The 132374-nt window shown below is 36.9% G+C and overlaps 4 protein-coding genes across 13 annotated transcripts; 3 read left to right on the top strand and 1 right to left on the bottom strand.

Annotated features, from left to right (window-relative positions):
* Nucleotides 1-3416: 3416 nt before the first annotated feature.
* On the top strand, nucleotides 3417-16589 carry b4galt4 (UDP-Gal:betaGlcNAc beta 1,4- galactosyltransferase, polypeptide 4). 5 transcript variants are annotated; one of them, XM_084113200.1, is made up of 9 exons: nucleotides 3422-3510; nucleotides 4101-4284; nucleotides 4380-4454; nucleotides 5440-5966; nucleotides 8576-8808; nucleotides 10647-10834; nucleotides 13727-13849; nucleotides 14270-14374; nucleotides 15813-16589. In XM_084113200.1, exons 4-9 carry the CDS (start codon nucleotides 5585-5587, stop codon nucleotides 15952-15954), a joined length of 1173 nt encoding a protein of 390 aa, XP_083969326.1. In that variant the 5' UTR covers nucleotides 3422-3510; nucleotides 4101-4284; nucleotides 4380-4454; nucleotides 5440-5584; the 3' UTR covers nucleotides 15955-16589. The 5 variants fall into 5 exon arrangements, with proteins under 5 accessions (XP_083969327.1, XP_083969324.1, XP_083969325.1 ...); XM_084113201.1 differs by lacking the exon at nucleotides 4101-4284 and having other exon boundaries at nucleotides 3417-3510; XM_084113198.1 differs by lacking the exon at nucleotides 4101-4284 and having other exon boundaries at nucleotides 3417-3510; nucleotides 5395-5966.
* Nucleotides 16590-26426: 9837 nt separating this feature from the next.
* arhgap31 (Rho GTPase activating protein 31) lies at nucleotides 26427-53555 on the top strand. Its single transcript, XM_084114631.1, has 12 exons — nucleotides 26427-27071; nucleotides 36735-36837; nucleotides 36945-37089; nucleotides 38447-38529; nucleotides 39928-40035; nucleotides 40321-40463; nucleotides 43596-43803; nucleotides 44033-44157; nucleotides 47065-47124; nucleotides 47674-48474; nucleotides 49112-49248; nucleotides 50331-53555. Exons 1-12 carry the CDS (start codon nucleotides 26972-26974, stop codon nucleotides 52557-52559), a joined length of 4242 nt encoding a protein of 1413 aa, XP_083970757.1. The 5' UTR covers nucleotides 26427-26971; the 3' UTR covers nucleotides 52560-53555.
* A 512-nt stretch (nucleotides 53556-54067) lies between these two features.
* On the bottom strand, nucleotides 54068-57456 carry tex55 (testis expressed 55). 3 transcript variants are annotated; one of them, XM_084115763.1, is made up of 4 exons: nucleotides 57404-57456; nucleotides 56155-56323; nucleotides 55735-55797; nucleotides 54417-55073 (listed from the first exon to the last, which is right to left on the bottom strand). In XM_084115763.1, the coding sequence occupies exons 2-4, from the start codon at nucleotides 56293-56295 to the stop codon at nucleotides 55017-55019; spliced, it is 261 nt and encodes an 86-aa protein (XP_083971889.1). In that variant the 5' UTR covers nucleotides 56296-56323; nucleotides 57404-57456; the 3' UTR covers nucleotides 54417-55016. The 3 variants fall into 3 exon arrangements, with proteins under 3 accessions (XP_083971887.1, XP_083971889.1, XP_083971888.1); XM_084115762.1 differs by lacking the exon at nucleotides 57404-57456 and adding an exon at nucleotides 56431-56555; XM_084115761.1 differs by lacking the exon at nucleotides 57404-57456 and having other exon boundaries at nucleotides 54068-55073; nucleotides 56155-56558.
* A 33-nt stretch (nucleotides 57457-57489) lies between these two features.
* On the top strand, nucleotides 57490-118100 carry zbtb20 (zinc finger and BTB domain containing 20). 4 transcript variants are annotated; one of them, XM_084115747.1, is made up of 4 exons: nucleotides 57490-58512; nucleotides 101218-101399; nucleotides 108567-110132; nucleotides 115017-118100. In XM_084115747.1, exons 3-4 carry the CDS (start codon nucleotides 108587-108589, stop codon nucleotides 115568-115570), a joined length of 2100 nt encoding a protein of 699 aa, XP_083971873.1. In that variant the 5' UTR covers nucleotides 57490-58512; nucleotides 101218-101399; nucleotides 108567-108586; the 3' UTR covers nucleotides 115571-118100. The 4 variants fall into 4 exon arrangements, with proteins under 4 accessions (XP_083971873.1, XP_083971875.1, XP_083971876.1 ...); XM_084115749.1 differs by having other exon boundaries at nucleotides 57824-57946; XM_084115750.1 differs by lacking the exon at nucleotides 57490-58512 and adding an exon at nucleotides 58594-58763.
* The last annotated feature ends 14274 nt before the right edge of the window (nucleotides 118101-132374 follow it).

Genomic DNA, 132374 nt, shown 5'->3' with positions numbered 1-132374 from the left:
ACACAGAAGCAGATAAATAAAACAAAAACACCTGATTTATGACTAATGTGATTTTCTAGTCCCTTGATAATAGTACTATGTCTCCTGTGTAGGTCTTTAAACCTGCTCCAGGAACAGGGTTGAGAAACACTTCTATAAAGCAGTAATATGTTAATCAAAATCCTCGTCCTGAAGGTTTCTTCCCATTTAGAAATTCACTATTTTTACCAGGGTTCCCATGGGTCCTCGAAATCCTTGAAAGTTCGTGAATCTGAAAAAAAAAATTCAAGGCCCTGGAAAGTTTTGGAAAATAAACATACATAGATACATGTCCTTGAATGTGCTTGAATTTATTTTGTGCAAGAAGTTTTCTAGAAAAAAATCCATATTATTCCCTCCGGTCGGATGAAAGTGTTATTTCGCCAACGCTTCTTGCCTATGCACACTAGCTTGCTTGATTTATGTTAGTTACACGCATTTACGCGTTACGTTAAGTGTTTCCCACATGAGGTACTTTGTGTTGTACGTTGCCATGACGTTCAGTACGATGGTACCTCAACGGTAGTTGTTGAACACAACAAATGTGTCCCCATATTAAGTCCTTGAATTTGAGGGTATTGTACCCGGAAAGTCCTTGAAAGGTTCTTGAATTTGAAGTTAACCAAGGTGTGGGAACCCTGTTTTACAGATATTTTAAAATTATATAAATATACATGAACCAGGGGCCTCATTTATACAATGCACATAGGATTGGATACTAAATTCCATAGATTTTATCCTACGTCAAAAGTAAGAAACAAATCTGGATTTATAAAGGTAGAAACTGACATGAAAATGTTCTTATGCATATGCTATCTGAAGAACATATGAACAATTTTTGGCGCTCATATGCACATGCTGCACACACGCTGGATTTCCTTGCCCATTGATGACTTCTTCTGAACCATTAAGAGATATTTGTTTCCATTCTGTAGGTGAAGTTGATTGTGCTTGAATTTAAGATGAACAGGGATTTATTTAAAAAAGGATGCATTTAGGAAGTTTTTTTTTTTGTGCATACAGATGTTTTATAAATCATTCATAGCAATGTAAGACCTGAAGTGAACAATTAAACCATATAGATTTTTGGGTGAATTTCAGGTGATCTGGGATGAGATGGGGATGGGAGAGAATTGTAAATTGGGAGTTGATCAGCTCAAGTGTGTGTTCTTAAACCACAATGGATCATTCAAAAAGGCATGCCATCATGCTTCACCGGTTTTTAATAAAGAAACCTTGTTCATAGAAGAGCTTATAGTAACAGATCCTGTAATACAGCTCATATCTACAGTACGTCTGACTGCTTTTCAGAAATGCTTTTCAGAGAATTTGACTTCAAAGCATTTAAAACTGGCAAGTGATGGCCTTTTTCAAGCTCGACAGGTAACGTACCTATTGGTTTATCGTCTCTACACATTCCTTTTTTGCTTGTAAGCTCTTCTCAGAATGAGGTTTCCTTGTTGACTGAGGATGACACCTCAGATAGTTGCCTTTTTGAATGATTGTTTTGATAATGTTACTCATTAGTTATGGCTATAAGCTGAACTAACACATCTCCCACTGCACAACACACACGCTGCATAGCTGGAACTTCTCACCGGTTACTGACATGATGTAACCACATGACATTTCCTATAAAATCAGACTCGACAGCTCAAACTAAATCATTAAGGCAAGGAGAGATTTTTGAACACTGACTTTTTATATTCTCGATTATATTATTGATTTTAATAGATTTTTAACAAAACATGTCCCTTTTTTCAAGGTACATTTACATCCCAAACAAGAACAAACAAATAGAGTTTATACAGTACAATTATAACTAAATTGTAACATATTGAGAGATGATTCAGCCTTAAGGGACCATCGTCATAATGTTGGTCTTGATTGATATCCAAATACTAGTAAAATCTTGGTTATGCTTTATTTTAAGGTGACGTTAACGTATAATTACACAAATAATTGCTGAGTAATATTAATTAACTACATGAAGTTACTATGGGGTTAGGGTTTGGTATAGAGTTAGTAATTTGTATTTATGCATAATTCACTGTCATTACTAGGCTATGGTAAGTAATGTAACCATGTCAATAATGTGTTACCAAATTCTTCTTTGAGCCCACGAGGCAGAGGAATGAGGAAACCAGGGTTCCCAGGTCCGGGTCTTCCAACGAAATTGGGCTATAGCCTACTTTTAAACTGTTGCCGTGCGTGGGTTGATTTTTTTTTTTTTTTCGCGGGTTAAAAGTTTGACATATTGCATAAATTATATTTGATATGCTTTTATTGAAATATTATATATTCTATTAATATTAAAACTATGCTAGATGTTTTGTGAATTGTGGTTTTCAATATGCATAACAGTGTAAAAATGTATTTTAGGTATGGGAATGGCATTTTTTGAGTTTTGATATTTGGGATGTGGTCTTTGGGCTCTTTTTGATTGGCCATTGGGCTAGTTTTGTTGCAAACCTGGCAACCCTGGAGGAAACGAAGTGATGGTTAAATGAGCAGATAACTTTCTCGATAGTTTCTCGCAAAAAGACCACATTATCTACATACTTGTTATTAAAGCCGGCATGAAACAGAAGTTGCAATAGTATTTTCTTCCCTATTTTGATGTAGGCTATCCGAGTGAAACCATAGACTGTAAAAAAAAAAAAAAAACTTCTCGAACAAGAAAAATGTAGGGCGGGACTTGATTTTGTCCATGGGGAATTAACATAGACAGTATAAGAAGGGGGAATTAATTGGATGTTTGTATGATTGTGGTTTGCTATTGATCTCATGTGAGTGACAGGTTGCCCCGCCCTCGAGCCAGTAAACACATCATCAGTGAAGAAGAAGAGAGGGAGGGGACGTAATTTTGATTAACGATTTCGAGGGCACATTCATATTTTTGGATGGATAAATAATTTTTAATAAATACTGCAATATTCCATAAAAAATAACTGTCAAATGAAATAATTTTGATTTCATGGTGACTTCAACTTGAGAAGACAAACACAGCACATAACAAGATTAAAAAGTAACAGAAAATTAATAGTAATTAATATAAGTCTAGCCTATGTAGCCTCCTTGTATCAACTGGATTTTTCCCATTTAATTTAAAATCGCTTCAGATGGAATGAATCTCACAAATGCTGAGGTTCCGGTGAAAAGTCACGTTTAATTAAATTATATTTATCGACTTCTATGGTCAAGAGGGAAATTAAAGATGGGAAAGCAAATATCCTACCCTATATGTTGCTTGCAACAATAAGCCATGTATTTCTCTTCCTCTAGCTATAGCTGTTTGCCTGCAGAATATAATTATATTACAGTCCCTGAAGTGTTTGGCTGTAGTTTCGGCATCTGCCAGCAGGTGTTGCGATGTTAAACAACCTCTGTGTCAGTGTGACTCCAGCCAATGACGTCCCTTCGGAGGCTGTATTTGCGGAAATACTTCAGTACAGATGGTCTTGAGCTGAGGGTGCTGCTGCTTTCACTGTCGTAAGTATTTTAAACCTTTATTTAGTTTCTACTTTTCCTATATGTTTGTTCCCTCGTCTAAAAATACTTGTGCTAGCCTAAATAGCAAACTAGCATGCGAATCGCTATTTTGTCGAATGTGCGACCATCCCAAATCACGCTGTCAAATAACGTTGTCCCATAACAAGCTGTAACATTACTAATAAAAATAAAAATACAGTCGTCTTTGTGAACGTGTTTCATAAGCGAATATGTGTAAAAAAAAAAAAAAAATGAAAATAACTCCATTTCGGTTAGCCATAAATCCCTTTCCCTAGATTTCTGTTCACTTGAAATATAACGTTACAGATGTTTCTAATGTCAGCTGTCACTTGCTAATTTTAAGGAATGATGAACCGACGTCAAATTATTTAAGTCGATAAGGGATAATATATAGTTATCCAAGTAATACCACATTGATTATCTTGTAGTGCAGTTAGACCCCCACCCAGCCATGATATTCAATGTTATTTCTTTCGACTAAGTCAAATGTAAAACAAACAGATTGAACATATTTAGAATACAGGACAATACGTAAACAATACACTTTATGAATTGTTTGACGTGGCAAGGACAAGACAAGGTCCTGTTACCGAAGAAACAGATGACGAAATGCACACAGCAGACCTAAACCACTGAAGTGTGTCAACACGAAACATGAGAAGTATAGAGAGAGGAGGGTGGAGGTGAAGCTGTGTGATAAGGAAACCGAACAGTATTATTCAGGGTGGATAAACCTGAATAATAAACTAACCGGTAACGCATGCCAGAGTTAATTGATGAATTAAATGTTTTGTGTGTAAATGCATATTTTATAATTCTAACATATGGCCTGTATTCTTGTTACAAAGCATCCCATGTGCGCCTGAAGTTGGTTGAGTGAATACAAATATTGTGCAGAGCTGTAATCAAAGTAAGTAGACAAAGTAAGTATGATCAAATCTAAAGATGGTAAGATAAAGATTTATTTTACAGTTTGCTCACTACATTTGACTATTTTTCAAAGTGCTATGACTAGTCTATGTGCAAAGATTACATTTTGTTCATTCTCACTGTTTTGAACAACTGTTAAGCTTTTTTGCGGCTCACTTTAATATTACTGCCGTGTGACAAATGCATTTTTAAAAGTATCAGTAATTCATGTATTCTCTCAGGCCCTGTTTACACATGGCATCAAGATGCATTTTCGTCAATCGGATCACAAGTTGACGACACTAAATAAAACGTTTTGAGCTTGTCCACTTTCGACAGCTTCCAGAGGTAGTTGAAAACGCATTTGACTGGATTGTGTTCAAATCAACCGGTCCAATGTGTTCAAACAGACACAGAAGACCGTCTACTGTCCACCTACTGACCTAACGCGTAAACATTATGGGAAGAGCTCTAGCCAGACGGGATTTAAACTTTCTCAACTGGAGACACAAGTTTGGTTTAAAGACGAAAAACGTACCAATCACAATGTTCTCTCAGCATTCCTGATTTCTAACACACACTCACAGCGTTCGGCGTGATCTTGTGGCTGTCAGAGCCGAAACGAAAGCTGAGGCTCTCCGTATGTTTTTCTGTTTTCTCCGGTTGTGTTCATATGTAAATTGCGTGAGCTTATTTTGTCCATTAGATCGAAAGATCTGAAAAACAAAACAAAACATAGATTTACCGCCCATAGACCCTCACCTCGAAGAAATCAGGACAGAAGTGGTTGAAAGTGGACAAAAGAGACGGATTAAAACACCAGGTGTAAACGGGAAATGTGTCTCCCTCGTCTACTTGTGATCCGATCTTAATACCAGGTGTAAACCGGGATTAGTTAATACATGGTCAAGAAAAAGTCATATCAACCATTCTAATACAATTGTTTTTTTACAGACCTGTTACAACAGTTACTTCGACTGAAGTATTTTTCCTCTTCAGATGAAAAAATGAACAAAAAAACAGATGAAAGAGACTTTTGGAGGAACTCTTGTCAACTTTAAGAGTGATTGTTGAACTTCGAGCAGATGCTCAGATGTCTCTTGTTTGCCGTTCTCTGGATTTCACCCCAAACTAAACTTCAGTCATGGGACTCTTTCCCTCCATGTCCAAGATCATGAGGAAGGGGAAGTTTCTGTTTCTTTTACTGTTGTGTCTTTGCGTTGTAGCATGGATAGCAACATTCTCAAATGATGACGCAGTTAAAACTGCCCAGGAGGGATCAAATCAACCTGGCGACGTTAAGAGTGTCGGGGGCTTTCGTCAGCTGGAGCTGGAGTCAGAGATGATGCATAGCATAGAGGAACGTGTGGAGGAGCGTGTGGAGGAACGTGTGGAGGAGCGTGTGGAGGAGCGTGTGGAGGAGCGTGTGGAGGAACGTGTGGAGGAGCGTGTGGAGGAGCCTGTAGAGGAGCATGTGGAGGAGCAGTCTCCCAAACAGAGCTGTCCAGCGCATTCGCCCCTACTCCGTGAGTGTGCTCTCATTTTATCTTTAATACGTTTTTGTGGGTTAGTCTTGACTTAGGGTGTGTTCACACTTGTAGTTCTGTTTGCTTGGTTAGTTTGGTCCGGACCAAAAATCCAAACAATGCTGTGCTCTGGGGTAAATGCGCTCGTTGTGTGTGCATAGCCGAAACTATGATGGTGTTTTGACCAGCTTAGAACTCGTGAAGAGATCATAAAATGTGTAAAGGAGTCAAAACAGTGGCAGGAATCCCTCCGTCACACACACACACACGCACATACACAGATCTGTTGTGAGGAGACACGGTTCTGACGCCTGTACTGAACTGTGATGAGCAACATCGCCATTATGATGAGAAAAAACAGGCATGCTTGAGCATTCTGTCCTTTTTAGGGTCGCATCTTGTGACATCACGTCCTGTTTTTGGTTCGTTCACTTGTCTTTGGTCCGTGTTTGTGTTCATATTTCATTAGAACCGCACCAGAGTTCATTTGGAAGCGGAGCGAGACTCATCTTTTCAGCGTCTCGGTCCACTTGTTTTCTGCACAAGGGTCCAGATGGCAGCGTTCACACTTATTCAGATGAAGCGCACTAACAGAGCAATCGCACCAGGGTTCATTTTAATCCAACCAAACATGCCAAGTGTGAACACACCCTTTAAAAAGAACACAACATTGGCCAACGACATCTAAACGAACCAAAAACAGGACGTTATTTCACAAGATGTGACCCTATAAAGGACAGGATGCTCAACCTGTTTTTTTCTCGTCATAGTGGCGATGTTGCCCATCACAGTTCAGTGGATGCAATGTCCACATTCAAGCGTTTTATACAGTGGGCTTTAAACAGCTCATCATTTTGCAGCAGATTTAGTTTACAAATAACTGATAGTCAAGACCTAAATATGATTTCCATTTACAGTGATTACTAAAATTTGGCTTTAGTAAGTTATATTCCACACCATCTGTCGCGCACACGCTCAAGATCTGAGGATTATGGGATGAACAATTTGGCGAATTGTTAACTCTCTTTGACTGGAGCGAGAACAGCTGCAGTCGGACCAGTCCAATTCACCAATGAATCATTCAGTGCGATTCGCGAACCGATTCAACAGGTTAACTGAAAAGTGTCTGTTTCAATGGTGTCAATTTCTTCAGTTTGATATAATGAGAAACAATGTGTTTTTATGAAGTATGATATTACTCTTTGGACTGTGGTAAAGTAAAAGTTTCCCAAAATTAAAATCTCTGATAAAGTAAAGATACTTGAAATTTTTTACTTGCGTACAGTAACGAAGTAGAAGCGCATTTGTTGCAGTCCATTGCATCTCATTTTGTGTTTCATGGAAAAAAGAAATTATACCGAATTGGAATTACATGTGGATATACAGTACAGGTCAAAAGTTTGGACACATTACTATTTTTAATGTTTTTGAAAGAAGTTTCTTCTGCTCATCAAGCCTGCATTTATTTGATCAAAAATACTGATTTTTTTATTTATATTGTGATATATTATTACAATTTAAAATAATTGGTTTTCAATTTATTATACTTTAAATTATCATTTATTTCTGTGATCAAAGCTGAATTTTCAGGATCATTACTCCAGTCTATCACATGATCCTTTAGAAATCATTCTAATATGATGATTCATTATCAAAGTTGGAAACAGTTCTGCTGCTTAATATTTTTTCATAACCTGTGATACTTTGTAAGGATACTTTGATGAATAAAAAAAAAGCAAATTTTTAAAAAATATACACTACTGGTCAGTAATTTGGGGTCAGTAATTTTTTTCTGTCTTTTTGTGAAATAAATCAATACTTTTATTCAGCAAGGATGTGTTAAATTGATAAAAAGTGATAAAGAAGATTTATATTATTAGAAAATATTTTTTTATTTTGAATAAATGCAGTTCTTTTTAACCTTTTATTCATCATATATTAGGCAGCAGAACTGTTTCTAACACTCATAATAAATCAGAATATTAGAATGATTTCTAAAGGATCATGTGATAGACTGGATGTCACATGTGACACTGAAGACTGGAGTAATGATGCTGAAAATTCAGCTTTGCATCACAGGAATAAATTATTTTTTGAAGTATTCAAATAGAAAACTATTATTTTAAGTTGTAATAATATTTCACAATATTACTGTTTTTTTTTCTGTATTTTTGATCAAATAAACGCAGCCTTGATAAGCATTAGAGACTTCTTTAAAAAATATAAAAAAAGGTAATGTTTCCAAACTTTTGACCTGTACTGTATATATATTTTTTTAGCATATCTTCCAAACATTTTGAAATCTTAGGTCTGTGCAAAATGAGCTGATAATACTGGGTAAAGATGAGAAACCATCCACTGCAACTCTGAGAGAAATGTGTGAGAATCCCACAACCACCTCTATGTGAATGTCAATGTTTACACATTACTGTTTTTTTTTGTTTTGTTTTTTTCGTTCCACAGCTGCTTGCTAATTTGGGCTTGTTTCCAAAGATGGGGCCCTGTAATTAATGTGGGCCCCAGCTGGTGCTGTATTTAAAGACTGCACCTGGGTTGTGGGCCTTTCACTTACTTGCGGTTTATTTTTTTCTGCTTTTTCTGCTCCACAGGGGGTTCTTTAAAGCTGTCATTTGAGCCCTCGCTGACGATGGAGCAGGTAGAGAGTGAAAACGGGGAGGTCGTGGAGGGTCAATATTACCCCTCTGACTGTACGGCCAGACAGAGAGTGGCCATCCTCATCCCTCACCGAAACCGAGAGAAGCACCTGCTCTACCTCCTCTACCACCTTCACCCTTTCTTACAGAGACAGCAGCTTCACTACGCCATCTATGTCATTCACCAGGTAGGCGAAACTCCCATTAGCTCTGGCGGAAGTTGAGAGTTCATGTAGTCATATAATCATTGTTTCTAGGATTTGCCAATGAAGCTTCCAGAATGACTTTCTTGGTGCCATTTTTAGTGGGTTCAGGTGTTAGTAAAAGCTTCTTGGACCAAAAACATAATTTAGTTTTTTATGACCATTTCCTACCTTCTCTGTGACTTTAAACAGAACCATTTATTTGCTTTAAATACGGTTAAGACTTAACGTAAACGCCCTCTTCATATGTGAAATGCGTAACAGTGTTTACTAATGGCTTTGCTGTGGCGTCCATTATAGTTTGCACTGGCCCATCCTTAAATAAGTCTGTTTGCAAAGTCTGCTGCACATTGTTACACACATTCACCAAACAAACTAACTGTTTAAGAATAAAAGTCCATTTGGATGATACTCTTTTTGTTCTTTAGTTATACAAAAACTGGAATGATGGTATTGTTGTCTTCTCCTCATTATTACACTGGGACTGAGGAAGCCAAGTTTCTAGCTACTGAATTACCATTTTTGACTTGTAAATGTGGGCAGTTATGTGATAATGTGTTTAGTCTGATAGTCACACATAACAGTCTGTTTTTGCAGCTTAATGTCAACATATGGTCTTTTGGACTGAATAGGAAGAGTGTTTTCGTATTAAAATAAACTTTCCACATCATGATATGACACTTTTAACAACAGCAGAGAAAAGTACCACCAGCTGATGCTGGTAAAACAAATATATTGCATTGTACAATTTTCATTGAGGTAAATGTAAGGTTAGGTGAAGTAAAAATGATAGACGCTGAAGCTCAAGGTCTTTTGAAAGGTACACATCCTCATGTCATTCTTTTTTTTTTGCCAAAAGCTCTGGCAGTAATTCTGTTAAGCTCTTACAACAATAATTCTATTCTGGCTTAAAATAACAACTCTTTAAAGGCCCATTCACTCCAAGAACAACAACTATAACTACTTGTATAACTACTTAAATGCTTGAGCTCTTTAAAGCAGGATGGATGGATTTCATCATTGTTTTTATCGTTCACCAGCTGGAAAACAATTGTTCTGAAAGTGATTCCAACTATATTGTTTCTCTGTGCTGTTATCGTTATAGTTGTGGTTTGGACTTTGCTATTCCTTTGTTTTAGAATGATTTTTAGAACTATATTATTAAAGTTATCGTCCTTGGTAAACATTTCACGGGGGTAGAATCACATAAATAATAATTTCCGTACTGTAACACAGTATTTACTAATGTTGAAACATTTGTCTTTGTCCACTTTCCATTCTCACTGGTGTTTTTTAAAAACTATATAACAGTAATATATTATTATAATCATTGTCAATATTATGCTATTTTGCATCAGTAATGTATTCTGTCTTAAATTGTATCACTGTCATGCATACTAAAGTATTGAGCTAAAAGAAGTAACACCACTGGTTGAACTACATTTTTCAGTAGTGATAAGTAGTTTAGTTGTTCAAAACAAGATTACTTGCCAGTGTGACAACACTACATCACCTTTTTGTAATATTAAAACACAGGAGGTAATAATCAAACACTCACCTAAAATATCCATTTTCTCATATGATGCACTGGGGGGGACAAACCCATTTTGCATTAGTTTGTGTATATGTGATAATAGTTTTTACACATATATTCTTGCTTCTGTCATTTCATTAAAAATGGAGCAAGCAGTTCATCATCTCTGTTATTGCACATTCCAAACAAAAAATGTTGGTAATCTTCCAAATGTTAAAAAGTTCTGTGTGTTAAGACTTTATTATAAATGTGTGTGTGTGTAAAATGTATGTGTCTGTTTGTCCTATAGGCTGGAGATGCTACATTTAACAGGGCAAAGTTATTAAATGTTGGCTACCTCGAGGCCCTGAAAGACCTGAGCTGGGACTGTTTCATCTTCCATGATGTTGATCTGGTTCCTGAGAATGATCATAACTTATACATGTGTGGGGAACAGCCTAAGCACTTAGTAGTGGGGAGGAATTCCACTGGCTACAAGTGAGTATTACTGTCTTCATTTAACAAACACGTTACAGACCATTCTGGGCTTTGACCCAACAACATTTGGGTTAGAAATACGATACTGTAATCAGTTAGCAGTACTATCAGTTAAAGCAACAGAAGTGACAAGTAGTAACAATACTAGTTTAACAACATTTTTCTGTAGTTCAGCTGTTTGCAAAACATGGATTACAGACCACAGGGCTGGTGGAAAAAACTACACGGAGAGACAGACCAGTGTCAACATTTCTGAATGGGTCAAGACACATACATCTGTTTTTGTGATGAGCCGTCAGTGTCCGAAAGTGTGACATCTTTGCATCAACAGTATTTGTTCAATTTAGTTCTGTACACATTATACAGATTTTGTCTAAAGTTCTGCGCAAAAGTCAAGTCTTTGGCGCGTGTTGCCACCTGGATTTCACTGTGATTTTTACGGATTTTTGAAACCCCAAATGATGGAATTTTTCTTTCCTTTAAGGCACTTAAATCTGCTTGCTTTAATAGAATGTGCTGTAAATCAGAGGCAGGACAGTTGAACACATTAATTTGTTTGGGTTCAGAATTATGAATTTTGATAAGCTAAGATTGCTTGTCCTCCACTTAGGTTAACATTCTTTGCGGAAAAATTGCGTCGCTTCCTTGATTTTTGCATTAAATTCTGCGATTTCAAAAATCACAAAATCTTTGAGGGATTGACATTTGTTTTTAACCTAGCAATCAATTAACCTGCTATATTTGTAGATAATTTTATTTTGTTTTATGATATTTTTATGACATGAAAGAAGCTAAAAGAATTGTTTACTGTGAACTGTGTACCACTTCGGTTGTCCCCCGAAAACTAGGGCTTGCTTATTTTTGGGCTTGTGTTTTTAAGTTGCAAAAACATAGCCATTATGTTAAGACTGCGTCTTAAGTGCTAGTAAAAAAAAGTTATGAACAGTCTTTAAGAAAAAAAATGTGATGACTAACTTGTAAGACTAGTTTGAGCAGTTTATCCAACCGGCCTCAGGTCATTTATTTCTCATTCATTTATTTCTCCAGCTCACTCAGTTTTTAAGGGAGATTGCAGGTAGGTTGTATTGTATTAAGCATCTCAGAGATGCTTTCCCCTGTTTTTCAAAATATGGTAGTTAAACGCTTGATATTCTCTGTTCTCCATTAGTATTCAGCTACATCAAATACAGTGAGGAAAATAAGTATTTGAACACCCTGCTATTTTGCAAGTTCTCCCACTTAGAAATCATGGAGGGGTCTGAAATTGTCATCGTGCATGTCCACTGTGAGAGACATAATCTAAAAAAAAAAATCCAGAAATCACAATGTATGATTTTTTAACTATTTATTTGTATGATACAGCTGCAAATAAGTATTTGAACACCTGAGAAAATCAATGTTAATATTTGGTACAGTAGCCTTTGTTTGCAATTACAGAGGTCAAACGTTTCCTGTAGTTTTTCACCAGGTTTGCACACACTGCAGGAGGGATTTTGGCCCACTCCTCCACACAGATCTTCTCTAGATCAGTCAGGTTTCTGGGCTGTCGCTGAGAAATACGGAGTTTGAGCTCCCTCCAAAGATTCTCTATTGGGTTTAGGTCTGGAGACTGGCTAGGCCACGCCAGAACCTTGATATGCTTCTTACAGAGCCACTCCTTGGTTATCCTGGCTGTGTGCTTCGGGTCATTGTCATGTTGGAAGACCCAGCCTCGACCCATCTTCAATGCTCTAACTGAGGGAAGGAGGTTGTTCCCCAAAATCTCGCAATACATGGCCCCGGTCATCCTCTCCTTAATACAGTGCAGTCGCCCTGTCCCATGTGCAGAAAAACACCCCCAAAGCATGATGCTACCACCCCCATGCTTCACAGTAGGGATGATGTTCTTGGGATGGTACTCATCATTCTTCTTCCTCCAAACACGTTTAGTGGAATTATGACCAAAAAGTTCTATTTTGGTCTCATCTGACCACATGACTTTCTCCCATGACTCCTCTGGATCATCCAAATGGTCATTGGCAAACTTAAGACGGGCCTTGACATGTGCTGGTTTAAGCAGGGGAACCTTCCGTGCCATGCATGATTTCAAACCATGACGTCTTAGTGGATTACCAACAGTAACCTTGGAAACGGTGCTCCCAGCTCTTTTCAGGTCATTGACCAGCTCCTCCCGTGTAGTTCTGGGCTGATTTCTCACCTTTCTTAGGATCATTGAGACCCCACGAGGTGAGATCTTGCATGGAGCCGCAGTCCGAGGGACACTTCTTCCATTTTCTAATGATTGCTCCAACAGTGGACCTTTTTTCACCAAGCTGCTTGGCAATTTCCCCGTAGCCCTTTCCAGCCTTGTGGAGGTGTACAATTTTGTCTCTAGTGTCTTTGGATAGCTCTTTGGTCTTGGCCATGTTAGTAGTTGGATTCTTACTGATTGTATGGGGTGGACAGGTGTCTTTATGCAGCTAACGACCTCAAACAGGTGCATCTAATTTAGGATAATAAATGGAGTGGAGGTGGACATTTTAAAGGCAGACTAACAGGTCTTTGAGGGTCAGAATTCTGGCTGATAGACAGGTGTTCAAATACTTATTTGCAGCTGTATCATACAAATAAATAGTTAAAAAATCATATATTGTGATTTCTGGATTATTTTTTTTTAGATTATGTCTCTCACAGTGGACATGCACCTACGATGACAATTTCAGACCCCTCCATGATTTCTAAGTGGGAGAACTTGCAAAATAGCAGGGTGTTCAAATACTTATTTTCCTCACTGTATAATGTACCCTAAGTCATTTCGTAATTGCATCACTGAGTTATTTTGTGAAATGACATGCTATAGTTCTTGTTTAATATTTAAAAGACATTCATCACTTTTTGCCACTGACTTCCCAGACTCCGATACAAAGGTTACTTTGGGGGGGTTTCGGCCATGACGACGGAGCAGTTCCACATGGTGAATGGCTTCCCAAACTCCTACTGGGGCTGGGGTGGAGAGGACGATGACCTGAGGATAAGGTAAGATGAACTTAGAAGGACACCGTTTAGGATGTGCACAAGTTCTACACGCTGATTAAAACCCACTGACTACTATTTATTTTCTTCTAAAGTAGACAAAATGACCAAAATAAAATGTTGCTTTTCAGTTCAGGTTGACATCAGGTTAACATTTTGAAAAGAATCTAAAATATAGAGGCATGTAGCAGTTTTGAAGTGTGTTCTCTCATTTCTCATCTCTCGTTTGGCCAAAGAGCGTGCTGAAAAAATATGTTTTTTAATCATCAAAATCAAAACCCCCCAAAAAAGATATGAAAAATGCAAAGCCAATTTGTTCTTGAGTGTTGCGTGAAGGGAAAAGTTCATTGCCGTTGATACTATCTCTGAACATTGCTGTATACTTCTCGTTGTTGATGATTTTAATAGAACCATGTTTTTCAGGGTGGAACTTCAGAAAATGAAGATACTGCGGCCGTCTTCTGAAGTGGCGCGCTACACCATGGTCTTTCACAAGAGAGACAGCGGCAATCAAGTCAATAAAGACAGGTGAGGTCAAGTGTGAATGAGAAATAAATGTTGCAATATTAGTGTTACTCTGGTCTTGCAAGAGACCACAGCTAAAGTAAGGAACATTTTTGAGAGCTTTCATTGTTAAATTACAACAAGGAAATGAGATTGATACATCCAGTGTCTTACATAATCATCATACTAAAACATTATGGTTTAGATAAAATATGTACTGTACAAGTTATAAGCTATTACAACAATTCAATTATATTTCCTGTCCATGAAAAAAAATAATTCAAATGCTAAAAATGTGAAAACCGCCTAAAGGAAATCTGTGGCACCTGTTTGAGCACTGATGCCATAGTGTGTTGCCATACAAGCCAAACAGGGTTGAAGTTAACTTTTTCACTCATCAGCAAATGTGGCGACTGAATTTAAGTTACCAGTCATCCAGAAGTTCTACTAGCCAAACCACGAGTTCGCACATACGAGCGCATTTATCCCAGAACACAGCATTGTTTGGATGTTCGGTAAGTTCCGTCTCAAAATAGGCAACATGTCATAAAAGCCGACCAATCAGGTTGTGAACATATCCCTATGCCTTTAGGTTCGGTGTTAAAATGCCAATGTGAACGCTAAGCGGACCAGGGGTGCTTTTTTGTTTTTGTTTTTTTGGTCCAGACCAAACGAACCAAGCGAAAATGTGAACACACCCTAAAAGCCTTAAATTAGATTTTAAAAAGCCGCAGTTACCCTGTTCTCAGATGCCTAGGTGCCAAGAACAGGTTGTAAATCGGCCTCTTGTCTCCATGTAAGTGCACTGTTATGCTTCGTTTAGTAAATGTTGGAGGCAAGCGGGTAGCCATGATATCGCAAGTGAATTTATCAATCTTAGCCCACCAAATTGCCTAGTGAGTTGATGGTTACCTGCCACCGTTGGGTTTCACCCACATTTGGTGGGATAGTGGGTGTATTTCAAACCCTGATATCAATGTATTTGCTTATCAAAACTATAGGACATTGGGCTTTCATCTGATAAGAAGACATGCGCATAAACTATGATGGAAACATTTACCGAATAAACTCAATGCGCAACAGAAAACTCATGTGACTTTACCTCAACAGAGGATGTGATTGATCGCGTTCTCAAAGACCAGGCATCCAAATGCAAGACAACATGACAGCGTTTATTGCGTTTCGTTATTGCGTTTCGAGACGCAAGTCATTTATGATGGAGGAGGAAAGAGCCACAGTGGTTGCTCTATATTTCAGCAACTTCCATTTTTATTACAGATATTTTGTGCCAATTTCACAGGAAGTGATTTTTTTTCTTCTTCTCTTGAACACATGGAATCGCAAATATTTTATGCCATATTCCAATTTTTCACACAAGTTAAATTTGCAACTTTGGATGGAAACATAGATGCGTAGTTTCAGTGTGGCATTTAATGCTTTGCATTCACTTCACCCATCACAGGATGCAGCTGTTACGCCGTACTCGCCAGATGTGGAAGAAGGATGGTTTGAATTCCTGTTCCTACAAGGTCCTGTCTATCTACCGAGCCCCACTCTTCATCAACATCACCGTGAACGTCGGCCAGCCTGAGCGTGCTCACTGAGCCGTGAGTCTGGATACTCAAGAGACAGCTTGCATTGAAACACAGCATTCACCAGTGCCTGCCAGAGCTAACACCAGGTGTTGTTTCTCCACCCCAGGGTGCACTTACCGATCTGACCTGTAAGATAATATGGCCAGAATACTGATCAAACACTACGTTTAAAGTATTACAATAGTCAAGTAGAATTTAAATAGATCAATCAGGTATACCTTTCATGATTGAAATTAAAAAAACAATTTAATATCATTACTTCTAGTGAACTTCTAGTTTCACATAAAGCATTCTGTATGGCTTGTATTCAATTAGGTCATCACAGAATATGGCAAAACAAGAGTAATGGAAAATAAGAGAGCTGTACCTGACTGTTCGGAAGAGATATGTTTTTATGTACAGTATAGGCTCAAATATTGATATAGATGTATATGGGCAGAGCATGTTCTATGATGTTGATTTCAGCTGAACATGCCTCTAATATCAGTGCGGTGGAAACTTGTAGATTATTAGTAGGTGTTTGGGTCCAAGGATAATGTTTAATCAGTTTTATTTCAGTGAAATGTAGCTGTAGATGGGTTTAGGCCAATGTTTAAGACACTCATAAAACTGGGTGGTTAAGTTACTGACTTTATGATCAGAGGAAAAAAAGACTTGTGATTTACTTAGCATAATATCATATGATGGGCTGTCCTGTCGGGGTTTATATATAAAAACCTTAGAATGATTCATACATTACAGAAACTTTCCAGAAGCCGAGTATGACTTGAAACTAATCTTGACACGCTGAATTTCAATACAATATTGGCCAACTTATCAAACCAGCTGATTGATGAGTGTGGGGACAGAAATGCAAGTTTGGATTTTATGTGGACGATCATGAACTCCAAGAATCTGTATAGTCGACGTGGTCATTATCTAGTGTTCTGCTGAAACTTGACAAATTTGAAATCAAGCACTCTAGAAAATCAAACCCTAGGCTAAAACAGTGCACGAAGATCAAATTAAGTTACATTTTACTTGTTTTCTACTACGTTTTTGTCAGAAAATAAAGATTTATTATTATTATTATTATTATTATTATTATTTCAGAAAACCTGGTATCACATAAAATCATCTTATCTCAGTTTTTTACTTTACATTCTGTGGCACGTGCACATTTAAAAGATTTGGGTGTTGTAACTGTGAACATTATATTAATTTTATACTGTGAAAAAAAAAATCATGGGCAAAGGTTTGTGAACATTAATCAGAATTTTCCACGAATAGGGTGCAAATTGGGATCCTGTTAATTTTTGTATAGCAGTAAGGGCAGAAATCATGTTGGATTGGGAAATTATATTTTATATAAATTGTTAACTGCCATGAAATCACCACACGAGTACCTTTAATCCAACTGAATATCTCGACAGCCACCTTGAAATTGTGATTTAAAAAAGAATTATAATTATTCTTTAGTTTAAATAATATATACAGTTTGACATCTTGAGGTTTTTCTGAAGGTTTAGCACTACGTCTGATAAATCTTTGTTGAAAAGGAAACTTAACGCCTGTTTTTGTGCCCTTTTCATGGAAAGTGCTCACCTCTCATGCAGTGTTGAACCTGTGTGTGCGATATTGTGAAAGCCAGTTTACTGATGTTAATACTGCAATAAAGAATGGCATTCAACAAAGACTGCAGCTTTTTTTCTTTTGTGAAATAGGTTGTATGTATACAAGTTTGCTGGTATAATACCATATGTGATCTTAGCATATTTAATACTCATATATGTTGATTGGTAATGATAAATTTAAATAATTGATCATAAATACATTTATTATAAGAGGACTATCTCTAAGAGATACTGTTGGAAATTGTTAGCTATATATAGAACAAGAACGGGTATTGTTCAAAATTCATGTATAACTTTGATGAAAGGTTTTGATCCACTTCAAATGTTGACTACTGTATACATTTGATGCAGAGTACAAATGCAAACATTGCATTTATTTGTGCATTAAAGGTGCATTCAGTAGTTTTTGGTGTTAAAGTTTTACTCATTAAGGAATAAATAGTTTCTGGGAAGAGTCATAATGATGATGAGATGAATCAAGAGTCTCGGGATCTTCCTACTCCCCCTAGTGTCATTTATTGGAATAAACACAGAAAATACAGCCTACTGTGGCCTAAATGGAAACACGTGTGAAATACATGTAACAAATAAAATTGAAGAGGTAACTTTCAGAATTAATCACAGAATATACTTTTTTTTAAATTATCAAAATATGTCAAATTAAAATGAATAGGCTAATTAATGTGTACTCTATAAAAATTAATTGCATCGAATATACATAGATAGTCCTCTTATAATACATGTATTTGTGATAAATTATTTCAATTTATCATGACCAATCAACAAAAATATGAGTAGTAAATATTCTTAGATCATATATGTTATTACAGGCATAAAACTCACTGTCCAAATTCACTCACTGGTTTTCATTAACTCTTTCAAGTGGTTTATATTTTAACTAATATAAGGAAGTATAATGAGAAGGAATTACGAGTCAGTTACGTTCAAATCACTTTTTTTTTTTTTTTTTTTTTTTAAGGAAGGGTAGGTGATTTGTCCCAGAAATATTTTTTGTCATGCTGGTTGAAACTCTCTTTACATCCTGATAGCAATCACTAACTTAAGTGGTCTTGGCCTAAATGTATTTATAGGAAGGCATATGACCATACAATGTTCTTCCAATCATTGCATTTGGTCCGAATCACACGTCTTCTGCATGTTATTTATTTATTTATTTATTTATTTTATTGAAAAAAAAACAAATTTACAAACAAAATAGGCATTGAACAAACAATATTAACAATTTACAACTCTTATAGTTGCAAATTAAGTAACAGCGATGAAGTCTCAAATCAAATATACGATCTTAAAGGGCAAGGAATAAAAAAATATAAATGTGTTAATTCATTCAATAATAATACATTTTAAATAACTGAAAGAACAACATTTATAGAAAAGTAAGTTCTTGCCAGGGGTAAGGAGCTATAGGCACTTAGCTCATATAGAAATAAGCTTTTTCATTTGAAAGGGTATAAGAATCAGCAAAAGATTTAAATTCATTAATAAAATGAGGAAAGGATGGAGGGTTTTTCAAAACATGCTGTACAGAGTTAGACAGACGTGCAGTCACCGAACCGAAACAGCAGCCGCCTTTTACAGTTCCTCCTGAACCAAAACAACCAGCTCTTGCTGTTCATTTGGAAGAGATGGAAAACCGTGACGTTAAACTCGGAGCGATTCGTGACTCGAATTTATGCGTTTCAATGGCAACACTCAACGCTGAAATGAATCTGCAGCTGTCAGGTGGTACAGGTCAGTGCTCTTTAAGTTCATTATGTTCATTATATTTATAATATATTGTATGGTATGTGCTTTGAGACATGGGGTAGTTTAACGCCGTCTCTCGTGTTTTGAAGGAGGCGTGGCTTTAGAGACGCTCTGAAGGGAGGGTGGTATCTCATGCTTTCAAAGCTAGCTCGCTATTGCTAGCCTCCCGAAACTTCTAGCAAACGAAGAACAAAGACTGCGCATCATCAGATGTGTTTTGCTTTTTTGTTTTTAATTCATTTATGAAGCCACTACAAACTTAATCGTTAGGCTACATATTAATTGTCATATACAATGCGATCATGTTTTTTTTTTTTTTTTTTTTTTGCAGGCTATTAGCTTATTTTGTTTGAAATAAAACAGCCTGACAATGTCACTGCTAAATACCTGTAAGTATTGTGGTATTCCGCCATGTTTCTCACTGACACATACCTAAGCTCAAAGAAAATCCAGAGTTTCCTAGTCCCAATTAAAGGAACACTCCACCGTTTTTTTAAATAGGGCTTATTCACCTTCTTTCCTACATTTAGATAGGTGGGCAAATGCATTTTTGTCTCAGTGCATGCATTGTTTTAGTTTGACAGGGTCGGCGCTAGCTTAGCTTAGCTTAATGAATGGAATCCTTTGTTGCCAGCTAGCATGTCCTGAGTAAAAGTGATAAAAAAAAAAAAAAACCCCCACCTAATTACTTCTTGTGGCCTGCGTATTCACAACGAGTACAAATAGCGATGCAGATTAACACTAGGCGATTTCCTAGGCAGATATTGACTTGGGACTATATTAGGGGGAAGCACAGGCGAAGCACTGCTACTTGGGCGCAGAGATATCACACAACACATGAAATCCCACGACTTCCGTCAACATACCGGCGTGAATAGTAGCTGGCTATTTTTCCTACAGTACATTAATGGCAATGAATATTGCTAATTTTGTGAGAGAAGAAGAGGATGACTTCTCAGACAGTCAAGAGCCAGAGCCAGAACCATACCTGAGTTTTCAGAAGATGAGCTGCGTGCTTTGGAAATAGAATGACAGGAGAAGGAGGTTGCGATCGCTCAACAGCCTGAGGACGTGAGGATGAGAGCCAACACGAACTGGTGGTGTGAATGTGGGGGAATATGCCAATCTATCCCGACTGAAATAGTGTCTGTGCTGTGGAGAGTGGGACAAGTTACTGCCATCGATGACCAGGCTCAGCGCGTCAGATCAAGATGAGCGTGCCCGCAGTTGTGTCACAGCTACTGAGGATTTCACAGCGTTGATCCATCCTGCAGTAACTTTTACTCTATTTTTTTCCCGGTGTGATTAAGTGAACTGGAAAAAAAGCCCCACGCCGAATGGACCAAATGGACAACTGTCCACAGAGTAAGTGATTATTTTAAACATGACACATGTATAGATCGACCCATATTATACCTGTATTCACATTCACATATTATACCACATATTCACATTTCATGTGTTGCGTGATATCTCTGCGCCCAAGTAGCAGTGCTTCACCTAAGTAGCAGTGCTTCGCCTGTGCTTCCCCCTAATATAGTCCCAAGTCAATATCTGCCTAGGAAATCGCCTAGTGTTAATCTGCATCGCTATTTGTACTTGTTGTGAATACGCAGGCCACAAGAAGTAATTAGGTGGGGGTTTTTTTTTTTTGGATCACTTTTACTCAGGACATGCTAGCTGGCAACAAAGGATTCCATTCATTAAGCTAAGCTAAGCTAGCGCCGACCCTGTCAAACTAAAACAATGCATGCACTGAGACAAAAATGCATTTGCCCACCTATCTAAATGTAGGAAAGACGGTGAATAAGCCCTATTTCAAAAAACGGTGGAGTGTTCCTTTAAGTCTTTCCCTACCATAGATGGAATTTTCATGCTTTCCATGCTTTTACTGTTATATGGGGGGCGCTGTTATCTTCTGAATCTCTAGATCAGAACGCAGGCAAAAAAAGAGAGCAGAAACAAGCGATAAAAGCATTGCTTACGCACATTGTTGCGCGATTTTAGTCAAGTGTTGATTAAAAAAAAATGCACGAAGTTTGAATAAAACAGCCTGTTCTATCTTTTGATATAGGCTATTGCATGTTCAGATATTCATAGCCTACAATAAAATATTCTGGGGGCTATTACATTTTTGTGAAAATTAAAAAATGCTGGTGGTGGCTGGTGACTTTATATATAAAAAAAGCCGCTGGCAGGGAAAGAGTTAGGCCTGAGACTTTGTGGTGGCGTTCATGTGCATTTAACTCATATACAATATTTCCGAGTGCTTCAGCAAGTGTATGAATGAACAATTTTAGGGCACAAAGTTGTTTATTCACCATTACAAAATGGCCATTACCCTATAGCCTAGTACACTTCATGTAGGGGACAGGGAGAGATTTCGGACACAGCATCCAATGCATCCTCATTCCTCAGTATCAAGAACACATCTGGGTCATTTCATGCATCCTCTGTTTGATGATTGGAATTGAACGTTGTCAGTTGATGATGATGTAACAAGACTCAGACTGTTTAAGAATGCATATTGGGAAACGGGCAGTATTCTTTTGTTGGAGTAATGAAACTTGTGGCTAGTGTTTTGGCAAAAGAGCGTAGAGTAGCAGTAATTGTCCATTCCCATAAAGCTCCTCAGTCTGCATATATATTAGTTTTTTTTTAAGCATTTGTTATTCCCATGGAGAAAATTAATGGGAAAACACATATGGAGCCAAGGCTATTGAAAAAGTAGGCAGTTTTCACTCTATTACATCATGGACTGGGATTGTCTGACAGGCATCCGATTGAATTCGCCCTTTGTTTGCTCCTGTCACATGATTCAGGGCTGCTCTATAGGAAGAACAACCTTTGGCACATGGTGGCTTGACACAAAAAAGTGTCTGTTCTTATGCTCTAAATGCTTTAATCTGTGGTCTGATTTTTTTTTAAATGCCATATTTGAAAGGATCCCTTTTTTGTCTGTTGATAATAATGCTTTCTGCGCCTGCTAGGAAAAGCCATTCGAAGAAATGTTACTGATAAAGCAGCATTTGTAATGTATGCATGTTTTCCCCATCTTACTATGTTTTTTCAATTATTTTATCCTTAACTTGATTAAAAAAACAGTAAAGAATTTATAATTTAACAAGAAAAAATGCTGTTCTTTTAAACATCCTATTCATCAAAGAATTCAGAAGAAAATGTATTGCGGTTTAATAAGATTTTTTTTTTTTCTTGAGCAGCAAATCATCATATTAGAATGATTTCTGAAGGATCGTGTGACCCTGAAGACTGGAGTAATCATGCCGAAAATTCAGCTTTGATCAAACGAATATATTACATTTTACAATATATTCAAATAGAAAACAGCTATTTCAAATTGTAATAATATTTTAAAATATTAAAAACAAAATCCATATTTTTGAAGAGACTTCAATTTTTTTTTACCCATCTCAAACCTTTGAATGTATTGTAAATCGACAAAACTTCTCTGAAGGCAATCTTGTCTTCCGTAACTTCACTTTATGAATAACATTTTCCTCTGCAGCAGAAATGTGTACAGATAGTGAGTTATTACATTTTTTCCTACTGATAAAGTATGTTTACGAGCTGCTTTATTCATAAAATTGAATTCAAATAAAAAAGTCAATTGACTTCAAATCAACTTTAAATCAAAAATGTATTGATTAAACCTAAACCTAAGACTACAGTAAAGAGAGGCTTGATCAAAGGCTTGGCATCCGCAAGCCTACAGTATATTGGTTAACCCAGTGTCTGAATATTGAGGGTTGGGGTTAGAATCTGCCCTAGTATTATGACCATAAAAGTTTAACAACAACCTTTATAAATGAATAATAAATCTCCTAACATTTTCTCACACACACAAATGTCAATGAGAATGAGCCTTTTGGACATATGAACAGTTTTAAAATAGTAGAAGATGGATGCTTCCTTACTTGGTGGATCTATTATGTTAATAATGTCAAGGTTACTGCTTGCATGGCTAAGTTTGTCAGCATATACTGTCCCAGATCCTTTATACTTCCTTCCTCTCAGATCACAGCAAAATACCTCTTTGCTGGCTGTCACACACATAGAAGTATATACATAGATGCCTCATCGGTCGAATATGTCGTATACATATCTATGGTCACACATTTGTATTTCTCTGAACAATATTAAATACACAAAAAATATTTCACACTTTTTGAATCATTCGACAAAATTGCAGATTGGCTGAAAATGATGCACAATAATAAATACTCTATTCTTTATTTTCTTTAAACATCACATTTCAGTATTTCATATAGTCTCAGCCCCCATGACCCTAATATAAGGATGAAAGCGGTTTGGATAAGGGATGGACGGATCTCATATTTAATCTCAAGCATGTTCTTTATTGACTTGTTTGGCTTGTTGGTAACCAACTACACTAACTTTTGAAAAAACCTTGTAAATGGCAAGAATGTTGATCCCCCGACGGTCAAAACCAGACATACTGCAAGTCGTTTACATACTGTACAGTAAATATTGAAATGGTCAGTTTCTTTACTCTTTGTTTACATTATCATAACTTCTATGAAAAATGTACTCCTAGAAGAAAAAGTTCTATATAGAACCTTAAAGAGTTCTGCCAGGCGTTTCAGATAGAACTTTTTAGAGGTTTCAATCATGGGATCATTTTATGGATTCAGGTTTAATTAATTAATTTTGTTTGAATTCTTTTTTTTATTTGAATAAAATTTTATGAATTAAGCAGCTCGTAAACATACTTTATTAGTCGAAAAAATGTAAATAACCTGTTAAACATTAAAGTATTATGCAATCATTAGGGGCCCTTTCACACCAACCTTGTTTGGTCCAGATTTTCTGACTTCTCAGTTTGATCCGAATCAAAATTACAGGTGTGAAACCTCCCCCGGACCACGGTCTGGACCAAACAGACAGGATTTGGTCAGACGAAAAGAGGTAGTCTCGGTCCGGATCAAACTGAACAAAGGTTTGGTTCGTTTCTAGTGTGAAAGCATTTTCTGTATGGTTCAGACTTTCAGACCATTTACAGGAAGTTCTGGTGGTTCCCGCAGGATTGCTTGCAGTCTTCTCCTCCTTTCCTGCCAGCGACGATAAAATGTTCGCACAATGAGGACGTTCATTTGGCGAATTTGAACTAGCCTCGAGTATAGTTGGTGCTGCAGGGAGTAATGCCGTAATAATAACAGTATAGTGCCAACGATATGCGTCTGTTCATTCATTCTTGTCAAAGTTGCTCGCCGAATTGACAACATACTGACGTCAGACGCATGTCCGTTTACAAACCAATCAATGTCAAGATGCAGCAGATGATGACGACAGGACACAAGTATGTCATGTAAAGTTCTTTAGTGCGCTCGCATAATTGCAATGTGAAACCAAACCAAAACTTACCGAAAGTATAAAATGTATCAAAACATGAACTTTGGTTCGGACCTTGGTGCGAAAACGCCCTTAGACATTTCTCCCTGTATAGAACCATTTTGGCATAAATGGTTCTTTAAAATTGAGCCTTGAGGAAAAATCCAGCACTGCTTCTCACCAGCGTAAGGTATGTTTTGCATGCTGGTCTCTAGCATGGGATGCTGGATGATGGTTTGGTACCCAGCATGAGAAGCGGTTGTGCTGGTGGACCATGCAGCATAGGGTATGTTTTGCACGCTGGGACCAGCTTGCGATGCTGGTGTGCTGGTGGACCAGCATATGTTGTCTTCTGGGTGCTATATGATTCCAGCAAGACCACAACAAAACTTGCGGATGTGTTAAAAGTTGTTTAAATCTATTTGAAGTCACCATTATGATGATTAGTGTTTATTTATGTCGATTTCAGTTGGACACTTGGCCCTTGACTTTGGTTGAATTAATTCTCTTTCAGCAACTGTTGAAAGTGCATGCTATCACTTTTGACTACAATATGTAATGCAATGACATACCTTTTACTATGTGCACTTTTTTGGGACCAGTGACTGACCGCTGGATTTTGACATGCGATCTCCCAAAGGACCATTTAAAGTCTTTAAAATCAGCAACTTTTCATTTTGAGCTTTCATTATCAATAGCTCTTTCTTAGTAAGAGCTCTTCTCATAAGCCCTGTTATTGAACAAACGGCTTATGATTATGGTGTTATTTGGCATTTTTCTTTGTTTTCATAACAGTTTTTGTTTTACAATGTACACAAGCTTTTTTAAATTCATTTGTATATAGATCCTTTTAAACCGGAGACAAATCCTTTGAAACGTTTCACCAGTTTTAATTTTTACTGTTTAAAATTTCAGATGACTTTGATTAATAATAAAATCATAACTAAAACAATTAAACCAGCTTCACCAGCACCAGTTTTGCTTGAGAATAGCATGATTATGCTGGTCCTCCAGTTAGACCAGCACTTTCCAGCAGAAACCAGCCATGAATTCATGCTGGTTTATGCTGGATTTTTCAGCAGGGTATATTGAACCCCACTGAACCTTTTTTGTTCTAAGAGTGCAATACTGTTATGATGGATTTTCATAATTCTGGGACAAAAGTAAAACAACAAAAATCTAGACATAAAAGGCATTTGAAAAGTAGCAAAAACTATGATAAATAAGTCACAGTTAAAAAGTTTCCAAAACAGAAAATCTGGAAAAAGGTATCTTTTAGTTTTAATAAAAATCCACCCGTGGGACATAGAAGTGCCTGTAGTTGAAGAAACACTCAAAATGGCTAACTAGCCGTGGTTAACGGGAACCTTGTGTTTTCCCCCTCTCTCATCTGCTCTGTAAAGTTCTCCAGTTTTTTCTGCATCGTTCTGCCTTTCTCTCTCTCTTTCTCCCCCCATCTTGCTGTCCCTCTCCCCAACGTCCTTCTCTTGGTCTGTTTTTGTTTTCCAAACAAGGTTCCCTTTACAGGAAATTGTGTATTCTGGAAGCGTTCAGGAAGGCAGAGAGCAGGTTTCCTGTTGGAGCCATGGCTACAAAAAAGAAAAAAGGAGGGAGGAAGAGAGAAAGCGGGGTGGCTGGAGGGGGGGGGTTGGGTGAAAGGGGTTCGGTAATGTCCAAACTGGTGAAGAATAAGCAGGCAGTTACTTCTCTCTCCTCCCCTCGCTCTTCTACCCTCCCCTTTGCAAAAAGTTCTGACATTTCAAGCCTCCACTCATCATCAGCACGATGACCTCCTGAACAACGTGGAACGAAAAGGATAGATAGATAGATAGATAGATAGATAGATAGATAGATAGATAGATAGATAGATAGATAGATAGATAGATAGATAGATAGATAGAATTGGAAAGGACAGGAAACTGTCTCCTCTGCAAAGCTTCTTGGTGGGACAGAAGCTCGTGTCGTAACTTTTCCCCCTCAGACTCGACACAGAATCTCACCTCTCTCTGTTCAGGGCTTAAGGGAGGAGAGACCCTGATGATGAAGTGACGTTGGGCGTGAACCGCTCCAGAGTTCTTCGCCCACACCAGATCTTTGGTGGCTCAGTCAAGATGTGAGCGGATGATTTCTTTTGTTTGACACTGTGGACTTCCTGATTTGGGGCTTTTCTTTTCTTTTCGAGCACATTTCCCCACCCTTCCCATCCCATGCGTTGTGGGACCAATGGTTGATTTTAAGGTGTATTTACTCTGATCTGGATACGTTACGGAAGCCTGATGAAGAATAAGGCTGCCAAGCTGAAGTCCAAAAGGAAGGGAACTGAAAATGCGTTCGGCTGTGACTTGACTGAACATCTGCAGAATTCAGGACTAGACGGTAAATTCCTCTTTTCCGCACTCACTCCTCCTCTTGCCATTCATATAACGGCTGCCCCTTTTTTTCCAAAGCCCCAGCAGTCATAATAAGTTGACTTTATTAGGAACCCACACCAGAGCAGAAGCCTGGGCCTCTGCGTAAACATTAGCTACGTGTAATAAACCAACACCCATTTCGGGTGCTGGTTGGCTGGTGTGTGTCTATGTTTTTGTTGCGATTGAAACAGAAGATACTTTATTCTTGTGCCGGACACTTTTTCCTCTTGCCTAAAACCATTTAACTGGAAGGTATTGCCTAATAATCTCCACTTTTTGAGTGCGTTATAAAACAAATCTGAATGTAATCTTAACCTGTTTAGTGCTCATACACATAAGCATTAAAAGAAAATAAAGAGCAAAGGAAATGTTCAGAGGAAGAGGAAGGGGGAAAAGAGGAGGAGAAAAGGGAGGACTCGATTTTAAAGATATACTGTTCGTGTTAAATGCCGACATTGTGTTTATGAAATATCACTACATTTCTCATCAAAGGCTGTTAAACTAAAAGCAACGGTTCCTCTTAAAGTGATCGTGTATTATTGAGAATATCACTTGATATGCCTTTGGACATTCTTCATTTGTTAGCTCAAAGTGGAGTTTTTGTTCCTATCCATAACATCAATTTCGGTGTGTGTTAGTTATGATGATACATTTTTGATGGATATCAACAATAACCTCTTCATGCTGATCCAGAAGCAGCTTTTCCTCTGCGTTTCCCAAGCTCTAACATTATAAGAGACAAAACACAATGCTGATCTGGAAACAGTGTGGTGCCACCCGTAGTTTGACAGATCCATGTGACTTGACCGAGTTCATCTGAAGCCTGTAACTGTGAAACAGTCTTTTGTTTAAGATCCTGTCTGCTCACATGTTTTGATCGTTGAGGCAAGAATGACCGTAAATGCTCTCGAGATATTTATTGGAAACTTGATTTTAAAACTGTGCAAATTATTTGATTCCTTTTCTGTGTTGAAATAAGATTATATTCTATTGTAATATTGTTTACATTTTTTAACTACACTGTAAAAAAAATTCTAACCTTCCCAACTCAAAATTTTCTAGTGATAATGTTTATTACTCATTATTCACCATGTCTTCATTTCAAGTAACATAGTTGAAAAGTCCAATCAGTTCCTTTCAGGTTTACATCTACATTACACTTTGACTTGGTATTTGTTCACCTGGAAATTAAAATCTTGCACTTTTTCATTTTATGCAAATCTTATGTAAACTTACTTTTTTCCTGTGGAAAACAAAAGGAGAAAATTGGACTAATGTTCTCTGTTCAAAGCAATTCCAATGAATAGAGCACTGTAAAAAATGTCTAACCTCCCCAACTCAAAATTTTCTAGTGAATGGTCACATCTAAATTTTTCAGTTGGCCCAAGTGAAATTCTGTAAATTTAATTTGATAATTTACAGAATTTCACTTGGGCCAATTGAAAAATGTAGATGTGACTGGTCACATCTAAAGTTGGGGAGGTTAGAATTTTTGTACAGTGTACAGTAAGAAAACACAATTGTTAACAATTATTACTAATACTTGCATCATTCTTTATTGTGACATATCAACAGCAATTAAGCAATTCATTGATTTTCTTTCATTACTGAAGCATCTTAGTTATTTCCCTTTGTGCCTTTGGCTAGTGATGTTTAGACATTATATGAGCACAAAATGGATTTATACTTTGTGGATAGATATAAGTGCTAACTAAGTAACATCCACCAACCCCGTTGTGTGATATCATCAAGTAGTGAGTTGAGCAGGAAAGTCAGAATCCATTTTTGGATGAATTCTTATGTTCACCATCCTGAAAGGCCTGCTTATTCCTTCATGAATTTGTAAGACAGTTTTGCAGGTTAAGCTGGTAAAGAAGCCTCGTGTTGGACACCAACACACCAGTATCACATACAGTATGTGAACCAACCTCCAAAACACAACATGTGTTAGTGTTCTCAACAATATGTGCTTTACTTTTCACTGTCAGCATTTCCTTCAGGTGGAACTGACTAAATTCACCAAATGAAAGCTAAAGCAGTTTAGTTCTAAAGTTAAAACTAAAGCAATCATTTATCAATGATTGTAAAACACTCGAGAAGTATCTCTCTGTCTGCCAGCAGGTCTAAATGAGAGCTTCCTCTCACAGAACAATCATTCATTCATCCGGCCTGTTGGAGGTCTTCACTGCATCTCAAGCAGAATTTCTGAATAGTAAATGATTTGGTTTCCCAACATTCGCAATTTTTACTTTCCATTCTTTAAAATTTGTAAAATAAAATGATTTTGCCTTTACTGAGGGATGTATGGAAGCTTGTTTCCACCACAGAATAAAAAATAAAAAAAAGATAATTGCAACTTTTTAATCTCACAATTTTGACAATTTGACAATTTTTTTTTTTTTTTTGCAATAGTGAGTTTATATCTCACAATTAGGACTTTATAACTCGCAATTGTGAGATTATATTTCACAATTCTCAGAAAAGGCTAGTATTGTGTCAGAAATAACATCAGAATTGGGAGATATAAAGTCGCAATTGCGAGTTATAAAGTCTGAATAAATGTATATCTCGCAATTTTGACTTATAACTCGCAATTGTGAGCTCTCACAATTCTGAGAAAAATAGAATTGCGGAAGTTGGAATTGCGAAAAAGTTAGAATTGTGTGATATATAAACTCAGAATTGCAAGAAAAAAATCTGAATTGTGTTATAACTCACAATTTTGACTTTTTTTTTCCACAATGCTGAGTTCATATCAAAATTTGGAGAAAAAATCTGAATTGCGAGTTCTAAAGTCAGAATTGCGAGTTCTAAAGTCAGAATTGCGAGTTCTAAAGTCCGAATTGCAAGAAAGTCAAAATTGTGTGATATAAACTCGCAAATTGCAAAAAAAGCTGCAATGACCTTTTTTAACAGAGTTTATAACTCACAATTCTGACTTTTTTCTCGCAATGCTGAGTTTATATTTCCGAATCTGTAGAATATTTCCGAATTGAGAGTTCTGAAGTCAGAATTGCGAGAAAAAATCTAAATTGCGAGAAAGTCAAAATTGTGTGATATAAACTCGCAAAAAATGTTTCTCGCAATTCTGAGTTTATAACTCGCAATTCTGACTTTTTCTCCAGATTTTGAAATATAAACTAAGCATTGCAAGAAATAAAGTCAGATTTGCATGATAAAAAGTCACAATTACTTTTATTTTGTTATTCCGCGGCAGAAACAAGCTTCCATAGGGGATATGCTGTATTGTGTGTGCTGATTTTCAGTTATTTTCTGTCTCTCTGTAGTTATAGTCTATTGATAATGGAAATCCCTTTATTTTCTTTAGATAAAGTGCTGTGCTGCACATTTAGGTGAAAGATCTGTGCTTCAGTTTGTAGATAAGGGTAGATTAAGCATGGGAAGTGTAGACTTCCTCAGACTCTGGATGGTTCATTGGTTCAGGGCTGCAATTGCTAATGTTGTTTCCTATCGTGAGAGGGCTATTTCATTATTTAAAGCAGAGCACTTGAATAATACTTTCAATTCTCTTCTAAATGGACCATGACCCATTGCAATGCCTGGCAATTTATTCTGTGAACAAAGTATTTCGAATTTCTAAAAAGGTGTTAAGCCTATTACTCCATAGACCTTAAGTAGCCCCGCCCCTTTTCTGTCTTCCGGTTTGTATTTCCACAGCATGAAGATCTCACGGATTTATGAATGAGCCGCTTATTTAAAAATCTTCCCGGTCTACTGACATTTGATATGACATCCGTCGGTTGTCCATTTACAATAAGTAAATCCCCTTCACCGGCTACTTACTATTCGACCGCGATGCCATAGAAATATACAGAGCTACTGCAAGAATGGAAGTTTAAAGTCAAAATTTGAATGCACGCTTGTTTCTCTTGCACATATGATCTACACCTGTCCACATCTACCAAACAACAGATGCACTCTACTTTCTGAAATGCAGTCTGACAAAAAGTATCCTCACCATGTTATAGGCCTAAGAAAAAAAACTTTGCTGACAATCTCCAATATCAAATTGATTTGAATAAAATAAACTTGAAATATATGAAAAAATTGGGTTTTTTAATAAAATGCTAAAACTATATAAGCTGTGGCCTAGTGTTTAGTTCACAGGCTCTGATATATTAGCGCTCATGCGGTCAAGATGAGCTCAAGTTTGATTTGTATACCATATCCTCCCACTTTTCATAATTTCACCACTTTTCTGTCCAACAATAAAAAAGGCCAATGAATGATTGATTTTTTTTAATAAATAATAATATTTGTATAATTAATAATAAAATTGTGGCTCAGAATCAGGCTTAAATACAAACTGAATTGAAACAAACTCAGTAAATCAGTAAACAGTAAAATCAGATCTAAAGTTTCAAGGTCCAAAAAGGACACAAACGCTGCGTGAAAGTAATCCCTAGTGGTTTCTGAATCGATGCAATCACTTTGTATGATGAAAAAACCCAAATTTGATTTATTCACTGTCAAATCAAATCACAACGACATCAGTAACATCAAACCACTTTGGTTCTTGTGTGTGGTGACATCATGACACAAGTACCACAGAGGTTTGATGATATTGTTGGTCAACATATTGAATCTAGGCCCTGTCTTTTTGGCTAAAGGGAAGAAAAATGTGATTTTGTAGTGGTAAGGGGAATCGGCTCCAGCATCGACACTTCATAGGACAAGTGGTTTGGAAAATGGATGGATTGTAGTGGTGTAGAAACAATTTTCACCCAGAAATTGCTAGTAAATTTCACAATTAATTGCAAAGAAATGGCATAACATCGAATTAAATGTGAAATTTTGAAGTAGAAAGACTGAAATTGTATTTTTTAGTAGCATGTATTTTCAAATCTTGGTTTTACTTAAAAAAAATAAAAAAAAAGTTTTTAACATGGTATTGTATGGAACACAATTTCTCCATTTGTGTTAAATGGTAGAAATAAGCACAGTAAAATAAAGATGATAAAATGACTTTTACTGTGATAAACTTCAGGATTAACCATGTATAGGTTGCTGTAAAACAACAAGAAAATGCTAGCCCATCATGATACTGTCTGTTTAGTGTCCTCTAAACAAACCTAAACAGAGCTTAAAGATATCATGGCTGAAGGTATGTTAGGAAGTGATGAAGTTGGGTGGGAACTTTCCAAAGGCCCTTTAGAATAAGAGGAAGTGTCATAAGTAATACCAGCTGCAAGGCCTGGGTGTGTCAGGTTTCCTCTGAAACAAACAAACCATTTTTAACTTCCTGCCCTGGCCCACCTTCTCCACAATAAGCAGCCCGACAGGATAAAGGAAGGACGGTGTAATACTGTAGTCTACATGAAACACTACAGTCTCAAAGAGAGAGAGAGAGAGAGAGAGAGAGAGAGAGAGAGAGAGAGAGAGAGAGAGAGAACACAAATGCACATACTGTACAGATTATTTAAAAGGATAATACACAAAGAATGCTGACTTTAAGTATTTGACAATATTTTGCAATGATGTATAATAGCTCGTGAATATTACTCTATGTATGTATCCAAATTGTAATACACATTTGGTTTACAAATTTTCGGTATATATAGGCCTCTCTTTTGTTCCTGCACATAAAAACTGAAGATTACTTCAAAAGTATTAGCTTTAGGGTATATATTTCTCAATACTTTCTCACACAAAGCCTTGTCAAAGTGCAAAAAGCTACATATATACCCCAACTAATCTCAAACGTGTCTCTTCTAGAGTTTCTCAACAATGTCTCAAACTGTGTTTAACGTCCACAATCAAAAGTCAGAGAGTTCATTTGGAACTCCAACGTTATTCAGCTGTCTTAGACACATTAAATATATATAGCTCTATATTTTTGTATGTTATTGATTGTCACTCTTGTAATTGTTAGTTGTTGTTCTTCTTTTTCTGCCATTGAAGTCAATGGCAGCCAGTAGAACTGTATGGTAAAAAGTTGTGTGAAATTTTGCACATGGACAGAGAACAGTCTGATCTGTTATCATAGAAAAACTGGAGTCTTTAAAGGGATAGTTCACCCCCAAAAAATGCAAATTCTGTTATCATTTACTCACCCTCGAGTTGTTCCAAACCTGTATGAGTTTCTTTCATCATTTGAACACAAAGTAGATATTTTGAAGAATGTTGGTAATCAGAGAGTTGACGGTAGCCACTGACTAGTAGGAAAAAATAGCCTACTATGGAAGTCAATGGATGCCGTCAACTATTACATTATTTTTAAAGTCAATTTTCATTTTTTGGTGTCCTATCCCTTTAATTCAAACCACTAACTGCTCAATATTTCAATTATATTTATGCTGCTAATAACTTTGAACTGTTCACTTTTTGATGCATTGCATAAACTTCTTTAGCGTAATGCCTCTGCACTTTAGCATATTGCTTCTGAAATAATAACATAGGGTGTGTTTCCAATTTACCATGTAACTTGCTTTGTTTGTATGGTTAGAGGGATTAACTAGCTATAATTGTTTCCTGAAATCGTGGCTGCACTTCCAGTGTTTAATCCACGTTGGTTCAACAATATAACGTTCATATACGCTTTACTCCTTTATGCGGTTCATTCATTTGGCAGCGTTCTGCAGTGTATTTTCTCTGAGATGCTGTTGTAACAAACAAGGCTTCACTAATTTCGTTCCCCATCATTTTACTTACTTTGATGTTTGGTTCATCGCAGGTTCCCTCCCTAGTTTAAAGGCATGGTTCACCAAAAAATTAAAATAGTTTGGAACAACTTCAGGGTGAGAAAATGATGACTGGATTTAGATTTTGGGGTGAACTATCCCTTTAAGGCCCGTTCACACCAAAGATGATAACTATAACAATAAAGATATAGTTCTAAAAATCGTTCTGAATATAAAAGTATAGCAGAGTCCACATCACTATAACGATAACCACACCATATTGTCATCACTTTCAGGGCGTTTTTTTTTCTTCTGATGATGAACAATAAAAACATTGACAAGCCTCTACACACACCTCGGCAATAGAATCGCCATTGGCTAGTACAGTTTTTGGGTTACTCGCCAGACTGATATACTATTTTATATATATATATATATATATATATTCCACCAAATCAGTTAATCATTGTAAAATGGCACCTCTTTTTAAATGTCTAAATGTACACTCTTAAAATCAGTCAATCAAGCATTATATTATGATAATCAAGCATTATTTAATTATATAACTTTAGTAATTCTAAAACCTGATCATCATGCATGAATACATATTTGTCATTTTAACTGAACTTGGTGCTTAAGATAATGTTGGTCATTCAGTTTTTCTGTAAAAAAAAAAAAAGATAATAGTAATTGATAATAGTAATTATCATTAAAAAGATGATAATCCTACAACTAATTATACTACTAATAATGACAATATACAACACATGAGCTGCTGGGTTCATGAATGTTAATCACGTTGTCAGCGTTCGCTCGAACTGATTTGCTGAAATTAGAACAGAGATGAGCGCCAGCCAATGAGATTTAGCCGTTTGCGCATTAGCTCTGCCCATTACCGGAGAAACTGGCATATCTTCTGTTTAAAATTAAATTTAAAGCGACAGACGAAAAAAAAAAAAAAACTGCAGCGCGCTCTTAGAATAAACGGGTTATCGTCAGCTGATGTGATGTGGTTGCTAATACACAGTTATCATTTTAGCTATCTTTATAGTTATTGTTCTTAGTGTAAACGGGCATTTACTGCTTTTATTTGTAAATACATATTACTCTTAAATGGAATGAGATATTTTTGCCAAATTTGACAAAGGACACATTGAAAAATAGCAGAGCTAGGCCACTTAGTGGCGCTGTAACAGCAAAACATGAAAACGAACAGTTGGTCCGACTGAGTTCAAAATTGGCATGCAGTGTCTTTGTTGGAGTTGCTGTCATAGTTCACGATGACAGTTCTCATCTTGAGATATATGGTCTGCATTTTAATGGCAAGGTGTCAAAAAAGATCTGATTACACTTTCTGCCAAAATGGCATGTTCCTGTAGTAGGAGGATACTGTACATAGAAAAGGATGAAAAATGGCTGTAAAAATGTTTCCTGTGACTGCCATGAGTGTCATCAAAGTGCTCACAACCAAACCATACACATTTCCCCAGACTCAGAAAAAAAAGCATTATTATTATAGGTTGCGCTTAATTTTACAGTACGTGCACTTGCGTGTACTTACAATGTACTTGCCTAAGAAAGTACTGGGTAATCTAAGGTAACTGCATGGGTTCAGGTTAGGTTTAGGGATAGGTTCAGGGTTAGTACCCAGTTATCACCCAGTTATTGCAATGTAACATTGCATGGGAAACAGGACTGTAAAATAAAGTGCTTATTATTATCATAATTTTTTATAAATCCTTAATGCAGCTTTCACTGCATATTAGTGCGACAGTAATAATAAATGCATTACATATTGCATTTTCACAATCGGTTTGTTGCAGTTTTACAGGTGTAGATATTTTCATTGTTTTACTCAATCATTAAAGGGATAGTTCACCCAAAAATGAAAATTCTATCATCGTTTACTCACCCTCAAGTTGTTTCAAACCTGTATGAGTTTCTTTGTTCTGCTGAACACAAAGGAAGATATGTGGGAGAATGATTGTAATCCACAGATCTCGGTCCCCATTGACTACCATAGTATATTTTTTTCCTACTATGGTAGTCAATGGGGACCGAGATCTGTTGATTACAGGTACAATCATTCTCCCAAATATCTTCCTTTGTGTTCAGCAGAACAAAGAAACTCATACAGGTTTGGAACAACTTGAGGGTGAGTAAATGATTTTACTTATTTGGGTGAACTATCCCTTTAAACAATCATTTAAAAGAATAGTTTATCATTTACTCAGCCTCATGCCTTTCTAAACTTATATGACTTTCTTTCTTCTGTGGAACACAAACGGAGATATTTTGAAGAACTTTCATGCTGTTCTTTTTCATACAATGAAAGCTAACAGTGACTCGGGGGATGTCAAGCTCCAAAAAGGTTTCACAGTATTCACAGATAAACAGTGCTTAAATCTCATCCATGCTCCATACAGTATATAGTGTTGAAACTTGAAGTGTTGAAACTGCATGCAGACGTGTCAGGTTGCAAGACATCATTGGTACTCGTGTGTCTCTTGATGGATCATGACATACAATAACTTATGTTACACCGACCAATTTTGCACCCGGAGAAAAGAGTTTCTCACACCTGAGGCTTATAAAATCACACCTAGGAAGTAGGAACCTGTACCTGCTCTTCTTCGTCTACAGATTACCAGCAAAAAAAATGTTTTAGCACACAAAGCTATCATGTGGCCTCAGAAGTCTTGGAATGTAGCGCAAAAGACATAATTATGATACTTTTATGGTGTTCTTTTTTTTCTTTTTTTTTAACGGTGTGCTTTTATTAAATGGATAAAATCAGTGCAAACATTCTTCAAAATATCTTAACTTGTGTTTCTTGAAAGACAGAAAGTCATAAAGGTTTGGAATGATGAGGGTGATTAAACAATGACAAAAATTTTTACTTTTTTGGGTGAACTATTCTTTCAATAAATTTAGCTTTTTTGACATATCTGAATGACCATTGATGAATTTGTCCTGTTTTTGTCTAGTTCCTCACGTCCTGAAGACTTGTGCAGAGTTCATAGAGAAACATGGGATTGTGGATGGAATCTACAGGCTCTCAGGAATCACATCTAACATTCAAAGACTCAGGTTGGCCAGTTTTATAGACTCACAACCTCATGCATACAATTGTGTTGGAAACCCTTGCAACAGTCAATTCTTTGTAGAAAATGCGTGTTGTGTGTGTGTGTGTACAGACAGGAGTTTTGCTCTGAGCTCTGTCCTGACCTCACTAAAGAAGTGTATCTTCAGGATATCCACTGCGTTGGCTCTTTATGTAAGCTGTACTTCAGAGAGCTTCCCATCCCTCTCCTCACTTATGAACTCTACAAGAAATTTACAGTAAGTTTGTGAGCAAGAAAAACAGAAGACTTGAGCAGAATAGAAGAATGACATAGTTGCGTCTGAAACAGTGGCTTAGTGTCTTATAAATAAACGGTACAAAAAAAATCAGTTTTTGTGTACAGGAAGTGACATTTATTTGAAGGACAGCGGATACAGAACTATGCAAAGATATAGTACAAAGAGGACGGGGGAAAGAAAGCAGCCAAATGTAGACAGGAAAGGAGGAGACAAATAAATTGAAAACACTGCAAAGAGGTTAAAACTTCAAAAAGTAAAAAATAATTACCGTATAAAGACTACTGAATCATATTTGATGCCAATTTCTAAGACCTCTAATTTATCAACAAGATAAAAACTTTGCAGAAACTTCATCAGTTTCTTCTTCTACTTTAACACCCTCTGATTGATAGTTTATAATTTTATGAACCAAATTTTGTATAATCTTTTTTTGCTGTGAAATCTTGGCTGATTTTTATCAAAATGAATTTAAGAATAACTTTTATATTGTTAGTAATATTTCAAGATAAACACTGGACTGGACTGAAGCAACTTGGGTTTACTTGATTATCCATTGATCATTCATTCTTTCATCAAAATCATGTTAATCAGGCTTTTGAGGAAGGTTTATTTGTTCATCTCTCAATCATCATTGATGTATTGCATCGTTTTACCCCCACAATAAAAACCGTGGAGCTTTGATCATAAAACTAAGCCTTTAAATATCATCTTAAGCCGTATTATAGGTAGATACATAGACAACTAATGTTTATTTACATTTTATGCAAGTATCTGCTATACTGTTATAAAGATCTCATTGATTTACATTACAAGCTGACTTTCATCTCACGTTTTGTCCATTTAAATATCAGCAACTGCAACAAACTGTTTTGCTCAGTTTGAGCCTCTGAATAAAATCGGTGTATTTTAGCTTCTTGAGTATGAGTTTCATACTATATAAGCCATAAAAGCCAGATGTATCAAATAATAATCAAATAAAGTAAACTTTTTTATTTTGTTTTAAATATTTAGTCTAAAGGTTTAATACATTTTTATAAATTTATTTATTAATTTTTTTTTTTTTTGTCAGGCTTTACAGAGTTAAAAACAATAAAAGTTGAATGTGTAAATGTTTCCTGTAGTTGTTTAACAAATGGGATATAAGCATTTGATTAGTTTTATCTGGACCACTGCAACTACCATATTTGAAATGATTTTTAGCTATAGTGATGTCCAGGTGATCCATAATGAACATATTGACAGATGTGTGTCCATTGACAAAAATGAAAAACATTGAAAAACAATGTTCTCCTGCATCCAGGAATTAATGTTCCTCCGTCTGTATTTTTGTGCAAAGGCTGCGATGTCGGTTAAAGAGGAGCAGGAGCAGCTCCGAAACATCAGGAGTGCCATAAACGAACTTCCCGTTTCACACTTCAGGTACAGCTGAGGCTTATTTTAATATGTGGCTTTATTCTGTAAACTGTATCTGTCTTTATTTACTCCCACGTCATTCTACACCTGTATGACGTCTCTTCTGTTTGGAACACAAAAGGTGAAAGTTTGAAGAATATCCTCAAGTCTTTTTTTAATATAATGGAAGTTAATAATAATTGGGACTGTCAAACGACAAAAAAGCATCATAAAATATTGGATTTCTTATTGACTAAAATCTCGACATCAGCCCTAGTTCTCGTATTGCGACAGAAGTTATTCATGAAACATCTATTCTTTTGACTTGAAGCTCACAAAATCTAAGGTACAATTTGAGGTATGTTTCCCGTACAATGACTATTATTGCTGGTTATCTTCCATGATGTGTTATTGGACAAATAAACTAGCTAATCACAATTGTTTCTCGAAACCATAGTAATTTTTCCACACATTCAAACTTGTTAATAACATCTCGCGGGTAGTGGAGTAATAACATCTGCTAAGATTGAATTAATGTCAGATTGTTATTGCTAATTTCATTCCATTGCAATGAAAACAAGAGCATAATCTATTTAAAATTATAGTTCACCCAAAAATGGAAAAAAAGAAGAAAATGAGTTTCTTTCTTCTGCTGAACACAAAAGAAGATATTTTCAAACAGTTTATGGACCCATTGACTTCCATTTTATTATTTTTCCCTACTATGGAAGTCAATGAGGCCCATCAACTGTTTGGTTACCTCAGTTACTTCAACATATCTTCTTTTGTGTTCAGCAGAGGAGAGAAACTCATACAGGTTTTAAACAACTTGACGGGGAGTAAATGATGACAGAATTTTCATTGTCCCGAGAAACTTTGCTTCTAACCGCAGGTCGAGAGCTGTGGTTCTAAACACACAACTTTGCGATGATGTCTACGAATGTTTGTTATAGTGAATAACGATTTAAGTGTCAGTCTTTTCACCAGACCAAGTTATTCAATTCAATTCACGTTTATTTGTATAGCACTTTTCACAATCACAAAAAAGTTATGACTCACAAAAACTTAATACGCAAGTCATATTAACTACTTTTATGATACTTTTAAGGTGCTTCCTTTTTGCAAGCTATTCATTGGAATTGCTTTGAACAGAGTACATTAGTCCAATTTTCTCCTTTTGTTTTCCACAGGAAAAAAGTAAGATATTTACATAAAATGAAAAATTCAGAAATGTTTCATTTCCAGGTGAACTGACCCTTGTTGTAAAAATACCAAGTCAAAAGTGTAATGTAGATGTAAACCTGAAAGGAAATGATTGGACTTTTCAACTATGTTACTTGAAATGAAGACATGGTGAATAATGAGTTATAAACATTCAATTAAATATAATGGCTTTATGGCTGTATTTTTGTTCTGCTTTCCTAGAACTCTGGAATACCTCACCAAACACTTGGCACATTTAGCAACCCTCAGTCACCAAACCAACATGCATGCTCGCAATCTTGCCCTGGTGTGGGCTCCGAATCTGCTCCGGTGAGTCTGGCAGAGGTTTTACTTTCATTTCATACTCTAATTATCCATTCTCTACATAATTCTGTATGAGAGTCATATAATTGGTTATACCACAAATATGTAAGAGGTCCACAGGGAACTCATAGGAGTATATGCAATTATATAATTATCACATTCATGGTATTATTATACTTGTCAGTTGATGATTGTTGATGATGAATGAGATATGTTCTTCAGAGGCATTCGTGCTATGTGCTGTTATTCCTCACAAAGATGGATGATTTACTCTCTTTTCTTTTGGTCTAGCTCCAAGGAAGTGGAGGTGCCCTCCTGCAATGGTGATATAGCGTTTCAGGAGGTGCGGATCCAGCAGTCAGTTGTGGAGTTCATCCTCAACCACACTCAGCAGATCTTCAACCAGGAACTCCAGCCCTCCAAGTCCAGAGAAGGTACATCTAGCACTGAAACTGTTGTAGCATTAGCCTGTCAACTGTCAGTTTGCCGGTAGCGTTTTTTTATTATTGCCTTTTCCTCTATCACATATTATAGTTTTCATTTGGTATCATTCGAAAGCTTAAACACTCTGAAATTGGACATCGCCTTAACGTTGAAACAGAACTTTTAATCCTTTAGGCGGGCAAACATTTTTGTGATATCAACTTCAAATTTGGGACACAACTTGGTTAGTCATATGGCTTTGATTTTCTAGCAATTTTAGGGTACATTTACATGACAACGATATACTAAAAACTATGGAAGCTTGTTTCCGCCACTGATTAATAAATAAATAATAATAATTGCGACTTTTTATCTCACAATTCTGACTTTTTTTCTCACAATTGCGATATATCAAGTCAGAATTGTGAGAAATAAAGTCGCAATTCTGAGAAATAAAGTCGCAATTCTGAGAAATAAAGTTGCAATTGGGAGATATATAAAGTCAGAATTGCATGAAATAAGGTTCTGTCTTTTTTTCCTTAGAATTGGACTTTATATCTCACAATTGTGAGTTTATATCACAATTCTAAGAAAAGATGTCAGAATTGCGAGATATAAACACGCAATTATGTGTTATAAAGTCAGAATTGCGTAATATAAAGTTGCAATTGCGAGAAAAAAGTCAGAATTCTGACTTTATAAGACGCAATTGCGACTTTATTTCACGCAATTCTGACTTTATATCTTTACGTAAACTCGCAACTGTGAGATAAAAAGTCGCAATTATCTTTTACATTTTTTTATTTTGTGGCGGAAACAAGCTTCCATAAAAAACAGAAACGTTTTTACTTTTTTTTTTGCGTGCAGACGTCAATGTTTTTTTCAATATGTTTTTTTTCAACCTTATTCCAAAATCATTCATGAATTACAACCATTTAAGTTCAGATCTGTGCTCAAAAAGGGGTCTGACATTTAACAGGTTACGCTGTTAATGTAGTCACAATGAATGGACTATGCACTGTATCTTTAAATAGCTGTGCTGTGAGCAAAGATGCCAGATGTTGTTAGTGTAGTCATTTAAAAACCTTCATTCAGAAATGAAATGTGTAATTTTTGAATGAGAAGAGAAGCAGGGAGAAGATCTTTTATTTTTTTAAATGTAAACCATCTGGGTATATTCTGTAATCATGCTGTACAAATCAAAACAAAATATACAGTAATTGGAAATTACAGCTCATTAAGGTAATTAGCACCTATGCTCAGTGGAAAGCCATGCGGTCTCACACAGCTTGTGATAATTTGATCAGGGGACTTGTGCTTGCTTTATCCCATTCTCCTAAAGCTTTTGCATTAGGCTCCGCTTTTCTAATAATACTCCTGTTTAGAAATCTGCCTACGAGTGTGCTGACCAGAAATAAAGTATGTCATATTAGTATGATTGCAATTAAATTAGCTAAGAACACGCAACTAATGCACAATACAAATTTCCTCTGGGTGTTTGCATACATTAATAATATCTTTTAAATAAGTTTGACTGTGCTATTCGTGACAACAGTGATGATAGAGTCAGGAAATGGGTCTTAGATGTGGAGTGGGGTGTATACACAATGGCATGAGATCTGCAGCCAAAAATGGACAAGCAAAACAATAGGCAAGTTACATATAAAAAAGCAAACTGGTAATGGCTGCAAACAAGCAATTGTGTTGAAGGTGTGTACAGTTATCTACCCAGTGTGTTTTGAGTAGATACGGTACATTTTGAGTATTTGTATGATGAAAACAGGGTATCTTTAATTAAAGCTAAAAATACTAATAACATGTTTGAAGTTAGAAATGTTGCCTTGGCAACTTTTTGAAATAAGTTTAAGTTGAATTACTAAATGTAAATTTTACTTTTATTTTACTTTATGAACTTAAAATAAATTAAACCTAAATAATATTAATGAAAATGACAAAGGACATGACTAGATTACTATAAATTGAACTAAAAACTACTGAAAACCGAACATATAAAAATAAAAGCTAAATAAAAGAAGAATAAAAACTCTTTCCCTGCCAGCGTTATTTTTTTAAGTTACTCGCCACCGCCAGCATTTTTGATCACTTTCACAAAACTTTTATGGCCCCCAGACTATTATGTTGTATATATATCAGTACATTTGAAATATATCAAAAGAAAGAAGTCTCTGCTTTAAAAAAAAAAAGTTTTATTCTAGCTTCATGCATTCTGTTTTTATCATAAAAAAGTTTCATAAAAAAGTTTCATCATTTTGAACAAAAAGCCCCCCCCCCCCCCCCCCCCACCCCACCATATAACATTGAAAACACAGAAAGCCGAAAGATTCCGTCAATGGTGGGGAAGCGTTGTCTCATAAATGACGTAAAATTCCCTCAACTGCGAGTAAAGTGTTAAGTAAGGGATAATCCACGGCTAGCTGTGCATTAAGCGATTTTAATGCACGATGTGGAGGCAAAGAACCATTGATGTGTGATCAGAGTGCATTTTAATCGTTTAATGCACACTGTGGATTATCCCACTTATACCATGGTCATTTACCTGTATTGACAAGTTGAAGATGTCACTTATGTTTGAAGTGCTAAATTTGACTGGACGGGTTAAACGATGTTTATTTTCTTCAGTTACCAATTGTTAGATCTAACATTCAGTCCACTTTAAATCAGACACAAAGATAAAGTAGTGTAATTTGATTGAATTATAGGCCTAACATTTATTAACATTACATAACATTATATTAGCCTATATAGAGACCGTGAGAAAGATGCATGTGAATTACCTCTGTTCATTGTCTCTCTGGAATGAAGCTGTGAGTTGAATTACTTCAAAAACAGCAACGTTACAACATCTTTGCTGAGTATGTAGTGAGTGCGCAAGCAATCTCCACTCTCTGTGTGCAAATGACGTGTGTGTATGTGCACTTCAATCGAGCATTCAGACAGACCATGGTATTATTAAAACTGTAATATAAATAATACTAAAATAACACAAATACATTTTTAAATGACATGCATGCAGCCATGACTTGATGATCTAGAATAAGCACGTGTCTTCACAGGCTTTGACCTCTTTTTAGTTTTTTTACTCTCAAGACATGCTACATGCAACTGTTTTTATGGTTTTGTAGGCCCTAGCATGGCCTGTGGGGAGAAGTACGCCACCTTGCCCGCCAGCACACAGTGTGGCCCCATGAAGCTCATGAGTCTTGAGGAAGCACAGGCTCGCTCTCTCAGTCCCAACCACCCAGTAATGAGAGAGAGGCAAAGAGAGAACAGCCTTCCAGATACCAGCACTGCGGCAATGTATCATACAGTTATAGATCTGTCTGACAGCAGGTATGATATACACCATACATTTCTGCTCGCCCACACACTCTCCTAGCATGTGTACTTTAGGTTTAAACATTAACAGTGTTGAAACTGTATAGGCATACATGAACCGTCACCGTTTACAGTAATCCAATAATGCTTTTTCAAACCCAGAGAACAGCATTTGTTAAACATTTCTACATTTCAACAATTTCCATTACATTTTCAAACATTCATAAACCTTCTCACAACACAGAAGAAAATTCTCAGGAAAATCTAAGAAGTGGAAGTCCATCTTCAGTCTTGGACGATCGGTCATCGACTCCAAAGGGAAACTGAGTCGCAATGGGAGTGTCTTTATGAGAGGCCAAAATTCCTCAGGTAAGAAAGCAAAGGAAAGAAACATCCAAAAAACAATGACAAAGATAAAAATGGGAAGCTCTTTGTTCAGTTTGACTAAAAGCAAATAACACCGTCAATAGAAAAAAATAAAAAAAAATTTTTGTATTTTTAAATAGTATTTTTGCCTGATGTACAGACGTGTTGATATGCAAACACATACCGACTTCCTTTTTGACTGCAGAGATTATTGTGGGTTTTATATATAAAAAGACAGCCCTATAAACATTAAAGTCGGCATGAAAGGGAAGTTGTGATCGTCTTTTCTTCCCTATTGTAACTAGGGTTGGGTATCATTTGAATTTAAGCAATTCTAATTAGGTTAAAAAAAAATTGAAGTCAAACATTTAGATATCAGTCATATTTATTCTGTGCCGTTCTGCAAAACACTCTGTGGCAGCTGAATAATATAAACACAAAACAGCAGCCTGAACACATTACTCAAGGAAGCAATGGCACAGATAAATACAACTTTATAGATGAATACAAAGTTCAGGTACAGAAATTGAAATCAAATGTAAAATAACACTGCATAGATTTCTTTTTATAAATAAAATATAAATCAAACCTTGTTAAAGTTGCAAAACTTATTCAGTCAAGATCAGTGGGTAATTTTCATTTTCTTTTGTTCTTTGTTTAACGTTAATGACACAGATGGCATCAGGTATATTAGGCTGCTGTCACTTTAAAGGGTTAGTTCACCCAAAAATGAAAATTCTGTCAGTAATTACTCACCCTCATGTTGTTCCAACCCCGTAAGACCTTCGTTCATCTTCGGAACACAAATTAAGATATTTTTGATTAAATCTGAGAGCTGGATCACTCCTCCATAGGCTTCTAAGACATTATAACTTGCTGGCCCAGAAAATGTATTAAAGACATCGTTAATATAGTCCAAGTGACTACAGTGGCTCAATCTTATGTTTATAAAGCGACGAGAATACTTTTTGTGCGCCAAACCCCCCCAAAAATAACGACTTTATTCCACTTTTCATTTCCTTCTCTCTGGGCCTCGAGTTTTTTTACGTAGTATAACTGCGCAGTGCATCTGTGTTGTACGTCACACTTAGGCTCACTATTGGTCGACGCTGGTCATGTGTGTGATGCGTGTGATGTACAACACAGAAGCGCTGCACTAAAACACTACGTGAAAACACTTGAGGCCCAGAGAGAAGGAAATGAATAGTCGAATAAAGTCGTTATTTTTGGGGGGTTTTGCGCACAAAAAGTATTCTCGTCGCTTTATAAACTTAAGATTAAGCCACTGTAGTCAATTGGACTATATTAACGATGTCTTTAATGCATTTTCTGGGCCAGCAAGTTATAACGTCTTTAGAAGCCTATGGAGGAGTGATCCAGCTCTCAGATTTAATCAAAAATATCTTAATTTGTGTTCTGAAGATGAACGAAGGTCTTATGGGGTTGGAACAACATGAGGGTGAGTAATTACTGACAGAATTTTCATTTTTGGGTGAACTAACCCTTTAAGAGCTGCACGGATCCAATATACAGTTATCAACGGTTTACATTCACTTAAAGGGGAACTATGCAGTTTTTTTAGCTTAATTTACCTTAACTGAACAGCTTCGGAGTCATTGGAATTCAATTCAATTCAATTCAATTCAAATTTATTTGTATAGCGCTTTTCACAATACATATTGTTTCAAAGCAGCTTTACAGAAAGTGCATTTCAGAAATGTACATAGAGAAATACAGTTAGTTAATCATGTATTGATTTAGGGCATAAACATATCGCCAGCGTCGAGTCGTCTCTTCACAGGCGCCGAGTCGTCTCTGCACGGGTGTTGGAGAATCTGTAGTTTCCATGAGAGGCTGGATACAAACTGGAGCTGACGATCTGTATTTACCTCGGGACTGGCGTCCCGAGATAACAACAGAAAAGCAGATGGGAAATAATTAGCGTAGCTGCTGTTCGTAATATTAATGCATTCAATCTGATTCAACTGTAGTATAAAAGGTAGGTATTATGTGAATGCTTGGCTAAAGAGATGCGTCTTTAATCTAGTTTTAAACTTGGACAGCGAGTCTGAGCCTCGAACAATATCAGGAAGGCCATTCCACAGGTTATATGGTTATATGACTTTTTTTGGGTTGAATGGCGGTCTTCTCGAAGAAATTGCCAAAACTGCATAGCACCACTTTAAGTCATAACCAACTGTGTATTAGGATATTTTGACATTATGTTGTGTGTATTTACCCGTTCAAGTGCAAGAAGATACGAAAGAGAACTCAATTCAGTATTCATGCACTATATGAGAGGCTGCTTTTTGCGCGTACTCTTTGGATGTGTGTGCGCACAGAAAACAGCACATGAGTGCCGAGCTGAGTTCTCTTTCGCGTCTTCTTGCGCTTGAATGGTTTAAAATGGTTTGTGCGTGTCCTATTGAATCCACGGTTCTTGCAAATTTTGATCCGGTGTTCTGATGATTTATGCTACCGACTCAGATTTTGCAACCTCCCATTAAAACATGGAAAAATGCTATCTATCAAATTGTGCTACCAGCATCATATTCATGTGGTTTGAGGCTTTATTTTTCGCCCTACGCTAAAAATAATGCAAATACAGTGTTGGTAACACAATATTATAGGTAGCATTATTTGGCAGAACACCTGTTGTCGTACCCAACCCTATTTGTGACACGGCTTCTCGAAAAAGATCAAATATAGGGCGGGACTTGATTTTGTCTATCGGGAATTGATTGGATGGTTGTGGTTTGCTGTTGGGTCGATCTCATGTGAGTGACAGGTTACCTCGCCCTCAGAATTATATTTTCGTATCATAGCTAATTTAGCTTTTGTTTATGGTAAAATTAAGTTGTAAAAAGCTTTATGTAAAATGTTTTAATGCTTGTTTCCTCTCTTAAACAGAAAAAACTGCAATACGGCCATCCAAAAGCATGGATTCTCTCTGTTCTTTTCCAGCAGCAGGTGGGGCTATATCTCCATAAATATACTTACCTCAGTGTGCTGTCATTGTGCCTTTTATTTTATTTAAAACAAAAGGTTTGTACAGATACATATAATATAAATGAATATAAAAATACATTAGATATTTAAAAGTTAGTAATTCATTCACTACATTAATTAAGGTGTCAGTGTGGCACATGGCCTATAGCCTATAAGCAAGTTGTAATGTATTGTACTACAGAATAGGCTCATGGCAGGTTTATATCTCAAAGAAGGCTTTTATCTGTTTATTAGTCTGTGTATGACTGAAATATAAAAAGCAAAAACCAACTGGTTTCGAGTGGATGTATTTAATGGAAGGCCTATAACTAAGGTCATGTTTCCTTTGACAAACAGTGTAAGTTTAATGCTTTATTTTATTAATTCTAATAAAAAAATTGGTTTGATATTGTGTTATGTCATACAAACATTTTTAAGTGTGGCTGAAGTGTGCAAATGCTTTTTGGGACTGCGGTATATTTGTGGCTTTCATGAATCACCACCAGTTTTCTCTTTTTCAATCCCACTCAGATGAGGACAAAGTACCAACAGAAGGAAGCAATGGCATCTTCGTCCCAGTTCTTAAATCCCGAACCCTGGGCTCAGATATCAACTACAACCTGAACAAAAAAGATCAAAATTCGGACTTAGATCCTCATAATGCTTCAGGAGGATGTCTGAATGAGAAAAGAGACGGAGCAAATGCCTCTTCATCACCACCTTTATCCCCACTGCAGAAAACTCTTCCAGAACAGCTGAAAGTTTTCAAAGGTGACGACCGCAGCGGCTGCCAGCCCACATCACCTAAAAACCGTCGGATGTTGTATTCTGGATCTGCCAATAATGGATCATCTAGACCGTCTTTTCCAGGCAGCCTGTTTCCCCTGGAGTCTTCACCGCGGCACCAACGGAAGGCCCTCAACATCTCGGAGCCGTTTGCAGTGTCTGTACCTTTACGTGTGTCTGCGGTTATTAACTCTAACAGCACCCCCTGCAGGGCACCTGGCAAAGAACGGGACAAGGGTTTAGGGGGACTCTTTAAGCCTCCCAAGGAGGCCGGACCTCTGGAAGCCCATCGCAGGGAAAGCATTGGCACTGCTGGATTCCCTGTCCACATCAGTGGTAGCAGTGGGAACTTTACGTTCACAGACTGGGAGACTGGACTAGCAGCTCACACCAACAGTACTGGGTACCGAGAGCACCCGCTTAGTGACAGCAGTGGAGGCAGCGGATGCAGTATCTATAGCAACAGCAGCTCTTTCCCCATGGAGAAGGAGGATCAGACAGGGGAAAGAGATATTACAGATGCGATCACTCTGGGGACAACAAAGAGTATGATGATTGTGGTGTGGGTGTGGGTGTGTGTGGGTGTGGGTGTGTGTGTGTGTGGGGTGGGGGGGTGGGGGGGGGGGGGGGGGGGGGGTTCAAGTATGCCCTACATTATGCAGACAAAATATACCTTTTTTTGGTCCCCATGAGGAAAACAGATTATAAATCATACTAAATTATGTTTTTTGAAAATGTAAAAACGCAGAACGTTTTCTGTGATGGGTAGGTTTAGGGCTAGGGTTAATATAAAGGGAGAGAATATACAAGTTGTAAAGTATAGAAATCATTATGTCTATGGAGAGTCCCCTTAAAACATGAAAACACGACGTGTGTGTATGTGAATATAAGTGTATTTCAATTTAGTGAGAATCATTTTAAATCTGCATTTGTAAGTTGATTAATTACATTTTAATATATAGTTTTAAAAAAGGTTTGGATTTTAATCCCGACTAGCCCAGCACAGCAACACTCAACCAATGTTGTGTGTTTGGGCTAGACTGTCAGATTTGTAATGGCTGATGAGGGAAGTGATTGGCAGTCACATTATTTTTGCAATTCTGTTTGGTGATGCTACTGCCGCAGAAATTATACACTACACCTTTAACTCTACTACCCTGACTGATTATCTGTACTTTCTCAGGAAAGGATGCAGAAGTGAGAGAGCTGATAGCCAGCGTGGAGAATTTTGAACCTCAGGTGTCATTTGAGACTAAAGCAACAGGGGAAGAACTGGAAACTACATCAACTCAACAAGAAATAACAAAATTGGACAAACTGGTATGATTTGAATTGATAAAACATCAATTAAACAGAATTAATTGTACCCCTGCAGTTTTTAATAAGATTGAAGTACTACTAGTATATAACAAGACCAAATAATTGTAAATGTAAAACTAGCCAAGATGAAAAGATAATAGTGATACATATTTCTATTATTTTCTATTTTATTCTTTTCCAGTTTATTCTGTTCTTCCTCACTTAACTCCTAAATTATATTTAGGTCATAATTTATGTATTAAAAAATGTTTAATTAGTTAGTTCACCTCAAAATGAAAATTCTGTCACCATTTACTCACCCTCATGTCGCTTCAAACCCATAAGACTTTCGGTCAACTTTCGTTCAACATAAATGAAGATATTTTTGATGAAACCTGAGAGGTTTCCATCCTTCCATTGTAAGTCTAAGTAACCAAAACTTTGATGCTTCAAAGAGTTCATAAAGACATTCTAAACGTACTGTGTGAATCGGGCGGTTTAATCCAAGTCTTCTGAAGAGACACAATGGCTTTATACAATGAACAGATTTAATTTAGGCTTTAGGCTTTTATTACCATATAAACACTGATCAGTGAATGTACATAAAGCACTCATTTAGGGTAAATGGAAGCTCAAGAATGTTTGCTTGACGTGTGAGAACCAATGAGGTTTGATCTTGTGCATCAATCGAGTGCGGTTGAGGTTCCATTTTCAATATTTGAGTGCCTTATGTATGTTTGTTTAAATGTGAATCCAAATTAAATCCATCAATTCATGCACAATTCATATGGATTACGTTTAGAATTTGTATGAAATTTTGAACCGTCAAGGTTTTGGTGGAATGGGTTTTTAATGGAGGGACAGAAATCTCTCAGGTTTCATTAAAAATATCTTCATTTATGTTCCAAAGATAAACAAAAGTTTTATAGGTTTGGAAGTACATAATGACATGATAAATGATGATAGATTAAAAAATGTAAGTGAAGTAACCCTTTAAGCCCACTGTCTTAGACATAATTGTGGCCTCATAAATATTACTGGAACAAATGCCTCTGACCAGTCCTCACCTTTTTTTCTTATTTTTGTTTTTTTGTGATTGACAGGAAGTACTCAACGAGGTGTCATTGTCTGGCATGCATCAGAAAGTTTCAGTCACTGAGGCTAAAACAAATATTCTAGATGAACAGGTGAAGCCCGGCTTCACCAAGGTGACTGGAAACGAGGACAGTCTCAAGCTAAGTGGTCAAGTACGGAGAAGAAGTAGTTTGCCCACAAATACTGCATCTTCAAAGGGACTCTTTATAGACCTTACCAAAAACGTAATGTTTGATCATTCTGGTGCTACTACATTTAATTCTGTCATGAAGCATTTGCCTGAAAGATTGTTGTCATGCGATGGTGGCTGGAATTACTTGGATAATGATTTTGACAGGACAGACCACAAGAGACTAGAATCACAAAACATAATAACAACCAGTCTACAACTTTCCCCATTTCTCCACCTAAAGGAAACCGATATTCTCCAAGATGCAGAGCCATGCAGTGAAGAGGAACTAAGAACAGATCCCGTCGAGAAAGACAACACTTCCAAAAGAGACTCGAGAGATCGTTCAAACAGTAATGTAAAATCGGATATTCAGAGTGCTCTTCACTCTGACTCAAAAGAACCATTAGTAACAAAGGATATTTGTGAAAAAGGAAATAAGGAGGTTAGTGATGAACCCAGGAAACTTGACTTAGCAGGAAGAATCAAGGGAAGCTTAGAAAGACTCTCATCTTGTCTGAACGAACAGCATTTCACATTGGAAATTTTGCATCAAGATGACGTAGACACATGGGGGAGTAATTTGGGTGGTTTGGATCAGGTTGAACCATGGGAAGACTTGTGTTCTGCCAAGCAGTGGGTGACAAGTCCTCTGCACTCACCAAAACTTGAGGATCTCTTACCCACGCCAAAAGAGACTATGCCATGTCATGCAATTCAAAGCCAAATTCTTGATAAGCCAAAAGTGGACGAGTTGCGCAACAGCAAGAAGGATGAAGCTAAAGAACCAACTGTGCTTATTGACATTACATCATCTCAAACAGAGGCTGCTATAACATCCTGTGAACTTGTAAACTTTGTAAACCCATCAGGAAACAAAAATGCAGACACAGATGGAGCTTGCTCTGCACATGTAACAGCGCATTTTGACAGTGATAACCGCAAGTGGATGGGAGACAAAGAAGACAAACTTGAGGTTCCACAGGTCAAGATATTGAAGACATTAACCGATTCAGACGAGACCACTGAACTGCGAGACTTGAGCAAAGCAAAACAGAAGCGCTCTTCTGCCTCTCAGAGATTTCACCGACAGACATCCCACGAGTTCTGCATTGTGGAGAGAAGTCAAGAAAACATTAAACCTAAACTCAGGCCATGCTCCCTAAACCTTGATTTAGGACACCAAGGTTTCAGAGACATCTCAAACAGTCAGTATCTGAAAAGTGCAAAGCAATCAATTGCACAGGAATGGGTGACGCATGAAGCCAAGTATGGAAGCTCATCTCTAGAGTTGGAGCTATTCCTGAGTGGCTCCAAGGCACCTATGCGACGCAACTCTGCACCAGTCAGCGTGTCTTCAGTTCGCACTGCGTTCATGATCAAAACCTGCCAAGCTAAAGCTGTTCCTGTTATCCCACCAAAAGTTCAGTACAGCCACATACCTCATGCCCTACTTGAGGGGAGCACTGATCAAGTCAGTAAGAGTACACCTGAAAAGAAACCTGCCAAGAGCAAGTTGGGAAAACCAGGTTCTGCACTTCCCCTTCAGAAAGTCAAAGACAACATGGAGGAGCTGCCAAGCAGTGAAGCACCATCAGGGGTTCAAAGACAGAAGCCCACGAACAATGCGACATGCAATGAGAATTTCAAACCAACATCCATTCCCGATCTTCCAGTGTTGAGAAGGAAGCGATCTGCAAATGGGGACACCTTTATGGATCGTCCTAGACCTGAGTGCTCAACGCTTCTTCAGAGATCGTCCTTCAGAAATCGCCCAAGACCTCAAAGTCTCATCCTATTTAGCCCCCCTTTTCCAATCATGGACTACCCTCCGGTAGGGCAAGATGGTAAACTAGTCCTATCTCCCATTAAAGCTGAAGCCTCACCGTTTGACGTCTATGCAAAAGAACTAGCTGAAAACCTCAAAACTCCTGAGGTGGTGACCTTGCGTAATAAAATGACTTTGCCAAAGAGTGGACAAAGGCTTGAGACCTCAACCAGTTGCTTTTACCAGCCACAAAGGAGGTCAATGATATTTGACAACAGAAGTAACAGGCAAATTGAGTGAGATAAGACTTCTAGCAAACTTCTAGCTTATCAAATGTTCCCGAGTGTCAGTATACCCTATAGAACACATGGTGATGCTTGGAAATCAAGGTGCCGTTAATCTTGATAATCAGAATTGTAAGCATTAAGCTTTGTGTAAAATGATGCTGCTGCTGCTAAGGATTTATATCAGAGATTTTTTTTTTCTGTCTTTGCAAGAAAAACTGAAACATGCCTAAGGATAAACCTGGGGAACTTAGCATGCTCCTACTGTATATGTACATACAAACTGTACAAGCACATCTCAGTTTAAATCGACTCAATTCCCTTCCTATGGAGCTGAAGGTCTTTGTGTCTGTTGTTACTTTATCATGATTGGATCATATTATGTTTACAGTTGGAGCATTTATAAATTATCTACAAATCTGCATGATGAAATTAGGTGTTCAACATGCCAGCCAATGAGAAAATAAAACTTATTAAAATAGTTTGACAAAATATCAACAAAGAAACAAACATTTATTTATTCAATAGTGTCTTGTTTTGTCATACAAAACTGTACTCTAAAGAGTAAAAATCACTTTGTACAAATGTTTGGGGTAAAAGTCCAATGATTTGAAGATAAAGGTTTAAAGGTCAATGTTCTTGAATAATTCAAACATTGCTTCTAGCTGTGTTCTCTTCTCTAGTGGATATAGTAGGATATGCAGTTTTTAAATATTTTCAAATCTCCTGATTACTTGGTTAAATGAAATGTATGAAACAAATATGGTGAGGTTTCAGAAAAATAAGAATATAAAGAAGCTGTCCGTATTTTATATAAACCATAGAGCAGAGAAGTTTTGAAAATGTATTTTGAGGCAGACAAGGACAAGGATGAAAGATCATGATGATTATGTTGTCAGTTATTGTAACCAAAGAACACTAACCTTGTAATATGTTCTTTTTGTATTCAGTCACATTGGATTTATTGTATGTATTCCATTCTAAACAAAATAATAAAAGTATTTCACATGTATTGTGTACACTGTGACATACACTTAAGCATTTCAATGCCATATTTATCATGTAAGGGAACGCAGTTCTTTTATGTATATATATATATATATATATATATATATATATATACATATATATATATATATATATATATATATATATATATATATATATATTCGTATATTATGTCTTATACACATACAAGGGAATGGGGTAAGTTTTGCCACTTACCTGCAGTTGTCTTTTAGGCAAATATAAATGATAAAAAATAGAAGCAAATCACGTCTGATATTTCAGGATGTGTGCAAAAATGGAAAAGAAATATAACATAGGGCCAAAGAAAAGTGAACCCTACATAAATAGTATAATAAAGTGGTTCAGGGACACTATTTGCTTCATGCTACAGGGGTAAGCTGTGTCATGTCAAAGGTAAGTTATAAGTCACTGGAATATAGGAACAATTTACATTTCAAATAAAACAATGGCCATAGTGTATATAAGAACAAGAATCACATTCCAAAGTCTTATGTTGCAGAATAATATTCAGTTTAATAAACCAGCCAGGGACAGCTTTAATATTCATAATATTTGAATACAGTGAAAAAAATGTACAATATTTTATATATATACATGTAAAATGTAAAGTTAGCTACCCTTTTGAAAAATTATTCATTTTCAGAACCGGTAAAGCATTGATATAAAACCTAATAATTATGCAATGTCTTTATTTCACTAATAAATTCTTATAAATGGTAAATGGACTGCATTTATATAGCATCATGTGATGGTTAAAATGCATCTTATTCTACTCTCGTTTACTCATTAAATACATATTAGAGTTGAGTTTAAAAAATACACAATAAATGCAAATAGACAATGTAACTGTCAACTTATTTTGATATTTATTTTCATTTCAAAATGAAGAGAACGCATGTAATAAACCAGTCTTGAAACACAAGATGTTTCTCCAGAGTAAATGTAAATAACTATAGAAATACACTGTAAGAAGAGCCAACTATAAACAAAGACTTCCGTCATTTATGCAGCTAAAATACATCATGGAAATGTGAGTACAGAGCAAAAGCCAGCTTGTGCCTGGCTTACAATGTTATGGAGAATACTTTGCAAAATGTATAAACTTAGAAGTTGCTCTATCTTATAAAATTTATTTTTTTCAGATTACAATAACAATCTGAGAATTGTGAGTGATAATTCCAGCATGCAAATCAATCCATTCTGTGGCTCCGGTATCCAGAGAAAGCCAAAGTAAAATATATATATATATTTTTTGATATTTAGGTCAAAGACACTCACAAACTTGATAAATTTGGAAGACAGTTGCTTGGAAACAACAACAATGCAGAGTCACTGAATGACCTGCAGCAACCAACACACCTCACACTTAAAGAAATATATAAATAAAAGTATAAACATGGATTCAGTTCCTTGCAAAGCCATTGTTACTTTGCTTTTGAATTCATTATGATTTGACAAATGTATTGCTTGACTCATCACGGATTTTGATCTTCATTTGCACCTGCAAAAGTTTTTGTAAAGTCAGTTGTGATAGATGGTTCACAGCTATTCAGAAATGTCACTTTTTATTATTAAATATAATCCATAAAATGAAAAAGGTACATTTAAATCATGCTTACAAGGCCACGTTAAATTGCCTTGACAACAAGCAATATATTTAACAACTCTTTCTCTTAAATAAGACCGCATATATCGTGTACACACACACACACACACACACAGAGCTATCTTAGCTATCTAAATGGAGAAATTCCATAGATGCAATGGTTTTTATACTGTAAAAACTGTCTATTCTCTCCCCTTACACTAACACTGACCCGAACCCTAAACCAACCCATCACACAAACCTTTCTGCATTTTTACATTTTCAAAAAAAACTTTAATTACTTTATTTTTATTCCAGATTTACAAATGAGGAACACAGGTTTTTGGAGATTTTGGTCATTTCTGGGTAAAAATTTGTCCCCAAAATATAGTTATGTAGGCACACACACACACACACAACACACACCAGACACAGTATATATCTCCAATAGATAGGCTCTATCCTTCTTAAATATACTGTCATCAAGAATCATTCTAGAAAGACTCAAATCTGTCCAGATTTTGGATATTGTCTGAAACAAATATATAAATATATATATAAAAACATAAACAAATACCTGTTCTAACATGAATTGAAGTGGATCATCTGGTCTATCAAAAACCAGTTTCTCTGTGATGTCCTGAAATAGCAGAAATGAGACTGTGAGTGAAAAACACAAAACAATTAGCAGCTAAATGCTTGTCTTGGAAGTCTCAAGCATCAAAAGGTGCCTTCTGCTGCTAAAATGACATTGGTTGTTAGTAAGAGCTCTTTTAATGCTGTAGAACTTATGATGCAATATCATGTAGTTTCATTAAACTAAACTGAAATACTGCAATATTTTAACATAACTAAATATTTTAACATAACGAACCGTTTTACTTCTGTTAGAGCTGTGAATTGTGCTTCGCCATTTTGTGCAAAGCCATTCATCACTGTCTACCATTTTCTTCGTAAGAAAATATATCAGTAGCTCAGCAGCTTTGTTCTTTCTCACCTGAAAAATCTGAAGAATATTATGAGTCTCCATATAGTTAACAGAGCGTTCGTAAGGGTCCGTGAACACTGATGGGGAACCACGAATGCTCTCTGCACTCTCGGTGATAAGCAGTTTTCCTGATAGCACAGAATCTGCCATCCCACAAAGTCTATGCTAATGTAGTCAACTAAAAACGATATATAGAAAAAGTAAGTTGCGAAGAGTACTTCCGAGTAGCATTATAACTCAAATAGTTAGCGTTCGCTCTTTAAGAAAGGATATCAGATGCATTACCTCAGTTTAAAACAAAAATCAAACTTTTTTTGTCTTTAGTCCGTTTTAAGCTAAATAGAGAAATGAGACCGCGTTTCTATCTCGAGCAGGACGGTTGGAAATGACACCCTGTAACCCCTAGCAACTGTAAACAAAAGGCTTGAATGATGTCATTGGGCACAGTTCCCCGGGACATCGCCTTTGAATCGTGAGGAGTCCCGAAAAGGGTTGTTAAAAAAGCAAAACACTGTGTTCGTATGGTCGAGATATTACTTTTGCAGTTGATGCCAGTTTTACGATCTATTTTTGGACAAGAAACCACCTCAGAAAACCTCGGGCTAACGTTTACAATACGACTGACAAAGGGGAAGGAGGGGCTAAACTGCTGTTTCTAGGTTGCTAGTCGTCCTCAGCTGACACTTCGGCCTACAATGGGTGCATTTTATGTAGGGCAGACGGTGTGCGTGTCCCCCGGTGAACCTCTCGGCGAAACGCTGCTGTTCGTGTTTATAACCGAAAGGGGGAACTCAATATCAAGAAAAGCTTTCAAGCGACGGAAACCTCCTACTAAGCGGAATAATATGGAGAAGAGGGATTGTTACATGTGACGAAATACTTAACGTACGTGAGCCAAGGTCGAGCAGCTTTTATCAATTGAATATACAGAAGATATACAAGTATCGGTTTGTAATATACCTCTTTTGACGTTTGACATCACAAAACCTGGGACGTCGTAAATAATTCGCCTATATCGCTGCCAATATCCCGACATAATATTCACGTTAATTACTGTTCACTGCTATCTTAACACTAAGACAGGATCAGTCGTTCGAAGGATTGTATTCTGCTACACACACACACACACACACACACACACACACACACACACACACACACATATATATATATATATAGCCTATATATATGTGTGTGTGTGTGTGTGTGTAATCTATATAGAGATATATGTATAATAGCGCATGAAAAAAAAAATCACTTAGGCTTGAAGGTTGATTATTCCTCGTCTAGACTACAGTCGACCGCGCGCGCGCGCACACGCACACACCTGTCATTGTCTAGACTGGGGGGTATCGGGGGGAGGGGGGACTCGTGAACCACTATTGCATTATTTTGTGTCTGTCACAACGGCTCTGTGAACGCATTGGGGAACAAAAAAGCTCGGTCTCACTTTTCACGATCTGATTGGCCAGCAATCCCGTCAGCAACTCTCCTTACGTTTCCTTGAGGTCAGCTAGGGACGTTAAAAAATAAATAAATGAGAAAATAGAAATGCGTATAAAGTAAAAGGCACGGGGTGAACAATCTAGCTTGTTGGTCTGCAAACTGACGGGCAGCGTCATCATCCAATGTGGGACCAGATGTAATTTGGAGAAATTTATTGACACTGTCCCTAACCAATCTAAAGTAGGCTATCTATAAATGATCAACATGAGGGATTCTCGGATGACTGGCCTTTTGATCGAGGATGGGACATGGATTTCAGGGAGTTTCATTCGCGCCCAATAACAGTAATTTCGTGGTAACGTATGCAATTTCTTTATGCTCAAGAATCAAGCAGAAGCTCCTCAAAAAGGGACGCACCGAAATACTCAGCGAAAAACGGTGCACTTGTACAGTGACCGATCATTAAAGAAACTGAGGATGCGTAGTGTCCATGCTGGTTCAAACACAACAATTGGATAAGGCAGAATAGTTTCACTTTCAGAGCCACAATGGAGCCAGTTTCAGCGTTCCTCGCTGCGCGGAAGGGAGGGCGTGCGGCTCGCCGATTGGGGTAAAGTCATGTTGAACGATTTATATCACAACCTACGTGCTTCAAGAAAGTCCATTCTGTTCCAATCGCCAGTAGAAAGGCGTGGCTGCCCAAAATCTTCGACGAATAGTGAAAAAATGGGAGGGCACGAGCGAGCTGCGTGATGTCCTCTCCGAAGGTAGGCTGCAGCGTGTGTTTATTGATGAGATGAAAGAAGATGGAAGTGAGAAATGAAACAAAGTAAGGGACAATATTAATAAACTCAGTCCTTGCCTGGGGAAAAGCTGTGAAGCGCTGTAGCCACTGGAGAAGAAAGACCCGTAAAGCAGCAGGTAAGAAATAGGGAGAGGAGAGGAGAGGGAGGGGGAGGGAGGGTACTTATACCTACTATTTATGTTAGGCTATTTATAAGAGTAATAGCAGTCGTTCCCTAGAAATGTGGTGAAAAAAAAACTTAAGCATGGAGCATGAACTAATAGCTCAAACGCAAGACTTGTTCATCAATATTTTATACGTAAAGCAGCTTTGAAGAAAACTTCGCGAAATTACATTTAGTTGTGAAAGAATTGGCACTCTGGATTATGTGAGTTCTCTCTAAACATCTAATGTTTGTCTGGAATTAAACAAAAAGATTATGAAGTGACGTCTCGACCATAATTCCTTGCTTGATCACTCATTTTCTATTAGTTTAACACTTGTCGGGCTATCGGGACTTTGCCTGTAGTTTTTAATAAGTCGTATTATTTCAGTTGGCTGTGTGTTTTGATATTTTGCGAAGTGTTAAACGTAACACTGAACCATGACACGAAAAGCTCAATACGACTCAACGGAGCCGCTAGGGACTTCCCTACATATACGACCAAAATATTTGATAGAATAACACCCGCTCTAACCGCTAGTTAAGTGTCAAGAATTGTATCGCTACGAGACTAAATGATCTGTTTCACTACAGACGAGATACAAAATGATAATTCAAACATTTCAGCCGCTTATCTGGAGTCCTTTCCGGGCTATTGCTAATATTTTATTGACCCCGGTGGATTTGCGCGCTAGCCTCCGGTTTCGGGCTCTCTGAGGCAAACATAATTGTTACCAATATTGTTGTTTTGTGTAGACGCTGTCGGACAAATTCTATTCGAAAGTAGCCTATGGAGTTTTGTAGGGAGTGTATCTGGCGCTTTACCATGTCCGTTATTTGTCTTCATTGAATTAGGATACGCAGCGTAACGAAGTGACCGAAATATTAGTCCTCGTACCAAGAAACCGAATTTTTGATAAATGCCCATCTGTTCCGTCTATTCTAATGCTTGTACTTACTGAATGACCTCTTTTTGACTCGGTGTTGTGAAGTGCCAGCTTGTTGCCTATAACGCACGCGTTTGTAGGCTAAGCAAACAATAAATCACTCGGCCATTTTAACACAAAAAAACTTAATATGGCAAAGCAGAGAGGAGCGCTTCTTCAATTTTTGGAGGTTACGGGGCCTTCGAGCAGCGTCCGATCACAGCGCTGATTGTATTGTTATCTGTGTGTAGTACGAGACGGCGGGTATGAGAACCATGCAGTGGAAAAACACACCAGACACATTTTTCATTAATTTATCATATGCCCTCTGTTTCCCGACGCTGTATTATAAAATGTCTGGCTTATATAATCTGTGTATTTATAGCAAATGGCATGAAAAGGTTGGCAGTTATGTTGGGAGATTCTATCCGATGTTGGCTACTTTGATTATTGGGATGTTTTATCTGAGCTGAAAGAAGAAAAACCCTGCTGTAAACAAAATGCAAAAATCCTATTTTTATTACAAATGTAGACTATGTTTGTTTGCTTTTTTATTTTATTTTTATTTTTGAATTTGCTGGCCGCCAGTCTCTCAGACGGTCAATGCGGCCTTGGAAGTTTGACTTTTACTTATTGATACAAAAACACAACTATTGAAATAGCCTATACTTAATTCAGCGTTAAGGATTTTTTTTATTTTATTTTTTAAGTAAAGTGCTGGTGTATATGGAATAGAGGCAGATTGCATTATTAAAAAAAGAGGTTTGCACGTGTAAATCATGGCCTCTGTTATATTAACCCTGTGTGCTGCTCTATATTTGTTGCTAGCTTAGAACTGTTAGCCAGTCTCCTAAACCTGTGGATGTCTGAATAACATTTTTTTTTTTTCTTTAACCTACTTCAATCAATGTTAAATGTCGGCAGTTTCACGATGAAAACTTTCATCTCTATCTTTGCATCTGATTCAGAAGAGGGTGATGTATAGGCTATATAGGCGTGCATTAACGTATGGCAAACAAACTATAAATCATCATAAAATATTATAGCGTTCTCTTTTTTGCTTCTAATATTATTGCAAATGCATACCTATGTTAGAAACAATACGTCTTTCACAATTATTATTATTTTTTTCCCCACTATACTTTTTTTTTTTCTTTAGCTGCTACCGGCCTCCTTTTCATGGTTTTGTAAAATTCGTCGTGTCTTTGCAGGTAAGGGCAACGTCGAGGAAATTAACTCTTTCTATATCATGCCAAATTAGGTTTTTATTTTAGTCAGCTCATTTGGTGAACATACAAGTTATATAGGCTATTAGTTAATGAATAAAGCTTCTCCCCCACGTGTACTGCTCTGCTTAGGCTACACGTTCTTCTTTATTGTGCACCTGTTTAATTCAGTTGAAATCCGGGTTTAATCGCGTGTGTATTAATTTTTTTTTTTTTCAATTCTTCATGGATGATCTGGGCAGTGAATGGGGAGGAGGGCCTTGCCTGCGTGCTGTCTGTCAGCTTTACCGAGTTTTAAGTTGCTGCATGCGTGAAAAATACCTTGAGATGTATGTTTTACGTTAGTATACGATAGTGTCTACAAAATCCGAAAATAAACTTTTTAGCTGAACGTGTCGCAAATACAAATACACTGGAAGTCCCAGCAGTCGCACTATAGATATAGCAGTGCTCCTCCTGGAATTGATTTTCATGTGTTAATGCACCATAAACGAGATTTTTCTTATTACTTTTCTGTAATGAGGCTATAGCTCTTGCTCAGTTATGTGATGCTATATGTGACACTTTTGTCTGTAAAGATGTGTGTGCCTTTTAAGGTGGTATGTACCTGGATGTATACATGTGAGAGTTGATTATTCTTAAGTAGCTTCATATTTAAACAATAAGCTATTGTTGATAAGTTGTATCATATAACTAAACATTAACTAAGAGCACTGCTTTCCCAAACATGAATTATCAATATGTAAGCCTGTATTTTTATTTAGCTTTATCTTTCCTGTCTTATTTGTCTGCACTAAATATGAATGTGTTTATTAGTGCGATTATTGATCTGAGGGTCATATTGATTGTTGCTTATATATAATGATACACTTATTGAGTTTAATCATTATTGTGGCAATATAAGAGGCTGTGATCATGATTTGTGCTTTCAATCATAATTTTTTTTTACCTTCAGTTCATACTCCTTGACCTTTGATCAGTTTTCGTGGATGTTTAATGATACAGCAGAGTGGTTTAATTTGTGTGTGTGATTATTGATTTATTTATTTGGCCTGTCATAGATGCAGTATTAATACTTGCAGACTTAGAGTTAGTGGCAACTAATATAATCCCATTCTTAATGTTCACTAAAAGTTTTTAAAAAATGTTAAACATTCTTTTGTCTATTTTTGGGGAGATTGAAATGATAAATTTGCCCAAAAGACAACAAATAAATCCTGATCTTAGGAATATTGGGATTCGTAGATCAAAAGAAGGCATTGTGTGCTGTTTATTTTGGAAACATCAAACCCTCTTAGTGCTTCAAACATAATGCTCACATGCCACAGCCGAGACTAAGAGTTTGTCAGTTGGCTTGCTATTGATTATTTGACAGAATGACGCATTAAAAATATGCAAAATTACAATTAAAAAATTGAAAGTGTACAAAATTTCAATGATATTGTAAGGTGATTGATCACAGTGGGTAGGGCTGTTCTAATTATACTTTAAATGATAGCAGTGATTACTGTTATTGTTATACTGTTTGCTGTACTATTAGACCAGAGGTTACTATGTCAGATTACAGAGATATCTTAACCAGTTTGGACAGTGACCTTCACTAATGTTATTAAATGTCAAGGTCGGATAATTCCTCTTTAAGGAATCTTGTGAGAATCTGGACAGGAGAATGAGAGAATAAAAAGAGCCAAACACACATGTCCTTGTTAACCCCCCAGATGCAGAACTGACGACAGCTATACTTTACATCACACACGCGCACGCGCACACACACACACACACACACACACACACACACACACACACACACACAAATGTCTTGTACATTTTCAACAAAAAATAATTTTGTATGATTTATAAGCTTGTTTCCTCATGGGGAATTTAAGTCCCCATGAGTCTGTGTGCATTCAGGTTGAAGTCCGCACTGGGATAGTAAAACATGTACACACACACACACACACGTGTACACCATAAAGTGCAGGGGTGAATGTTCATTCAATTTTAAGCTTACACAAATTTCCTAATACCCATTCTTATGCATTGTCAGTTGGCATAGTACTAAGAGGGGGGAGGGTAATTTAAAAAAAAATCTATTATAGGCATTTGACCTTTTAGCTTTGCTTTCTTCATGATATAGTTGCAACAGCTAAATTTCAGCCTGGCATGTGTAATGATATTGCATATCATAATGATCATGTTATATTCAGTTTGATTGCTTGGTATCCTGTGTCTGTGTCACATGGGTTGAGGAAATCCTGGACCATAGGATGGTTAACCACACTCCTTCCCGAATTGATATCCTGTATTATTTTAACATAGTGTCTATGCTAAGGTTTTAATTATGCAAACATGCATAAACAAGAATTCTTTATTTATTATGATGTTCAGGGCCTAACCAGTAGGAGGAGTCATTTTACTTTAGGGCTGTTTTTTCTTGATTTTTTGAAGATAAATTTAACATGTGCCAAAATGCCCTCAACATGTCACTGAAGACAAAACATTAGGCATAAAAACAAAGTCAGAACATGAAAGAACTAACAAAATTCCGTACTGAGTCGAGAATTACGGCTCATTTAGAATAGATCCATTCAAATACTGTATCTTACTGTACGAATTTTAACACATGATGATGTTTCTCTTACGCAGAAGAACAATTTGACATCAAAACTCATGACATAGCCTGAGGGGAAACCATGGTAACAATGGTCAGACACAAGACAGTGGCAATTTGTTCACACTTTGATTTTGCCTGCTTTCTTTCATGGATCTATCCATAACAATAAAGATATATGACCCCTCTATCCAGTTTGCATATGTACAAATATCCCACGTAGACAGAAAACGCAAGATAAGACGCATTATTACACTCAAAAACAGTAGCCGTTTGCTTTTCACACTGATCGCAGAACAGTTTGTGAAATCCTGTTTTTTGTTGAGGCTATGAAACATAGATGCTTGCGTTAACATCTAGAATTGGGTTGTAATTGGGCTGTGAAGTTCTGTTTTTTATTTCTTTTCAGTTTTTTTTGCGTTTAGTGAATGCTTGCAATGTAATTACTTGACAATTTAATCTGAGAGATCTATCAGAATTAGTGAGCTATCCACTTTTCCTAATTGAGCTGAACATTCCCTTACCCCTCTAGGCTTTATTTTAGAAGAATAAATTCTATTCTCTTTTTTTCCTGCATACGAGGTTCGTCTTGATGAGTGATTTCCTAATGTTCACGCTATTTTTAAGAATGTGGAGATAGGGCTGATTGGACTCACCAGATTGCACAGAGACTAGGCTAGATCTTTGATTCCTGTCAAGTTTTGGATTTTGGGCTTGAGACCGCAGTTGTGAGCGGGAATGCTGAACGCAACAGCTTGCGGGTTTAAAAGGGAATTCTTAATATAGGTCTCGACTGTATGCTAAATCCAGGTCAAAGTTGAAACCCCTTTGTCTTTTGTACATGTGCCTCTCTAAAAGTGTAATTGTGTTTCCTTGAACAGCAGCTGCTTCAGTGACGGAGACGTCCTTGTGCTTTCCACCTTGATTTATTCCCAGTGATGCATTTTTCCTACTTGTAACACATTGTAGTTTGTACTGTACGCCGTTCACCTCAGATGCCCCGAATGAGGCAGCGTCACTTACTCGCGCTATCTTATTCACACACCCACATCAGGAAAACCAGTTTTAGGCAGCAAGGTTTAGACCTCACCTGGCGGACTAGCAACATTCACCTCAGAAAGAAGAGTTGCTTTGGTACAATGGGGATTTTCCACAGCGAGTGTGCCAACAACTCTTTCCCGCCCTTTTGCATACATAATTGTCAGTCATGTGTTGCAGCATTAACTTGGTGAATATTTTTCTGCCTAAAGTTCGATGTGAAGTTACACTTGTGAAATAAGCAAGAATGCATTTTCAATATGACATTGTCACTCACAACGCAAACACTTTTGCTTTCCCGAGGTAAAACATAAGCAAGTGTCAGGGAGTTTGTTTTTTGTACATGCATATAAAAGCCTTTTTTCTCTTTTAGTGTGTATAGGCATAAGACAAAACGAGCACATCGCGAGGATCTTTTCAGCGTGTCTCTTTAAATGCATAAACGAGTACACAGGCATTTCACTGATGTGAAAAATGTATCTTGGATTCTAATAGGGAAGTTGTATGTTTGCCAAGGTGCTTTCGTGTCCTCAGCTAACCCCGGCACTCATATGGTTTTCTACAAGTCTTAGTGAGATCACTGCCATTTCTAAAGGAAAATATCTGGAAATGGTTTGTAAAAGGGAGATGAAAAAATAAAACAGAGGTAGTCAAAGAGTTCTCTCTCAGAGTTTGGCCAAGTTTACTTCTTATTTGTTTACAACTGGGCTGTATAAAGCGGGCCTGACGAACGCAAGGGAGGGAGCTGCTTTGGAGCACAGAGCACTCAGAGATAGAATGTCCTCCATTTTGGAGAAAAGGGCAGCTCCAAACGTGCTCCAATAGGAGAAGTAATAGCGACACATGGGTTAACAGAAACGGCGGCGCAAATGCGGAATCGGGTAAAGGCTGTTTCACACATTACCACTGCACATTGTTAACAAGTCTTTATTGTTACTGGCAAGACTAGTTTTTGAAGACGGTCAGTGGTGTGCTGCTCGAAACAGTGGAGGATCTGGTGGGACAGATATATAATGTATCATGTTTCTGAGGACTGTCATCGAATGCACACACACGCACACACACACGTTGTGTTTTCATGTTTTATGGGGACTTTTCATAGACATAATGATTTGTATACTGTACAAACTGTGCATTCTAACCCTAGCCCTTATCCTTCCGTCACAGAACACTTTATGCAAAAAAAAAAACAGGGATTTCGGATATTGCCATCTTTGTGGGGACATTTTGTCTCCATAATGTAGGGTTTACCAGGCCACACACATAGAGAGAGAGAGAGAGAGTGTTAGCGAGGTATTTAAGTCCAGAAATATAAAAATGTTGCATATATATATATATTTACATCATGGAAGATTCCAGCTGCCAAAAGGAACTACAATATGTAGACTCTTTAAAGGTCACGATTGTCTGTCTTTATGTAAATATTTTAAAGGCGTATTCTTTCCCCTGAGACCCCGGTCTTAAAACAGGATCAGTTTGTGTTGTGTGTGTTGCTATAGTTTGAGGACATTTGTCTGTGACTTGTGTCTGGTTCAGAGGGGAGGAAGGCAGCTTCACGTTATTGCAGTGTCTCTATCCAGGTGTTGTTTATCCTACTCTGTATTATGTGGCCATTTTGGAAAGAGCACTTGACGTTTTTATGGGTATGTATGAACTGGGCCAGCTTAAAGAGGACAGCTGCAGAGCTGAGGAAACATTTCGAACGTTTTGAAGTAAGAATGGCCTTGAAAACTCTCTGCATAGGTGTGCATACCTGTTGCCAGGACGGTTATTGTTGCCAAGGCAATTTGGCAGAGTAGCAAGTGTGTGAATTGTTTTCAACATTTTTGAGATTTTTTAATCTACAATATCCTCACTGATTAGCAAAAACAGAGAATATGGAGTCATATTTTTATACTATGAATCGCTAATGTTAGTGCCAATATAATAATTTTATAGCAATATTTTTTTTTTTAACCACCCAGGGAAATGTAAGGTATACCGTGTGTACTAGGTTATACAGTACAAACAAATATTATTTACGGTTATGGTTGGTATCTGCGTCCAGGACAGTTGTAATAAGGCAACTGGACGGAGGGACAAGTGTTTCTGTATTGTTTTCTAGCCAGCCGAACACAATCTGCGTTCTACAAAAAGCAGAGAACAGAGAGATATACTTATGTTGCCTACTATGAAACATTTTGTAGCGTAATTATCTTTTGATTAGGGTTGCAACAATTAAGTGATGATAATCAATAGCTGATGTCAAACAGAACAAGATACAGCAGGAAAAGTGCACAACACAAGTACGAGAGCAGTCCACAATAAAGCTTTTAAAGAAGGCCATGTCGTGTGTGTGGCTGGGTTTCTGTGTCAAGTGTTTTGAGTGCTGGTATTGTTCAATGCAGCTGTAGGGATTATACTTTTACTGTTCTTATAATGTAAGAATTTGCGTTTTGTTTCTGTAGTATATGTGTGTATGTTTCTGTTTATATATATATACTGTATGTATTTATATATATATATATGATAGTGTGTGTGTGTATGTATGTATATATATATATATATGTGTGGGTGTGGGTGTGTGTAATATATATATATATATATACACACACACACACACACACACACATATATATATATATATATATATATATACATATACATATTTATATATAAACAGAAACACACATATACTTTTGGGACAAGTTGTTTTGCACACACACACAAGTGTGTGTGTGTGTGTGTGGTATAATAGGTATAGTATAAGTATAATAGGCCTACTGAAAATGAAACGTTTAATTTTTTTTCATCTTTTTTCAAATTCATCACCAAAAATAGTTGCTGCCTTACCTTTAATCACAGTCAATATTGTTGCTGATATTAGTGATTGTAATTCTATAGAATTATATTATTTAGTAGTTTAGTAGAAAAGATACATAGTGTGCACCAGTATGTGAATGTGTTATACTTGCAGCTCTTTTGAGGATGGCATTTACTTGCTTATTTTGTAGAATTCATTTTAACATGTGATTGTATTTTTTCCTACACTTTAGGTGTATGTAGCAAGACGCTTTCACACATACAGGCTTTTATGGAAAATACATTTTACCGTTTAGAGATCAGGACCTGTTGTGAAATACTGGTAAATGAGAAGCTGTAACATTACAGTTGTAAAATTGTATTAGTTGTAGAGCTGCACGATTCTGGATAAACTGAGAATCCTTTTTTTTTTTTTTGACCGATATCACGATTCTGAACTGACAACTAAACAAAATAATGTAATTTACTAGAGGTTCTGACAAAATGTTAATTGCTGCAGTCCATTTAAAAGGTTTAATTAATTTGAATGACTTATTTAAAAAAATCTGTTTGAATGAATGATTTAATGACTCATAAATACTTCACTTGTTTCATTAGTGTTTCTGAATGAATCTCTTGAATGACAGATTCAATGACAAATAAATTTTTTAAGTCACTTGTTGCCACCTACTGGTGTAACGATGTAATCGACACTATCTTTATTTGAAGCTTCAAGTTACTTTCAAAAGGTGATTTACTACCATAGACATCAGTGTTTATATCCAAACTATAAACTTTTATTCCAGTACTTCTGTGATCATTTGAATATTTGCAACACGGAAATAATGATACTGTGATGTTGAAAAGACTGTTTGTGAAGCTGATTCATACCTAGCCTTATGTGAACAAAGCTGTAAAATTATGGGCATGTAAAAAGTTTGCGTTGGGCCATTTATTAAGTTTGGACAGAGATGGAAAAAAACCCTGCTGTGTTTTAAGGTAATTTTCGATGATTGAAATCACAGAGTTCACTGGTATTTTGATGCCAATGTGTGAATAGAATCTTAACGATAAAAAGATAAAAAGCAAAGCCATTACTTATGTGGACAGCAGGTGTGGTATTTTACAATTTTATAGCAGTTTAGGTGTTTTAATATGTTAAAGCTTCTAATGATAAATTGTCCAAGAGTATCCAATATAAAGAGATGGAAAAATTCTTTAAACTTATTGACCTTGACATGATGAATCATTATGTTTGTGTGCTTTCCTGCATGTTAGCTGCACCTCATGACATTGTTGGTCACACTAACTTGGTGGACTTCAATTTTTAATATATATATTTAGAATATTTTGACAAAACTGCTTCCCTTTTTTTCTATAAATTAATAATACTATGCCAAATTAATTATTTCATCATGGATTTTTTATTCATTATGACATCAAGGCGATTGTTACAACCTGACACTTTTTACTTCATGCCCCCAAAAATATCAAAATGATTTTCATTGTGAAATGAAAAACTTATTCATCATCAAGATGGCTTTAAGATGATTCCATTCAAGTCATTGTATGTAGCCTATAAATCACATTTCTAATGTATTTTCGGATAAATTAATAGATTTTGACAAAACAATTAGTGCCATGTCACTGACCCACTCGTTTCCAGGCAGTTGTTGCCAAGGTAATTTGGCAGAGGTGAAAGTGAATTGTTTAGCCAGTCTGACACAATTATACAAAAAATATTTTAGTCCATACTTTTTGTAGCAAAAGCAGATAATTTTTTTCTTATAGCAAGTGCAAAACCCAGTTTGTATACACACATATTTGCTAATCTGTTTAAATAAAAAAATACTTGACAAATGAATTGATTGTGAAAATAATTGTTAGTTGCAGCCCTATGTTTTAACACCATTCATGCAGCTGTTTATGTTGGTACTTAAAATTCTATAGCATTATTTTTCATAAGCATCTAGGGAAAAATACTAAATGTGCAACAATGTGTGGGGTTATATATTAAGCAACCCTTCTGTGGAAGGCATAATATTTTTTTTTTGATTTTTAATTCACTTTAATGAATAATGCGTGTTATGACCCCTCATCAAAAGGATTGTTCTGATTTTTTTAACTCACACATCCAATTAAGTCACATCTTTATTTTCATTGATAAGGTGGAAAACATTAATGAGATTTTTCCAGTTTCTCTGTAAATCTTGTGAAATGGTTGGCTGTCCTAGCATGTTTCAATTGCAACATAGTTATTAATCTGTCGACGTAAGGTTTCTAAAGGCCTTATATTTTGACACTGGAGATTTGCCAGACTGAGCTGCTTTATTGGAATTACTAGAAAAAACAATACCATTGTTTAAGAAAGAAAGAAAGAAAGAAAGAAAGAAAGAAAAAGAAAGGTTTCCTGTTTACAGTCAGTGTGCTGACAGTGTATTCATTTCCTTGTGTGTAAATATAGTATGATGGCAATAGGTATGTACACAGTTTCAAATTCTAGGTTGATTTCATTAGTATGTGAAAGATTTCATGCTTTTTTCCCCCACTAACTGTAATAAGTATCATGTAATCACATCTTTATGAGGCGCCACGTAGGATTTAAATCAAACTTCGCTCATCAATACATACATAACACACGTGCATCTACACCTATAAATTACTCGCATATACATGTATACTATTGGATGTTCAAAATACATATATGAAATACACATGCACACTAATATGAAATCCATACCAATACATATTATGTTAGTCATGAATGCATATACACTTGTGAATAACTTGCATATACATATAAACTTGACGCACAAGTTTAAGTGCATGCACATCCACATATGAAATCACTCGCATATACATATATACACAAAGCATGCATCCACGTTTTATTTATGCGCGAGTGTTTTATGGATGTGTATGCGTGCATCGAGTTTATATGTATGTGCGAGTGTTTATAGGTGTATATGCATGGAAGTTTATATGTATGTGCGAGTGTTTATAGGTGTATATGCATGGCAGTTTATATGTATATGCGAGTATTTATAGGTGTATGCGTGCGTCAAGTTTATATGTATATGCAAGTTATTCACAAGTGTATATGCATTCATGACTAACATAATATGTATTGGTATGGATTTCATATTAGTGTGCACGTGTATTTCATATATGTATTTTGAACATCCAATAGTATACATGTATATGCGAGTAATTTATAGGTGTATATGCACGTGTGTTATGTATGTATTGATGGGCCAAGTTTGATTTAAATCCTACGTGGCGCCTCATACATCTTGTCTGACACCATGATATATATACTATATATATATATATATATATATATATATATATATATATATATATATTTATATATATGCATATCATATAGCTGTCAATAGATTACAATTATTAATCGAGATTAATCGCACACTAATCGTGAAATTAACCATACACCATTTAACTTGTTTAACACGTTAATTTTTTCATCATTTGCTATATCCAGCAAAGTAAAAACTCACAAAACTATTTTCTGCAAGCTTTTTTCTTGGTAAATTTTGGTGTCTTTCCAAAAAAGGACACTTGGAGACACTAAATAGCCTAATGATATTAGGGGGGCCCTATTTTAACGATCTAAGCGCATGGTCTAAAGCACACGGTGCAAGTTCACTTAGGGCTTGTCCGAATCCACTTTTGCTAAAACGGATCAAAACGGAACAGTCAAACGGATCTGCTCGTGCGCGAGGTTAAAGCACGCAAGCAGACCATCTACGGGACAAGCCGGATTCCACCATATCTTTATGTACACAATAATAATCTTTTATATTGTAATCCTTTTATTTTTAATATTTGGCATGTTTGTGTGCTGCTGCGTGTCCCTGTGTGTGTAGTAAAGAGTGTATGCACGTTGTGGACCCGCATATAGGCGCATATTACCAGTGCACCCTTTAAATAACAAAAATAAATAAATACTGCGCCATTGACTTTAGACCAGGTTTCCCTAAACCTGGTCTATTTCAGTTGCCTCAAAATAGCAACGCACCAACAATGCGCCTGAAAACACCTCGTTTTCAGACCAGCACGCCCATGGGCGCACAAATAGGCGCGAATGCATTTGCTATTTAAACAACGTGGCGCAGGACGTGAAAATGATAATTGCGTCAGGCTGAAACTAGCAAAAAACATTGCATAGCATTGCACCGGGTGTATGATAGGGCCCAAGGAGTCCATATAATTCATAGATTCATGCACACCAAAGCCCCATGAACATTACAGAAAAAAACTTTTAGAGGTAGAGTATGTGTGCAGTGCAAAAGCAAAGAGCTTGTTTACATTTTAGACAAGTCAAGTTGCAATACCGAACAGGACCACATGGAGATGCTTAAAAAATGTAGTGAAATGTGTCTGTGCAAAAATACAATGCAATCAGTGCGTTGAGAGCGCACATACATGGTTTGTTTGCTCATCAATATAACAGACTCACACATGCTTACTGTACGACTCCTGTACATCACCGCAATCGTCTTTATCTTGATTGCAATCCTCATCCATCAAAACTTTACTAGCGAGACACTGGTTTGCTTTATCCAGCTGAGAAACGTAGTTTGCGCTCCATCTGGCCATACAGCGGTAGGATGTTTTGACATTCCGTTCAGTCTTTATTTCACACAGAGCGATGCGTGAGGGCTCGCACTCTTCAGAAACAATGACAGAAAATTACAGAGCTCGTGTTTTAAAGCGAAACACACACTGGAATGAATAATTCTCTGAAAACACAACATGAGTTTCTATTCTCTCTGACTTCTCTGACGTAATCAGCCTGGTTTTCTTTACATTATAGCACTGTTTGAATTAATTCACTAACTGGATTATTGGACTGAAAACTTTTCCAGAGTTTATCCGCTTAAATTGATCTGATTGCAAACAGAGAAGTGAAATCGGGTTAGAGGGTTAGAATAGAAATTCCCCCCTACCAAGGTTACTTGCGCCATTATGCTCAGTGTGATAAACTCCCAACTTCTAAGATAATATATCTACATGATTTAAAGTATGTTAATGACGCAATTTCACGTGCTTCGGTAATTTATTCGCGTGAAATTATTTTTAATGCGTTAAGGAAAATAATTGCATGCGTTAATGTTGATATACATTACCATTAAGACTAAAGATTTTTCTAGACGACTAGAAGTCTTCATTTAAGCCTTTAGTCGTATAATCACACATTTATATAAATTTAATTACTTAAATACTTGGGGGCGGAATATATGCCTCACGCACTGGCAAAAGTAAAGATTATGAATGTGTTGGAAAAAAATAGCAATGAGACATTTTAATTGTTTATTAATAGTGTTTTCTGAGTCAGTGTCAGCTGACCCAGTTTGGAATGACGTATTACTCTTTTCCATATAACAAAAAATGACGGAGTATTTTAAGTTGAAAAAATGCAAGTGATTGTGCCGGCGCCTCTATGTTACCTAGTAAGTGCACTACACTTCAGCTTCCACATTCTGCTAAAACATTTGGATATGCACCTAATAATAGCGCACGTTTATCTATGTTAACGTTAGAGAGAACAACCATATAAAGTTGCTACTTACATATTTCAAATGATAAGCCATATTTGAGGTCGCTGGATGAAAGGCAAACGTTTGGATTTCCTGCCTGACAAACTGTAATTACCACAAGGACCCACCGTTAACGATCGGTCCTAGACTGGGTAAACCCAGGCCGATCTGCCGGCGATTTGATTTCGCCTTGCAGCTCAGGCTGGAAACCTGTACATTCTTCTATCCTGCTTCCGTTACAAATCTGCGGGAACCAATCACAAACTGGCTTATCCACCTGGCGCGCTATTGGCGGGTTTAATCCAATCCAATTTCTTTTAACCTCTCGACGATGCTCAGTGGCTTCTTTAGTTTAGCAAACAAATCACTCGAGTGGGTGTAAACACCACTCACTTTCATGTTTTATTTTGGACAACCTGCAAAAATCGCTGGATGCCATCGCTGCTTCTGCAAACCGCTGATCAATGCTCCAAACCAACACGTTTGTTGACACGTTTCCTGCCTGGAGTTTTCACTGCAAAGTACGTCACCCGGATCATTGGTCTGATTGGTTGAAGGACTATCCAATTGCGTACAGAGTCATCTGAACTATGCCCGTTGATCACGCCTCTTGTGCAGTAGAAAATACAGAGCAGACTCCCCAGACTAATGTTCAATCTTAAAAGATTAAGCTTGGTCTGGTGATAGCCAGACTAGATCGGTCCCTCACGGACTGCGTGATTTCGCCACTTCCTATGGAGTTTTTTTTTTTCTGCGACTAACCAACCAATTTTAGTCGACTAAGCCACTTCTAGTCGACTAAAGTTTAGTCGACTATTAGTGTGCAGCCCTAATTACTCTTGTGAAGTTTTGGCTTTGGTTATTCATTTTGAATCCTATATTACCTTCTTATGGCCAGATTTACTAAATGGCAAATTAGAGTGAGACTGCAATCTCATAAAAGCACTGATGGGAGTGGAAAGTTCTGCGGCTGATCTACTGACAATGCACATATTAAGGAACACAGACGCAGCAGCTCATTTCTATTACGACCAACACAATCTACCAAGAGCAGCGGGAATTTCAAGTGATGAAACCGGTGTTGCGACTGAACACCCTGTAACACCGGTAACACCGACTATCGTAGCAAGCCTACATACCACCAATCCCAACTGTATGCAATTGCCAATCATGTTCGATAGTGGTACTGACAGAAATACCAGTTAACTGACTACCGCAATCCTTTGTAAATCATGTTGCTCATCCCATAAATTTTGCTTCTGAAAGAGAAACTCCAACAAATGCACATACGGTCAGCCACAAAAATAACTGTTCACCCTTTCAATGCTAATTTGTCTTTCCTGGCAGTAGTTTTTTTTTTTTTACCACCAAAAGAGGGTTTGTGCTGTTGCAAACTGTTAGTAACTGTTTATTTTTCAGTGCTTATTATTCAGGCTAATTTTTTTTTGTCATTATTTTCATAGCTCACTGCAGAGCCATAGGTGGAACATAAAGTCCAGCTCCCCCTCTTAAGTTGTAATTTTGGCGTAATGGGTGGAGCTAGAAGGTCCAACCACACCCTAACCCTACCCATAAATATATCCCTCCACCCGTTAGATCCACAGAGGTGGAGCTGGACATCATTTGGCTCTACCGTGAGCATGACTTGATATTAAGGGAATCAAGTAATGACATCTAGTGCCCACACATGAACGATTAGTGGTTTGTGATCTCTAGTACAGGGGTGACCTCAAGAAAACTCTATTACATTAACTACCATTAAATGACTATGTCATTGGCATTGTTTTTTAAAGGCTGCATTTCCTTCAAGAGGGGTCTAATATATATTTATATATATTTTAAAAATGCAGTTCATCATGACCCCTTTAATTGTGTAAATTAGGCTATTTATCTATTTAGTATAGAAGCTTGTTTCTGCCATGGAATAAAAAAATGGAAAAGGTCATTGCGACTTTTTATCTCACAATTCTGACTTTGTTTCTCACAATTGCGAATCTTTCATTTTTTTATTCTGTGTTGGAAACAAGCTTCACTAATTTTGGATCACCGTACATTGATTATTGGAAAATGTTTATTGCTGTTTGCTGTTGGTCTGTTATAACATCCAGAAGACAGATAAATATGGCGTCTGCTTAAATCTAAAGTGTACAATGTCACATATCCTCCTAAGCCCATAGTAATGAAGACCAGCTTTGGTGAACCAGGCTGAATTCAGAGTCCATTTTTGTAGGCTGAAGAAGTGTATTTGCTGACATTGCTATGACTATCAAAAGGCATTCAATTCTCAACAGTCGTACACAACTAAAAACAAGCCATCATTTTCAATCTAAACCTTCACATTCCCCATTGATGCCATGCAGAGAGGGTCTGGCGTTGCAGATCGGGAGTCGAGTGTGAACTGAAGCACTAGTGGGAGTATCGCCACTCTGATCTTTTTAAGGATTCTCATGACTTCCTGTTTCTATCGGCTATCCCCCTTTTGCTCATGATATGAATTTTTTTTTTCTTTTTTTTTTTTTTGGCAGTTGCCTTGGACATCTGTACCAACATGATAAGACTGTAATTGTACCAATATCTGCTCCAGGGTTCGAATAATTTTAAAGACCGTCACATGAACAGTCAAATGGTCCATCTTGAAAATATCTTTGTGATATGTTCGGTTAAATAGGCATAGAAAAATGCCTGTCACAGGGCTCTTTTTCACTCCCTTTTTTCCCCTTTTACAATTTTACACCAAATATAATGCAACAGAACTGTAGTTAATAGAAGTGACTGAAGAGTTGGAAAAAATTGGAAAAAAAGCATAGTGAGTGATATAAATTAACAGGGATTTACACTTTAATGAAGCGGGCAAATGGTATGGAATTATTTATTTATTATTTCCCAAGTGCGTGATGCTTGAGATATTTATTCAAATGGATATTACAGTAAGTGTACTTAGATGTGTTATATGCATCATATTTCACTAAATCATGTCATTAAAATCTCAAGATGCCAATATCACTAATATATAAGAAGGACCTATTGAATCAATAGTACAATATTGTTTACCGAAAAATGGGAACATTATGCAGAACATCAGTACAATTGAGATCATTTCATATAGCGCATGAAAAAAACTAATGAAAAAAAAGAGAAACGAAACAAATGAGCTTGCACGTTTGTAAATTTTCAATATAATATATTTGCACACGTAATTCTCTATATGCAGAGTTTAGTGGGAGCCTCATTTGAAAAGAAGCACTGAATCACAGCAAACATAGTAAAAACATCAACAGAGCAAGTTATGTGATCTACTGCATGTTCGCTGTGTGCTCTAGTGTTTATATAGTAATGATTTTTGAAATAAAGCAAAATAACTGTATTATTGATACAAAACCTGCACTGGTTGGACCTTCAGAGACTCCCTATGGTGGTAATCACATGGATCCATGACATGTCTATATGCTGCTTATAAGTATTTATGGCATTTGATTGAATGCCAGTACCTAGTAAGCCAATTAGCAGTAGTTTGCACAAAAGCAGGAGAAATGTTCTTTTTAATAAGCTGTGACTCAGAAGTGCCATTTACCTTTTGCAATATTCAGAAACAAAAATGTCAATGAACAAAACCACAAATTAAAAACACAATTTTTGGACTTAAAAAAACCCATCCATATTGTGTTTCACCAAAAGAAGAGTAAAAATTAGAAGCATCTAAAGTCTGCATAATGACAACTACGTCTATATTATAATACAGAGGAGTATGACTTTGACAACAAAACAAGACAAAGAGCTTCAGATAAAGCAGGAACATGCGTAACTTTACGATTAGATGGCAACAGGCCATAAGCACACAATTTAAGCTTCTCTCCGGAAGACTTTCTTGGCACTTTGCCTAAAAGAGCGTGAGGTCGTTTCAGGTCAGGCCTGGTGTGTTGTTGTAAAGGAATCGCAGAGCATTCGACTCTCTGTATTTCACTTCCTTGTTTTTCACGTGCCGGAATCACATTTGAGAAATCAGACACTGAGAAGACGGCAAAGCGGTGGAAGGTTGAAGAGTATGTCAAAAAACAATTGTAGGTTTTCATGTAAATCAGCAAACAGATTTTGTGCATCTGAAATGCACAAGGAGTCGCCGAGCACGCTCACTGGGGATCAGTCTGAACAGGTCAGGATGTTTAACATGGGTTGTTGTTGTTTTTTCGCACGTCTGGTTACAGCATTATTTGTGTGCTTTAGAAACGAATGATATTCTTGTTTTAAAGGTCTAATCATGTAGGAATTCTGCTTCTCACGTTTTGCATTTGAATGGTTTAAATACTTTCAGCTTGGTGTAAAAGCAAAAGACTTTCTCCTCAAACAATCACAGACTGTTTAAAAAAAAAAAAAAATTGCTCCATTAATGTGCATCCTGTACTCAATTTGTTGCGCGTTAAAAGGGTTCCAATAGCAGTTGCTCTACATTTAGTGAAGCCACCTATTCAACTCAAAATGAACGCTAGCTAAATAAATAAATGATGAATGCCGCCAAGAGGACGGCACATATCTTGTCATCTCATTCGGCGACTGGTAACAGTCCGTTGTTTTAGCTTGCTGAGGAATGTTTGTATTGCACAAAATCATGAACAAAAAAGAAAAGAAAAAAAGAAAGAAAAGACAAAAGTGATATTTTATTCATTAGAACTGTCTGTCTTTGTGTATTCTCATGCAGTCTGGTCTGCATTTATATGCTAACATAATTTACTCCTCTAACCTAAGGCAGAGTTTACCATCACCACGACAGACCTCAACAGAGTGTGTGTGCAGCCAGTGTTTCTAATATCTCATGATGAATGTGTGTGTGTGTGTGTGTTGATTTCAGATTTACTAAGAAACATGAGGAGCCATTTCAAAATGTAGAGACCTAAAGGATATAAATCTTTTTTTTAATGTAAATGTCACCTCTTCGTAAAAGCAAATGTAATACATGAACAAAACAGTATTTCTTAATGTATGTAGTTACTGTTTTTCCACAAACGGCAACAGCATTTCACTTTTTACAACTGATGCGCTGTGTAGGTGTTTTTAATGCAAACCTGCCTGTAGGGTTCACACAACTGGAGCAATGGTAATTAAATCCTGAGATTGATTGATCATTTAGTTATTCTTTTATCAAGGATGTTTTCATAGCATATTATTGTCTATTTTAAATGGCAAGCAAATCGAGTTTTTCAGGGTAAAAATGTTACCTTTACAACATCTTGACACCGGGGGCAGTACCTGATTTATCCCTAAAAGGTGCATATTAATACCAAGCGGCAACATTCTAATCTGAAAAATGAAGCCTACCCGGAAGTGCGAAAAACTGCAATACATCGAAAATCCGCTAGAGGGAGGTCCCAAAAGGGAGCAAATGTCCATAGACCCCATGTTAAAATGTCCGTTTTCACAGCACAAATTCATGTTTTTACAGGTTGGTCCCATGGACTTTTATTGTATTTTTCGATAGCTTCCGAGTGCCTGACAACTGTGAGGGGGGTGAATTTTTTTCTAACTCGTTAGTTTAGATTATATTTAGATATAAAATGTATGACAAATAAGGGCGTGGTTAACTTTGATTGATAGCTTGATTGACAGCTTAGGCTGCGCCAAGGAGAATGACAACATAAGAAGCGCCATTTTTTAACACAGTTGAAATATAATACTACTGTTTCTGTATCATGAAATGTAGTTTTAAGAGTTTTTCAGGCGAGAATGTAGTTGTTTAAAGCTCAAATCTGTGGTTTATTTAAAGATTTATGAAAATTTTATCCAGTTGTGAGATCCAGCGATGACCGGGCGCTCGGCACTCATGTACCCCGCCTGGAACAGCCTTTCCTCGGCTAGTCGTTCTGACATTTGCCGCTGACTCTGGCGTCTCTGTAGTGGTTAAACATGAGATATAATTCGTCTTGTGTATATCTAACGGGCGATTTTTGGTCTTGTAAATCTATAATTTGTTCCCTGGCCAATCGTTTTGGCTGTGGGGAAGTTTCATAACTTTATAAGCTATTTAACTTTACCGTTGTATGGTTAGACTAGAGCGCTGACTTTGTATGTTTGACTGAATTGTTTGCTTTATTTGTATAGCTTCTTGTACCTTTTACTTATACTTTTATAATGGCTAATATTGATAAAACTGAAATTTAACAAAAAGAGACTGGGTTGAGTTTTGTCATTTAAAATTTTAATACAACGAAGATGATCTGTAATGTTGTTTACTGCAAAATCTGTTGTTTAGTACAAATGCACATATTGCCTCTGGACCATATTAAAATGTTTAATATTTTTATATTATATTTAAAACGAAAAGAGGCAGGTTTGTGTTTTATATTTAGTTTTTTTATAAATAGGCAAACGTTATGTGCAGTGAATATAATCAATACGCGTTGCCTGAAACACATTTGAGTGGCTATAATGTTTAAGATTTCTTTAAATGAAAACGAAAAGAACACATATTTCGTTGCCTAAAATATACACAGAGATAACCGGAGTAGCAGAGCGAGCTGAGTGACGCGCGCTTCGTCAGAAGGTGGGCGGGGTTAGGATTTCCAAAGATTTTCCAAGATGGCGCCGCCCATACCCCCCATAAACGGCTTCAAAACCGTTCTTCAGAAAGTCTATGGGTGACGTCACAGACGCTTTGTCCATATTTTTTACAGTCTATGATTAATACCTTATCCTGTAATATGTACCTTTAAGGTACTAATATGATCCTTTTAGGGGAAAATGAAGTACAAAGATGTCTCTTTAAGGGCACTGCCTCTGTGAAAAGCTGCTGTACCCATAAAGGTCCCGTTTTTGCACGTTTGTGTGTAATGTTGACTAGATTAACAGCATGGATGCTTAGGGAAGGATGGAGAATGAATTGGAAAGCTGGTTGAAAATCTGCTATGTGATTACACTTACAGGTGCTTGCATTAACCCTGTAAAAAATAGTGTTTGACCTTAATACTGATAATTAAAGATCAGATTGAATGATGGCCAATATAATGCCCTTATATAGACTCCAAAAGAGTTTCAGATGTCTGACAGCACCAGTGAAAGTGCTTCTGCTTTTTTTCCTAATATTTTCATTACAAATTATATTGTAAAAAAAATGTAAAATGAACATGAATTTCACAATTTCTCAGTGTTTGGTATGTCCTCCTTGCGCTTTAATGGCAGCATGCACTCAAGCAATCGTGTAAAATAATTACGGGCCAGATTTACTAACAGGGCAAATGAGCGTGAGAGCGCAATATCAAACAAGCGGCGATGGGAGTGGAAAGTCCTGCGCGTGATCTACTAATGACGCAAGTTAAAGAACACAGACGCAGCCGGATCATTTCTATAATGACCAGCGCAATCTACCGAGAGCAGTGCGAATTAGCGCCTGGTTTAAGACATGCTTTTTTGGGGTAAATAATGGTACGAATACCAGTAAATTGACTCGTGCAAACATTAGTGAATCGTGTTGCGTGACTCATTTAAATACTCTCCTCCCGTACATTTTACATCTGAAAGGGAAACTCCTATAAATGCATATGCAATAAATCCAGCCACAAAATTAACCCTGTCCACGCCTTTTCAGTGCTGATTTTTCACTGCGTGTCTTTAGTAAATCCTGACAGTAGTTTTTAATGCCAAAAGAGAGTTTGCGCTTGAGCGAGCTTTTAGTAAATCTGGCCCTAAATGTCATCATGTTTCTTAGGTTTTTTCCCACAATCCCATTACTGTTTATTTTTTAGGTTGACATAAGATTATCGTTTTGGTCCAGCAGAGATCTGAACCCCACTGTATGTTGTACAATTCAATGACAGCAATTAAGAACTAATAGCTACATTTGCATAAACACTTATTTTTTTATAGTATTTACTCACAATAAGCAAACCTATTGGATTGAGACTATAGGTCAAGCACAGGTCGATGCAATTATCAAAAAATCGTCTGATTGATCGATCTAATAATATAATTAGCATGTTGTAATGCTGCGTTTAGTAGATTTCCTTTACAGAGAAAAAACATTTTGGGGAATATCGATGTTGTAGGTTGCAGTGTTTATGTTTGCAGTAAGGACGTTTTTATGATTTTGAACTTGGCCAAAACCTACAAGCAAAGGAAAAAGTATATCACACAGAGTCTCAGTGATTCATTGGATGTGAATTATTCTTGCCCATAAATCTAGACAAGATAGACACTGCCAGTTTCAATATCTTGCCCCGTTCCTTTCTTGCTTCCGTTCCTTTCAAAGTTATTTTTTGTGGTTTTCAAACATACTTCCACTGTGAGTAATATGGTACTCTGACACTTGTGATGCAGACTATTAACACCTATAAACAAACAGCAGACACCAAAAAGCACTTAGTATTTGAAAAGGAAAGCAGGTCAGTGTATACCATTCGGCATCATTAATATATTTATGTTGGTTTAATGTACGAATATAGTTCGGTACCGTTATAAATAAATTCTCAGCACCACCTCTCACTCTTATTGTTTCTGCTGTGTGCCATTAAAGACCAGGCTCAGAGGCAAAGGACAATGTGTGAATGCCGAGCATTGTAAGTCGCATTTGCATATTTGAGATTTATATTATTCAGATGCTTGACATCCTTTCCCAGAAACCCCCCTCCCTCCTTCTCTCTGCCCGACACCCCACCCTCACCTTTTTCTTGCCTTGCCTCTCTCTTTGTTTCCCCCCCTCTCCCCCCATCCCTGATAAAAATGATTTCCAGTCACCACACTGCATGCTTTATGAGATGGCCGCCTCATTAAAAAGCGTCTCTGATTAACCTGAATTTCGGCTTCTTTCTTACTTTTTTCTCCCTGCCTGTCCGTCATCTGCGTTATTATTCTTTTCTTTGGTCTCAGTCACCCTGTGCTCTTTGTCGCGGCAGCAGGGCACAGCCGTCTGAGCGTCTTCCAGACAAACTGACCTCTAGGGACGTATTGACAGTTTGTGTTTCTGAGTGACAGAGAGCCAGCGGAGTGACAATGACAGAACACACGGAAAACGCTTCCTGTAGTCTCTCAGCAGTTTCTTTTTTGCAATAAATCTCCGAGAAGATTCCCTTCTAAGATTAGAGATTTTTTGGGAGAGGGAAAACAAGGGCTGTGAAAGGGGGGGGGGGGGGGGGGGGGGGGGGGGGGGGTGCTTATGGTGGAGTTTTTTTCTGGAAAAAGGGGGTGGGGAGGGATCTAATTAATTTTGAAGGATCATCGGCCCCTTTCGTCCGAGGCAGGGCGGGAGACGGAGGGGTGAGCGAGTGGGTGGAGCGAGTCTGAGCGAGAGAATAAGTGAGACAGGAGAAGGCGGGGGGACAGACAGACCCCTGGACTGATTAGGATTCTGGGCAGGTAGCAGGCGGCTGCTGTGCACCCACTGTGGGCCAGGCGAGAAGGAGGGGAATGGCTGCCCACCCGCCCGTGTGTGTGTGTGTGTGTGTGTGGGATCTCTGGGAGCAATTCTTGACGTTCAGGGTTCCTTGCACTTTTGTTACCTAATTTCACCTCAGATCACTCCAAAGGATTGTAATATTTCTGACAATGTTTACCAGAGAAACTACTAAACTAATCTCAGATCACAACTATGTCCCGAAGTTATAGAAATGATGTAATTGCATAGTGCATTGCATACTCTCAGACAAAAAGGGTTCAGTGAGGTTCTGTATAGAACACAAGGGTCCTTGACTCAATTTTATAGAACACTTTGCCAAAAAGGTTCTATATAAGGAGAAATGTCTAAATCAGTGCATAATTCGGTCATGTTTAATGGGTCATTTCAAATTTCCTAGCGATAAAATGTTTTCGAGCTGTTTCATTAATAAAATGTAACTCTTTCCCCACAAGCATTTTTTAAAAAGTATTTTTTAAAATAATTTTCACAAAATGTTCATGGCCCCCAGAATATTTTGTTGTATGAATATCTGAACATGCAATATATCAAAAGAAAGAACAGACCCTCTGCTTTTAAACTACAACAACAACACAAAAACAACGTTTTATTCTTGCTTAATGCATTCTTTTTTATTAACACCTGAATGTGGGTACGTTTCTTAAAAAAAGCAACATTTTGAGCATAAAGCTGACAAAATTGCGTTTTTGTCAAAGACTATGTGCGGATCGGATTCAGAACGATGATCAAAACACAGATGGAGTGGATCGAGTCTAAGGTCCTGTACCTCGTCCTGGGGTGAAATTTCATTTGGTAACATCAGGTAGTTTTGATTTATATGCTGTTTAATTTTGATGATTTTGACGCATTTTTTTACACATGCATCTGCTTACATATGATATCGCTTGTTTCTGCTTCTTTTCGCCTGTAACTGTTCTTTTTTAAGAGCCATTCAGCCTGTAAAAGTGGCGCAAGTAAAAGTCCCATTCATTTAAAAAATGCAAAGAGTGTCATTTGTTTTTAAAAATACTTTCTTAAATAGACTCTTAATATACAGAGACAAACACTGTGGCTCTGTGATGCTTTTAAAACATTGTTTCGTCTGACTCTTCCTACCAGCCTGGTGTAGCATCATAGCATGTGGCATGAGTTTAATGCGGTTTGACTGACCAGGAGTTGTTCAGGAAACCTGTATGAAAACTGTCATTATTTTTGAAAGTTGTTATGCTAAGCTAGTGGCACATGTAATGTAACAATATCATCTAACCATTTAAGACAGAACTACATTGAGCTCTGAGGTTAAGAAATTATATATGCCTCTGTTGAATGCCCAAGCGTTACTTCCATTTTATGCAAGTTATGTGTGTTAAAAAAACATCAGTGAAAGCAAATGAGACAATTGAGTCAGTCAAACTACTCTATTGTTTTGTATATATCTAAATATTTTGCTATACCCTTGTAAAAAAAAGAACTACACTTTAGCAGCACACTTTTAAAAAGAGTACTTTTTATGGAAGTGATATTTTAAAAGGATATATTTAAGTGCGAACTGAATGTAATGTTTTCAGACACTCAGACACTGCATGTTAATTGTAATTAAATGAAAATGTATTATAGTTTAAATTAGCATTAAATGCAATTAGCTTTTTTGACCCCACTTATAGTATGAATAAAGTACATCAAAATTCTTCTATTGTTTTTGAAATATGGTTAAAGTGTACTTCCGAATGTACTGACAAGCATGTGATTTCTCTTGAAACTTGTATGTTATGTATTTAAATATATTTGTAATTACACATTTGTAATGATGAAGTTGCTATTTAGTACATTTTAAACTTAAATTTAAAAGTAAAATTGAATAACACATTGCAATCAAGTACATGTACTCATCAAAATAAGTGTAATTCTGTAAAGCACGACAAAAAAAAGTAAAACAATGATTTAAAGGCACAAGCTTTTTAAAGATTTTTGCATTAAAATATCCAAAAACCACCAGCACAGTGTTAAATATTTTGTTCAATTGTGTGCTTACATTATCCCAAATGTTTCCTACAATGTTTAAATCCAGAGAAATTCGCAGTTATAACCATTGTAATGGGCCGTGTCACAGCGTCACCTGTAGATGAGCAACTGTTTGGATTCCTTTATCAACAGAAAACGAATCATTGATATATAGCTCAACACGGTTAGTCTTATTGTTTGAATCTCATGTGTTCTTGATTCACTGCGAGTAACATGAATGCCTCAGAGGCAACATTATTTTGTTAAGTGGCTAACATGGCATAATCAGAAAGAGCTTTATTTGTAGTAACAGTAATACAGCATTTTCTCCACTACAATATACAAGTTAGTCATCTCATTTTTTCTTTTAGACTAGTCATAGCTTCAGATACATAAAAATGTAGACTGGTATAATTTGAATCTGAAAAGTAAGAGTGATTACCTCTTGGCAAACTGCTAGTGGGTCAGACCATAGACTGTAAAAAAGATGAATGACGTTCATGCATTCTCTTCCATTGTAGAAAAGTGAAGCCGCTGTCATGACAGATCAGGTCCTCCCCAAACTGTCCTTTAAGGATTATCCTGAGTATATACAAATGATATTAATTTAAAATACACATAGCTTACCATATAATGCGTATGAAAACACATTAGTGCGTAATAAATCAATTGAATGGAATTTCTTACATTTGATTAACTATTAATTCATTAATAATAGCCTATTAAGTGACTAATTGAACATCATTAATTTGTTTTATTTATATATTAAATATTTGGACATTTAACACTTAATTTAACACATAATTACATTAAGGGCCCTATCTTACACCCGGCGCAATGCAGCGCCAAGCACGACGCAAGTGTTTTTTTGCTAGTTTCAGCCTGACGCAGTTATCATTTTCACGTCCTGCGCCACGTTGTTTAAATAGCAAATGCATTTGCGCCTATTTGTGCGCCCATGGGCGTGCTGGTCTGAAAACGAGGTGTGTGTTCTGGTGCATTGTTGGCGCGTTGCTATTTTGAGGCAACTGAAATAAACTGAGCCATTGACCAACTGAAACCTGGTCTAAAGTCAATGGTGCAGTATTTTTGTTATTTAAAGAGCGAGTTAATAATGTGCGCCTATAGGCCGGTCCACAACGCGGATACACTCTTTATTACACACACAGGGACACGCAGCAGCACACAAACATGCCAAATATTAAAAATAAAAGGATTACAATGGAAAAGATTATTATTGTGTACATAAAGATATGGTGGAATCCGGCTTGTCCCGTAGATGGTCTGCTTGCGTGCTTTAACCTCGTGCACGAGCAGATCCGTTTGCGCTCTGGAGACGCTTTCAGTCTTTCCACTATAATCCTCTATGGCGCGAGCGCAACTGGCATTTAAAGGGAATGGGAGATGAGACTCTGATTGGTTTAATGCATGTAAATCCCCAAACACACCTATTACTCATTATGAGAATCGGGACAACCCTTTTAGACCAAGCGCGGCGCACCAACCATTTTACCCGTCGTTAAACTAGCAAAAGTGGATTTGGACACGCCCTAAGTGAACTTGCGCCGTGCGCTTTAGACCATGCGCTTAGATCGTTAAAATAGTTCCCTAAAGATGATTGAGTATATATGTAGGGTATAGATGCAAATTTGTGAATAAACTAAGCTATCAGGCTGATCGCTTTTCTGTATGCTATGCTAGTATATAAGCTAACTAATACAGACATAAATGGTCGTTACAATGTAGTTGAAACGGCATTTACCATAACATGATTTTGGAGGAATTGTAATCAGGCGCTAAAGAGAGTACATATTAAAAGCAATTTGAACAAATGTGATCGCTTGGGGTCCTAAAGGAGACCCGATTTCGGGGGGGGGTCCCAATTTGTCACTACACCTCCAATGTCCCAATATGCCTCTGACATCTTGCACTGATTTGGGACCTGAATCTCCACAGCAGTGAACTCGGGACCCGAGTCTGCGCAATAGTGAGTGTGAAGTGGAGCCACGGTAACACTCCTGCAGAATTGGTTAGTACAGTTCACTGCTGAACATCTCATTATGTCGTTGTGAAATAAACAGTTATGGAAATGTAGATGTTAAAGTTAAAGCTCCAGAAAAAAGTCTGTTGGAGCCTCAGTAACATCTTTGCTCAGAGAAGCTGTCAATCATGATGTCAAACACCCATTTTTATAGCATCAGATAACTAACTAAGATCAAACTTCTTTAAAAAACGAACACTTAAACTTACATCAGCGTGATAAAAACTACCTAAAATGACAGGTAGCCATCTTTGACCAAACCATCTTTGGGAATTTGGAGTGTAATTTGATTGTTTAGTTTGTCTCACGTCCCATTCGATTACATGGACCTATAGACCTATACTGGGACCAGCCTGGGGACGATCGAAACGCTTTGGCCTCACTTTTCAGGACGTGGCACACTGACACATGTCTGTTATCAGTTACAAAATGTTTATCATAAACTAGCGCTAAGACCAAGAATCTGCCCTACCTACATTTATGATCAGGAGCCGCTACTCGTTTTAGATGTAATTTAATAATTAATTACAGCTGTAAAATGTGTAAATACATTCAGGAATTTTTTTTAAATATATGTACAATGTGAAAACATGTACATAATAAGTGAATTGTATGTATCAAATGATTCATTTAAATGTTAGTACATAGTAGTTAAAGACACTTTATATAAAGTGGGACAAAATTTAATCTTGATACAATCTGCACTTGTGTACTTAAGTGTGTTAGGAAACGTAGTCGTGAAAGTGTACTCTCTACTTACACTTAAGTGGCCTTTTATTTAATTTATATTATATTACCTGCAAGGCTGCAAGTAGTTTTTTTAATATATTTTTAAGATTTGAAGTGCACTAGAAGTGCACATTCAGTGCAATTAAGCACACTTCTTTTTCACAAGGGTAAACTTACAAAAATATTAATAATAATGTTGTATTTTTTATACTCAATGACTATAAATGACTAATTTTATATTGCAATTTTGTTTTTTAATCGATTATGTCCTTCACAATCCTTCATGAGATAAGTAGTTAATTCCCCAATAAAATAAAGTATGCAGTCTTGTCTTTTGTTCTGATTTTCATGTAATGTTGTGATTCATTTCAGAGCCGGTTGGTTTGGTTCAAGGCTTAGAACACTTTTCTGAAGAAATTTTTTGAAATAGAAAATACTTGCAAAATCAAGGCCATCAAAAAAGTGGGTTGCCACTTAGTATGTAATGTTATGCTTGACGAAATATATGAAATATTCGAGAGGCTAATGGAGTGTTTTGTGAAGCTTTCATGTCTGTTACATCTAATGTGCTCCTAAAAAGCTTTTGAAAGATCTTCATACTATGTGCCCTAATGAGCTCCTTTTATTACAGTCTCTCTGCACACATGTGTTTGCGTGTTTATCAGGAAACGTTTACCTCCTCTGCCCGTATCAATATGCATGAAGTATTCATTGTTGTCTGTACTGTTTGTCATGCTGCATGGTATAGACAAAGCACCTTCTCTTTTTGTTTATACCGAGAACATGGCTTTGATCATGGCCTCTGTTCTCTGCCATTTATATTCATATGCATATATTCTGGCAGCGTGGATGGTGATCAAAAGGATGTGCACACAATATATGCAGTACAGTATGCATCGTGGACTACATTAGCGTTAATTCATCACCATCTGAGGCCTTGTTACCATGCTGTTGTTAATTAATGAGTATTCTGATGGTGATATGATATGGATAACAACATTACAGCTACAGTGTCTATAAAATAACACATGGCAAAGCATGACTATGAAACTTTGGTGTGTAAATGGTATCATGCATCATATATAGCATGAACATGAATGATTGTGCGGCTTATTAAGGAGACGAGAGGTACTTGTTTAAAGTGATTGGTTTTGTGAAAAAGAAGTGCATTTAATTGTATTGTATTGAAGTCTTAAAAGTATTTTGTTTTAAAAATGGACTTGCATATAATATATTAATCAAATAAAATGCCACTTAATGGTAGTGCTTCACTATGCATACTTCTGTCATTTGTCCATGCCTGTTTATGTCATATCCTTAAAGGTGCTCTAAGCGATGCCGGGAGTCGTAACTTCTTGTTGACATTCGAATTGTTGTCAAACAAAACGGAGGTTAGCTAGACCCTCCCTCCCACAAATTGTCGCCCTACTGTGAATTTGCTTGATCAGATTTACAATAGAGATTGATCGCTAGCTGCTAGAAACATAACGTTATATGTTGTATTCACCAAAGTTAACGCTGACTGCATAGTTCTAGCTAATTACATCCTTGTGTTGGTTTGGCGAACATGAACGTCAGTTTAGAAAGAAAAACGCATTTACCTGTTCTGCAAAAACAGAGCAACTGAATGTCGGATTGGAAGCCCTTCTGTCGGCGGAGTTCTCGCCACCTTTAAAAGGTTTTTCCGATGTAAATTCGCTATTTCGCGAGTTCCTATCCTTGTCCCTCTTCTTTGCAATTTGTTAATCGGAACGTCGTCTCTGTGGTCGTGTTTCGGCCATAATTCAAACTTCCCTCTTCATGCTTCTCTCTCCTCCACACGCTCCACACCCACTTCATGTGCACGCGCACTAACCCCCCCAAACCCCACCCTCAAATACTTCTTGTCGGTGATTGGCTGGAGCACTGTTTGTTGTGTTTCATGTTGCGGGTGAGCCCAGTTTGTTTTTGTTGCCGTTTGTGGAGCCTGTGGTGTCTACAGAGACCGCGTTTTTTTACAGTGTGTTCAGGGGACAGGCAGCTAGCGGATAGTGAGGAGATGTTTGCTGTATGTGACAAAAAATGTTTTGGCCTAAAAAACGCGTGGCATCGCTTAGAGCACCTTTAAATAAAGGAAAGAGTGCAGTGGAAGGAAGTAGCATGAAGCCACAAAAATTGAACCTGAAACTTGGAGTTTGCAAGCAAAAAATGGAAAGTGACAATATCTGTAATAAAGCACGAATCAACATAGTTTGCATAGCATATGCTGTATATTGACTGTAGGATCACAAAACAATGTTTATGTTGGTACCAATGCCAGTCTCTAAACCAGTCTATTTCCCTAAATATAGCCTAGGCTTTATAATAGAGTTTTTTATTGTTTTATTTATTATCTGATATAAGAAATCGTTATGTCTAATCTCAGCGTTGCCAAACTTTTGTAACGCTATTTTAAAACAATTGTTTAAAACAAGTCAAAAGAACAGCGGCATGTAAGCCACTTACCTGCTCAAAATACATTTTTCAGATATTTGCCTTTCTTTTATTATTGGAGGAGTTTTGATGATGTTAGTGAGATTTGCACTGATGAGGCAAGCAAACATTTTAAGTTATGTTTTTTAAAATCTTGTGTCATGCTTTAAAGAAGTACACTTAGCACATGCAAAGTACATGATTATAATTTTAACTGTAGTGTGTTATTCAGTACTATTTTAAAGATAATAATTATTTTAAAAATGTACTTTATAATTTCAAATGTATCACAATAAATGTATTTAAATACATGACAGAAGTTTCATTAGAAATTACATTAAAGTATATAGTTTACCATAAATGCTTGCCATTACAACTGAAGTAATAATGAAATGAAATATAAAGATGTACTTAAGTCCTACTGGGGGTAAAATCGGTAAAAAGTTATAGCTAATTGTATTTAATATAAATGCAAACTATAATATTTTAAATTTAATTGCAATTAACACGCAATCAAGTGTCTGAAACCATTACATTCAGTTCACACTTTAGTATATTCCTTTCGAGTATATTATTTCTGTAATAAACACGTAAGTCCTCGTTTTAAAAGTATGCTAAAGTCTAGTTCTTGGGGAATCCCATAGACTTAAAAAAGAGGGATCTGAGCCCTATTAATCCAGAATATCATATAGACTTTTAGGTGGGCTCCTTTGGCAGCAAGCAAATACCTGAAAACGCACTAGCAACCCGATAGCTACGTGCTAAAAACTATTCTGCACAAGCAAATAACACTTTAATTTTTCTTCAGAAAATGTAGAAATATAATCTGACAAGTGAGCTATTTTTAGACTCAAGGTGCGTCCCAATTTGCGCACTTATGCACTATTCTATGCCGTTTTTTTTTTTTTTTTAAATCAGGGCTATTCAATAGGATTCAAATCCGGCCCGCCAATCATCTCCATCCGGCCCGCCGGCACCACCCTCCCCCCTCCTCTTTTCCTGGCGGTGCGGCTGATTTAGTTTGATACTCGCTCCGATTGATCTGAGAAACGTTTTACGTGCGAATATTTCAGCAGTTGTTATATGTGTCCCGTATTGCTGTCGACTGAATACCAATCATTCGTGAATTAATCATTCTTTTGGTTCGATTCTTTCTAAACGCGCTTGCATAACGGTCTAAATCTATTCGGATTCATTCGGACCGCTCCGTCACTGAATCATCTGAAGCAGTTTCTCTGTCAGTACAGTAACAACAAGTCGCGCTGTTTTCAGTTGTTTCAGTTGTTTCAACACGGTCCAACACAGAGTTGCGTTTACTCCCAGTCCCGGACACTATTATTAAACAGCATTGCGACAACCAGTGGGAAGCGTTTCAATTCGACAGAAACCTCTCTGTTACAAACCACATATCACTTGATGATTTAACTAGAATTAAATCGGATGAAACAGCTTCAACATTCCCAACAAGACTGATGAGGAAAACAGGAGAAATGTTGTGTCATGAACGACATTAGAAGACTTTAAATCCCCTAATCACCCTTACAAACATTTACCATGAATGTACTGTAGTACTTTACCATGGGTTGGGCAGAAATGTGCAATATTTATACTGAATACTATGTTATAGTGATTTATATTGCATTAGATTTATTAGGTGGGTAGAGGAATATATAATTATGAAATTATGTCAGTTTCTTGGTAAAGGTGTGTATAGTTTTTAACCTGTGTTTAGGCATTTTTTATACAGTGGGAGTGAGTAGCCTGTGGTTATCAAGTCTCACTGTCAGAACATGCTTTCATTTGAGCATAGCAAATAAAATAATTATTATTTCTCACCAATAGCTGTGAGTTTGTGTAATTAATTTATTTGTTCCAAGGAAAACCGTTGTACACAGCTGTAAATTATCTGTATCAATATATATGGTTTTATATATCTGCATACTGTTGGGTACCACATTTCCAAATAAATACCATACTTTTTTAGGTTTATGCTTTAACTTATTTATTGAAACTGTTATGTTTCAATGAATAAGCTAAACCCCCAAACCAACCCACCGGCTCACCTCAACTTTTTCGATTTGATAATCCGGCCCTCGGATGAAGCCAGTTGAATAGCCCTGGTTTAAATAGTATAGTGTGTTGACACAAAAAATTCCAAAAAGTGTGGAATGTTGGAAGCTTCATGCACTAATTTGTTCATCCATGACGCTGAAGGATTGCACTAAGCAGGTGTGGCATAACGACTGATCAGAGAGAGATCCCAACCGGAAACCACCAGCCGGCTTCACGTTAATATCAGGTTGATCTACAATGCCTATTAAAATTAGTGTCTATCAAATTAGTGTCTTTTAAAATCAGCATCTGCCTGGAATGATGGTGGATGGATTGGGGTCACTGTCATTAGTACTTGATATTTTGTCAAACAAGCTGCTGGACAGATCATCCATTTAAAGCAGCCTGTTTATATTCATATTTATTAACTCATATTTTACAGTGAACATTAAGTGGCGATCCAATATCAAAAACAATATAAAAATTGCTAATTGTAAAAAAATAAAATAAAATGTTGTTAAAAATCAAGCACTGCAATGCATTGATATTATCATAAACTGCTCTGGCCGACAGTTTGTAAAAAAATAATAATAATAATAATTTGACAGACAATATTTGACTTCTAAATATCTAAATTTGTATGGTTTCATGATCTCAGTAGGCAACAATATGTTGTTATGGTATGTACATATTTATTTATGCTTCAAGTGAACTCATATTTAAGGAATATTCTGGGTTTATTACAAGTCCAGTCGACAAATGTTTATTTCCACAAAAATCAATTTTGAGTGATGACTCATGGAATGACCGGAAAAATGAATAGAACAACTTTACAGCATTATAATTAATGTAATGCTTTTATTAAACTATTAGCTTCACATTTCTGCGAAGAAAAAAAATGGCCTCGTTCACTTTATTCTTAAGTGCCTCATCATAATCTTGAAAAATGTTTGTGTGTGTGTGTGTGTGCTGTACTTGATATGTATTGAGCCTTCAATACTCTTTAATGTAGTCATTTTACCTGCATGGTGGTTTACACAGTGACCCCGTGTTGGGATCTGCCTAACATCTCTAGCTTCTGCCAGGTAGCTGATCAATTTGCATCAAAATTTGCGACACAGATCTGAACGGATACACAGCCTCGCGACAACAAACGTTTTTGCCTTCCTTTTAAAAGTCTGCTTATTTTGCTATCTTGACTGCTCAGTTCTAAGATTACTTGGATTGTAATATTATTGGTGTTGTCGTATAGCATTGTGTTTGTTTCCTGCTGCTGTGACCCTAGCGAAATAAACCGTCAACACATTTTTGAGTCGTGACCAACCACTTCCACAGAGCACCCGCAAACAATAAAATTACTCATCTGCTGATTTATATGCATTGAGACGTTTGGTAAGTTTAGCATTAGGACATTTTGTAAGTTGTAACTTGTATTAAATGTCTAGTCATAACAGGTCATAGCCATCCGTTGCGCAAATATTTTGCCAATTCGGGTGGGAAAGATACACCATGTTCACTCATAGCATAGCAAACCAAATAATGGATGACCCATTAACCCTTCTTTTTTATTTAAAGGTACACTATGTAAGTTTTGTGGAAGAACATTGTAGCCGGAGTTACTTCTGTCTGTTTGAATGTAACACACATCTAACAACAGTATTCCTTTAATGTCTCTTGATTTCTAGTGGTGTATTGAGCTTGAGTGTGATGATGTATCATGGCATGAATGGTTAATGCAAGTCGTATGTGGCCTATATTATAGACTTCTGGAGTTTATGGGCATTTTGTAATGTAATCTTACACAATGCCTGTGCCATTGCTGCAATATGGGGTGGATTATTTTTGTGGCTGTATAATGCAAGGGCACAAACTCCAGTCAAACCCATGCCAAGCATAGGCTGGTATTCACAGGTGTAACGTATCAGAAATAATAACCTTGTTAATCAGAGCACAAGGGAGTGAGTGACTGATACTGTATCTCTGAGAAAGTAAAAAATGAAAAAAAGAAAGTTAATCAGAGCACAAGGGAGTGAGTGACTGATACTGTATCTCTGAGAAAGTAAAAAATGCACAGTAATGAGATAAATCTGTGAATTTCGGAAATGCAAAGTAATAAGACTCATAAACATCAAGGTCGGTGGAGCTTTGATCCGTTTAAGACTTTTTAGTGATCATTTTTCTTTAGTCCAGTGTATGAATATATTTGCATGTTACATAGAGATCTAATATAATACAATTGTGACCCTGGACCACAAAACCAGTCACATGGGTAATTTTTTTGAAACTGAGATTTATAATAATAAATAAGCTTTCCATTGATGTATGGTTTGTTAGGATAGGACAATATTTGGTTGAGATACATTTGAAAATCTGGAATCTGAGGGTTCAAAAAAATCTAAACATTGAGAAAATCTCCTTTAAAGTTGTCCTTTTATGTTCGCTATTGTGCTGCATTCACTCACAAAAATAAATGTTTTATATATTTACGGTAGGAAATTTACAAAATATCTTCATGGAACAAGATCTTTACTTAATATCCTAATGATTTTTGGTATAAAAGAAAAATCGATAATTTTGACCCATACAATGTATTGTTGGCTATTGCCGCAAATATACCTGTGCGACGTGTGACTGGTTTTGAGGTCCAGGCTCACAACTTGTGTTGATTTCTGAGTGATTTTGCTGTAGTGTGATTCTGTCATTGTAATTTTAGCATGCAGACAGTCTAGTTCAGTGGGATTCAAATGGCGGACTGCGTTTCCGGTTCCATCCGGACCACGGGACGTAATTGCACCATTTCACCGTTTCTACAGTTTAAAGTGAGCAGCGTGTCAAAACACCGGATCGGCTCACACCACAGGTGTTCAGGGTCATTTACCGTAATGATCTTCGCCGTTACATCCTCTAATATTTTTATCTATAGAGCCAAACGCGCTTCATTCAAGCCCTTTCCGCTCAGTGCGTTGCTTCTCTCTCGGTAAAGACGTAAAGCGGCAGCAGACGACGCTGTTATTTTTACAGTAGCAGAAACGGTGAGCAACAAAATAGAAACTTCTGCTAAACGAGAATGCAGCAAATACAAGGATTTGTATCTGTCATATAGATGACTCCGGCCATTTAACCAAACCAGGTTTGTGATTTTTTTTCTTTTATTACGGCTCCCCCGATGGAAACGTATAACTGTTCCAAAAAAGTATTGTCCGGACCTCCGCTGGGAAGGAGATATAGTGACCGGATCTCTTGGAACTTTAATTGAATACCCCTTGTCTAGTTTGTCTTAAGAGAGGTTCATATGGCAGCGATTCCCCGAGACAGTGACCAGACATCATTTATTTTCAGTGACAGCTGGTGATTTCTGGTGATGCGAGCAGCTGAAGTTGAGCAGAGCAATGCTTTAATGCAGGACAGTAGAATAAAACAGAATGCAGTGATGCATATGAATAGTTTTTTGTTTGTTTTTTTACTTACTATCACAGCAATGCAAGAGTGCACACTGACAAATTTCAGTGTCTCATGAGTGTGATAATGTCAGCTATAGAGAATGCAACACATACCTGCATCACATTATGAATTGCCGTCTGACACATTTCAAAAGTGCAACAAAACACAAATGTGAGCTTGGTTATGTAAGAGTTTGCGTGCATGTGCTTGCTTTAAGTATGGGCCTTAATATAAGATGCGTTTGAAATTGTTGTATGCGGCACAGCTTGTCACTTAACTATGTGCATGTTTAATTCAACGACTGATGTCCAGTTATCATGGGGAGAAAAATGATTTTGTATTTTAAAAACATCCTACAAAAAAAAAGAAAAGAAAAATGTGTAAAAAAGTGACTAATATATCTTCTGGTTCATTTGTCACACTGAAAAAGGAAGGTTAAGTGAAGTGCACTGAATTGTGGGATGCAGTATTAAATTAGCGTGCTCTTTTGTTTTAGCACAATATACATAATGACAAGTACAGCATTTAAGACAAGCGTATCCCATTGATTTATAAATAGATTAAAAACAAACTAGTTTTACAGGTTTTAAATGCTTCGGAATTCTAGTGAAGAAAATAAAAAAACCATTGTCTGAGATTTCTCAGCATTGGTGCAGAGAGTAATTGATCTTAATCACATTTCTTCACTCTGTCTTACATTCAAACAAGTAGCCTATAGGATAAATTCTGCTTATCTGTAATGTGATTAGCGAGCGAGTTTGGCGAGTAAGGGGGAGGTTTGGCACCTGGCATGTGTTGACGGTTACTGGTTACTCTCCACACAGCTAGCAGGCAAATATGGTGTGGTATGGCAAAGAGAACAACTTGTACATTCCAGCTTGAATGGTTATCACAGAACAAGGCTTATGACAATGTATCGCCTTTCATCTTGAACCTTTTTTTTCAACATCGACATTTTGCATTTTTGCTCATATATATTTACACACATAGACACATATACACACAGTAAACATATACACATATATATATATATATATATATATATATATATATATATATACACACACACACTTATACACACAGTATACATATATATATATTTATATATGAAACTGACCAAACAAAAAGAGAGAATGTTTTTTCGTATGGGCGCATGAAAAATTTAAGAGATTTTGAGAATTCAAAGACTGCATTGTTTGTTGAAAGGTTATCTGTGAAATTCAGTGTTGATTTTTTTTTTTTAATTGCATGCATCTGTGCTGTCTGCTTGAGGCGCGCAAATAAAATGGAAAATATGCATGGGTAAATAAAACTAGTATTTGAAGAAACAAACATCAGCCTTTTCAACAAATATCAACAAGGACAATGTGAAATATTAAAAGAAAACAGAGATGTGTAATTATACTTAAAATGACTGTACACAGACTGTCATGTCTGATTTCTCCCTGGCAAGAAATTCAGCTTGTAACGTGTTGGAAATTGTTTTTTTCATGAGCTGTTTGTCAAAGTTCGATTATAAGCTATCCGTCAGAATAACATGAAGTTTGATTAAAGCAGTAAGCAGATCCACTTAAACTGTAATAACATCTAAATTAATAATGTGATACAATGCAGTTATTGTGTACATGTTTTTAAATTGTGCTTATTGAAAAATACCTGCATGTAATTCCATCTCTAATTCCATCTAATGTTGACCCACCTTGAGCCCAAAGTATAGTTTCCACTCGAATATTGAATATATATTGGACACAAGTAGGACCCAAAGCCACATGTTCCCTATGGTTAAATGTTCATGAAAAGTATGAAATGTAATTATTTACTCATTCCTAACCCATATGCTATCATTGTTTTGTGGAATACGGCAAGAGACTTTTTGAAGACTCTTCCATACCACGACAGAGACAAACACAAAATAAGTGTTGTAAAAGTTGTCCATATGACTTGGTGCTAAATGAAAAATCTTCTGAACCATATGGTTTTTGTGAGAAAAACTGCTGTTTCAAACAGTCATTATATGGAAAAGAGCTGCACGTGGGTTCTTAAAAATGTCTCCTTTTGGGTTCCATAAAAAACTACAAATGCTGTGAATATGCACACACAGTATGCACGCTTTCTAAATGTGTTCTTGCATTTAAAAACCCCATGAAATCAAAATCAAGGTCTAGCTTTGAGCCATCAATCATATGCTAGTGCACTCCAAAAACTTTTACGCATTTTAAATGTACAGGACTAATCTTGTTCGCAGGGGCATAGACAATCAAATGCACCCCCCCTCCCCCCATAATACCACCTGTAACTGACTAGCAATAGCCAGTAGCAAATTAACTTCTTTGACTGTTTAAATAAAGCACAATGCTATGACGTGAGATGCAAAAAAAAAACCTGCTAGACATGACAGCAGTGACTAAAGCCATCTGTACGTTACCACAGACCTTAGCTGCGATCAGAAACAAACACTCACGTACTGCTTGCTGCAGTATGAACTGTTTTTTCTTTCTTTTTTAAAAAGTTTTAGTGATATTAACTACAATGTCATAGTATGCCACACTGCTTGTCATACGATATCATTATATGTGTAATGCCATATATGTTTAATTTAGCGATTTGGCATTTTGTGTAAAACTATCCAATAAGCAAAAAAAAGTTTTTATTATTTTAATAAAAGTGTGCTCTTTAATTGACGTGCATATGGCACATCAATTAAAAAATAGCAATGCAAGGTGCAGGTGTGTAATGCAAGAATGTAGGCTGTTTATGGTTGCCAAGCAACCCAGCAACTTGCTGCATTAATATAACATTTGATTGATGTGTGGTGTGGTCACAGGTGTGCGAATATTACAACGGCTTTCGAGTGTGGCTCATCCAGAGTCGGCTCTATCTATTTAATCACATGTTCAACCCTGGCATCTATAAGATGCTTGTGCTTTCAATGATAAAATGATTGTCTTTCGTCATCCCGGTGAATGCTGAGGATATTACAGAAAGATTAAACAGAAAAGGAGAGAGAGTTTGTGTGGATAGTCTGCTGTTTTGACGCGGTGGATGCTGGATTCATTGGCAGGGCCAGAACATGGGCATGACACACAGGTCTAGAGTCTCAGGCTCACCACTTCACTGCATGATGAGGAATGAGAGAGGGAAAGGGAAAGAGTTAGGGGAAGGTAAACGGTCATCACATCTTTTAGTTACATGTGAAATGCTGCGATCTGACAGTGTCACACTGTGCCTGTCCTCTTCCTCGTTTTGAACGTACCTTTCCAAATAAATAGAAATGTATATTAAGCTCTTCTCGTGGAAGAGCAAGGCCTGTAAAGTCTATGCTTGATACTTTGGAATCATCCATTTTTGTGTCACCATCCAAAACAAGAACTTGAAGTCGGCACGAAACACAAGTTGCGATCGTCTTTTCTTCCCTATTATGACGGATATCTGAGTGAAACAGCTTCTCGAAAAAGAAAAAATGTAGAGCGGGACTTGGTTTTGTTCATGGGGAATTGTTTGGATGGTTGTGGTTTGCTATTGGTGGATCTCATGTGAGTGACAGGTCGTCCCGCCCTCACGCCAGTAAACATATCATCAGAGAAGAGAAGATGCTTCACTGCAAGAGGGAGGGGGGGGGAGGGGGGATTTCGATTAAATACTGTATTACAAGGGTACATTAATAAAAAATAATAAAAAATCATGTGCACGAATAAGTTATTTATAATAAATGCTACAAATTCCATAAAAAAATTCTAATAAGATTTGGAATATCATTTGGACCACCTGTGATACTTTTATGGTCCTCTTATGACCTTTAAAGCTTCATTCATTGAAGTTGCATGTTAAAACGTGACAAGTACAACTTTTAAAAATTCTCTATTTGTGTGCCAAGGAAGAACTGGTTTGTAACTTTATGAGGTTTAGTAAATATTGACTGAATTGTAATTTTTGGGTGAACCAAGCCTTTAAAATAGAGTGTGGTTTAACGAGATCCCTGATGTAAGCACGTGTTGAGAGAGGAAGCCTGTGCTTGGAATAGAAAACTCACGCTGTCATGATTTCTTTTATTGATGTGCCCTCGACTTCGATAGTCGGGATAGAAGATACAGAGCTGTAAAAAAAAGTGTGTGGTCATCTTGTAAATAAGATCGTTTCAACAGTAGTGTGCTACATTTTGTCAAGACCTTAAATTCAGCGAGTGGCGCTCAGTTCTTCTCAGAAATGAGTAGAGCTTTTTTGCATTTTAATCATTTGTGTGAAAAAAATCTTAATGCTTCAGAGTGCAATCCAACTTTGCATCATGAAAAAGATGTTAAGAAGGCCCCTCCCCCTTTCATTTCTTTTCATATTTATTTATTTATTCTCATCTCAACGCATTTGATGAGTATGCTCTCCTCAATTTTGTCATTTCATTTGAATATCAACATTTATAAGATTTAGTCAGTTGAAACAGTTTTGAGGTTTATTCATCTAATCTCTGAAAGATAGTGATCTGAAACTGTATTATGTTGAATATCAAAGTGTTTTTGTGTGTATTTGTTAATGAGGGATTTGTGGACACATTAATGTGTTTTGGGACACAAGCACCCGAGTGACGGGTTGTTATCAGTGTTATTATTTTTTATTGGAGCCTAATTCGTTGGGTTATTATTCAGTAATTCCAAGAGTTATGCATGTATGTACATTTCAAACATCTTTGATATGCTTTAAAACCTATAGGCTAATCGGGTGAAATCATTGTGTTGCTATTATGGCATATCTTCAATTAAAATATGTGCAATTATATATTCATATGCCTGTATATGTCAGAATAAATTTACCTTTCAGATGAACCTCTTTTTCTGGCATTCTGCATTGTATGGCTTTGGTTATTCAATTATTCATCTAAATTTTCATAACATAAATCAAAATATTTATAAATAATTTATTTCAGCATCTTGCACATGCTAAGCCTATATCAAAATATGTTACAGTTTAAAAATAAATGCATTGTTGTCTTAAGGGGGCATCTGACCCTACTAATTGTGGTTTATATCACTTATGAGATATGTTCCTCCCTGAAGATCAAGTTGTGTTTTGGGATACAGTATTTGTATACAGCTTGCATATTTTGGAAGCATATGTAGCATATGAGTATTCCGTGGAGCTTATAGAGAAAATGTGCATAATTTTCAGTATTTTCAGTGTAAACAAAAATAGTAATGCAAAAATAGTATGGGTAATGTGAATTCATAACATGCCTAGAGAGTGGGCATTAGGTACTTGACTTGCATGATCAGAATTTGAATTTATATGAAATAAAATATGGCTGACTTCTATAGTTCAATTGGGGAAATAAATCAACATATTCACTCTTCTTTTCCTCAGATAGAGAGAGAGAGTGTGTGTGTGTGCGTGTGTGTGTGTGTGTGCGTGTGTGTGTGTGGGTGTGTGTGTGTGTGTGTGTGTGTGCGTGCGTGCGTGCGCGTGCGTGTGTGTGTGTGGAACGAGAATGTGATCGTCTGTGGTGTAGAAAGGATGGGTGTGGCTGGCTAACTGACCATTCTTTCATCTCTCTCTTGCATAATGACACCTGGCCCAGTGAGCGTATGATTTCTCCTTCGGCAGAGTTTGACCCTGTAATTGGTGGTGAAGTGTGTCCGCAAGCCTGTCACAAATGTGTCTGTGTGATAACCCCGAGGGAACTGCTTCCTGCCTTCATAGCCATAGACAGGAAGTTACGGTGTTACAATCTCTTCATACTGTAGGTTCACAAAAGAAAGGAGGATTGGTGTTTTTATGAAGGAGGCATGATGGAAAGATCTATATGTTTTTAAGATCTATATTTGCCTCGTTTTGGGTTTATACCAGCTTTTCTGAGCCACTGATTTTGCTTTAGGGATGCATTCATTCTGATCAAAATAATCAAATTTTGACAAATATCATGATTGGGATTATAAATGCAGTCAGGGCCTGGTGATATATTGAATATGAATACCTTCCTTGTCCTAGTTTTTGTGAGCATGAGAGTGTTAATACAGAGATGCTGTAAAAGTGTCTCTTATTGAAACTTCAATGGAAAAGTTACTAATATAGTTACTTATTTTGCATGAGAAAGTCTGCATTTTCATTATTTAAAGTAAAACGAAGCTTTTAAAAACGCGTCACGCGCGAGGCGCTGCTAAAGATGCGAGCGCAACGGTTATACGCGTCCATCTAGTGTGTTTACATAGAAAAACAATTGAAAAGTAGTGCATTGGAATGGACGGCTCTCAACACTGAACAACGTAACCAGCTCTCGTCCAATCAGTTTCGAGGACCGTAATTAATTGTCAAATATTAACAGTCTTTGATTTTTGGGTGCTTGTTGCTTGCTTGTTAATGTGATGAGAAAACATATAAATGGATATTTATTTCTCCGAAAATGTTGCACAACTTGTCTTTAAAAAAAGGCATGCACTAAATGTTCTCTCTGCTTTATTTGCAGGGCGACATTGATTCTGCATGAGGTTAGATTGTGGCCGGACCGAAATGAAATGAGTGGCTAACGACTGACCTCTTCCGCTGCACCACCACCACCAGCAACCTGTAGCATCTAACCAGTGCCTCTTCACCAGCCTGATACACACACGCACCCACATACACACAATTACAGAACACCATCAGACTGTAAGTTTGCCCAGCTTCCGTTCATTTCTCTCTGGTTGATAAATGCTTAATAATAACAGAGCTTGTTTTGCAATGTGATGACCTGCAAATATATACACCCTCTCTTCCTTCCACTTTTCTGATATTAAAAAATGACACCACGGCATACAGAAGAGAAACCCTTCTGTTTGCACCATATACTTTGTGTGTTGAATATACACAAATATAGGCATAACTGTATTTGGGTTAAAGGAAACATTATCCTAGAGCTGCAAACTGAATTCTCTATCACTACTGTACATCTGTAGTCATGTACATACACGTCATGCCCGTGGTCAGGGGAAGGCTAAGCTTTCCCCAGCCTTACACACACACTCCGCTTGTTTATTACAGTAATGAGAATATAATGAAAATCATCATTGAAAATAATGAGAATTACATATAATCTCAAAAGTAAAATGGATGCATTACAGTAATGAGAATTTAGGGGTGGGGGGATGAGGAACGTGCTTAATTGTCATGAAAATAATGGCGTAATACTAACAAATGATTGTGGTCCTAAAATATGCTTCATTTTCTTTTTGCAAAATATTAATTCTTTTGATTTCAGAGTTGAATATGTTTGCTTATCTGCATTGTTGTGCTCCCTACAGACACACACACACACACTTGTCTAGCTGCCATCGAATTGTCTGCCAGTTCTGTTTCTTAAAAGGATACCCTTGTGAAAAATAAGAACACTTTAGCATACTTTCAAAAAGAGCACTTGTTATGCAAATAATATACTTTAAATTAATATATTTACATGCAAATTGAAGCTAATGTTTTAGGACATGTAACTGAATGTTAATTGCACTTCATGTTTAAATTTATATTAAATGAGATTAGCTGAATGTTATTTTTTGCCCACTCAAGTAGGACTTAAGTACATTCAATTTCAAAATTGCTTCTGCTATCTTTGAAATATGTATAAAGTATATCACCTAATGTACTGACAAGCATTTATGGTAAACCAGAATATTCTTTAGTTTAATGTCATTTCTATTGAAACTTTTAAATACATTTGTAATTACACATGCTTTTACAACTTTCTAAAATATATTAACTTTAAATGTAATATCAAAAAACACACTACAGTTCAAATTATATGAGCTTTAGTATGTTAGTCAACACATTAAAACAAGTCTACTTCTTTAAAGCACCACAAAGATTATTCAAACCTAATTATTTAATTTAATTTTTTAAAGTAAAACCTTTCATTTTAAATTATTACAAAGTGCGCTTTTTAAAACTCTCTTTAAGAAGTTGCCTTTTATTTAATTTATATTATATTATCTGCAAGGACCGTTTTTAAATATACTATTAATATATGAAGAACACTACAAGTGCACATTCGATAAAGGTCCTGTCCTGTCCCAAATGGCACATTTCATATGCGCTTACAATGTCGCACAACTGTGGACTTACAATGGCCGGCATGTGTGTGTGATCGCGGATTCCGCTAGACCACAGGGCGTCCCATGGGTCATTTTAAGTGTCAGAGGGGTGCTCGCGAGTCGATATGCGCCCTCAGTGCGAGTATTTAGGGTGCTATTTGGAACAGGGCCACAGTTAAGCGCACTTCTTTTTCACTAGGGATCATGTAGCGATGTCCTGTGTTATGAACTAACCCAAACATCCTAGGAACCTCATAGCAATGCAAAAAAGAAATCCACTTTTTGTCCCCATAACGTACTGTTGGGAACACCTGAACAACACACACACACACACACACACAACGGTTTAACATTTTACAGAAACATGTCTAGACACAGAAGTACATGGTGTCTCTTCTTTGTCTAAAAGAACACCTAGCATCGATAACCTTCAGAAACGATGCCTAATTCCTAGCCGTGTCATCCTTTAAGTCTCAAAGGTTGCATGTTGTTTGCTATGAATCCTGAGTGAATGGTCTGTTCTGCTAACCTGTCTTTTCACATCCTTTTTCACCACACAAACATTTAAATGCTCTTGAAACCATATGAGTTGAGAAATGACATTTCAGTGTTTTCTTGGGAATAGTAAACACTGCTATTTTAAAGTTTGCTATTGTAATGAGCTACGGGAGTGTAGACTTGGATTTACGCTTTTATCCCCGTTGTTATTGAATCATGGGAGCAAACATGTTGTTCATGTTTAAAGTACACTGCCGTGCACTGTTGTTTTCTAGGATTCTTTGATGAATAGAAAGTTCTATTTCATTTATTTGAAATAGAATCTTATGTAAAATTATAATTATAAATTACAAAATAATTGTATAACAAAGTATATTAGTTATACAATTAACTGTCTTTACTGTAACTTTTGATCAATTTAATGCATTCATTGCTGAATAAAAGTATTGATTTCTTTTATTTATCTCCCCCATTTTGAACTTTCTATTCATAAAAGAATCGAAAAATTGTACATAACTGTTTTCAACATTGATAATAATAATAATAAACGTTTCTTGGGTAGCAAATCATCATATTAGAATGATTTCTGAAGGATCATGTGACGCTGAAGACTGGAGTAATGATGCTGAAAATTCAGCCTTGATCACAGGAATAAATGACTTTTTAAAATATAATCAAATAGAATGTTTCAAATCAAATAAATGCAGCCTTGGTGAGCATAAGAGCGAGCAAACTTTTGACCGGCAGTGTATGATGTTCAAAATAGATGTATACATCATGCGACACAGTCCTCATTCCTTATAGAGAATAATTCAATCAACATATGCATCAGTGGAAAACATGATACATTGCATATACATTCCTGTGTGGTTAAAATAACTCGGCTCTGTCTCTGACATGTAACCCTCGCACACACGTTCATGCACTTTAAACTTCACAAAATACATAATACAAGTGTAATAAAGAATAATAATACTGAAAATAACATTAAACAATAACACAGAGCCGTAATGACAGTGCTCAGAGAGGAATGCACGTTTGAAAAGGAGCAAACAGTGTGTGCTTTCAACTTTCGGTGTGCGAGTTTCTGTAAGGTGACGTTTTGCAAAGGGAACTAATGCTTCTACTGTCCACAGCAAATACGACTGATATTCAGAAGTGTTTAAACTCTTCCGGGCATTTTTAGGAGTTTCAAAGCCTTCTGTTGAAAAAGGGCGCAGCACCTCATAGAAAGTAGACATTTTGTGTTCTCTCCTAAAGTGTTTGTATAGACAGACGTGTGCTTGCAAATGCGGACCAGCGTGAATGTAAGCTTCAGAGAAGTCTGAAAATAATTCATTGCGTGAATAACGATCCCATGGACCCATCATAGCTTGATTGATTTGATTTACTTAATTTTTGATTTCAAATGTAACGCAAAAGCGAAACGCATGCTGCATGTGCAGACGAGTGCTGGCCAGTTCACACACTAGCTCAAGACTGCCCTCTGTCTGTGAAAAGAAAAGCTTTTTTAGGTCACTGTTTTCCAGCCACTCCACTTTTCATAAATAATGTCTCCTGTGTGCTAATTTGTGATAGTTTAATGCTGTTTGGTAGGATTTACTCAAAAGACCTGGCATTGCCACCTGTTATGTTGTGAAGAGCAACATCGTTCATTCAGTGTGTTTCTCAAGATTGTTGCTATTAGGCGAAAGGATTCAAACCTGCACTGCACATTTTGTGTGACTCCCTAATCTAATACACCTGATTAAACTCATCAGCTCAGTAGAGACTACAAGACCTGTAGTGTGTGTGTGTGTGTGTGTGTGTGTGTGTGTGTCAGAGACATAGGCATGTGTCCGAAATCGCCCCTATAGCCTTAAATAGGGCACTATTTAAGGGAACAGCCATTTGTAGTGCCGTCTGAAACCATAGTGGACGTTATTGAGTGCACTCATTCAATCCCATAATGCACCGCAATAACGAGTGTACAACCGATGTTGATTCAACAGCTAGAGAATACCCATAATGCACTGTGAGGGTCGCGCTGAATGAATTCCCGCGTCTCGCCAGAAGAATCAACCATCCATCCATATTCCAAACCGCTGATCCAATGTGGCTACAGTGTAATATTGTTCCTTTTTAATTGATTATTAAATTGTTTAATTAAGGTTTATACATAGTTTCCATGACACTCATGGAAACGCTCACTCGTTTTCATTCACTCTTTCAAATGGACTAACAGGGAATGTTGACTGAGGGTATGAGGAATGGGCCATAAGGTGCATCTTTATTCTTATTTGTGCATCCTCGCTTCCTTTCCTCGCGTCTCAGCTCCAGTCCTCATAGGATGCGAGGGAAGAAAACGAGGACGAAGGAATCGAAGGAAAGCTTATTTGTATATTGTAATTTTCTTGATCACTCGTGCGTCACTTAAAAGTGTCATCAGCTGCGCTCCAGGATCTTATGGACGCCAGGAAAACTTTGAGGCTTACGTGACTCTGCTATGGAAAATCTTGAAGGTCACACTGTATGCTATACTGTATATCTCATCTCATCTCACTGATAGTACACAGTGGAGAAAACATTCATCAGTCATTAGTCAAACATGTAACGTACACTTTCCTGATCAGTGGGATTAGATTTTCTTTTTTTAATAGATAGTTTATTACTTTATTACACAATTTAAGTAGAAGTAAGTAAACAAATGGGATGGGATAAACCCTGGGAAAGAACCCAGATGTATGCTTATTGGGTAATAGATGATAACAGAAATGGTATATATTTGTAACAGGATAGTGAGATGATCTGCTGGCGTCTCGGCTTTGTTGTTTTGTCCTCTATTGACTAATCTTTTGGCATCTGGAACTTCTTGACTTCAAGAGATTTTTTGCTAAGAGGGAAAAGACCTCATTATTCCACTCGTTACTCGCCTTCTCGCTGTGCAATTAGAGAATTGAGAGGTCCTTCAAGATGACTAACTTTGATCTGTTTCCGGGTTTGAAAACTCCTGGGCTAAAGTATAAATGCTTATAATTTAATATCATCACGTGTAGCTTTACGTCTAATGTGTGGTGCCCTGATCTAGATTATAGATTTAGAAATTAGTTCTAGGTATTGTAGAATTATAGTGTTTTACTGTCTAAAGGCCCGCTCACACAAAGGACGATAACTATAAAGATAACGATATAGATCTAAAATTCGTTCTATAAAAGAATAGCAGAGTCCACAACACAGCTATAAAAATAACAGCACAGAGAAATTATATCATTGGAATCACTTTCAGAACAATTTTTTTTAAGCTGAAAACATTGATTATCGTTCTTGGTGTGAACGGGCCTTAAGGGTTAAAATTGCATTTCATTTTCTGTCTTTAGGATATCATGATATTTTGTTTTCAGCGTTGGATTATGGTATTTTTGATACTTTTTTTTAACTTAAATATAATACTTGAAAAATAACATGAACTTGGATTTCAACATTAACATTTTAGGCTACAATGTATATTATGTAAGCCGAGGGATAGTATGTAGATGCAGTAAATAGTCACTATTTGTTTTTATATGCCTTCATTAGTTCATTTAAATCGTTTTGCTGTGTGACAATACTAAAAATACAAATATTCCATGGAATAATATTCCATACATCAATTCCATGCACTATATTAGTTTTACTTATGAAACTGCATGCATAATTTAAGCAAACAATTAGAAAAATGCCGTTTAATGAAATTTATAGCCGGGGTGTATATGCCACATTGCAGGATGCAGGTATTAAGCTAAATTGACACATTGTTTCCAATAGTTAGTCACATGCTGCATCCATGCAAATAAGTAAAGCTTTAAAGAGATTTGCATTGTGGGATATTATATTCTGTGGAGTGTTTGCAGGAATGTTTGGAATGGAATACTAGCTTACTACTTATTGAATACTGAACACTGTACACTGTATATTAACTACTGAGTTCAAGTGAAACAGTAGGTATTATTCCTCAATAAATGTTATGCTGCTTGATAATCACATGACCTCACTATATTTGTCAGATGACCCCATTACATTTGCAAGTGGCGTCCAATTACTTAACCTTGATAATTTTGCATTATAAATCCATATGTGTGGATGGATGGATGATGCATCCTTGAGTGCCATTTTCCGGCAGTTTCGCTCCAGCCTGTTTCAACATTAATATGTATATATATATTGCAAGCCTACATTTAATAATCACATGTAAATATACTACCACACTTCTCGTATTGTTGCTGCAGTGTATAGTACTGGGGGGGGGGGTACAGAAGTGTATGTGTAATATAATATAATTAATATAATATAAATGCTTAGAATGTCAGCACATCAACAGGACATTGTTCTAAAATAACTGAGACACTGTGATACTCTCTGCTGTTTGCTACATTCGTACAAACAACATCCCATGACCATTTTGTCCATATGGTAGAGACAGAAAATGAATACACATTCTACAGGAAATATGTCAATGAACAAAAGCAGTTACAGGCCATACACATTCCCTAAGATTATGCAAGATTGAAGCACATGTCTGTGGTTATCAATAGTTTATTTATTGGTCATTATTAAGGCAATTAAATTACAGCCCTAAAGCAATGGCAATCTCTATCTGTGCATTTCACAGTCTAAGCTTTGTAAATAGTTTTGAAAATAGCGTGTGGAAAATTCCAGAGACACTCCTTCTGTTATTTGTTATATCATCATAAATCTAGCATTTCTATTATTTTGTGTTTTCTTAAATCATTTATATTAAATAGATTCTCCACCTCAATCTTAACTTTTTGAAAAAGATCCTTCAGGTTGCAAACATCATTGATGCAGGAAAAGTTTTTAGTATTTGATGTGATTTTTAGTTTTAAGTATTTGATTTTGTACAAATACTGTAAGAATCCATTTTGAACATACCCACATATTGTGCATCAACAAAAATGACCTTAGCACCAATTGATTAAGTCAAAAATAGCTGCAAAAGTTGCTAGAAAGCTCTAGCATGATTTGCAGATTTCACATTTTTTATTTTTGCAGTGAAATTAGCTTACAGTAGCTGACATTGTAAGTGTAGCTTACAGTAAATATTTTTCAGAAAATCGTGTCAAGTTACCTATCTATATAGCCCTTTTTTAAATACAGAGTTCATTTCGGCTGTACAACATCTCTAAAAGAAAATAGTGTCAGTGCAATCAACATAATATTGCTGGATGTGTGATTGATCTGGTTTCTGTTTGTGTTTGTGTTTGTGTCTGCCACACAGGTGACATCAGGTGCAAGGGGATGACCGAACGCATTCACCACATTAATCTCCACAACTTTAGCAATTCTGTACTTGAGACCCTCAATGAGCAGCGAAACCGCGGGCACTTCTGTGACGTGACTGTTCGGATCCATGGTAGCATGCTGCGAGCTCACCGTTGTGTGCTGGCTGCAGGCAGCCCCTTCTTTCAGGACAAGCTGCTCCTGGGCTACAGTGACATCGAGATCCCCTCTGTGGTTTCTGTACAGTCCGTCCAGAAACTGATTGACTTCATGTACAGCGGTGTGCTGCGGGTCTCCCAGTCCGAGGCCCTGCAGATCCTCACAGCTGCCAGCATACTTCAGATCAAGACCGTTATCGACGAGTGCACCCGCATTGTTTCACAGAATGTTGGCATTGGTGGATCTGGCAGCTTTTCCGTCGTCCCAGGGGACTCGGGGCAGGAGACACCACGGGGAACCCCTGAGTCTGGCACGTCCGGTCCCAGTAGTGATGCCGAATCAGGCTACATGCAAACATCTCACCAGAGCCTTGACCGCGTTTATTCCTCGCTTTACTCCAGCTGTTCTGGGTTGGGCCTGCAAAATGGTACCCGTGGAAATCGCTCCCACTATGCCGGTGCTGCGGTGACGGCCAGCTACGACTCGCCCCTTCAACTACAGCAGAAGGAGGGAGGGCAGGACCCTGCCTGGATCACACGCATCCACGAGCGCTCGCAACAAATGGAGCGCTTCCTGGTCACGTCGGAGACTACGCACTGCCGCAAACAGCCTCGTCCCGTGAGGCTCCACACTGGGGATATTCACATCAAGCAGGAACAAGGGGACGAGTACAATTGCTACGGGCTTGTGGACTGTCGTGAGGACAGCGAGCAGCTGGAGTGCATCGAGAGCGAGCCCAAAGGCGAGAGCTTTGACTCCGGCGTCAGCTCTTCCATTGGCACGGAAACGGATTCCGTCGAACAGCCTTTCTTGTCCGGGTTCGGTCGAGACAATTGTCCGAATAAAGTCCAGCAAGGTGAGCGGGGGACCCCTGTGCAGATCGAGGTCAACGATTCATCTCCCGAGCAGACCCAAGAAGCGGTTGAAGATGGTAGTGGAAACGGTCCTTCTCAAGAGAGCGGTGAGCTTGGAATCCAGCAGCCGCCTCAAGCAAACCTAGCGTCCTCCCAGTCGATGCCAGGTGGGCCATACCTGCGGCCAGGTGAGCCACTTACCAGCAACCTGCGCATGCCCCTCACCTTGACCAGCAACTCCCAGGTAATGGGAACGGCAGGCAACACTTACTTGCCTACACTCTTTGCAACCCAGTCAGCCAGCGACAACAAGCCTTTCCTCTTCAGTCTGCCCCAGTCCATTGGGAATCAGCAGCCCCAGTTTGTGGCAGTGCCCTCTCCCAGCATGCCTCCGTACACCAGTGGACTGACGGTGCCACCCGGGGGAGGTCAACAGCAAGGTGGTGCGGCGGGGGGGCAGCATGGGGAAAAGAAGCCCTACGCATGCACTCTTTGTTGTAAGACCTTTACTGCCAAACAAAACTTCGTCAAGCACATGTTTGTGCACACTGGTGAGTACCCTTGGCCTTCATCTCTGTATTATGTATGTATGTACTGTATGTAGTTACGTTTTATCCAATTATATCTAAATTGCTTTTACAGAAAAGCTAGTCTGAAATAATTAAGGTAAGCTTTTGATTCTAAATGGATAATTGGTAGCAATTATTAACTTCTCTGTGAATCATCCTTGTTGGCTGTTCTCTGTGGATTAGGTATTATAAGTTTATTTCAGCAGTTTGACCTGCAATCATTAGGACCTCAAAGATATCAATATGATTCTTCAGTTATTGGGCTTTCAGACACAGCTCAATAGAACCAGAATATGCATCATTTATGAAAAGAAGTGAGGCTGTGTATTTTTCAAGCCTATGCCAGAAATTGAGTTCAGTCAGTGCATAGCTTAAGGTAGCAAGGCATAACAAATGTGTTGAGTTCCTTCCCCCTCACTTTGGAAACCGCAAGTCAGATTTTTGCTGTTATAAAATGCAAACAGTGCAAGTGGTCGTGTGAGTGACTAGCCACTTAAACCTAAGAGCAAAAGAGGACTGTGATTATCACATATCAGCAGCCTATTAACTTTAATTTACGTTAATAGTTAACCGTTATTAAGCAAATACTTTATCCTGTTCTGTACCCTCTTGAGGCATTACAAGCCATGAGACCAAACTGATTTTATTATCATGTGTGTCAAAATGCCTTTCTTGTGTATACTTAAAATATTATGATAACTACCATAGTCAATAATTAAAGTTTTTACTTAATGAACTCGGGGCTCATTGGTCGACAATGGTCGAGAATTCAATCTATGACTCCATGAGATACATCCTTTAATAGCTGTTTTCCCTTAGGCAAAGTCTAAGCTTTACACAGAATATACTCAGGCTATTTGCCAAATGCATGCTAGTTGCAGTTTTCTCATTGTGTATATATATATATATATATATATATATATATATAGGTGTGATCTTTTCCCAGGAAAAAGTCTGCGCCTATGTTTTGACATGCCACAGAATAATTGACATTTTGGGAAGGTGCTTTTTTTTTTTAAACCAACTTTCAAGTACAGGTGCTGGTCATAAAATTAGAATATCATCAAAAAGTTGATTTATTTCAAGAATTCAACTTAACAGGTGAAACTAATATATTATATAGACTCATTACATGCAAAGTGAGATATTTCAAGCCTTTATTTGTTATAATTTTGATGATTATGGCTTGCATCTTATGAAACCCACAAAATCAAAATCCCAGAAAATTAGAATATTACATGAAATCACACAGTAATTACACAGTGATACCATGGTCATTGAACCAGGTTTTGGTTCTTTTGGCAGTGTGGGCAGGTGCAAATCCTGCTGGAAAATGAAGTCAGCATCTCCATAAAGCTTGTCTGCTGAAGGAAGCATGAAGTGCTCTGAAAATGTCCTGGTAGACGGCTGCGTTGAGTGGACAGCACAGTGGACCAACACCGGCCGATGACATGGCTCCCCAAACCAACACAGACTGTGGAAACTTCACACTGGACTTCAAGCATCTTGGATTGTGTGCCTCTCCATTCTTCCTCCAGACTCTGGGACCTTGGTTTCCAAATGAGATGCAAAATTTGCTCTCATCAGAAAAGAGGACTTTGGTCCACTGTGCTTTATTAAATCCAGAGTAAACGCAGCCGTCTACCAGGACATTTTCAGAGCACTTCATGCTTCCTTCATTTTCCAGCAGGATTTGCACCTGCCCACACTGCCAAAAGAACCAAAACCTGGTTCAATGACCATGGTATCACTGTGTAATTACTGTGTGATTTCATGTAATATTCTAATTTTCTGGGATTTTGATTTCGTGGGTTTCATAAGATGTAAGCCATAATCATCAAAATTATAACAAATAAAGGCTTGAAATATCTCACTTTGCATGTAATGAGTCTATATAATATATTAGTTTCACCTGTTAAGTTGAATTCTTGAAATAAATCAACTTTTTGATGATATTCTAATTTTATGACCAGCACCTGTACATTGAAAACATCAAGTACATCCTTAACTCTTTCCCCGGCAGCGTTTGAGAATGGGTGGGGTCAAATCTGACGTTCTACATTCGCTATGTAGTCATGGGATATTAAAGTGTCCATCATATGCACACTTCAGAATCTCGCCAGAAGTAGTAGATCATCCGGGTACTTTTTGCCTACTCTTTCGTGAGTACTGTGATTTTGGACATACTTCTTTTGTCACATACTGTTTTTCACTTGCTATATAGTAGGGAATTGGGATGCAGCCCTGGTTTACGCAGATCTTATTCTTCGCTTGTTTTTGGATCCGGAGAGGCTGTAGTATTTCAGAAGATGCGTAACAGCGCCCCCTACCGTATAACAGTGAAAACACGGATTGCCAGAATAACTATTGTTTTGCAAATAGTATTGCAAACTATTATTCTGAACCTTTGTCTGGTCTCACACAGTAAAGTACCCAGCCCTCAAAAGTGCATTCAGTATGGCAATGTTGAGTTAAGTAAAATAATTAATTTGACACTGTGAACTCCCGAAGTAGATTACTATGCAATAATGATCTGTCTTCAGGACAAAATGTAGTCTGTGTAATCTTATATGTTTATTTAAAAAAATCAGACTTTGATCCCTTATGCATGCCATAATCACATGAGCTTTTATCAAATAGTATAGCACAAAAGATATTTTACAATAACACCAGATGTAATTGCCTGTGAGCTAAAAGATTGTGGCTGCCAAGAACATAAATATGTAAATAAATGATAATGTGTATGGCCTTTCAATGGAAATGATAAGAGTTTCCAATATTTTTAAGTATAATAAAAATTTACACTAAGTTACTGTAATTGATTCATTTACTGAAACTGATTTTTCATTTCAGAAAGGAACAGCAATATACATTTACTTTTATCGCACTGTTCTGCCATAGTAATAATTTTTTCTACCATATTTTTTAAAATCACTTTTCTTGTTTTATAATGTTAATGTATGTCCTGTAAACTTACAGCACAGATCTACGCCAGTTTGTTCCAGAAGACCAACATACATAGTAAAATTACAAAACACAGTTGCAGTTATTTTTAATTAATTAGGCTATTAATGCTAATAATAACAGTATTTCTCAAATTTTCAATCTTCATTGAAATACCATGTAGAAATTACTGCCCTACAAATTAATGTGATTTCTGATGGTAATAATGACCATGAAAAATGTCCAAACTTCCACTTTTTCCAGTTCAATCTAATTTAAATGAAAACATTTTGAGTCAGGGTCTATTAATTAAATTATATTATACTATTAAAATGCAGGTCATACACAATGACTTAAATACTCTTCTATGATAAACATGTTTCCAGATTTTGATCATCAATACCATCATCAAATCAATATTCATTTTAATTTTTTTTTTTTTTGGTGGGGCAAATTACATGAGGTAACACTAACACTTTACTTAACTTAAAGCCTTCATGTATAATGCATTATAAAGGTTTTAATAATAATAATATTTTCATAAATAATTTTAACCATAGTTAAAATGCATTGTAATATTTTGCAGATTCCTTGTTACATCTGAAATTGGTTGTTTGGTTTGTCATGTGTTTTAATGCATTTCACTTTCTAAAGGTGTGTTCAATGAATAGATAAGTATTATAATGTATTATAAGGTGCATTACAAGGGATAATTAATAAAGGTTTTAAGTTAAGTGTTACCTAAAAGCTTTATGCAACTTTAGATTAGTTCCGTAGACATCACTGGTGCAAAAAATGTTGAGGATGAAATTTTAATGTAGCTTAAACATGTTGGCTGTGCTGGGCTTTCAGATTTCAAAATTGTACATTACTGTTGCTAAGCAACCACGGCACTAATTAATTCCATAATTAAGATTAATAAATTTAGCAATATTAGTAACCTGCATGCAAAGTTCAACTTATCAGAAAAAGTTACAGATGTTTTAAAAAGCAAGAATGACAGGAAAAACATATTTTAAATTTGTACTTTCTTTATCAATAATTAAACTGTTATTTTGGCATTTAGAATATATGCACAGAGAATTTCATGTCAAATTTTGCATGAAAAGGTTCACAAAGAGTTTGAGAGGCGTTATTAAAAATCTAAATGCAGACATATTTGTTCTTAACAAATAAGAGGAACATATGTGTGTAACTTCAGAGCTTTCATGAATATAACACACGGTGCATATTGCTAAGCATCTATTTCATACTTATCAATGTCTTCATTGATATTACCTGCATGCAAAATACGGTAAGTTTTAGAAGAACCTGCAAAGCTTTGCTGCCTGGATCTGTAATAACATTTTCAAAATAGTAAAATGAAATGTGTGATCCCTAGTAAAAAAAAAAACTTCACTGAAATGTATACATTTATTTCATAATAAGTATACTACAAATCCATTAACATATTTACTGACATATCGCTTGAGACTTACTGATGTAAATCTTATAATAAAATATTTATTTGGAGTGCTTCTTTATTGTCTTAATATTGAGCCTAAAATTAGTAAGGATAGTATGATCTCTGTATAATATCAGTCTTTAAATGCAAGATATTTAAAGTGTACCTAAAGTATATTTGCAATAGTTCCATTTTAGCACAATCAAATATATAGCACAATCGTATATATATTTAGTTGGACCTCAGCACTATTTCCGGGTACAAAATGAGTTGTTCCAATTTAGCAGACTTTAAGTATCAATTTAGTACTATTGCAGGGTATTTATATTAAGTAGGTAAATGTGTACAGTGTACTTATCAAATTTAGAATACATTTTGGCATATATATTAATTTTTCACGAAGGCTATGATAACGGTTTCTGCAAGAGTGCTTTGGTGAATGGTTCTTTCTAATGAGTCTGTGCTCTGTGCTCTCGCAGGTGAAAAGCCGCACCAGTGCAGCATCTGCTGGCGTTCGTTCTCGCTGAAGGATTATCTTATCAAACACATGGTTACACACACAGGAGTCCGAGCGTACCAGTGCAGCATCTGCAACAAACGCTTCACCCAGAAGAGCTCCCTCAACGTCCACATGCGCTTGCACCGCGGAGAGAAGTCCTACGAGTGCTACATCTGCAAGAAGAAGTTCTCCCACAAGACCCTGCTGGAGCGCCACATGGCCCTGCACAGCACCGGGACCGGGGTCTCCGGGGTCTCCGGGGTCTCCGGGGTCAGTGCCGCAGGAAGCGCCGGAGGCCCCGTGTCCATCCCAGTCCCGATGGCCGTTCCAGAGCCGGGAGCGGGAGTGGTGGCCCTGGCCATGCCGGTGGGAGGGGGCGGAGCCGGGGGCGGAGTCGTGAGCACCGGAGTGGGCGTGGCTGCGGAAGCAAGCTGCCAGGAGGGGACCACCTACATGTGCTCCGTGTGCCCTGTCAAGTTTGACCAAATCGAGCACTTCAATGACCACATGCGCAAGCATGTCTCCGACGGATAAGTACAAACTTACGTAAACACGAAAAAGAATTAAATGATAAAGAAAACGGCACTAGATTTTTTTTTTCTTTTTTTTTTTCTTTCTTATATTGGGGCATGAAGAGTAATGAGTATAGACACTGGCACATTAAGTTTTCTAGAAAAAAAAGAAGCGTTTAAATTCTTTTCTTTCTTTTTTTTGTTTTTTTTTTTTGTCCTTGCTATTCTTAAAGAATAAAAAAAGATGGTGGCCTTAAGGCTGTGTAGTTGGATAATGATCCACTGGCTGGATCCATACTACTGGCCTCTAAATGTATGCTTTCCTTAAATACTGATTTATGTGTTGAACACTACCGAAAGGCCTGCGAAAGAACACACAAGAAAAAAAAATTCACATGCTCGCACACACTCTGGCATACGCAAACACAAATACACATACCCATGCATGCACTCACACGCACAAACTACTTATACACACTTATATATGGTAGAGGTATTTTGTACGTATGTGTATTTGTGCATGTGAGCGTGCGTGTGCACAAAAATAAACATTGCAGTGAATTTTTTAAACTTGTAGATCTTTTCCCATGTAGACCGTATTGGACACTATAAGCGTCCAAGCTTACTGTGGTATAGATTATTAAAAAAAAACACAAAAAAACTTTGAAAAAAAACAAAAAAACATTTGGCTCTAGATTCATTCTAAAATATTGATGGTCACATGTTTGCCTTTTTACATGCGATAAGAACAGGAGAGTTGTTCAATTTGACACTGGGTTTTTATTTATTATTATGGCATTGAGGGATTATGATGTTGATGTTGTCAAGGTACAAGCCAGTTTTACAAACTGTACTAAAATGGGAATTTTCGAGTGGCTTGATGGATGAATGAATGATTATTACGATTATGACATTTTTCTTTTCTCCCGCCACACTTTTTTAATGGTTCAGGTCAAGTTTACAAAACAAACAAACAAACAAAAAAAAGTTTATCGATGACAGTATTCGAGCAAAACCTTTGAATGCCGTTAACAATTTCCAATTCGTTTCGCATACACTGCCACAAAGAAGACGACTGTTAGTTGACCTCTTCCGCTTCAAAACGAAATGTGATATAAAGTGTTTCATTTGCTCCATGGTTCTGTTTTTTTTTTTTTTTTTTGAAGTGAAAAAAAAAAAGAGGCAGATTTAAGTATGCAAACAGGCCCAGAATCCAAGTTAATTGCTGCTCCTCACATGCTCACTTTGAGACTGTTATCAGCTGTAGAATCCAACGTCATGTGGATATTTCTCTAATTATTAGTAGTTCTCAGTGAACATGGGAAACGTTAAGCTATTTGGAGCCATGGGCTAGATTAGATCAAAAGTGAACTGGACAGAAATAACCTCCTAAAATGCGTAAAAGTGATGCATTTCCTGTTAGTGGCAACTACTGTGACTCAGTTGTTTGGGCCGGTGGGGTGACTAAAATGCACTACTCCTGTTCCTTAAGCCCCACCTAGTGGCTCAAACAGCCGTCCTTGTTTTTTGCCTGATTGGAAATGCAAGAGAGAAGGGGAAGGATATAGGCAACAGAAAAAAAAAAAATAGAAACATCTACTGAACCACAATAAAATAATAAACACGGTCATTCTTCTTTAATATACCACAGCTCTCCAAACAATAAGAAACATTCCCAGTTTTACCGATATCTAGACATTGTGTGTGTATTTCGGAAGTGAGTTCGGAAGGTTGTATTTTTGGTGTTATGTCACTCGGAAGCTCTGTGTTCATATTTGGCTTTGTTATACACGTATTTTATGGATATAAAAGACTCATTTGCCGTGCAACTGCAATCAGGCAATTTTGCTCACTTATCTGAGTAGATACACCTTTGAAGTGTCGTTAAAATGATGACAAAATGTATCAATCAGTTTATTTCGACTTTTTTCCATTTTGGGATTTGGTCGCATAAGTTGTAGGTTTGAAATACAGTGCTACTTTGCACATTTACTTCAAAATCCTGTGCTTAAACATTGAATTGTTTTACTTAAGAAATTAAATTCTATGATTTTTTTTTTCTCTTTTTTTTCATTGTTTATAAAGGAAATATCTTTTCTTAAAAGCTTGATAAGAGGACTGCATTGTTTTCTTGCATATATGTTGCACTGCTTAAACCAATAAGTGCACTACTGTTACCAGAGATGTTCTAGTTTTTAGAGATAATCTTTTTTTCCCTTTTTTTTATCAAATATTTGGTTCTATAGATCACTTGTGCTTGAGTAGCTTTGTTCCTTTTTTTTTTTTTTTTTTTGATTAGATGATTCAATTTTTCATGGCTTTGTTATCATCACTTGCTATTGTATTTACTTTGTGCTGTTTATGCAAGGTTTTTTTCTTCTTCTTCTTCTTCTTCTTCTTCTTCTTCTTTATTTATATTTAAAGCATTGTGAGCTTATCCCTGGTCAGATCCTAATGATGTATTGCTTACACCACTTCCATCCCTTCCCACATCCCGATGCAGTTAATTCATTGAAGCAAATGCTCGGTTTTCTTCTCATTCATACCAAACTAAAAAAACAAAAAACAAACATTAAAAAAAAAATCCATAAAACCACAAAACCACATTTTAAAAAAAAAATTGTAGTGTGTGCCTAAATATATGATAAATGTCTTTTAGAACAAGTAAGTTTCTACGAGAGGGTCGTTGTGCAAAGCTTTTAGTGCTGTCTAGGGATCAAGCACATTTATGTATGTGTTTGTATGAGCATGTGTGTGCAACATGTTTGTGTGTGTGTGTGTGTATAATCCTCTGGTATGTCTCTATGTGTGTGCTGTACAATTTGTGACGCCTGAACTGTAGGGCTTCCTTTGCAATATGCAGTACAGGTACGGCAACAGTGACAACATGTAGTTTTACACACTTAAGAGTGCATTTGGTAACTTTCTCGAGAACAATCATTACTATATTCCCTACAATAAATAACACGAGGAGGAACGTGATGCTGTTAAGGCCCTTGCTTTATTCTGAACGATATGATCTGGCCTGACCCAGCGCTGTCCCGGCGAACGACAACACGCCTGTTGAATATTCTGTATCGTGCTGTGAGACCAAACACCGCTTTTTATGCTGCAAAGCTTGGCCGCGGGCTGTTCTGTATCGGTCTGAGGTGTTGCCTTAGACTAGCATACGTGTTTGTGGAGAGTTTAGTGCGAAGCTTGCCGCGCCGTGATGAGTAGTAGCCAAACGAGAGATATGTTCTGTCGGTTGCATTTGGCCTTTCTTTGGATAATCAAGGAGAGTCCTGTCTCCTCCATTTGTAGTTTTCTCGGTTCTCAATTGTTGATATCGCCCATAGTAACAGTCCATACGAATTTCGAACACACCAACCTAAACATGAACATTTCCACCATTGAAACACCTAATGAGTGCTACTTGAGAGCAGATAAATCAATATCACTTCCAAATGATAAGCTATATTGTTCAAATAGCATCTGTTGGGTGGGAGGGGATTTACATTGGCCATCAGCTGTGTCTTTAAGGATAGCCTTAATCATGTTTGAATCAAGCAACCAAATGCAATATTGCTTGTGAAGGTGCTGTTGCAATTTCTTGCGCTTATTTTACACGTGGAAAGGGCAGAGAACAGAAGGGGACAGAAAAGCAACCTTGCAATACAGTATTGGACGATTGTCTAGTGATGGTTATGAGGGACGTATACGTATGGCTACGTGCAAATCGCTGATTTCTCTTCTCATCGTGGTATAGGCTCATAACCATGCATGGAGGCAACGGTCGCCGGTCCTCGTATCAGGCTTCATATATTAAAGCCGTCTCATCTCGCTTGTGCTGGAGTGCTATTGGAGGCTTTAATGTCCGATATTACTGTTACTCCGTGTTTGTTCATATGTAAAAAGCGAAAAGCAACAACTACGACGACGACGGCGACGACGACGAAAAAAAATAGTTTTATCTCACAGAGACTTTGTTTAGCCAAAATTGTGTAGTTTGTGAAAGTGTAATAATCCGCACGAAAATATTTCGACACAATTCAGATGCTTAAACGTCATAGTCGTCGATCCGTCGCATCTAGACTGGACACCGTTCTCGTGGGCTCTAAAAAGCACTATGACGATCACTTCTATGGCTAGTTCAGATAGACTTTTTACATTACTTACAGTATATATTTACAGTTCATAAATGTAGAGTTAGCTTTTATTTTTGTTTCTGCTTAAAATGGTAATTTTACAATACATATGAATTTTCTTCAGTGTACAGTATAGATACAGCGTTCTCTTTGCTATTACAGTAAGTCTTCTTTTCTCCTTGCTTTTTAACAAAGGTACATTTTTTAAAAAAAACAAAAATCTTAATTTATAAATAATATCTATTCCTAGAGTATAGGCTTGTGGGCACAGAAAAGACCTTGGAAAACATCACCAATATTTATGTAGGAGCAGAAGATGTTTTGCTCGCTTGACAGAGTGAATATTACTCGAAACATTGGTTTTATTGTACGCTCAGAGTTTTTCCGTAACATACAAGATATATTGTGCATCCTGTAATAATACTAAGTGGATTTGACGATCTAATGCTTCAGTCGGTCAAATTCAGCCCGTTTTTTTTCCCATCTCCATTTTTTAAACGGTCAGATTCAATCTATCTTTCATCTCACAGTTTTTCCTTCTTCTAACAAACAAAGACGTGATATTCTCTACTACACGATGGTCAAAATAATTCAAAACAAGAGTATCCATGTGTTCATCAGCATCTACAACAGATAGTACTGTAACCAAAACAACACCTAACACTGTACATGTGGATTTTTACAATGCCTCTCCTTTGTAGAAGAAAAAAAAAATGATGAAGTGCCTCTTTTTACAGCTCCAAGCTTAATAAAGCTCACAATAATACTGTTATTTTTATTCTGTAATAATAATACAGTAAAAACAAAACAATATTCACTGCCTAAAATTAAACACACATGCATATTTATCAATTTTCAGACAGATCCCTCTATGAGGCAAGTATGAGGATTACCAGCAATAATAATCACAAAATAGATCTGAAATGTCACAAAAAAGACTTTGACTTGTAACATTCAAGGACCACTAATAAGTAAGGGAGTTTTATTGTGTTTTAACCCCTGAAATCACCAAAATGAAGCTTATTTTTTACTACAATATACAGTGTTATATTGTGTCCAAAGTTCCCCTGTTAAAGTTAACTTAAATTCATTTTTCTATCCAAACCTGCCTTTATAAGTTTATGATTATACGTCGCGTATTTTAAATGCCCTATTGAAAAAGTCTGCATTTTCAATATGCAGTTTATTGGACATTTATGTATGTGAACGAAACAAACAAACAACAACGTAAAAAAAAAAAGAAAAAAAAAAGAAGATCGTTCTTCCTTTCTATTTCCTCTTCTTCCTCTCTTCTCTTAGATGCTGAATTTGCTTGAGATGACATCTTTCCTTTCGAAGATGTTAATGCTATATGCTTTTGAGCAGTTGTTGTTCTACATAATCAACATAATATTGTGTACACCGTAATCAATATTGCAATGGTTTATGTGAAAAGAGGTCATTGTTGTTCTGTGATTTTGCCAGAGTTTACAGACTGTAAACTGAAACTAGAGTATAGAGACACAGTGAAAGCGAACTGTTTTTTGAAGAATATAACAGAGTAAATGAGAACCGTTTTAATCTTTGTAGTCGGTAGACAACCATATCATACGTTCAATACCAAATTTATTTTATTTTTTATTTTTTTGCCAGAGGTTGAATATGTAAGCATGCTTGTGATAACACACTTTTCTAAGTAACACTTCTCTTTCCGCGTTAACAGCTCTGAATGGTATTCACTATTGATTATATGATATTCTTCTGCTTGTATCATAGGCTCAAATCCAAAGACAAAGCATTTACTCTATTTATGATGACAGAGTTTGTTCGTTCGTTTGTTTGTTTTTCAGAAACAATAGAAAATTATACATATATTTACAGGACAAAGTACAATACAGATTTTAACAGGAGAAGCAAGCAAACATAAAATATCTTTAGATAAATCATATATATATATGTGTGTGTGTATATATATATATATATATATGAAATTTCAGATACAGATACTGCAGTTTCTTAACTAATCACACAAGGCGTACTTCTAGTATTAATGCTGACTACACAACTGTAACACGTGACATGCACGATTCCCACTTTTTACTGGAAAACGCAAGTGTGCTCATGTCATTTGCATGTTTTCTTGGCCTCTGAAACCTGGGAGTTCATCTCCTATTGTGAGCCTAGTTGGGATTTGGATTCGGGATAGTTTGAATGCCTTTAGCGACACCCAGTTTTCAGCAAGGCCACTCAGTGGATTGTATTTAAGGGCCTGCAAGGAATGTAGTGAGGGCCGGACAGATGCTGGTGCTTGTGCTGGGCTTTTCTTAACTGTGCGCTACGTGTTTTGCGCTTTCTCTATCTTCCACAACCGCTGTATACACTGAAAGGAATCAGTCTGACCTGTTAAAATGGATCTCAGTTCATCAGTAACAATAGGTGTTTGTGTAATACTAGCATTTTTAATCAAATTATTAATCAATTAAGCGGTCGATGTAACAGAGTTTGTTCTGCAACTACAATGCCTGCAGTCGTAATGAAGATTTCCTAAAACTAATACATTTTTATATCAATTACTGGTGGAATATAATCTGATGTTGGACCCAAGTCAAGAATACATTTTTACGCATTTCTAAACTTCCCCCATAAGTACACAAAAAATGTTTTCAGATCATTTCATGATAAGAAATATTGACGTCAAATTTGACGTTCATTTATATTCATTATTATAAGGTTTCTAATGTTTCTCATATGTTTTTGTAAACCCAAAAATTTATGTATTCTCAATAATGATTTGGAGAACCATGAATTTCTTTGATTTTTATTCCATTTTAATTCTACTTCCCTAAATGAAAAGTGTTCCACCTTAATTAAAATTTTCAATTTTGAATGGAGGAATTGGATTGGCATTAATAAGACGTCCCTAATTAAAGGTACACTATGTAACTTTTGGCCCTCTAGCGGTTAAAAACAAAACTGCATGCATTTTGTGGGAGAACATTGTTTTGGTTGTGCTTCGGCTCTGCGTGACTGCAGGTGAAGATGAACCATCCTGACGGGCCTAAAATATATAAACTCTTATAATAGGCTCACCATAGTGAATCAGAGTAACACAAAACACATTTTGGGAGAAAAAATTATGAATTTTTTTTTACTTAGTGTACCTTTAAAGTCTGAATGATGGACAACCCTGCTGTTACTGGTGACCTGGGATGGGGATTTTGTTTACTCCTTTAACAAGTGCCATTTTGGGCAGCATTAGTTTTCTGAAACATTGACACAATTTGACTTCTCTATTACTTCCTACAGACTGTTTGTGGAAGGTGATACAGCTTTGTGGGTGGACAGAAACAGGAGAATGTGACACTGTAACGTTCAGCCAATTAGGTTGTGATTACAAAATTTAAAATGGGGTCAGATTTTACTGTGTGAGGAATTGTGTGTTAAAAGAATGAGACAAAACTGAGGTTACAATCTTCACAAGAGACTTTAAAACAACACTATAAAACCAGGAAAACTCAGGCTGTTAAAAGCATAGAGTCCATCGCACCATACCATAAAACAGTCCATAAAAATCCTTGTGTGTTGAAGCGTCCCAATGTGAGCGTCCACCAGTGTACATACAGTCCGAAAGCAGTGATAATTCATAAGCTTGAAGTGGCGTCTGGAAAGGTGTGTCCGCAAGCGGGAACTCCTCACTCCAGAAAAGTGATTGGTATCTATTGTGCCCCCTGTTTGTTTCTCTTTACACAAGTGCAGTTCCTGCTTCCTGTCATGTGATCCCTCCCAACCACACATTTCTTAAAGACATACACACTTAAAATGTTAAGAGGAAGAAAATGGACTAAGAAACACGTAGTCCAATTAAAACTCTATACTTGTACGGAATAGAGCAGTAAAACAGTGTCACAACACAACATGTAGATTTATTGAGATTTAGGCAGATCTTTCCTGACATTCAGTAATTAGTCATACTAAATAAGCGCTTTTTATGTTTTTGGTAGAAACTACTTTCAGCTACACTTTCAACTATGATTTACACATAATCTCTATACAAGTACCGTAATGAGAAACAGCAAATATAAGCATATTTACATGTATTCCTTTGGTAGATGCCTTTTTGATACACAACTAGTGCATATAGTTTAGTGTAGCAAACAGATAGATGATATACTTAGCTCTGTAATAATAATATCTCTTAAAATGACCCGTTTCATGGAATCTTCTTCACACAGTTTTTCCACAGGATCTCAGTCCGGTAGAAAAGCAAATATTATTATCTTTGCATGTATGTTGAATGTTTGGATTCGGTGCCCATTTGATTTAGTCTGTTTCCAAATGAATTTCGACTGACCCACAGTGGATGCTTGCTTGGACTTTAGACACTACTCATTTGATAAGCACTTATATCTGATCCTTCTAATACCATAATTTTCTGTAATCTTGATCTGAGTTTAATGTAGAACTGAGGAACCGTCATAACACCCTTAAACACTCCTCTAAAATGTCTAAAGTGCGATTTTCACCTTCATTTAATGTACTGCTTAGCTTAAGAAATATAAAACATAACAAACACAAAAAATGCGATTAAAGCCCTGGTTATAGACGTTATTCTGTTATCAGTGAAATTTGAACGTTTTTCGGACATTAATATGGAAATGCTGCAATACAACTGCTCATTTGAAGGTGAATGTTTGGGGCCACTCATTTTCTCTTTTTTTTTTTTTTCTTTTTTTTTTTTAATACAGCATGTCAATAAGAAAATATTTTATTTGAAAAAGGCTTTTGGAATCTTTGCATGATATAATAATTTTGGCATAGTTCACTTGTTTGTTTGTTTTCTTTATTCTTTTATTTGAATGTTTTAACCTTTGTTTTTTAACCATTCTTATTGTACCAAATGTGCTATTGCTGGAGCAACACAAAGCAAACAAATTAAATATCCAAAGCTCCTAAAGTCGAATTTGAACGTAATTCATTAAATTACCAATTTTTTGTTAAGTCTGAAAAGGATATTGTATATCCACAATATAGACCATGCAGGTCTGAAAAGTTTCTGTTAACACCAAAGAATTATGTCAATTTCAACAACAGAAACACACACACACAAAAAAAAAAATCCTGAAATTTGGTCACGCTTGTGAAATATGTGCATCATATTCATTGTGTGCTCTGATAACACTGTTGATGGGCAGAAAAATAGCCTTTTTTGATTCCATGGAGACTCCTTTAAATAGTTTTACCCAATTTTTGATATGTCAAAGTTAATTATTTCCTAATATCTTTAGCTTCAGCAACATGAAACAAACATCTAACATGAAAGCAATTGCACTGATACGAGATAAATTGATTTTCATCCTGTTTTTCTTTCTTCCTTATTTCAGCTGCTCCGCTTCGTGCAATGGATGTTAAGATTCACTCGTTATTTGTCAGCATGGACCAAGCGTTTCATTTGTTGTGTTTGCACATAAGTTTGTTTAAGAGGTTAATGTACCAAAAAATTGGCCTTTATAAAACAGCTCTATAGCGAAATTTCCAGCAGTGAATTTTTTTCAATTTCCTTAAATTAGATATGAAATCAAATGAATAATATATGATGGAAACACATGAGACATTAGTACCGCCGTTTTATCTTCAAGGACCAAATTCCCATTTTTTTTTCTTTGTAACATATTGTGATATCATATAATCGATGTAAAAGAAGGTGTAATGTGAATATTTGGATGGAAACGCTCATATCACGGTAGGATTTTACCCCTTGACAAATAGACAATGTAGTATCATGACATGGGATACTTTACTAGCTTATATCTACTGCCATATTTAGATTTGTGCTGTTTTGTGCTGTTTAGGTGACGACATTAGAGCCTAGCTGATTTAAAAATCAACGTTTTCAAAAAGATTTGGTATTTTTCACTGTTTGAAGCCATATCTTAAGCCTTGTTTTATTCTTGCACTAGCACATAATTTATTTTCACAAACTTCATTATCTTTTTTTTTCTCACAAGTTTATATTGAAACATTCAAACTGAGCAAAATGTGGAGCTGTTGTAGTAAAGGTATTAAACATTTTACAGTATTCAAACAACCTTAAAATTAAAATCTGCGGTTGTCCTTTTCATTTGTGTTTGTCCAATTACTATTATTATTGTATGAGAAATTTGTTTGCTTTACGATACCTGCTGTTTAGAGATATAGAATAAGGTTTGCGTGCGTGCGCGTGTGTGTGTGTGTGTGTGCGTACAAGGCCATTTTATTTTATTTTTATATGTCAAACACTGGACTAGAATAACTTTGTTTTTAAATTTGTGAGACATTATTTGTGCGACGTCAGTCGAGCCAAGTCAAATTCTGATTTGATTTGAATAGGGCTTTCATGAACACAACGCAGCACGGTGCACAGGATTGCTCCAGCCAAACACACTCAGTTTGTTCAGATACACAGGGTTGTCTACACTCAACTGTCTCTCTAATGAATTTGACCCCATTTGTTTTAGTTTTTTTATAATCCCCCTAATACCGTAGAGATCTATTTCCTTTCCCCCTCCCCACAAAATTCCAAGAAAATGTAAGAATGTTAAAGAAAGCAATTGCATGAGACGATATCAAAAGGCAAACCACTGAGAGAAACCACTAAACATACAGTAAACCACAGTTGATCCCTGTAGCAATCCGCATTGACTTAAACCCAAATACCACTTCTCAAACCAGAAAAGAATTTTGCACTAAAGTTATTCTTGGTCTTCTTCTTCGATAAATAGCAATAGAACACCGAACATAAACGTGAACCGACCGTGTAAAACGACAAAAGCTTTCTGTGCTCTTAAATGATGCTGTTTTGTTTAAGGAAAAAGGTGTGTTTTGCATTATTTGTTTATAGAGATACAACAGTGAGGATGTGTGTGATGATGCTGAGGCTGTAAAGTTAAAGAAAACCCGTATAACATGTCCAAGTTGTAGGTACATTAAATAAAATGAAATGCTTCCTGTTTCCTCTTGTGATCGTTTTGAACAATAATTTTCACCTTTTTTTTTACAAGGAAAAGAAGAAGTGGAGAAGGCAGGCTGTCCCAGAAACATGAAGACGTGTTGTGTGTGTGTGTGTGTGTGTGTGTGTGTGTGTGTGTGTGGTGTTTCAACACTAATGAAATATTTACAGGGGAATATTCATACAGGCCTGGAGAGATCTGCGAGTCGGAGGCCTTAAATCGAGCGCAAACATATACTTACTGCTTCTTGTTCCTAAAGCGTTTGTCCGTACTGCCATGTTTCTGGGACTTCGTTTTCTCGTAGATCAAAAGGCACGGTCCGGTTTCAACCTGCGAACAGGAACGGTTCTTTTCTGACCAAATCGACTTAAATCTTCATATTATCCATAAAGGGAGAACGTGCGATTGAAGCTGGTTTCGATGGATAATGACGTCTGGCAATCGTGAATATAGTGATGGTTTCCGGAAATAGTGGCTTTCCTGTTAAAACTGCTTTGTGGTGTTGCTGAGTTCGTCTCAATATGATGCGTGTTAGAGGAAGCATAAGTATGTGCCTTCATGTAATCTTCTCGGTGAGCTTGTTTTTAAGAAGCTGAAGCCAGCCAGTTGTGTTTGCACTAAAACCAAATTGCTTTTGTGATGTTGGTTGTTTGAGCAAGCTTGTCGCGTCACTTTAGCCGTATGCATGAGGGTCGGTTCTAGGGAGAGAGCTTGTGTCTTTTGACTTCTAAACTAGTGCAGCTTAGCAAATCCCTGGAATAAAAGCTCCGCTTCGTTCTGTTTCGTTTTCGATCACGTCATCGTAATGTCTCGATATTCCATGTTTAAAAGAAGCACCAAACGCGCATACAAACATACCATGCGATATTTAACATGTCTGTGGAAAAGCCTGTCACACATTTCTCTGAATCAGTGGGAGTGCATGAGTTCATGAGGTCGCCTCGAGACTATTGGTCATGTTATTATTGGTTTGTGTTGCATTTGTAATTTATTTTTTGTTTTGTTTATTGAAACCTAAAAAAGGCCTACATGCTTTTCAGTCTTACAAATGCACCTTATTCTTACCTGTCTGGAACGGACAGGCTTTGTAATATCTCTAATTTAGCACCTTACTACACAGCATGATTTCACTTTATGCCGGTTTTGCTATACTTCCATGCATATGATTTGAAAGAAAAAAATAAACCTTATATATTTTGTGAAAATATTTAAAGGGATGTGCCAAAGTTTGGAGGCGATCTCCCTTGTTTGTATGTTTATTATTACCTTTTTTTTTTTTTTTTTTTTCTTCTGCTTCAGTTATTTCAGTGGTATCTCATGTAACCTTTCTTACAAATGTGTTTAGAAAAAAAAAAAATATTTCAGCAAACAGTATCATTACTTGCCATTTTACAGTAAGCCCTGTATTTTCACGTATATTTACCAGTGATGTGTATTTGTTATTAAACAGAAAATAGCCGTAAAAGCTTCATTATGTTACATAATATTGTGACTTTTTTCGAAAAACTGTGAAGACTTGCATATACTTTATACAGAAGTATTAAGCCTTAATGCAAAAGACTAAAAAAAAAAAGAGTGGAAGAATAACTGATTGTTGCAAAGTAAGGATGATTTTTTTGTAAATGTTACCAGCACCTTTTTTGTAATTTTCACTCTCTGAGGTATTGTAAGTTCACTCTGTTTGTGAAGTTTGAATATGAAGGAATAAAAAAAATAGTACTTTCCTGTACATTAAAGGATGGTATGATTTGTGTTTTTATTTCTGGACCTGTGGCTGTATTATAGAAACATAAATAGATGTAAAACAGCCCCTGGTGGATTTTGTGCAAATATCAATGCCCATATATCAGCCAAAGAAAAAACAACTAACGAGTAATAATCTTAAGTGAGATTTCATTTGTGTATTTTTACATATCATCATCTACATAATCTTTTTACAGAAAGTAATAGAGAAAATAAGCAGATTAGCCTGCGATGGAAAAGAATCAGTCGAGAGTGCCATCAGAAAGTTCATCGGAAGAAGGGAGGCATGCAGAACCTGGAACCGCTCAGTTCAGGGGATATTAATGGGATAGTTCACCCAAAAATTAACATTTTTATCATGTCATTCCAAACCCGTAAGACTTTCGTTCATCTCCAGAACACAAATGAAGATCTTTTTGATGAAATCTGAGAGCTTTCTGTCCCTCCATTGACAGCTTCGCAACTACCACTTTGACGCTTCAAAAAGTTCACAAAGAGATCCTAAACTAATCCATATTGAGCGGTTTAGTCCACATATTCTGAAGAGACTCGATCGCTTTATATGATGAACAGATTGAATTTAGGCTTTAACTCACACACCAGTGGTAAACAGAAGCTCAAGCATGTTCGCTTGATGTGCAAGAACCAATGAGGTTCATTCTCGTGTTACGCATCACGTTTGAGCTTCAGCAAGAACCAATGAGGTTCGTTCTCACGCATCAAGCCGGTTCGGTTGAGCTTCTGTTTATGTTCGCTGATCAATGTTTAAATGTGAATAAAAGACTAAATTCAATCTGTTCATCATATAAAGCAATCGAGTCTCTTCAGAATATTTGGACTAAACCGCTCAATTCATATAGATTAGTTTTACGATCTCTTTGTGAACTTTTTGAAGCGTCAAAGTGGTAGTTGCGTAGCTGTCAATGGAGGAACAGAAAGCTCTCTCAGATTTCATCAAAAAGTTCTTCATTTGTGTACCGAAGATGAACGAAAGTCTTATAGGTTTGGAACGACATGAGGGCGAGTAAATATGACAGACTTTTCATTTTTGGGTGAACTGTCCCTTTAAGAACATCTTGTCAAGAAAGGCAGTAAGTTTTTAGTAGTAAAGAGAAAATGGCATTACTGTATCCGTGACTGCAGGGCAAGAAGATTATACAAGTCTTACAGTCCCATTTACAATATTGACCATACAGACTATTACTCAGAAACCTAGTGGAGGCATCATGCCTTTATTTGTACACACTGAACACTACAGATCAGTGGTTCTCTCGACCAGGGGCCGGGGCCTCAAGATGACTTCAAAAGATTAAAAAGAAGACAAAACAAGCATTAAAATAAGCTTAACTTTAAAACAAAAAATAGTTAATTCACCCCCTCAACATTTATTTGTTATAACTCCTTATCCAGTTAATCATAAATAACTGGAAAAGTCAAGGGGCCTTTGAATATTGTTGTGGGCTTAAGTCGGATTGACGTCAAAACCCGACGTCAGATTTACGTCAGAACCCGACGTCGGACAGACGTTGGATTTTGGTTGGAAATGAAAGTCGGGTTGACGTCAGAGCCAAAAAACTAAGCCAAGGGCACTATTTGAGGGAACAGCCATTTGGATGTTATTGAGTGCACTTATTCAATCTCATATTCAATCCCACTACTGGAACTGTGTTCTAGAAATAAATGTGATATTGATATGAGGGCAGGCATAGATTCAGAGGCATAAGGTAGGCTACTGTAAGTAATACATTCAACAATGCAACAATAATAAAACAATGCATTGAAATTTACTTTTTACTTTTGATACTTAAGTACTTTTAAAAACGAGTACTTCTGTACTTTTACTTAAGTAAAAATAGGTCTTTACAACTTTTACTTGTTACGGAGTAATATTTGGCCAGTAATATCTGTACTTTCACTCAAGTAAGGAAGTTGTGTACTTTGTCCACTTCTGTCTACAAGATAACTGATGAGCTCTATTCTGTGATTTAAACAAAAAACTTGAAAACTTCAGGGCTGATTCAGACTGATCATTTGATCACACACACACACACACACACACACACACACACACACACACACGCACACACACACACTCACTCACACACTCACTCACACACACACACACACACACACACTCTCTCTCTCTCTCTCTCTCTCTGTCCGAAATCGCCCCTATAGCCTTAAATAGGGCACTATTTGAGGGAACAGCCATTTGAAGTGGCGTCTGAAACCATAGTGGACGTTATTGAGTGCACTCATTCAGTCCCATAATGCACCGCAATAACGAGTGTACAAACGATGTTAACTCCACGGCTAGAGAATACCCATAATGCACTGTGAGGCTCGCGCTGAATGAATTCCCACGTCTCCACGATTCCACGATAATTCTTCACATCCCACGTGAAGAATCATCCATCCATCCATATTCCAAACCGCTGGTTCAATGTGGCAAGCCGTTTTAGCTTAAATTGTACCCAGCGTTACTCGTCATAATTGCATTTTTACTAGTAGCAATTCCAATTAGAGAGCTCTACAAATGAATTTTTACTAGTCATATGTCTCCTTTGACTTCCATTCATTTTTAATTAGAGAGCTCTAATTCAATTCTTACTAGTAAAAAAACGAATTAAAGATATATGTATAATTGCAGAGCTCTGTAATTGAATTAAAGAGCTCTGCAATTGCATTCTTACTAGTAACAATTCAATTGTAGAGCTCCGTAATTAAAAATGAATGGAAGTCAATGGAGACATATGACTAGTAAAAATTCATTTGTAGAGCTCTCTAAATGTAATTGCTACTAGTAAGAATTGAATTGTAGAGCTCTCTAATTGAATTCTTACTAGTAAAAATGCAATTATGACGAGTAACGCTGGGTACAATTTAAGCTAAAACGGCTTGCCATAGGCTACAGTGTAATATTATTCCTTTTTTAATTGATTATTAAATTGTTTAATTAAGGTTTATACATAGTTTCCATGACAGAGTTCAAGATAAATCTTTTCATTACTACTGGAGCCGCCAGTTTGCTAAGTTTCAAGTGATTATTAAACAGCAAGCACAAACTTTACAAAGGCGGTGCACTGTGTCTGAATTCACTCACTCGTTTTCATTCACTCCTTCAAGTGGACTATACAGTGTGGAGTGATAGAGAATAGTGGATGAGGGTATAGGGGGTGATTTCGAACACAGCAATGGAGAGTTATTTCCATTAATTAATAAACACATTAGGACAAGCTAATCAAGAGGTGTGTTCGACTTGAATCTCTCTCGCTGTACTCTGATGTCAAACACTGATCAGTCTGCAGGAACACTTCACGTCGAACACACGGAAATAGAGCTGGGCAACCATTAATCGCATCCAAAATAAAAGTTTGTTTACATAATATATGTGTGTGTGTACAATTATTTTGTATAAATACACACATATGCATGTATATATTTAAGAAATATTTATACATAATTTATATTACAGTTTTTTTTATTCGCTTTGGTACTATTTTCACAAGTAAGGTGTACATTTTCAAAACTCTTAGTACAAAAATCCAAACTGATCACACTTGTAACACAGCTCATTCTTTCAAAACCTGATCTCATGCTTTCATTACAGTTATAGGGCCCTATTTTAACGATCTGAAACGCAAGTGTCAAAGCGCAAAGCGCAAGTAACTTTGTGGGCGGGTCTTGGCGCTGTTGCTATTTTCCCGGCGGAATAAATGACTCTTGCGCCAGGCGCAAATCTAAAATGGGTTGGTCTGAAGAGCTTCATTATTCATAGGTGTGGTTTGGGCGTAACGTGAAATAAACCAATCAGAGCGTCATCTCACATTACCTTTAAGAGCAGGCGCGCTTGATCTAAAGCGGATTCCTATCATAACGGCGGATTTGCCGAGTAGCCAGGCGCGCGCCAGGAGCGGTTCACAGCCGAGGAGAGCGACGCTCTCGTCAGGGACGTTGGGGATGGAGAAACCCACCCAAATTAACTTCGGTT

Source organism: Abramis brama (genome assembly GCF_963993115.1).
Source record: "Abramis brama genome assembly, chromosome: 5".
NCBI classification, from domain to species: domain Eukaryota; kingdom Metazoa; phylum Chordata; class Actinopteri; order Cypriniformes; family Leuciscidae; genus Abramis; species Abramis brama.
This window is presented reverse-complemented; position numbering and strand designations above follow the sequence as displayed.

What these genes read in the sequence shown, in the direction of transcription:
- tex55 (XM_084115763.1), bottom strand. Translation starts at nt 56,295, where the DNA reads ATGGCAGATTCTGTGCTATCAGGAAAACTGCTTATCACCGAGAGTGCA. An exon ending in ATATTCTTCAGATTTTTCAG is followed by an intron (nt 55,798 to 56,154) that starts GTGAGAAAGAAC and finishes CTGCTATTTCAG; the next exon opens with GACATCACAGAGAAACTGGT. An exon ending in TTCAATTCATGTTAGAACAG is followed by an intron (nt 55,074 to 55,734) that starts GTATTTGTTTAT and finishes AAACTTTTGCAG; the next exon opens with GTGCAAATGAAGATCAAAAT.
- b4galt4 (XM_084113201.1), top strand. Translation starts at nt 5,585, where the DNA reads ATGGGACTCTTTCCCTCCATGTCCAAGATCATGAGGAAGGGGAAGTTT. An exon ending in AGGAATTCCACTGGCTACAA is followed by an intron (nt 10,835 to 13,726) that starts GTGAGTATTACT and finishes CTGACTTCCCAG; the next exon opens with ACTCCGATACAAAGGTTACT. An exon ending in AATCAAGTCAATAAAGACAG is followed by an intron (nt 14,375 to 15,812) that starts GTGAGGTCAAGT and finishes CACCCATCACAG; the next exon opens with GATGCAGCTGTTACGCCGTA.
- arhgap31 (XM_084114631.1), top strand. Translation starts at nt 26,972, where the DNA reads ATGAAGAATAAGGCTGCCAAGCTGAAGTCCAAAAGGAAGGGAACTGAA. An exon ending in AACTCTACAAGAAATTTACA is followed by an intron (nt 37,090 to 38,446) that starts GTAAGTTTGTGA and finishes TTTTGTGCAAAG; the next exon opens with GCTGCGATGTCGGTTAAAGA. An exon ending in CTTCCCGTTTCACACTTCAG is followed by an intron (nt 38,530 to 39,927) that starts GTACAGCTGAGG and finishes CTGCTTTCCTAG; the next exon opens with AACTCTGGAATACCTCACCA.
- zbtb20 (XM_084115747.1), top strand. Translation starts at nt 108,587, where the DNA reads ATGACCGAACGCATTCACCACATTAATCTCCACAACTTTAGCAATTCT. An exon ending in GCACATGTTTGTGCACACTG is followed by an intron (nt 110,133 to 115,016) that starts GTGAGTACCCTT and finishes GTGCTCTCGCAG; the next exon opens with GTGAAAAGCCGCACCAGTGC.